Source organism: Marmota flaviventris, chromosome 3 (genome assembly GCF_047511675.1).
Source record: "Marmota flaviventris isolate mMarFla1 chromosome 3, mMarFla1.hap1, whole genome shotgun sequence".
NCBI lineage: Eukaryota > Metazoa > Chordata > Mammalia > Rodentia > Sciuridae > Marmota > Marmota flaviventris.
Genome location: NC_092500.1, coordinates 124572730 through 124710783, shown reverse-complemented (window position 1 = coordinate 124710783; position 138054 = coordinate 124572730). Strand labels below are relative to the sequence as shown.

Sequence of the window (138054 nt, the reverse complement as noted above, 5' to 3'; positions counted from 1 at the left end):
TCATTCTCCCTCAGTTCCTGGCTATTGAATACTTTTTTTTTTAAATTTTTTTAGTTGTAGTTGGACACAATACCTTTATTTTTTTTTATTTTTATGTGGCGCTGAGGAACGAACCCAGCACTTTGCATGTGCTAGGCGAGTGCTCTACCCCTGAGCCACAACCTCAGCCCCTTGAATACTTCTTGAAGGAATGAATAAAGACTACCTTAGCAGAGGTCACAGTATAATCAACTTCAGGAGCCAGGTAATATAAATTTAAAAAGCTGGCTCGGGCTGAGGGTTTAAGCTCAGCCCTCACCTGGCATGAGTGAGTCCCTAGGTTTGGTTCCCAGTACTGCCAAAGAAAAAGGAGAAAAAAAAAAAAACGAAAAAAAAAGCCAGGCATGATGATGTACGCCTACAATCCCAGTGGCTCCTGAGGCTAGAACAGGAGGATGGCGAGTTCAAAGTCAGCCTCAGCAATTTAGTGAGGTATTGAGCAACTCAGTGAGATCATGTCTTTAAATAAATTGTTTTTAAAAAGGGCTGGGATGTGCCTCAGTGGTTAAGCACCCCTGGGTTAAAAAAAAAGAAAGAAAGAAAAAGACAAACAAAGGAGGTTCATTACTATAAACAAGAGGGAGGGTAGGGACTGAGACAAACTGAAGAATACCACCTCATCTAATAATTGCAGCTGCCACCTATGTAGCCCCAGTCAAGTAATACCAAAGTTGAAGTAATACCAAAATGTGAACCCAGAGTTGCCAGCTCTATCAAAATTTGTATAGAAAATGGAAAACCAGACCTTCATATAGTATCTCCTCATTTTAATGTTGGCAATGAATTTAATCTTGTTTTAACACTGAGCACTTCAAACAAAGCTTTCCCAGGGCTGGCTCTAGCTTCAGATCCACCAGTTTGCAACCTATGGTGGACTTGTAAAAGCCTTCCAGCTCTGTGTCTGTATCTTCTGCAATTGTCTATGCAGATGGGTTCCTAGGAGTCAACAGACTCCAAGAATCTGGCTTACCCTTCAGGCTTTCCAAAGAGGAAAAAAAAAAAAAAAAAAGGAAGAGAGAGAGAGAGAGAGAGCGCAAGTTCATAATGAACATTTAGCTGTGTTATTCTTTGTGTGGTTATATATTTTATTTAATCCCACAAAAGTAATAGGGCATAGATATCATTTTCCAGACCATACAGATGGGAAAACTGTGACACAAAGAGTTCATAATTCTAAAAACTTGGGAGGCTGAGGAGGAGGATTGCAAATTTAGGGCCAACCTGAGCAACTTAGCAGGAGACACGGACTCAAAATAAAGTAAAAAAAGTTGGGCATGAAAAAAAAAAAGTTGGGCATGGCAGTACATGCCTATGATCCCAACCACTTAGGAGGCTGAGGCAGGAGGATCACAAATTCAAGAACAGCCTCAGCAATTTATCGAGGCCCTAAGCAACTTAGACCCTGACTCAAATAAATAAATAAATAAATAAATAAAGTAAAAATGGGCTGGGAATGTAGCTCAGTGATAGAGTACCCCTACATTCCTACATCCAATCACCAGTACTACACTCAAAAAACTTGGAACTTGGGTGTAGCTCAATGGTAGGTTGCTTGACTAACATTTATAAGGCCCCAGATTGGATCTCCAACATTGAAAAAATAAAAGGAAAAAGAAAACAAATTGCTGAAGGTCATAGAGCTTGTAACCATAACTGGTAGAACTGGGATTTGAATTTATCTATTTGGATTCCAGTCCCTGGATTGTGCCCCTCATCACATTTGCCTCTCCTCTGCACTCAGAAAAGCAAATGGGAGGTGGGAACGGAATGGGGAAATGCAGGAGAGTGACATTGGCCAAATTATATAGTTATATTGTGTGCATGCATGACTATGTAACAACAAATCCCATCAATATGTACAACTATAACGCAACAATTTTGAAAATGTGGGAAAAAACAAAGAAAGGTGAAAATTATGGCTAAGAGAAGTCTTTTCCCATAGCAAGAGAGTGGGTTGAAGCCATTGGCCTCATCTGGGGCTTCTGAGACTTAGTATCACCATATCCTCACCTCTATAGAACCTTTTCCCATTTTAAAAAATTTCTTTTTTAATTGTACGTAACACAATACCTTTATTTAATTTATTTACTTATGTGGTGCTGAGGATTGAACCCAGTGTCTCACACATGCAAGGCAAGTGCTCTACTGCTGAGCCACAACCCCAGCCCCCATTTTCCCATTTTTAAAACACTTTCAATATGGAATCTAAACATTTACATTGAGGTTATAGCTCAGAGGTAGAGCACTAGTTCATAATGTGCAAGGCCCAGGATTTAATCCTAATAATAAGAAGAAGTTAAGAATAGAATGGTGGTTATCAGAAGCTGGGAGAGTAGGGCTGAGGAAGGGATAAGAAAGGTTGATCAATGAGTACAAGTTACAGTTAGGAAGAGTAATCCTGGTGTGCTATTGCACAGTAGGGTGACTATAGAGAACAATAATGAACTGTACACTTAAAGACGCTAGAAAAAAAGGATTTTGAAAGTTTTCCTGGGGCTGGGGATGTGGCTCAAGTGGTAGTGCGCTCGCCTGGCATGCGTGCAGCCCGGGTTCAATCCTCAGCACCACATACAAAGATGTTGTGTCCGCCGAAAACTAAAAAAAATAAATATTAAAAAAATTTTCAAAAAAAAAAAAGAAAGTTTTCCCCACTTATGGGGAATGATGGATATGTTTAACCTGCTTTAAGCATTACATCATGCAAACATGTATCGTAACATCACTAATGTATACAATTTTTATGTTTTTATATACTAGTTAAAAAATAATACTGGGGGTGTACCTCAGTGGTAGAGCACTTGCTTAGCATATATGAGGCCTTGAGTTTGATCCCCAGCACTGCAAAAATAAATAAATAAATAAATAAATAAGATTTTTTAAAAATGCACTCTAACATACATTTTTTTTCCATTTATTTATTTTTTTTTTTTTTTTGGTGGTGCATGCAAGTCAGGCACTCTACCAACTGAGCTATATCCCCACCCTTAACATACACTTTTGCACAACAAACTTCTTTTGGTAATATTGCTATTCTCATTTCATGGATGTAACTAAAGTTTAACAATCTGCCCCATTACATGATGGTAAGCATGGAGCATGGGGCTTTCCCGTGGTCTGGTGAAGAGCTATTTTTTTGCTGTATGTATTCTGTGTCTTCAGGCTGGAGGAGGGGGAGTAGGCCAAGAAGAGAAAGAAGAAAATGGTAAGCAAAGGGACTCCAGCATGGTGGGAGGCTACAGAGTGCAGAAAACAGTTTATCGGAGAACGCAAAAGGTAGCAGCAGAGTAGGGAGGTTGGGGGAACCAGGTGCAGCCTTCGGTGACCTCCTTACCAGGGTCATCTGCAACTGCACTGACACACTCTGCAAAGGGGCTGGAGTTGGGACTAGGAGGTGGAGAAGGGTTGCAGAAGCTATTCCCTGGGAGGCAGAGTCTAGCAGGGCCAACCCACGTCCCCCTACCCACATTCTCCCAAGTTTCATAATTTTTTCTCCTTTCTGTTTTTTTCTTCAGTTATGGTTCTCTAAATTGCCCTGATTAATCTCCAGTTTGACATCTTCCTACCTCAACCTTCCAAGCAGCTGGATTTATAACCATGTGCCACTGTGTCTGGCCTCCATGACCACTTTCTGCAACTCTCAAAGTATAGTGCCTGGGCTTCCCCCACCCCATGGAAGGTTAGAACTGTCACATCTCAGAGCCCAGCCTGGGCTCAGCCAGCTGACACCTGCAGCCCCTGGAGAAACTGTCAGCCTCAGAGTGGAATAAATAAAACCTGTCCCACCCCAACCCCATTCCCTTCAAAGGAGGAACTCCATTTTGTGGTGGGCCTGAACAGAGAAACCTAAGCCCTTTGCTCTTCTTCTTTGTAGAAGAATAGCAGAACCCTAACACTTCTGACTGATGGAGGATGTAGGGCAGGGCAATTTCTGGGCCTGCCTAGACTCCTGCCCTGTCCCATGGAGCTGAGACCAGTTCAGGGGCAGGATAGACACTGGCAAAAGTCTGACTGCACAAAATACTGCTTCCTGCCAGACACACTTGGCTTGCCAAGTTCTTGTACCTCTGTTTACTGCCAGAACATGTGAATAGTAGACAATGGAGGAGGCTGTCCAGTCCATGAAAAGACTGGGGATAGCTGGGAATGGTGGCACATGCTGCTTAGGAGGCAGGAGAATTCCAACTTTCAGGCCATTCTGGACAACTTAGGATAAAACAAAATGATGAAGCTCAGGGGTAGAGCCTTTGCCTTGCATGGGCCAGGTTCTGGGCTCCATCCTCAGTACCAAAAAAAAAAAAAAAAAAAAATTACACGATGAGCTTGAGTGTTGTGACACATACCTTTAATTCCAACCAGTTGGGGGGCTGAGACAGGAGGATCTCAAGTTTGAGACCAGCCTCAGCAACTTAGTGAGGCCCTGTCAGTCTTTACCACTGACAGTACTTTGTGCAATTAGACCTGTGGCCTGAGCAACTTACTGAGACCTGAACTAAAAATAAAAAATAAAAAGGGCTGAGGATGTTGTTCAGTGGTTAAGCACACCTGAGTTCAATCCCTGGTACCAAAATAAATAAATAAAGGAATAAGTGATGAGAAAGTGGTAACTTTCATCTTGTCCACTCTATCCCTCAGGAGGAAGCCAGTTGCTATGTCATGAGAGGCTGTGTGGGAAGACTTTGAGGCCTCTGGCCCTCAGCCACCTGAGTGAACCTTTTTGTAGGCAGATATTCTAACCCCATCAAGCCTTCAGATGACCACTGGCTTGGCCACATCTTGGCAGTAATCTCATGAGAGACCCATTACTGAAATTACTCAACTAAGCCACTCCTGATTCCTGACTGTGTGAGATAATGTTTATTCTTTTGAATTATTAAGTTTTGGGGTAATTTGACAATAGATAACTAATACACTCCCTTTCTACTTAAGGACCTGAGATGATTCCCCACCCATTCTCCCACTGAAGCACTTGAGCTCCTTAACTCCTAATGTCTCTTCCTGTCCAGGCCTCCCTTCCAGAACACTGGTTTACAGAAATCCTGGTCTGTGTGGTGTAGCGCAGTGGTAGACCATGTGTCTAGCATAGCATACATGAGGCCCTGGGTTCAATCCTCAACACTCCAGTTAAAAAAGAAAGGAAATGCCAAATGAATTAACTCTTCTCTCTGGAGGCCTTAGGAGGCCCCCCAAAGAGCTGGAGATTATCCTCCTGGCTGGAGAGTGGGGTTTTGTAGGGAGAAGATGGAAGAGTCAGGGATGTCACTCTCTAGGAGAGGCCTCAGGAGAAACATTGTATGCACAAGCCCTCGGGCCCCCTCTTCCTTCCGCCCTTTATTTTCTCTTTCTGGGAGGTGGAGCAACAAGGTGGTCCAGCACTCCGCTTCTGTCCCTTCATGAAAGAGCATGGGGAAGTCCCTGCATGAGCCCCAGCGAGTCTTTGATGATTCCTCTCATAAGCCCAAAGGGCATAGAATGTTATATAGTAGAAAGGAAAAAAGCCACCCACAGAACTTTCCAGGAAACCACTGCCCTGTGAAAGCATGGGGCTTCCACTAAGGCTGTAGAGAATAGGGTCCTGTGGCAGAGCTGTGGAATGTCCTCAGCAGCTCCCCCAACCCCACAGCAGGTGGTGGGAATGATGCTCTGGAGACTTTCAAAGAAGCCCTCAGGACTTTGTTTTAGTGTGATCATCCCTGGCAAGTGCTACAACTTCCTCCTCTCTGTGCAGCTGTTTCTCCACCTGAGGCAAAACAAGAATCACCACCACCATCTTGAGGCTCAAAACATCAGACTACCTCAAATGATTCATTATTCAGGCTTCCGGGGGTGGACCCCTTTCCCTAAGGCTTCACACAGAACGATGGTGTCACTCTCTCCATTCTCCGTCCCCAAGTCTGTGGTTATTGTATCTCCTATCTCCACAGAGACAGTCTTCAACCTCATTATTTGTCCCTTCATGTCACTTTGCACATGGCATACAGGTTCAGAGCAACAACCAAAAAGGCAGTTTGTCAACAGCAGTGCATATGCCACTATGTACCTCCCACTCCTGCAGGCTCCCCACGATTTGCTTTCAATATTTTGTTCTCCTGTAGAGGGCTAAAGTTCCCTGATAGACAGAGCTGTCTGCAACCAAAATTTAGGGCCTCTACCCATTACAAATGGTGAGACGATATGCCATGGGCTGAGGCCCAGTGTGCTATGTTAAAAAGGCCAACTATATGGTCCAGAGGATCTCTCCAAGAAAGACAGAGAGGAGCGCAAATGGGCATGGGGGTCTTCAATATCATTATTGGCATAACCAGAACAGGCCCACTTTTTCCTTCATTCAATAATAGAAATTCAGACAAGTACATTGCATATGAAGAGCACTTCACAGTTTTCAAAGTTCTTTTATTATTCCATATTCACAACCCATTTTGGTGGGTTGTTATCATTATCCCTTTTATTTTTCTTTTTGAGATAAGTCTCACTATGTTGCCCAAGCTGGCCCCAAACTCCTGGACTTAAGCAATCCGGCTGTCTTAGCCTCCTCCGTAGCTGGGGCTACAGACACGTGACAGCACCCAGCCATTATCCCATTTAATAGGTGAGAAAACTGAGGCTCTAGGAGATTGGTGACAGTCACATCAGCAGAACCAGAATGAGAAGCCAGGGCTCCTTACTCTCACAGCTTCAGCAACAGCCAGTTGCCTAGATGCTGTTTTTCCTCCCCTTTGTCAAACTTGCATGATAACTCTGCAAGGGTCAGGGCTGTATCTCCTAAAACAAGCAGTTCGGTTCCTCTCCTGCAAGGTGTGTAGGACATGCGAGAGCTGTTGGGTGTACAGAGAATATGCATACCACAAAGCAGTGCCTGCACACCCTGTTGATCTGTGCCCTGCTTTATTCACTGCAGTGTGAACTCTCATAGTCGGCCCAGTGACCTCCTGTGGGGTGTAACAAGCAGTGACCACTGGGTGGCAGTGTGTTCTCATGCCTGGGACTAGAAAAGTGGCCAGGGCTAAGGTATGTGGGGGTGGGGCAGAGGTAGGAACTTCAGCCAACTGCCTAGAAAGGTTGTGAGAGACCCGCTCTCCTCCTGGAGGGCTTGACACGGCAGGGTTCCTGTGTGTGCTCGTGCGTGCGTGCGTGTGTGTGCGAGTGTGTGTGCGCGCGCGCGAGCGCGCATACGTGCCTGTGGCCGCGCGCTCCTCTGCTGCAGCCAGGGGGCCTAGAGCAAGTACTGAAATGCAGCTGAGCATGGGGTGGGCCAGAGGCACAAAAATCTAAAGGAATTTTAGGGCAGCCAGCACAATGTGGGCGGAAGGACGGAGGAGGGGGCTATAGAGGTAAGAGAGGGCTTTTTGGAGCTTTAGAAAGATGATTACCCAGGAGAGAGAACAAGAGAGAGACCAAGGAAGAAACACAGCGGTCAGAAACAGAAAAGGGGAAGATGAGGGAGATTGGCTGGAGAAAATAGGTTAGGAGGCTGGCTGGGGTGGGAGAAGGGAGCCTCTAGAGGCCTCTAGAGGCTGGGGAGAGATTGGAACCTTCACTGGACAAGAAAGAGCCAGACTCAGGCTTGCTGCTGACAGGGGATTTATTTGGTCTGAGCTGCTGAGATCTGCCGATTGCCTCAGCCCCAGGTCAGAGGTGCCTTGGCTCCAGCTCTGACTCCAGCTCCAGTTCAGGCTCTGGCTCCTGCTGTGGCTCCAGCTCCGGCTGTGTCTCTGGCTCCAGCTCCATCTCTGGTTCTTGCCCAGGCTCCTCTATTTTGCTTTGAGACTGAGGAGGGTGAATCCCATGCTCTAAGGCAGAAAATCTTCTGGGCCTCCACTGAGAGAAGAGATGGAGAATGATAAAGGGAAAAGGAATAGGAAGGACACTGAGTCCTTCTATTTTTTCCCCAGTCCTCTGCCTTCTCCATCTGGTTCAGGGCCTTCTCTCAGCCCCTTCAAGCTTCCCAGGTATAAGTAGGTCCCTGTGGAAACTTATGAAGGAAGATGGAGGGCTGATGACAAATTCAGGATCCATTTTGATCATCTTCCCTGAGACAGGTGCCAGATAGCATTCTGAGGAAATTGAGAGAGGAAGCCAGTGGGGTGAGTATCCCTGGCTCACCTGTCTTCTCCAACGGTGAAAGCCAAGGGCTCCAGTCACCAAAAGGAGCAATGAGAGGGCACCAAGGATGAGGAGAGAGAGATGGCCTGCCTTGAGGGTAACTGGAGCTCTCCCAGAGCGTTGGGCACCTATAGACAAAACACAGAATTAGGAATAGGGTCAGGGATAACATGGACATTGTGCCACTCTCTCATACTTTACAGATGCAATAAGGTCCAGAGAGTTTCAGGAACTTGTCCAGGATGGTTCCACTAATTAGTAGGAGCAATGGGTTAGGCCTGGACTTGAGGTCAGGTCCCTGACTAGAACAACAACTCAATTGGAGAGATATTGAAAGAAAAGAGCTGGGGATGGGGAGTGGCAGGAGGAGTTCTGGAAGGGTGATCAAGATGATTTGCTTTTGAGTTGGGGCCATGGCATTTTGGGGCCTTAGACCTGTTGAAGACAGCTCTGGGATGTACACCACTGCTCCGAGAAGCCTCTCTCCTTGGTAAAGTTGGCATTGCCAGGATTGGGAAAGGAGCCTGGCCTCTTGCATCTCCAACCAGGGTCCTGGGGTACTCCTGGACCTCCTGTCCATGGGGTTCCATACAAAACGCTCATATCCTGATGCTGGAGTCACCTCACACAGCAGTTTCCCCAGGGAGCCAGGTAACCCAAAGAGTTTAGGAGTCACTGAAAAAAAAAATTAGAGGAGATCTCTTGGGGTCCTGACCTGGTTATAATACCACAGATTCTCAGTCACCCTGCTTTCACCAGGGCTCTGGTAGGGCAAGGCTGGGAAGAAGGTTAGGGGTCATAGTCAAATTAATCTTGACAATGCTTGGTCAGATTTCCCCTTGCTCAGTAACATTCCAGATTCCCTATTGCCTTTAGAACATGTTCAAACTCAAACTGGCACTAAAGGCCACATAAGCAATATTATTTCAGATTCTTTTATATTACTTTCTCCTGAAATGCTCACACCATCAATATCAATCAGGTAACTTGGCTCCCAATATGCCTTGCAATAGTCCCCCTTCTGTGATTTGACTCACATCAGTGCCCACTGCCTTTGTGGTACCTCTGAATGAACTTATCCCCCTTTCTGAAAGTTTAGAAGACAGTGAACTGACCCAGTGGTTGAGAGACAGAGCATTCTCAAAGCTGTACAGGATATTTGGAGCAGACAAATGGTGAAGGGCCTTGACCTGTCTGAGTATGGCATATGGGGGAGGTAAGATTTGATGACACAGACACCTGAGTTTAGACAATGAGTCTGGCATGTCCCCGCTGTGTGACTTTGAGAACATTCCTTCTCCATAAAATGGGGGTGGGCTGGGTTTACAGCTCAGCTGGTAGAGAGCCTGCGTCACATGCTCAAGGCCCTGGGTTCAATCCCCAGCACCCCAAAAACAAAACAAAATATAAAATGGAGGTAACAATATCCCTCCAATTGAGTTGTTGCACATAAAATGGTTGGCCTAAAAGAAGACACTGGACAGAAGGAATAGGTGGGCTTTGGTGACTGACTGGACGTGAGGAAGGAGGACTCCAGGGTTAGGATGAGTGGAATTCCAATGGAGTTAATGACAGTCTAAGTGAGAAAGTGAATTGGCATAAGACAATAATGGGGTTCAGGATGAGGCTGAGGACTGTAGAAATTCTCAAAGCAGGTAGATATTTGGAATTGACTCTGAGGAGGCATATTATTTATTAGTGTATTCATTTATTTTTGCAACCAATATGCATTATTAAGCACCTACTATGTGGTGCTACTGTTACTAAACAGTAACAGGTGACAGGTAACTACTGCAGATGTTGCTAAAATGTCATGGCTAATAGCTACCAATCAATTAACATATTTTTTGAATGCTTTTTTTTTCTGTTTGTTTTATACTGTCTTAAAAAACCCTTGCTCAGTAAATATTTGCTGACCAAGGGGCTGATTTATTAACTCCTTCCAAATCCAGGCAACTTCCTGAAACTTTAACCAGAGCCCTAGCCCCAAAGCAAAAAGAATTCTAGAAATATATTCTACCTACTTTGAATCATTCAAGCTTTTGTCACCTCTCGGAACTTCTCAGACCCTCCCACCAGTTCAGACCAGGGGAGTCCCTTAGAGAACAATGGAACATTTATTTTGTGACTCAATGGGGAGATTTTCAGTTTCGGTTCTTTATGAAGGGGATGAATAAAGAAGCCACAACTTGTGATCCTGGCATCATGGAGTGGATTTGCAGTATTTGACCAGCCCTTCTCCCAGTCCCTGCTCCCCTGGGATGAGAACTACTCCTTTCCCACCTGGGGCTAACCTGTGATGACTGCCAAAGTGATGGTAGCACTCAGCTGCTGCCCCTGTAGGTGGATGTGGCAGGTGTAGGTCCCAGCCTGGGCCAGGCTCACAGCCTCTAGATGAAGAGTGAAGTTGCCATTGTCTCCAGCCACCAGGAGGTCAGGGCCTTCCCCAGGAGGGGACCACTTGGCAATGAGGGAAGACTGGGTTCCCACACCAGGAGGCAGGTGGCAAGGAAGCTCAGCCCTTGAACCTGCTCCAGCATACACTGTCAAGGGCACTGAGGGCTCAAGGCCTGGAGAGAGAAGGAAACCCAAAGTTAAGCCAAGGGGAATGTTCCAGTGTAGTGGGATGGGAATGCTGCAATTGTAGGGAAGGGAGGCAGAGGAGTGACATTGGGGCTGGGGATGCAGATCAGTGGTAAAGCACTTGCTAGGCCCTAAGTTCAATTTCCAGTACCACAAACAAAAAAAGGTGAGGGGGGCGGGCAGGGAGATTGGGCTAAGAAGAGGGCTAAGGAAAAAGTAAGGTGGATGAATTTAGGAAGGGTAGAAGGGGTGCATGAGGAAAGGGGAGGCTGTCACTGGCTTCAGAGGGAGTGACATCTCAGAAATCCAGAAAGTGATTCTAACATGGTGGTACATGCCATTAAGCCCAATAATTTCCGAAGCTAAGGCAAGAGGATTACAAGTTCAAGGCCAAGTTTGAGGCCAGCATAGGCCACTTAGCTTGACTCTGTCTCAAAATTAAAAAAAAAAAAAAAAAAAGAGGGTAGGTAGCTGGGGATATAGATCAAGGGTAAAGTGATGCTGAGTTCTATCCCCAGTAACATATGGGGAGTGAGATCCAGAAAAAGTAAGTTGGGCAAGCAGGAAACCAAAGGTTGGCAAATGAGGCTGATGGCCAAGAGAAAAGCTAGAAGGGGAACTGGCAGTTAAAAGGCTGCCACATGGGGCTGGGGATGCAACTCAGTGGCATGCAGGAGACTAGGGTTCGATCCCCAATGCTGCAATAAATAAATTTTTTAAAGGTTGCCAGAGAAGAAAGGGGTCAGGCATGTAGGCCCAGAGCAATCAGAAGTGATACCAACTGCTGAGAAACTAGTTTTGGGACCCATGAGTCAGGGGGGTGGGGGGGGGTGGAATGTGGGTGGGGTAGGAAGGGGTAGTGGTCAAGGGTAAAGGCAGATTAGAGTAGTTACCCAGAACAGTGAGGTTGTACATGACGGAGACGTTAAAGCCATCACTGTAGGTAATGATACATCCCCAGGTCCCAGAGTCCAAGGGGCTGACTTGGGGCAGAAAGAGGAAGCTTTCAGCTAAATGGTGATGGGGGGACTTCTGGACAGGGACTTGGCTTTGGCCCCGGAACCAGCGCACAGAAGCTGGGCGGTCAGGACGACTGAAAGAGCAGTTCAAAATGACCCAATCTGAGGTCCTGAGAGATCCTGTGGGGCTAGCAGTCACTGCAAGGAGAAAGAAGACTTGATCAGCCCCAACGGAAACATATTCCAACCTAAGGGCCTAACCAAGCCAGAAGCTCCCAGAAACAGGGATCTTGTTTTAGATTTACCTTCTCCCCTCCCCCCCAACCTCTACTCCCCTCCAGCTCAGTAGCTAGCACCTGGAGGAGTTTTAATGTGGATCACTAAGAGTCCTTGATTTCTTTCCATTATCCCCTGCCCCCAGTTTACTAGGCATCGCTTTCCCTTCTCTTTCTCTGGATCTTGCCTGAGGATGCCCATGAAGCCCCTCCATTCCAAACATATCTGAAATGAATCACTGTGGCCCCATGCTCTACCCTCTCTCTGCAGAATAGGTGCCTCCCCACCTCCGCCAGGGCAGTCCTACTGTGGGTGGGCAAAGAGAGGGGGGCTCCAGGGGTGACACAATCTCTCCAAAGGGCCCTCCCTGCATTACACGTGCTTCTCCTGGGGCAACTTTCACTCATCAATCAAGTTCCCGCTGCTTCCTGTACCCTTCTGGAGGCCCTCAGGCAGGGCCTAGGGCACAGCCTCTACCGCAGCCCTTCCTGCCTCGGGAGCAACAGCGGGGAATGGGGGACCACCTCCCCCACGGCTCTCCCTCGTCCCGCCCCACCTACTAGAGGCCTGGCCCACACGTAGACGGAGCCGGCAGGCTAGGGTGCGGTCCTTGAGGCGCACTGCAGCGTGGTACTCGCCAGCGTCGGAGAGCAGAACAGGACGCAGCCACAGTGAGAAGTCCCCACGCTGGAGGCCACGTTCCTCCAGCTGGAAGCGGGGCTGCAGGGGCAGCCTCCCGCTGCGCAGGCCTCCTGGAGCCACACTCAGCAAGGTGTAGCGTTGGGGCCCCATGCCCCGGGGCGAGGGCACCACAGAGGCGAAGCTTTTAGACAAGGGACGGCTTAGGGTGGGAGCAGGCGGGTCACTGGGCAAGAGAAATAATGAAATTGAGAAATTAGGGGTTAAGAAGTCCCGGAGAAGATACAGTCCAAAAACGCTTTGAGGTAGAGGAAGCCCGCCCCCAAGAGATCTCTTGACTTCCAAAGCACTCCCCAACACACTCACACACCAACCCCATCCCCTTTCCTGTTGGGCCAGCACCATCCACTAATGGAGAGGTTACATACTCTGGAATGCAGATGTAGGAAAGCAGCCTGCAGAGGAAGGGTAGAAGGGGTGCATGAGGAAAGGGGAGGCTGTCACTGGCTTCAGAGGGAGTGACATCTCAGAGGAAGGAACCAGACTGGTTTGGATGTTGAGCTATGTCTGGATACCATTAGTGCTAGATTGGGAGGTTCTGTTGCCCATGTTTGGAGTACATACCTGTCTGGTTGATGCTGCCAGGTGACAACTCCTCTCCGAAGAAGACCAGGATTTTGGAAGGGGATTGTAAGTCTGCAAGGAAGGTGGGCAGGAGTCCCCTCCTGAGCCCATACCACCAGGACCTCTTTCCCAGGGTCTGGAGCCTCCGCTGGAGAAGCAAAAGAGAGGCCAATGGGAGAGGCCATGAGCCAAGAGACTTAAGAGTACAGAAGGACCTCAATGTTTCCCAAATGAGAAACAGGATAGAGGAAGGGCTTGGGTTTCTTTCTGCCTCTTCTCTGCCAAGGGAGAGACTGAAGAGAAGCTCTGGGAGTGCAAAGACTTGCTCAAGAAAGGCATTAGAAGACTCCACCACAGAGCTAAGGACCTCAGGATCTTTCAAGCCATGGAGAGCTCCCTGCTGGCCCCCTCTTGTTGGTCGGGAGGTCAAACTTCCCCCCATCCCCACCTTACCTGGAGCCACCCACAGCAGTTGCAGAAGCAGCAAACCCAGGAACTGAGCCTCCCACATCTCCCCTATGGCCTGGGCTGAGCTGAACCCTCCAAAAAAAGGAGGTCAGAAAAGGGAGTGGGGGTCTGAGGAATAGAAGAGAAATTCTACAAGGAGAAAGGTAGAGGGAGGAAATCTAGAGGAAAGGAAACCACCAAGAGGGAGGCCTGGAAAGGAGGACCAATAGGCTGAATTTCAAGGGGAAAGATGGCCAGATAAGGCAGGGGTGGTACACCCCAGGGACCAGACTGTGAGTAGCAGAGGGCAGAGCAGAGGCAAGGTGGCTGTCTTGAGCTGGGATGTTGTTCTACTGCTCCCAGGGCCCTGGCCCCTGTCCTTCTGCTTTCCCTCCACCCTCCCCGTTGCCCGCCCCCCACACCCCAGGGCTTATGGTTTCGCTTTGCAGTGGAAAGTCTGAGGGGGTTGATTCCCAGCAGCATCACCCTCCACCTCTGAGGTAGCGCTCCCCTTGTTTACTTCCTCAGTCTTGGGTCTCCCCACCACCGCCTTCTCACCCTTCCCCACCCTGCAGACTCTTCCCTCTCCTTGGTACCTCACACTCTTCTCTCCAAATATTTGAGAACTACCCACTTGTCCATCTCTAAACTACCTCCTCAGTCCCAGCATTCACACTTTCATCTTCCTTCTCTGCTCATCTCCTCCTTCCTTTAACCTCCCAGAATTGCATTTACCCCTGTAGACCTGTTCCCCAGCTGTCTATACAGTGTCTTCTGGGAACAAGATAGAAATGAAACTTCACTGCACCCTACATGACAGTAGAAATGGGGAAGGGAATGTCAGTGTGTGAATAGCTACATTCTTTCAAGCCTTCATTCTGTGCCTGTCACTATATTGGACACTTTATATATAGTCACTCATGAAATGTTTCTCCTCCATTGCACAGATGTGGAAACTGATTCTCAAAAAGATTTAATAATTTCTCAGTGACTCAGGACAAGTTCAAAGCCAGCTTCAGCAACTTACGGAGGCCCTAAACAACTTTGTTTAGGGCTGTGGATTTGGCTAAGTGGTTAAGCACCCTTGGGTTCAATCCCCAGTACCCCACTCCCCCCAAAATTAATAATTTGCCAAAAATTAATAATTTATATGAAGGCAAAAGCTGTTAGTGTGTGGTCCTGACCCTGGGTGAATTGTGGGTATTTCCTTATCTCCAGTGTTGACAATTAATCAATCCCTCTTCCCTGTCCAAAGTTTCCAATCCACAGGTTCTGTACTAAGGGCAAGGGTGATGTAGACTTTGAAAAAATGCTAAATCTTATACCAGATCAAATTTAAGGCAGAAAGGTTAGAGAAAGAATGCTGAGACAGACAACTCTTGTTCTGAGCCCAAGGAGCCCAGCTGGAAGAGTTGGAGGGCCAGTGACAAGGAGACAGGCCTGGGAACAAATTCTGGAGCTCTCCTCTGCTTGTTGGAAAGGAGCTTCCTGTGTCAGGCAGAGGGCATCTTCAATGCCAGGAAGTTTTCCCTCCAGATCCTAGGAAGTAGAGACCCAAGTCTACTAGCCTCTCCCACTTCAAGGGCGGGACTTCCTGTTTCTGGGGCTGTTTCTATTTGCCTGGTTCAGCACAATAGAGCTGGTAGCTTTCCACTGGGCTCAGCAGTGTCTAGATCTTGTGTGGGTTAGCAGGGAAGTGTGTGCATTGCTGGGGAGGAGCATCCCCAAGAAGCCAAACAAGACATAAGTCAGCTCTCAAAAGAAGAGCTAGGCTTCCACTGCATCCCTGGAAGGCTGACTTGTCTTCTGGAATTGTTGAGTGTGAGGTCAGCCAGTCACCCTCGTCCTTTTCTACCCTTTCAGTGTACTCTCTGGACCCCGGGAAAGCAGAAGACAGGTTAAAAACAGAAGCGCGACCATTTCTTTATTAAATTATACAAAAAGGGGAGGGGAGGGGGGCAGCTGTGGGGCTCGGCCCCAACCCCGGCCCCACCCCGGCCTGGCGCTGTCTGACAGGAGGGGATCTGAGGGAGACCCAGGGATCAGGCAGGAGAGGGATAGGGCAGGACATGAGGCTGGGGGATGCAGAGAGTAGGTAGGAGAGGCTACCCAAGGACGAGGACAAGTGCCATGGTGGGTGAGGAAAGGGAGGCAGAGAGCAAGGAGGGGAGAAGGGCCACTGGGGACCAGCTGGGGAGCTCAATGGAGCAGGTCAGGAGGTGGAACAATGGCAGAGTGAGGGTGGAGGGACAGTGTCTGGAGAGGCGGAAATGAGAAGGCTGGGGAGAAAGGGTGGCAGTTCTGGTGCAGGATCCAGAGCAGGGAGCCAGGTGAAGGGTGGCTGTACTTGTCTGTTCCCACCCACACCTCCAGGCCCTCAGGGGCCTACTACCCCCAGCCCATTGGCAGGGGGCTCATGCCGATGCCCCATTTTCTGTCTTCTGCCGCTTGGGATCCGCTTCATCCTGTGGAGAGGAAAAGAGTTGGGATAGTTGTAAAATGGGAGAGGGGACCTCCCCCTGTCCCGGCTGGCCATGCTCCAGCCCCCACCCGTGCCACCACTAGGATCTGGGTCCAAGTCCAAAGGGCACCCAGCCCCTGCTGCATCCCTGACAGCCCCTCAGGCCCGGCAACCAGCCCAAACCTCCTCTTCGGCAGCTCTCTTCAGCGCGGGCCCTTCGTCATCCTCTTCTTCTTCTTCCTCATCTGAGGAGCCAGAAATGGGTCATTGGGGAAGAGCAGGAAGCTCTGGCAAAGACCCCCTGTGGTTGCCCTCAGCCCTGTTTCAGGTCTTCAAACCCACCCTGACTCTGTTCTTTTTAGCCCTGATTTTTCCAGCCCAACCTCCACTGCCCCTCCCCACCTTCTTCATCCCCTTCATCTTCCTCCTCTCCATCCTCAGCAGTTTCTTCTTCTTCCTCCTCAGCTCCGTTTTCTTCCTCCTGAGGGCATCAAGATAGGGAGTATTGTTGGGCTAGCTGCGCGCCTCTACATACCATGGTAAGGGGGACTGGGTGACAACAGGCCTCAGGGTGGGACAGTGGGACATGGGCCAACACCCCAAGAAGGTAGCTGGAGGAAGGATGTAATAATGGGGAGGGAAGATGGTCGAGCACGTGTGGTCACCTCCCGCCTGACCCCTGCACACCTCTACCACTTCTTTCTTTCGCTCTTTCCGGCTTGCCTTCTCCTCCACCTTCTCCTTCTTCTCTTTCAGATCCTGCAAGGGAAAAAGAAGTCACCTTTATTTCACCACAAATGATGTGCAGCCCTTCAGTCCCTCCAGACTTGGTTCTCACTCTCTGCATTAAGTTTAGAGGTGTGTGAGTGAAGAAGGTGGCCACAGCTTAGAACAGAGGTACCAGGGTCCTTATATTAGGGCCACAGAGGGATTGACACCTGACACCTCTTCCCTAAGACCCAAGGGGAGTGAGAAAAGTCCCAATGAAAGGGGAACAGGCAGCCAAGGTAACTGATCCCCATCCTTGTCAAGTTCTTCCAAACCTCCCAGGCTGAAGAGTTCAGCTCAGCAAAGCAAATCCCCTCCATCTGCTGGCAGCCTCAATGCCCCACCCCCTTCATGTCCTTCCTCCTCCTTTGCCTGCCCCCTCCCACTGCCGGCTTTCCTCTGCCTTTTGTCTACCTCTGGGGCCTTTTCCTGAGTACTTTCTCTCTTGGGCATCTCTCCCAGCTTCCCCTTCAGCCCCTCAGGCCTTTGTTTCTCCCAATCTGTGTCTCCCTAATGATCAAGATCCTACATGGTGGGCTGATCCTACATGGTCCTACATTATAGCTCAATGGTGGAGTGCTTGCCAGGCATGCATGAGGCACTTGGTTAAATTCTCAGCACCACATAAAATAAATAAATAAAATATTATGTGAACCCACAACTTAAAAAAAAAAAAAAATCCTACTTGGTCAAACTCTACAGAAAGAGAGAGAGCACCCCAGCATAATTCCAAACCTTACTCCCATTTTAACCATGCCTATCCCAAAACTGCTTCAGGAGTTTCCTCCTTCCTATCTCCATAGTTTATACATTGGTGTGATGGAAGAGTAGAAGTGGCCATTTCCGATGGAAATGTAGATAAAAGTAGGATAAAAGAAACATGTAAAGGAAAGACATGGTAGATGAAGAGAGCAAAAAACAGGGGAATGGGAAGATGGATGGGGCAGGTACCATCCAGTGAACCTTCCCACCACACTGCCCCTCTCCTTCACCCCAAGATGTGGGCAGGCACACACTTGTCCTATTCTTATCTGGCCCATGGGCATCTCCTATCCAATCTCCGGTGGATACCCATGTGGGCATCCCCTCTGGACACCACACCTGCCTTCTGATTCAGTCCTCTCCCTATCCCATCACTTGGCAGGTTCTGAGGACACTGCAGATATCCTCCTGAGATCTGATCTGGTGTTGGTGTACAACTCTGTGTACCTGATTCCATGTGGATGGAAGTTTTGTGTGTGAACAGATCACCCTGGGAGGGTGTGTCCTTCCTGGAACAGAACTGGGGATTAGAGAGGGGCTTGGTGCCAATAGGCTGGCCTAGGGCACACTCAATTCCCTTCTCACCTTCAAGGTAAGCATAGCACACCTGACCCTCTAATTTTAAGTTTCTATTTCATCCTACTCTGCTGTCTTCATTTCTTTGCCATAAGGCAGGTTTGGCAATTCTAACACCTAGTGGGCTTTTCCCTATATCCAGGATCAAGAGACCCAGGGGCTAATTCAGCTTCTCCCTAAGGGGCCTGTACCAGGTTGATAAGATCCTGGCCTGAGTTTTCTAACTGGGCAGTTGAAGGGAGGGAGGGAGAGGGAGAGAGACTACCAGAGTCCAAAGTCCAAGGGGCCGGACCCTCTCCTCCCCTGTACTGTCCTTCTGGTCACTGTCCTTCCATGATCAATGATCCCTTTTCCAGGAGAGTATGTGACCTGGGCTCTAGGTCTTGGGCTAAGCAGCTCTCTGGCCTCAACACAGGCACTCACTGACACAGGCTAATACTGATTCACACAGCCACAGAGGAGCGCCCACGCGATCTGGAGACACATGGCTCGGTGTTTGGGCATTCTGGCACACTCTTGAGACAGCACAAGAGCACAGTGGAGCTACTCGGTGCTCACAAAGCAACAACATGGCTCCAGAACGTCTACATCTCCACACGCACACATGTAACTGACACGGGCAGTCCCACACACTCGCTAGATTTTAGACATACAAAGACACCTACTCGTTGAAGTCACATGCCACCGCACAGCCCACCGGAGGGCCACACAGGCACACCTGTCAAAGCTCATACATGTGCCCTCTCCCACTGTCTTCCCCCCTTGTACTTCCCTGGCCTCCAAGAGAACTGTGTGACTCCTCAGCAACGCCCCCCCTCCAACAAAATCCAGCTCCCAGCCCCCAAACCCTGGCCGCATTAATTTCCCAAAGCGACACTCCGCAGGTTCCCTAGGGAAATTAGAGGAAGCCTGGAAGAGAGGCAAGGGCAAAGGGATGAGGCCGGGAAGGGAGCTGATGAGGGCAAGGACAGCTCCGTGCAAGGCCATGAAGTGCCAAGTCTCAGCTTTTCCAAAGGCTATTCCCAACCCCCTTCTGATTTTTAGGTTTTCAAGATTTTTTGGCGGGGTCGGGGGAGGCGAAAACGAAGAGAAAACTGAAAGCCGGTGCTGGGAAAGGAATGCATGGCGATGGACAGAAAGGAGGCAATGAGAGAAAAGAGGCAGATGCCGTCCGGGGAGAGAAGCAAGGGACAGGCCGCTAGGGGAGGGGCCCGAGAGGAGTAGCCTCCCGGGAGAGTCCTGTTTACACTTGAGGATCTCAAACCGCTTAGCAGCGGAAAGGTGAGGTCGGACTCAGAGGAGAGAGAGAGAAACGGGATGCAGGAAAGGGACAATGTAAAGCGAGGCACGGAGAGCTCCGACGGGAAAGCAGTCAAGGTAGAGGCGGGCGTGGTTGGGCCAGAGGGGGTGGGGACGCGGTGGTGGCCGGGCGCGGAACCGAGCGGCAAGGCCAGGACCGAGGCGCCGTGTGCGCAGGGAAGCTAGAGGGCGCTGGCGCTAGCCGCGCGTAGCGGGGTAACCAGCGCCAGGCCGGGCAGCTGGGGGAGGGCGGAGTGGGGTCCGCCGGGAGCGGGGCGCCAGGGCCGCACGGGGCCGTCGGGGGCAGCCTAGGGCCGTAGATCGCACCGCCACCAGAGGCCGCGCGGAGGCCCGGCCGCCGCCGCCCCTGCCCGTACCTTGGCGCTCAACTCGGCCGCTGCTTCCACGCTCTTCTCCGACATGGTGCCGGGGCCGGGGCTGGCGGGGAGCCGGGGTCCCGGGGCCGAGACGGAGAAGCCCTGGACGGCGGAGGGTGGCCGCGGCCGAAACCTAGCGCGGTGGCGACGACGGCGGCGACAGCGGCAGCGGCAGCGGCGGCCGCTCGGCAAGCTGTGTCTCTGGAAGAGGCGGCAGAGGCGCGCGGGGTGGGGCGGGGGTGGGTCCGGAGCGGAGACCCGCAGGGCTGCGGCCGTCCGGAGGGCGGGCGGAAGGGCGGTGCGGGCGGTGGCCGGCGCGCTTTGGCCGCGGTCGCTTGGTCCTGAGCTTGCCGCCCCCGCACCAGCAGAGCTGCCGCCGACCAGCCGCTGCCGCCCCCGGGAAGGGAACCCGCTTATAAGGCGGCGCTGCCCGACGGGAGGGGCTTCCCAGGGGTGGGGCAGGAGAGAGCGGGGAGGAGAGGAGATGGGAGGGGGATAAAAGAGGAGGTTGGAGAGGTGGGGATAGGAGGATGAAAGCGAGGGGAGGGAGAGCGAAAGAGGCGGGAGGGAGAATGAGACCAGGAGGGGGAAATGGAGAGACTGACGGCCGCTGAGAGAGAAGAGTGGGGAGAGGAGGTGGGAAGGGGTGGGGTTCCTGCGGGGAGACACCTCTCCAAATCCCAACCTACTGCCTGCGAATGTGGAGTCTGGCTCTGGGGGCGGACTAGCGAGGTGGCCAGAATCCTACTGACCCCAAAAAGCCCTGAGATGTTGCCAAGAGGCGGGGCGGGGGTGCAGATTGGGAGGCCGAGCAGGTATTTGAGAAACCAAAAGCTTAAAGAAGAGGAGGAAGGTTGGTTGAAAGCTACTTCTCCATGACGCTAGATTTCCCATCTTAGTCGTCCATCCACATTCTCTGGGTGGCCTTGAGAAGGAAGGAAGGGATGGGAGAGCGGAAAAGGGCAGCCTGGCCTTCTCGCCTGCTGAAACTGACCTCTGTGGCCCTGTTCCGTTTCCTCCCTTCCTGATTCTTTACTGTGATCTGAGGGGGAATCAGAGGCCCTGCAACCTCCTTTCCTCTCTCCAACTTCCACCTTTATTACTCGCCTCTCTAACCTCACTTTTATTTATCTGATTTTTTTGTTTGTTTCTTTTCAGCCCTCTTTATTCATCTCCCTAGACTCCTCTCTTACAACAATCTACGTCTTCATTCTTCTGAAAGCAATTCTCCACTTCTTACTGATCCTCTTCTACCCTTGCACCTCAGGACTCTTTCCCTCTCCTAGACAATGCTGTTTTTTGTTTTATCTGACTCAGTCAACCTGGCCCCATATCATTAGCTGATTTTCCTTAACTCCTCTTCATGTCCTATTTTTTTTTTTTTACATTTTCCCTCTGTTTTCTTTTCTCTTTCTCCTGCTGCCATCTTTGCAAATATAATACACGACTTTGCAAATATAATACACGTCCAGATCTGGAGTTCCAGCCCCACCCTATTCTGGATATTTTAGTCTCACCCTCAACCACGGTGTGTTTGGGTCATTTTGAGAAGCTTGGGATTTCAGGTCGGGGACCTGGGTTGTACTAAAAATCAGTAAGGTGAATGGGCTGGAGGTTGTGATTTGGAAGAAAGTGTATCTTTGGTGTGTCATATTCCATATTTGTCATTAATTACTCTTCACCTTTTTATCATTTCATTTTCTTAATAAAAGGGCATTCCTTGTTGAGCCATCATCATCATTATGATACAGTGCTTAAGTACACCATCTTTTGATTCCTTGATGTACACACCTCGCAATTTCTCTCTTGACTCTTCTATCAGTTTCTCAGTCTTGGTCTCCTCAGAAATCTTGGGGCTCCACCCAGGTTTTTCCTTGCCTGATACTATCCATCTTTTTTCTGAGATCTTTCCATTTCCCTCTCTCAATCTGTTTCTCTGACTCATTGGCTGATGTCTCTGGCGATCTTTCACCATCTCCATCTCTGTACTTTCTCTCTTGCTTCGCTTAGCTCCCTCTTTCCCCCTCTTTCGCTACCCGTCCCCTCTCTTAGCCCTCCCCCCCCCCCCAGGTCTCCCAGTCTCGTTCCTCCTGGTCGGTCTCTTTCCTCTCCCTCCCTCCCTCTTTTCCCCCTTTCCACCTCCCTGCCCCGCCTGCTGTCTCGGACACCCTGCTGGGCTCTTACCCTGTTGCCCTGGTAACCGCCCCCCACTCCGGTCACCTCCACTCCCCTCCCCCCTCCAATCACCGCCACCAACAACCTCCATCCACCTTCCTCCTATTTTTCCTGAGAACCAATAGAAACCCTGTTGCCAGGTGGAATGCTCATTTGAATCAGCCAATGCAGGAGCCTAGCTGCTTGCCCTGCCTTATATGGGGATGTGAGGAGGGCCACTCCCCCCACTCCAGCCCCACAGGGGACCAGCCCCTCCACAGTCCTTTCTCTCCCGCCCTGAAGGGAGATGTGGACCCTCCTCACCCTTTCATAAAGTGTCTGGCCTCCCACTTCTTTAACTGAGACCACCAGGGTTAGCGTGGGGTGTGGGCCGGACTGTGGGCTGGGCCTAGGGCTGGGGGTGGGAATGAGGTGTGATTATGGAAGGGGAGGCGGAGGGAGCCGGGAATTTTGCCCAGGGAGGGGTGTCTGGGAGCGGAGGCAGCTGCAGTGGAAAATTCCAGGGAGATGGAGAGGCAGAGAATGGGAATCCTGTCCCAAGGCCCAAGGGAGCGCCTTGAGAATCTAAGAGCTTGGACACTAGGGTCCACAGGGACTCGAGGGAGAAAATTTAGGAGGCTGGAGGCTGGATCTAATTCCTTTCCTGCAAGGGGGAAGCAACCCTTATCTTTTCTCTTGCTGGTTGGACCCCAGGCTTCAAGAGAAAGAAGCTAGAAATTAGATAGGATGAATTTGTAGTGAGTGAGATACTGGAAATCTACCCCAACAATCCTTGAAGTTAGTCTCTGGGCCTCTGGGGCCAGTGGTGTTACATGCCAGTTTTTGCTCCTTTTCATAGAACTACTTCTGAGCCTTTGTGGAGGCTTGCAGATTCCTGGAAATCTATTACTCTACAGCCCAATTGAGAATTTCTCCCATTGGTTGAATGGAGAAACTGTGCTGCTTACACATTTTCTGAAAGTGGGAAAAAGAAGACCAGGTGACAACAAGAGAGGCCTGATCCCTCTGATCTGACATCCTAGAAACTTACCTTACTACTGAATGTGGAAGAAAATTCAATTCTAATTACTTCCATGTCATTCTTAGTAAATTCTCCCTCTCCAATTTCCTGAATTTTTTCAGTGTGTATATTTAGCCCAGAGGTTAAATGCAAAGGAAAGTCTAGTTGTCATTCAAGGCATTAGAGGACAGAAACCTGAGTATGGGGCCATCTCCACTCATTTTACTTTTTTATCCCCATTCCACTCTCCCCATTTTTTCTTTGCTTTTTTTCCCCCCCCAAAAAAGTCTGGAGAATTGAGAAGAGATGGGCTCAGGGAGGTGGGGGTTGGGGGGGGGGAGAGAGAAAGAAAGAGAGAGAAACCCACTCAATCTAACTTTGGATCATATTCAGTATGTTATGCCCAACAGTGTTAAATAAGAAATAACCCTCACAACAATTCATCATGAATGCTATTAGTCTAATTGGTCTTTATCAGTCATCAAAATTCTACTTACATTTAAATTAATTTAAAAACATTTTAAGGACCCGGGCACAGTGGTACACGCATATAATCCCAGTGCTTGGGAGGCTGAGGCAGGAGGATTGTGAGTTCAAAGCTATCTTTAGCAATTTAGCAAGGCCCTAAGCAACTTAGTGAGACCCTGCCTCAAAGTAAAATATAAAAAAGGGCTGGGGATGTGGCAAAATGGTTAAGCACCCCGGGTTTAATTCCCCATATAAAAAAAAAAAAAGGAAAAGTTTCTTTGTGCCCCTCCATAAAAAGCTTAACTTTTGCACTTCAACAAACTGTAATTGATCTTCTACTAGGTAGTCAGGACTATGTTATATGATGGAGACACAAAGCTGAATGAAAAAGACATGGTGCCTGCCTCAAGAAATAGATGGAGAGAGCTTGGTAAATCAAAGTACAAGCTGATAAGGGCTCACCCTGATAAGGGACCTGTATCCAGGACTCTTTTTCCATCAGTCAAATCTCTCTGTATAGTATTTCCTCTTAGTATTCCATTCCTGGAGTCTATCCCTGATCTCTCCTGACTTTGCAGAGCTTCATGTCCAGTGTTTCTAACACCAAACAGACTTCCTTAGTCTTCCACCCATACTGTTAATATCTTTTTGTGTATAATGCTAGGCACAAGAGGAAGAGCTCAATAAATGATTTATTTCCTGCCCCAGGGATATCATTTTGGATCCAATCTCAGAGATTACTTTTTAAAACCTTTTTTCTTTAGGTGGGGTGGGAAAATATACATCAACATACAACATGCTGCCAAGATACCAGGCTTGGATCTTGTCTGATTTGAGATTGTCATTAACTATTGATGTTCCAGTGGTCACTATCTTTCATGTTTGAACATCAGAACTAAAATTTCTCTGGCTTTTTTACTTCTCCCTGAACTTTCTCTCCAGTAAAAAGAATTGGTTTTATCATTATACCTATCCTTCAGATTCTTGACTGACTTTTCATATTCTTTATGCTCTCCTTCATGACCTCTTTTACACCTAGAATAGTTTGCTATTGCCCAAGCCTCTTCTGTCCTTCTTTAGCTTTCTTCCCTTATATGTACTCTTCAAAAAGCTTTCATGGTCTTCAGAAAAGCCCAGAAGGAGAACATCATTTATAGGTGCTTTCCAGCTCTATGCAATAAAACTTTCTGTGATGATGGAAATGTTCCTCATCTGTTCTTTCCAATACAGTAGCTACACGTAGTTATTGAACACTTGAAAATGTGGCTAGTGCATTTTCCGAGAAAGTGAAGTTTTTTAGTTTAGGTTTTTTTGTTTGTTTGTTTGTTTAATATTGGGGATTGAAAGGGGTGCCTCACCACTGAGCTACATATCTCCTTAGCCCTCTCCATTTTTTTGTTTTGAGACAGGGTCTGGCTAGCCTCATACTTGCAATCTCCCTGCCTTAGCCTCTTGAGTTTCTTGGATTACAGACTTGTGCCACCGCACCCAGCCAGTAAATTCTTTTTTTTTTTTTTTTAATGAGGTAACTTTTTTTTTCCATAGCTTTATTTTATTCATTTATTTTTTACGTGGTGCTGAGGATCGAACCCAGGGCCTCACATGTGCTAGGCAAGCGCTCTACCACTAAGCCACAATCCCAGCCCGTGAATTTTTAATTTTAATTAATTACTTCCTTTTTGCAGTGTTGAGGATGGAACCCGGGCCTCATGCATTCTAGGCAAGCACTCTGCCATTGAGCTACACTCCAACCCTAACTTTAAATTTTAATAGCCATATATATATATATACTAGTGGCTACCAAACCTTGACTCTAAATTGCTTCTCTCTCTCTCTCTCTCTCTCTCTTTTTTTTTTTTTGTGTGTGTGTGTGTGCTGTGGATTGAACCCAAATGGCCCTAGGTTCAATTCACAACATCAAAAAATAAAACCTCTGTTTCCTTTTCTTTCTTTTTTTTTTTAAGAGAGAATTTTTAAATATATATATATATATATATATATATATATATATATATATTTTTTTTTAGATTTTGGCAGACACAACATCTTTATTTGTATGTGTTGCTGAGGACTGCGCACATGCCAGGGGAGTGCTCTACTGCTTAAGCCACATCCCCAGCCCCCCTGTTTCCTTTTCTACCTCCTTTTCTCACCTGCTGCGCCAGTGATTGGTAATTAGAAAGCCAAAGGGCTAAGGATGTAGCTCAGTGGTAGAGTACTTGCCAAGGTATGCATGAGGCCTTTGCTTTATTGCCAGCACACACACACAGAGGACAATTACAGTTGCTGTTTAAGGTCATCTAGACCACTGTTGCCATATACTTTACCATAGGTGTGTGTGTGTGTTCAGATTTTCATGTTTAATGTTTCAGACTAAACAGACTGTGTAGACAGGCCCAGTGGCACACATCTAGTAATCCCAATGACTTGGGAAGCTGAGGAAGGAGGATATCTCTCTCTCTCTCTCTCTCTTTCTCTCTCTCTCTCTCTCTCTCTCTCTCAATTTTACTTGTCCTTGGGCTGGGAATGTGGCTCAAGTGGTAGCGTGCTCGCCTGGCATGCGTGCGGCCTGGGTTCAATCCTCAGCACCATGTACAAACAAAAAAAAATTTTTATTTGTTCTTATAATATACACATGACAGTAGAGTATATTTTGACATGGAGTATTTTTTATTCTAATGAGGATGAGGCAGGAGGATCTCAAGTTTGAGGCCAGCTTCTCAGCATCTTAACTAGACCCCTGCCTCCAAATAAATGAAAAGGGCAGGGGTTGTAGCTCAGTGGTGAAGCACGCTGGGTTCAATCCCCAATAGCTATCAATCAACCAACTAGCAAAACTAAAACAGGCTGTGTGGCTGATCCAGGGGACCAATAAAGTGAACATGAAAACACTAGGGAAAATGGGACCAGGAGTGACAGTTAGAAACTTATTGAATGCAAAAAAAGAAAAAAAAAGAACAAGAAAAAAACTGAAGGAGGACTTAATCACTATGAAGAGCAAATGGGTGCTGACTAAACCCTTCTAGGTGACTTCAGTCTCATAGGTCCTGTTCTTACTCTTTGCAGCCCTTTAAGCTATTCCACCGTGCATTTTCATGGTTTGAAGTCCTGTTACCAACACAGATCTCAAACACTGGTAACTCTCAAATCTCTAGTTTAACTTCTCTCCTGATCTCTAAGAGTCCTCACTCCAATTCCCTTCAGTTTCTCTCTCCCAGAAGCTCCACAGCTCACTTGTGTTTCCTATTTCAATTGATAGTACTCTCATCCACCCATGCATACATGGGAAGGGGCCATCATCCACCTTCTATTTCCTTTCCTTTTTCAGATTCTTTATAGTCCTTGAGGGCCTCCTCTTGACTCTAAGCCCCCTCCTCCCTCTACTTAAAGGGTCAGCATTACTCACTGACTTGAAGCCTAGGCTCCTTTTTTTTTTTTTTTTTTTGATACAGAGGTTTGAACCCAGGGGTGCTTAACCACTGTGCCATATTCCCAACGCTTTTTGTATTTTATTTAGGGACAGCGTCTCACTGAGTTGCTTAGGGCCTTGCTGTTGCTGAGGCTGGGTTTGAACTCATGACCCTCCTGCCTCAGCCTCCTGAGCGCTGGGATTATAGGCATGCACCACTGAGCCTTACTCCTTATGTTTTCAATCATGACTTAAGGATTTTTGTATCTTCAGCACCTATATCCATGCCTGGCATTTTATAGAAGTTCAAAAATATTTCCTGAAATGCAAAATCCACCTTTCTGCTAAAAAACAGAATGTCGTAATTACCCTATGTAACATCATTGCTCCACCTTCACTCTGTTCAAATATCTAGCTGCCCTGGGTTTGCTCCAGATGTGTGAACTCACACTTAAAGAAGGCCTCTTCTCTGGTCTAGCTCTACCCTCTCAAGGATTTCCTGACTTGGATCTACAAGATAGAGTAGTAAAGATAGGAATCATTTTGGTTCTCTTCCTTCCCATTGATATTTATCCTCCTTTGCCTTACCCCTGGCAGGGCCTGATTTGCCTTCTATATTCATATTTATGGAAAACTTGAATGACTGAAGAATTCCTTGAAATTCATTGGACAGAGAAGGAAGGAAGATGGGCAGGCAGGGAGGGAGGGAAAGAGGAAAAGGGAAGGGAAAAGAAGCAAAAGGAAGGAGAGGGAAAGAAAAGGAAGGAGAAGGAAAGAGAAGGAATACAGGTATAAACTCTAGTTATTTGTAAAATTGTATGTATCCTTTCAATTCCTACAGTAGATAGCTACCTATATGGTAAGATAGAGGCTGCTGAATAAGCTAATACATCTCTGTCATCCCTACCTGTTCGACAATTTTTCTTTCCTTGGGATTGAACCCAAGGCCTCATACATGTTAAGCAAGTACTCTACCACTGAGCTATATTTCCAGCTTTCTTTATTTCAAGATAGGGTTTCACTAAATTGCCCAAGACTAGCCTCCAATCTGAACTTGTGATCCTTATCTCTTGGCCTCCTGAGTAGCTGGGATTACAGGCATTCACCATCACACCTAGTCTCAAGAATGTTTTTTCTCCTGAATCCAAACCTAGGCTTCAGCCTGGCAAGGTCGTGCACACCTGTAATAACAGTGGCTCAAGAGGCTGAGACAGGAGGATCGCAAATTCAAAGCCAGCCTCAGTAAAAGTAAGGCTGCTAAGCAACTCAGTGAGACCCTGTCTCTAATAAAATACAAAATAGGGCTCGGGATATGGCTCAGTGATCAAGTGCCCCTGAGTTCAATCCCTGGTACAACAACAAAAAAAAAAAAGAAAGAAAGAAAGAAAGAAACCTTCATCTTCAAGCTATGTCTCATGGTTAAGAGCTAAATTGTAATTTATAAATATTCCCAGGAGTGATAACACATTTATTTAAAATCATGCAAAGATAAAAATAATTGATATGAGATTCTTGAGGTTTGGAAGAAAGAAAAGGTCTGCAGCCACCTAAAGACAGCAGATACCATATAATCAAATAAGAAACAAGGAGGCTAGAAGATTTTACGCCTCACATTGGCAGGGTCTGTCTTATCCTTTTCTTTTTATGTTTAGTACAATATACCTAAGAGAGACATCCTTAAACATTTGTTGACTGCCTGGATAATAAAGAACTTGCTTTGGGGTTAGGGTGTAGCTCAGTTATAGAATACTTACCTAGCATATGTGAGGCCCTAGTTTAAATCCCTATCACCACAAAAATGAGAAAAGAAAAAGAAAATACTTGCTTTGGAAGGAGGAGAAGACAAAAATAAATGTTCTTAGTTAAGTCTGGGTAGAAGAACTTTCAGTGGGGTAACTTTCTTTTGGGGTACTGAGGATTGAACTCAAGGGCACTCTACCACTGAGCTACATCCCCAGCACATTTCTACTTTTTATTTTGAGGAAGAGTCTCCCCAAGTTTGGTCTCAAACTTGCAATGCTCCTGCCTCAACCTTCTGAGTTGCTGGGATTACAGATGTGTTCCACTAGGCTGGGGTCACTGTCTTATTCCAAACTACTTTTCCTTTGGGGCAAGAGGAAAGGGCAGTTGCATGGTGGGATGTCCCCAGAGAAACTTAAGATCTTACTAAGTCTCTTTCCCAGAAATATCAATGGAAAACAAATTTTTTGTACTCTTCCGGTTTTCTTTGACTTTGCAAGTCTGGCTTAACTGTCTGCTCCTCCAGTCTCCACTATTGTTTTTTCCTTTTTAATAATAATCAAGTCCAAGGAAACCTTAGAAGCCCTGCTCCCAGCACCTTTTCCTGAGTACCAGGGACCATCTCCTCTTCCCACAGGGAATTGTGGGAACAAATCTCTCTCTCTTTCTCTCTCTCACCAGGGATTGAATTCAGAGGCACTTGAACACTGAGCCACATCCCCAGCCCTATATTATATTTCATTTAGAGACAGGGTCTCACTGAATTGCTTAGTGCCTTGCTGTTGCTGAGGCTGGCTTTGAACTCCTGATCCTCATGTCTCAGCCTCTGGGATTACAGGTGTGCTCCAGTCAGCACCAATGAGACTAAAAGCCAGAGTAAAGAACCAGCCAGAGTTGGAGTTTGGATGTGTCTGGTTCAAAATCTATACTATATAGTTGAAATCCCTGACCCCAAGGGGGAGGGCACTTCTCTTCAGCAGAGTCAGATTTTATGCAAGACATTTACTATGTCAAAGTATCAGTCCCTGGCCTTGGAGTCAGGTCTTCTAGGTCGCTTTTAGATTCACCGGGGGTGATCCTGGTTAACTGAGCTCTCCACCTCTTTTTCCCCCAAACTTGACCTATCTACCTAAATACAGGGAAGAAAGATTGGTGCGGGACTGGGAGCTTTTAAAGTCACAAGAGTTAAAGAAAGGAGAAATTAGCACTAAATGAAGATTTCAAGGACTGGGGTGTAGCTCAATGGTAAAGCACATGTTTGGAATGCGCGAGGCCCTGGGTTCAGCCCCAGCACCAAAAAACAAAACCTAACATTTCAGAAGCAGAGCCTTTGACATTCCGACCCTTCACAGATGGGTCACTGAGTGGTCCAGGAGCCTTGCCAACACCAATTCCCAAAGGGCTGAAGTTCCAGCCTGGCAGAGGAGCGCCACCTGGCGGCCACTCCCCCAACCTGATTCTCTTTGCCCCAGTCCGACTTTTCCAAGCCTGAACTAGAATTGAGCTAGAGAGTTGTCACCTCCTCCTCTACGTCACTCCACGGACCCCGCCCTCCCGAAGGGACGGGTCCTAACGCCTCCCGCGCAGAAAGGCTGTTCTCCCTCCTTCCCTCCCCGGCTAAACGCTTCTGTAGGCAATCTGCTTAAAGGGCCCCCGAGGGATCCGCCCCACCCGTCGCCCACAGAGAGCTAGCCCCACCCCCCCACGGGTGCCTGCCCCATTCTCTTTCCCCACAGAAAGTGCTGCACCGCCCAGCCCCCTCTCTTCGCGGTCTTCCCCGAGGAACCGACTCCCTTCCTCCTCCTCCCACCCTCACAGGGAGTCTCTTCCAGTCCCCAGAACCAAGATCCAGTTTATTAATGAGGCCTCCCCTTCAACCCCACAGGACTGGTGGGCCTTGGCCCCACTCAGCTATACCGCCCCCTCGCTTGCTTCCCACCCACGCCAGCAGGCGGGGCTCTTGCTGCTCGGCCCCGGGGCGGTCTATCGTGACGTCACTTCCGTCCGGGCCTGGCCGAGGTTCGTGCTCCGCGGACCGAGGGCGGGGGTACAGAGGTGGCAGCTGAGGGAGTAGGCGGCGCGGGAGGCCGTGGAGCTCAAGCCCAGACCAATCCGTGCGTCCCGGGCCACGACCCTGATCCTGCAGCGCAGTGAGAAGCGAAACCGGCCGGATGGGCCGCTGAGCCCGAGTCGGGGACCGGTGAGGCTCGAGGAGAGCGGGCCCGTGGGGCTGCAGGGTCTCTGAGTCTGGCATGCCTCAGGCCTCCCTCCTGCTCCCTCCGGCGGGGAGGCCGGAGCTGGGGCAGCCACGGGCAGGCGCGGTGGGTAGAGGGAGGCCCGCCGCCTGGGGGGGGCGGGGGGGTGACAGCAGCCGGGTGTTCTGTGGAGGGCGGGATGTTTGGGGTCATTAACGGGGCGGAGGGCCGGCACTCGGGATTCTCGTGAAGGACTGGCGTTAGGGGAGGAGCGGGGAGTGTGCTCCAAGCTAGGGCTTTGGGAAACGGATGGCTTTGAGTGGGGGAGGCCAAAAATTGAGAGACTTGGGAAAATTTTCCATGGCTCTAAATGAGAGAGAGGGGTTTGGAGCGTTCTTCTCTCCTAAAGCGTTGTGGGACACCTGGAGAAGGGTCTCCCTGGAGTTTGGAGGAGTCAGTCAGTATTTGAAAGGAGCGTGCTCAGAGTCTCACTAACCTGAGCGGGTATTTTAGAAGCCTGGCTGCCTCTAAGTAACTTGAGTCTCAACATCTTAACAGTGCGGAGCCCCCCTGAAGCTGAGATCAGGATGTTCCGCTTCATGAGGGACGTGGAGCCTGAGGATCCCATGTTCCTGATGTGAGAATTCCCTCCCCCTCATGCTTTAGAGCCCTCATCCCACTCCACTTCAGGTCTCTGAGCAGTTGAAACTGACATCTGGGTTCCCATGGCTGGGACTGGTTGGAATTGGCTGGATACTCAGCTACAGCTCCCACTTAGAGGGAAGTCGGCATCTGTGTCACTGAGTGCCCTGTGACTATTATTCTGGGGGTTGGGGGATGGGCGTTTGACAGCTTAGCCTTTCTGCCACCCATACCGTATTTTCACTCAACAGGGACCCCTTTGCTATTCACCGTCAGCATATGAGCCGCATGTTGTCAGGTGGCTTTGGCTATAGCCCCTTCCTTAGCATCACAGATGGCAACATGCCAGGGACCAGGCCTGCCAGCCGCAGGATGCAGGTAACAGTGCTGAAACATACCTGAGACCCAGAGAAAGGTTGGGGGCAATTAGTAAAGCACATTGATTTTCTTGTACTAGAACCAACTTGGCAAGTGCAGTGATCTCCTAGGAGTGGAGTTGGGTCTGGAAAAAGTGTTTTGTGGCCCCTTTTAAGGATGGAAAAATAAAATGGAGGTTATGAGTCTGGTTTGGGGTGGTAAGGAGAAAGGATGTGGTCTCTAATTGCTGTTCCTCATGTGTTGCTGTAGGCTGGGGCTGTCTCCCCCTTTGGGATGCTGGGAATGGTGAGTCCTTATCTTCTTCTGTTCCTCAGTCTTAGATACTATAACCTTAGATGTTATTTCCAAATGTGTCACTCAGGAATAGCCTTGTAGGTGGCCTCAGAATCTTTTCTTTTGATACTATTCACAAAACTTAAGAGTTGATGAGGTGCTAGGAGTCCTGTGAGCTAAAGATACTGCTCACTTCTGTGCTCCTAGAGGTACATACCCAATCAGAAGATGTAATTGTGTAGCAAAATTTGTTCTTTTGAGGGGGCAGGGGCAGTTGAAGAGCCAAGGAGATGGATTTTGGATTTTAACATTTTCTCAAGCTCTGCCTTGTGAGCTTAGAATCCATTGACTGGATCATTTCCAAAGACAGGGGAATATGGCAGTCAGGAGAGGGAAAATTGGATTACAGCAGCCATAGAGATTGAAGAAGGGGCCAGCAGTTTATGGAGGAGAAATGAATGTTCTGACTATGTTAATGGAAAATGATAAATAGCAGTTGCTAGATATGCAGGAAGAAGAGAAAGGGGATGTATAGCCAGGTTTCTGGAAGGTACCTGAGCAGCAACATTCCATCCGAGCCCTGACATTGCTTCCTTGACTCTGTCTTCCATCTCTTTCCTCTAGTCGGGTGGCTTCATGGACATGTTTGGGATGATGAATGACATGATTGGAAATATGGTGAGACTTTTGCACCACATCCTTCCCATGCCCCATATCCTTTCCTTAGTGATGGCTGGCAATACCTTGTGTTTTCTTTGGTGGGATTGGGGGACTGCTAGTGAGGGGGTTGAACTGGGTGAAATCACTGAATCAGAGCACTGGGATCCTGAATCTGCTCTCATGCCCAGATGTAAAGAAGAGCAGTATTCTTTTTAAATATGCAATTTGGGTTTTATCTCTTGAGTTTCTTCTTGTTTAGTGTTGGACTCAAGAAGAATTGGGCGTAGGTGGTTAATGATGTTTTCTCTGTTCTCACATTTGTGAAAAAGGTACAGGCAAGAACAAACAGCTGAAGGGGAAGGAAATCCCTCCTCCAGAGAGAACCTCTCCCCATTCAGTCCTGCCCTCCCTTTTCCTCCTCAGGAGCATATGACAGCTGGGGGCAATTGCCAGACCTTTTCATCTTCTACTGTCATCTCCTACTCCAATACTGGTGATGGTGCCCCCAAGGTCTATCAGGAGACATCAGAGATGCGCTCAGCACCAGGCGGGGTATGTGGGGACAGTGGCACCCACCACCACCTTTTTTCAGAAATAAGTTGTGGGTGGTGTGTTCATCCTGGGATGTTGTAGCCAGAGCTTTGGAAGGGACAACCAAGTATGCCATGTTCTGCCTCATCTTAGATCCGGGAGACACGGAGGACTGTCCGCGACTCAGACAGTGGACTAGAGCAGATGTCCATTGGGCATCACATCCGAGACAGGGCTCACATCCTCCAGCGTTCCCGAAATCACCGCACAGGAGACCAGGAGGAACGGCAGGACTATATCAACCTGGATGAGAGTAAGCCTTCCTTCCCACATCCTGCCCAGCAGCTCCAAGTCTAGTTCCTCTGAGCTATGTCATAGCTTTGTCTGCCTGCTCCCACAGATATTTCTTGTGCAAAATTATGGGCAAACCCTATACTTGAGACTTGTTGTCAGGTTAGGCACCCAATCAGGTGCTGGCATTGTCCTGCCAGAAGAAGACTTTGTCACTGAAATCAAATATTGTTAGTATTCTACCCTTTCTTATCCAGATCAGTTTTTTCCTTTCTCCTGCTATTATTTCACTTTTTTCAAATCAGTAAATATTTATTAAATACCCAGGGTGTGTATAATTCCTCATACTTTAGGCCTGCCAGTAGTGTCCAGGGACCATGTGGAAACCCAAAGAGCTAAGTAAAGTTGTTCCCTTCTATGCCTCTGTCCCCCCAACCCCACCTCCCTTTCATCTTCACCACTAGTTTTTATCTTAGAAGTCTTACTGTAGCATCTGCCTCCAGCAGCATGCTATGTGGAGGCATCATATCTGTTTTGTGTTTTCCTCAGGTGAGGCAGCAGCATTTGATGATGAGTGGCGAAGAGAGACATCCAGATTCCGGCAGCAGCGCCCTCTGGAATTTCGAAGGCATGAGGCATCTGTGAGTGGGGGTCGAAGGGCCGAGGGGCCTCCCCGCCTGGCCATCCAGGGACCTGAGGACTCCCCCTCCCGACAGTCCCGCCGCTATGACTGGTGAAGGCCCCCTAAGTCCTCAGCCTTTCATGTAAGTATCTGAGGGGGAGGAATGGTAAGGTGACAAGCCCAGAAGGGGGCTGGGGAGCATACCTATGCACCTTCCTCTGCCATCAGGCAGAAGCAATCCAGATTCCCAGCTAATACTTTTCTTAATAGTTTAACTTCTAGCTGGCAAAGAAAGAAAAATGCTCTCACTGGAATAGAGGATTAAATCCTAATCCTTGGCTTTTTTATATTTTTTTTCTTCCTTTTGATATGTGTTCATCTTTCTTCCCTTCCAGGTACAGGCTGAGAAATCATCCCCTGAAAAAACTTTTTCCTGTCCAACTCCCACCCCCAATTTAATATTAAATTAACAGGCAAGCTGGCCCCCACCTCTCCCTGGGGGTCTCAGGGAGAACCTTACACTGCCCTCGATACCTACATTTTCTGTCTTTAATCCCCTTACCACACAATGACTCCACTTGTTCTATTATCCACTAACTTGATTTTTCATTTTGCTGCTCCATCTTCAAACCTCATTTTCTCCATTGTACCCCTGCCATGTGCAGAAGGGGTGAGCTCTGGGTTTAGAGACCTCCTCCATCCCTTAGCTACCCTGGATCTTTGCCCACCTGTTCCTCAGAGCCCTTAGTACAGGAGTCATAGTCCTGTCCAGGGCTGTGGAGAGTTCCCAACTCTTGTCTCCCCCCCACGCTCCCATTCACTCACATCACAAAAACCTTCCCCATACCCTTCTTTGCCTTTATTTTTTGATTTGTGCAACTTGTAACTAGGTGTTTATGGAATAAAGGAGAATGAGAAAAAAAAAAAAGGAGGATTTTGGCTATACTTTGCTTGTTCAACTTTCCTCTCTCCTAGTCATATTCTTACTCCTTTTTGTTTCTTGCTGTGTCTCAGCCCCTTTAATGGTGACAGTGGGGCTGTGTGCTAGCAGGGGAGGGCAGCAGCAGTCAGCTGGGCCAGGCTAGGGGATGAAAATGAAGCTACTATCTTGCCAGATCTCCTTCACTCTTTTTTCTTTCTTTTCTTTTTAGTTGTAGGACACAGTACCTTCATTTATGTATGTATGTATGTGGTGCTGAGGATCGAACCCAGTGCCCCATGCATGCAAGGCAAGCGCTCTACCACTGAGCCACAACCCCAGCCCCTTTAACTTTACTCTTTAGGGGCATGTAGGGCATAGCTCACAGGTACCTGAGAAACTGACTGCCCGCAGAGTTACTCCCTGAGACTGTGGAAAGGAACACTTGTACAGAGCAGGCAGGGTCCAGACAACACAAAGGCCTTCAAGAGAGAAGAGCTCTGGAGTGAGCAGTGTCTTCAAACCCGCTACCCTTGTTGAGAATTTGAGCTCAGGAAAGAAACCAACAAAGAAAACTAACCTGGAACTTGAGCTGTGCTGGGGGAGCTCACATTTCTTAAAGATATTCTCTCTTGATTTGCAGCCAAGTAGATCACTCTGTCCCTCTAGGGAACTTGTTTCATGATGGCAGATGCTTATGAGACCCTCAGGATTTTTTTTTTTTTTTTTTTTTTTTTTGCTTTTTTTAATGCTGGGGACTGAACTCGGGGCTTCATGCATGCTAGGCAAGTACTCTACCACCAAACTGCAACCCCAGCCAGTCTATATTCTTCCTGAGCTGGGTGTGGTGTTGCAAGCTTCAGCCTCAACAATTTAGGAGGGTGAGGCAGGAGGATTGCAAGTTCAAGGCCAGCTTTAGAAAATTAGACCCTTTCTCAAAAAGGTCTAGGGACGTAGCTCAGTGGTAGAGCACACCTAGGTTTGACTTCAAGTACAAAAATAAATATCTTTTCTAATGGGAAGGGCCAAAGGACACTCTTAAGGCTTTTGGGGCCTCGTAGGGCAGGGAGTATTTTCCCCATGTCTGGGACAAGTAGATTCAAAAGGATAAGGGGAGCCCTGTATAATGGTATATACCTGTAATGCCAGTTACTCAGGAGTTGAGAATGCAGGCTCTCGAGTTTGAGACCAACCTGGGCAAATTAGACCCTGTTTAAAAACAAGAGGGGGCCAGGTGTGGTGGCACACTCCTGTAATCTTGGGTTCAAGGCCAGTCTCAGCAATTTAGGCCCTATGTAAATTGGCCTCAAAATACAAACAAAGGTGGCTGGGAATGTGGCTCAGTAGTTGAGTGCCCCAAATTCAATCCCTGGTACAAAAAAAAAGGACAAGGGGGATTTGTCTAGTCACTGGACAAGAGAGAGGTAAAGTTGAGCTCAGTAGCAGGCCCTTACTTCCTAGTCCAGTGTGTTATTAAACTTATTAAAAATAGGGCCAGTGGGGCTAGGATTGTGGCTCAGCGGTAGAGCACTCGCCTAGCACGGGCGGGACCCAGGTTCGATCCTCAGCACCACATAAAAATAAAGGCATTGTGTTGTGTCCATCTACACCTAAAAATATATATATAATAAATAAATAAATAAATAAAAATAGGGCCAGTGTGGATTCATGACTGGGTCAAAGGAACCCAGCAACTGAAAGAATCCAGGCATCCCAGCAGTCAAACAAGTGTAAATTATCCATCCACCAGCTAGATTCTGATTGATGGAGGCTGGAACTCAAAGGCATTACCAGCCCTCATTTTTAAGTGTAGCCTATACTCTGACCAGGTAGGGAGAATACTTAGGCTGGGAGACCAAACTACTGGGTTCTTATTGTTCTGGTTCTTTGGGTAACTTCAATTTATATACTTGGACACTGGGCAGAAAAAAGGAGAGAAAGGATACTACTAGGATCTGGAGGGATTGTTCAGTGGGAGGGAAAATTTCCCAAACTAACAGATGAGTAAGGGTAATCCAAAATATTTGTTTCTACTTGTCAGTTTGTGGGCCAGAGGCAATAGAGAGGGTAAAAGGTGATGAGAGTGGAGAGCTGCGTACCAATTCCAGGCCAGGAGGATGATTTCCATACTGTGTCTAAAGCATTTTAGGAGCTGAGGATGGAGACCAGAGCACTGAAGGAGCAGACAGGGATGAAGTAATTAAGGAAAATGCTAGGAACAGAGAGCGGTCATTTATATCCCGTGTATTGTGTCAAATGGTTTTTCTACACTAACTCAATGCTCACAATTCTTAGGTATGAATATATGTCCTCATTGCCACCAGTAACTAGAAAGGACCATCTTACAAAGCAGAGAACTAACAGTGGGAGAGATGACGACTCCTTCTCAGTCTAAAATGCTTTAGACACAGTATGGAAATCATCCTCCTGGCCTGGAATTGGTACCCAGCTCTCCACTCTCATCACCTTTTACACCCTCTATTGCCTCCAGCCCACAAACTGACAAGTAGAAACAAATATTTTGGGTTACCCTTACTCATCTGTTAGTTTGAGAAATTTTCCCTCCCACTGAACAATCCCTCCAGATCCTAGTAGTATCCTTTCTCTCCTTTTTTTCTGCCCAGTGTCCAAGTATATAAACTGAGGTTACCCAAAATACCAGAGGCTGACCCACAATAAGAACCCAGTAGTTTGGTCTCCCAGCCTAAATATTCTAAGTCTACTTAACTCCATATATCTTTCTGCCCTATGCTCCCAGTCCTGAGAATGTCATTCTAGGGGCTGAGAGAACAGCAAGGGCCAAGGATTCCTTCACTCAAATAATTCCTGTGGGTTAGGGGTAAAAAGAGTAGTTTTTACTTGCTGTTCCTTTATATCACCGAGGTCTTCAGATGAGAGAGGCAAGGGACAGGTGCGGCTGCACTGGAGGGGGAGATGAAGATGAAGACAGTCATAGGAGGCCATAGGAGACGAGAAATAAACAAGGAGGCCAGGGCCTGGAGGAGTCCTTGTGTAGCTGGTTCTCCCAAGGAGCATTATCCCTGGGCAGAGCCTGGGGAAGGGGGCAGGGTACAGAACTGGCCCTGAGGTAAGGGCACAACAGAGGCCTGGGTGCAAAAGTGTGGCAGGGCTGCTACAAAAGGGGGTTTTTCCCCTACGCAGAGTGCTGGTGGCTCTGAGATGTCTCAGCCTCATGTCTGGTCTTAAATGGTACCTCTGGAGGGGCCAGGAGAAGTAGGTAAGACATCCCCCTCTAGGCTCAGGCCCTCTGAACAATCCCTAAAAGAGGCAAGTTGGGTTAGCATTCAGAGTTCCTTAACCCTCTCTCTGCCCTTTAACATGCTATTCTTCCTCCCTGAACATTTTATCTTTTGGATGGGAATGCTCCTGGTTTCTTCCAGCATCCATCCCCTCCTTTCGTCTACTGTCACCTGCTATCTGAAGACCTTGCAGGATCTGTATCATTTTTCAAGGTATCAGTATCCTCTGCCAAGAGGGCCAGAGAAGTCTGAGGCTGACATCAAGTGGGAGGATAGAAAAGGGCCTGTAGGACTTGAATTGAGTCTTTTAAAAGATGGAGCCAGGGGCTGGGGTTCTGGCTCAGTGATAGAGTGCTTACCTAGCATGCGTGAGGCACTGGGTTCCATCCTTAGCACCATATAAAAATAAAATAAAGGTATTATGTTCACCTACAACTAAAAATATATTAAAAAAAAAAAAAAAAAAAAAAAGATGGAACCAATGGGTGTGGTGGTTCACACCTGTAATCCTAGCGGCCTAGGAGGCCGAAGCAGGAGGATCACAGGTTTGAAGCCAGGCTCAAGAACTTAGAGAGGCCCTAAGCAACTTAGCAAGACAAGCTGAATCTCAGTATAGATGAGCCTTATTTAAACAACCCAGTGTTTGATATAAATGACAATTTCAAAGTTGATGAGACTTTACAGATCACTTGCTCTGGGAATTCTGAAATGTGACAGTAGGACCACTTTAGACTTACAAAAGCAAAATCTTGAGGTTGCAAAGGATCCAATGCAGCAATTACAGATATCCAACCCCTGCCCCCCAGGCTCCTGTTTACTACTGAAGAAACAGGTGAAGGTCAATATCACACAGCGACTTGCGGCCAGCAAGAGCCAGGACTCAAAACATTGACGTAAATGTTATTAATATACTGTACAGAATGATTTACCACTGGAGTCCTTTAAATAAAAAGTTTCTTGGGGCTGGGGATGTGGCTCAAGCGGTAGCGCGCTCGCCTGGCATGCGTGCGGCCCAGGTTCGATCCTCAGCACCACATACAAAGATGTTGTGTCCGCCGAAAACTAAAAAATAAGTATTAAAATTCTCTCTCTCTCTCTTTAAAAAAAAAAAAAGTTTCTTGATGGTTTAAACACATTTTTCTATTAAAATTTACCCAAGTAATAGTACAGTGTTTGAAATAATAGCTATTAGTATGCCAGTAACTCAGTATGTCTAGTTTTTTGTTTGAAGTGGTTTCACTGTGTTGCCCAGACTCATCTGGAACTTCTGGGCTCAAGTAATCCTCCTGCCTCAGCCTCCCAAGTTGCTGGAATTACAGGTGTGCACCACCTGTGCAAGCTTCATTGTGGTTTTAATTTGCATCTCCTTAATGGCTAACCATATTGAGCATCTTTTCATATGCTTATTTACCATCATTATAGCTATTTATTGTTCTGTGGCACTGAGAATTGATCCCAGGGGCACTCTACCACTGAATTACATCCTCACCTACTCATCCTTTTGAAACAGGGTCTTGCTAAATTGCCCAGGCTGGTCTTGAACTTGTGATCCTCCTGCCTCAGTCTCCAGAGTAGCTGGCATCATAACTGTGTGCCACCTTGCAAGACATGAATCATGTTTTTTATTTTTATTATTATTTTTTTTTTTTAGAAAGAGAGAGAATTTTAATATTTATTTTTAGTTTTCGGCAGACACAACATCTTTGTTTGTATGTGGTGCTGAGGATCGAACCCCGGCCGCACGCACGCCAGGCAAGCACACTACCGCTTGAGCCACATCCCCAGCCCCGAATCATGTTTTTTATATCATAAGAACTCTTTGCTTAACTATGAGTTGATTTCTCCTATAAGATCGTCTATAATTTTTATGGCTGTACATTTTGTGTTTACATCTTCTCTTGTGTGAGTTTTGGTAATTTTTGGCTTTCAAGATGCCTTAGACCCTTTTGTGCTACTATAACAGCACACCCCAGATGGGATAAATTATAAAAAAACCAGAAATTTATTTCTCACAGTTCTAAAGATTGAGAAGTCCAAAATCAAGGTGCTGGCAGTCTTGGTGTTTGGTGAGTTCCCAGTACCTGTTCTTAAGAAGGAACCTTGAATACTGCATCCTCTACAGGGAAGGAGTGATGTTCCTCACGTAAGAGTGTGAACCCAGTCTTAAAAACCCTTTCTATTACATCATTAATTTATTCATGAGGTCAGAGCCCTCATGACCTATCACCTCCCATTAAGCCCTACCTCCCAACACAGTTGCAGAGGGAATTAAGTTCCAATATGAATTGTGGAGGGGAAAAAAGATTCATACCACAGGACAAGGATTTGGCCAATTTTGCCGACTACTGAATTTGTGTGTAGAATTATAGGGTTCTCTTATTAACCCTTGTGATCTCTGGTAATACCCCCTTTTATTCTTGAATTGGTAATTTGTGTCTTCTCCCTTCCTTTTTATTAGTATGGCTAGAGGTTTATCAGTTCTATTGGTTATTTAAAATGGTCGACTTTTGGGCTGAGCACACAGTACAAGGCCCCAGTTTGATCCCCGGCATGAAAAAAAACAACAATATTTGGGTTTTTGGGTTCATTTTTTAAAAATATTTTTTTCTGCTGTCAATTTCACTAATCTCACTTTCTGCTTGCTTTGAGTTTATTTTTGCCCTTATTTTATCTTTTTAAATACTTTTAAAGGACTATTAGCTCCTTCTTTTTGTTTTTTGGGGAGGGGTACTGGGCTTTCCCACTGCTATATATCCACCACCCTTTTAAAATTTTTCTTTCTGAGACAGTCTCACTAAATTGCTGAGGCTGGTCTCAAACTCATCATCTTCTGCCTCAGCATCCTAAGTCACTGAGGTTAATTGCAGGCATGGGCCACCGTGCCTGGCTACCCTTATGTTCCTTCTCAAGGTGGAAGCATAGAATACTGACTCCAGACCTTTTTTATGTTGGCTAGGCTAGCCTTAAACTTTGTAATCCTCTTACCTCAACCTCCTGAGCCACTGGGATTACAGGCATGCACCTGTGCCTGGCAGTTCATATTTTCTATTTCACTTAGAATGTTGCCTGACCAGTAAAGACCTAGTAAATATTAGCTTTTATTAACAATTATCATAGAAAAATAGATAAGCAAAAAGACAAAAATCACCCAAAATCCCAAAGCCCAAAAAAGTATATAACAAAAACTTCATGGCTGATATATTTCAGATTTTTCAGCCAACATATATTTACCAATTCAATGAAAATAAATAGTAAGTATAGGACCATATATGCCGATGCATCACAAAAGTTATGCATTTCCTATGAGGGATACAGGTTAAAGTCTGACATTCTTCCCAATTAAGATGCATCCTCCCTTCTCTTCATCAGGCTAACTACTACTTGGCTTCTAATTTCAGTTTAAAGGTCATGTCTTTTTCTGACCCCAGGCAAGATATAGGTCCCTGTTAACCACTTTCAACTTACTCAATACTTTTTAACACCTACTAAACAGATAATTTGTAACCATGCACTTAAAAACCTTGAAGGGCAGAATAAGTCATGCTTTCTTACCCTGTGTTGGGAACAGTATAAACGGCAGCCGCACCCCAAAGAAAACCTCAACATGGCGCCTAACGACTTTCTCTTCCTACTTTCCCTTCTTTTCACTGGCGTGAAAATTTCCCGCCGGCGCCATTATTCAAATCCCGCGGGTGGGAAACATTAGCCCCAATAAGAAATAACTTCTTGGGCTCCAGAACTGACATCTGGAAGAACTTGCCAATAAATGGGTGACCCATCACTTACCTAAGCCCTGCCACCTCCCCTTAGATCTATATAAGCCCACAGCCTTTTGTAATAAAGCGGAACCTCTCCGGTGATTTGTGTCGTGTGGTGTCTTCCATTCATAGTGCGGTGTGGTGTCTTACACCCTGTACTCAAAATTTTATCTTTGCTCATTCTTTCTTCCCAGATGGTGACCTAGGCTCTTACCTGTTCATCCAGGACCTGCAGTAGAAACCGTTCATTTGATCCATGTTGACACTACCTGACAGAGTCAATGAGGGTATAAAGGCACATTTCCCTTTCACATCCTAGAGATTCTAATTTGACAGGAACTAGGGTAGGACTGGCTGCAAGGCTTACTTTCAAAAGCTCCCATAATGATTTTGATGCTGGTGGTCCACAGAAACACTGCCTGTGGCAGACAACTTCTAACATGGCTCTCAATGATCTCTGCCTTCTGACAGTCATACCCTGTCTAATCTATGTTCCTTGAGTACAGGCTGGCCTACTGAGTAAAAAGCGACTGGATGTCACTTCTGTGATTGTCACAAAAGACTGTGACTTCAGCTTGCTAGTGTTGTCTTCTGGGCAACTTCTGGCCAATCCTTAGTCTTCTGATAAGGTCTTCAGTCCAATCACCCACGAAGAAGTGATTTTTACTGATGACCACTGAACCTAGAGAGGATTATGGCCTTAGCTAACACCTTGAATATAGCCTTGGGAGACACACTGAGGCAGAAAATAGTGCAACTCAGATTCTCTCCGCATAAAAACTGAGATAATTTGGGGGTTTTGTTGTTGTTGTTATTGGTACCAGGGACTAAACTCAGGAATACTTGAACACTACGCCACATCCCCAGCCATTTCTATTTTTTGAGACAAGTTGCTTAGGGCCTTGCTTAATTGCTGAGTCTGGCTTTGAACATGCAATCCTTTAGCCTCAGCCTCCCCAGCCACTGGGATTATAGGTGTGTGCCACCACATCTGGCTGAGATGTTTTAAGCCATTTAATTTTACTGTCATTTGTTGCACAGCAATGGATAACTAATATACTACTTAGATGCCCTTGTAAACTCTGTTCAATCTATCCCTGTTGGAAGAGTCATCTAAACTGGGAACTTTTTTCTTCTTCTTCTTCTTCTTTTTTTGTAGTTGTAGATGGACAGCATGACTTTATTTTATTTGCTTATTTTTGTATGTGGTGCTAAGGATCAAACCCAGTGCCTCACATATGGTAAGCAAGTGCTCTGCCACTGAGCTCCAGCTCTTTTTTTTTTTTTGAGACAGGGACTTGTCACATTGTCCAGACTGGCCTTGGACTCACAATCCTCCTGCCTCAGTGTTCTAAGCAGCTGGGGTTATAGGTATACATTGCCATGCCTATCTAAGTGAGGAATTTCTAATCTCTAACGCTCTCTGATCATGCGGCCAGCTGTCAAGATGGTGCTGCAGGAAGACAAGAAGCCTAAGAGGACTACTTGGAAGTTTAATATGGACCTTACTCATCCTGTAAAAGATGGGATTTTTGATTCTGGATATTTTTAACAGTTTCTGAGGGAGAAGGTTAAAGTCAATGGGAAAACTGGAAATCCCGGGAATGTTATTCACATTGAACGCTTCAAGAATAAAATCTCGGGACTGGGGATGTGGCTCAAGCGGTAGCGCGCTCGCCTGGCATGCGTGCGGCCCGGGTTCGATCCTCAGCACCACATACAAAGATGTTGTGCCCGCCGAAAACTAAAAAATAAATATCAAAAAATTATCTCTCACTCCTTCTCTCTCTCTCTAAAAAAAATAAATAAATAAAATAAAATCTCAGCATTAGCAAAGCCCTGGGTTCGACCCCCAGTTCCAAAAAAAAAAAAAAAAAGAATAAAATCTCAGTTGTTTCTGAGAAACAGTTCTCTAAGAGGTATTTGAAATATCTTACTAAGAAATACCTTAAGAATAATCATCTTCGTGATTGGCTTCGTGTGGCTGCAATTTGACAAAGAGACTTACGAACTTTGTTATTTCCAGATTAGTCAAGATGAAGATGGATTAGAGTCTGAGGACTAACTGGTCTCCCTTTTTAGGGCTTTACTTTTTAATAAAACAAATGAAGTGTATATGAAAAAGAAACATCTAAAGATGGACTATCATTGAATAAAAAATTGTTCTAAAAAAAAAAAAAATACTGACAGTACACATTTTACCATTTTTGTGCATAAAGGTGTGTGCCCATCTAATTGTCATTTTTAGCTCCAGAGATTTTAATGTTTTTTTGTTTTGTTTGCTGTACTGGGGATGGAATTCAGGGCCTCACACTTACCAGACAAGCCCTCTACAACTGAGTTATATCCTCAACTCCTTTAATTTTTTTTACATTTTGACACAGAGTTTTGTTAAGTAGCTGAGGCTAACCTCAAATATAATTCTTCTGCTCACCTTCCAAACTGCCAGGATTACAGAAGTGTGCGACTGTGCCTGATTCTTCCTACTATTAACATGGCATCCAGTCCTAAAATCATCTAAGATTGCTAAGCAGTAGGGATCAGCATGTATGAGCGTGCAAGTGAGTGATAAAATTCTTAGGAAGAGCCCAGTGCAGTGATGCATGCCTATAATCCTAGCTGACACAAGAGGAGTGCATGTTTGAGGCCAGCCTCAGCAATTCAGCAAGGCCCTAAGCAATTTAGTGAGATCCAATCTCAAAAAACATTATCTTGGTTACACATCGATTCCCAAAATCTTGAGCCAAATTTCATGGTCAAAACTGAGCCCTCATTACTTCCCAAAGAATGTGCTGCCCTTTCCCCATGCCTTGGTAACCAAGAGCTCTATCTCTGTAAATAAAAAACAAATTATATTTACCTGTCCCTAGAGATGTGAATGGTTCTCTCTCCCTCTTTTGATGTGAAGCTGGGCAGTCGAGGCCCACGCTACATTGGACTTTAAAAGACATTCACTGAAGTGTGGAACTAGAAATTTCTAGGAGTGGGAAGTTTAAGCAGCTATTAACTGGGAGTAGCCTCTGGGGGAAAGGAGATAGTAAGTTCCAAAGGAAAAACTGGGGCTTGGGTGGTAGTTGGGGACAAGTTTAAATAAGCACCAAAAACTATCAACTTCTACACAATGGAGGGCCTGGGAGGAAGGAGTTTATTTCAGGGGTAACAAGCTCAACAAGTTTGTCTATAGCAAAGCTGAGAAGCCACAAATGTAAGCTCCTAAAATGGGGCTCACTGGATAGGTTTTGTTAAGTCTCCATTGCCCCCTCAAGGCTTAAGTTTATCTTGTCCACCTTAATCAAAAAATCAGAATTCCACTCCCATTTTCTGGTTCCATGACTTACAAAAGCTTTAGAACCCATAAAGAATGCTCTCTCCTAAATCTCCAGAGAATAGCACTAACTTTGGCAAGCAGCTCAGTCAACATTAAGACCACTTGGACTTGCAGAAGTCAAGCACTGTGGTGAGCCACTCCAAATGCATGCACCTTTAAGTCTTGATACACCAAGGGAATCTAAAAGATCACAGGTATGGTCCTGGGAGTGGCCCTAGGAGTAGGTGGCACCCAGAGGGATTGAGCTACACTCACCTGTTCCCTTGTAATCCTATCCCTTGCCTCATTTAAATGGCCTCTTCCCCATAAAAGGGTTCAGCATGTGCTCAGCATGTGCTCCTCTCTTTTCCCACGGACCCCTAAGGTCAGAGCTGTCACAGGACCCAAAGAAAAAGGTATTTTCTCTGTCTCTGTGTGATTATTTCGTGCAACCCAGTTCACCTGGAGTGACCTTGAGTGTTAAGTCATGAGATACAACAAAGCATTTTGCATGTGGGGGCTCAACTGTCCCTCAGACTAGAGCTTCCTAATTCTAGAGAACACATAGCAGGAGGAGTCCAATCCTCCCAGCATACTTCTTGGGAAGTGCTAAGTTGGACAGAGGGCAGTAGTCCAACAGACATGGTACTTTTATCTGGTTTTAATGCAAAGATTCAAGAGCACTATCAACTCTTTCCCTTATAATTCTATGAGGTGGGGCTGGGGATATACCTCAGTTGGTAGAGCGCTTGCTTCACACGCTCAAGGCCCTGGGTTCAATCCTCAGCACCAAAAAAAAAAAAAAAAAAAAAAATCTGAGGTGGAAAGAAACAAGATGAAGTGAAGCTTCTTGAGAACAAGGACAGCAATGGTCAGTTTGCATCTCTGGTATCTATCATGTGTTGGTACTAAGTATTCATTACTTCTGAACACATGCTGAGACATGGAGTAACTTATCCAAAGTGAAAGCCCAAGAGCTAGGTGTCTTAGCTGTGGGGCTAGGACTATGCAAATAGTATCTGGTTCTCTTTATTTTCTAGTATTCTGCTTTAGAGTAGACTAGGAATGAGTCTCATTCCCATCCACAAATATCAATAACAGAAGATATTGAGTTCTGGGCATGTTTGTAGATAGACTTCTTATATTTATTTCTGTTCTGTTATAGATAGATATATGCATATATACTTTTTTTTTTTTTAATACAATCTATATTCCCTTCCCCACCAAACTCCAAAAGGAGATATAAATCTTTCCAGGATTGCCATTGGGCTTCCCAAGATGGTCAGAGCCAAGAAAGAACCATTTCTCAACATCTCAACAGCTGTCCTTCTTAGGCTCTAGAATCATTGAAGCAGCAGCATTCCCAGGATCCAAGGGGAAGATGGGGGAAAGGAAACTGTAGTGTGCTGGGACTCTAGAATGAAAGTGTCCAGTCACTCCCAGAATGGCAGACTGGCTCCCAGAATTCTCACGGTAAGAATTCTGGTAGGGCCCTCACTCTTCAGATGCTAGCCAATAGGCACGGGTAGGGAGTAGGAATCAGGTATTTGACATGCAGGGAAAGGGTGGTAGAAGGAACACCCGAGGCTTATGCTGGAGACTGAGCGACCTTCAGGACTACCCACCTACTCAATGACAGAAGTAATAAACAGGGACAGATGCTGAATTATTAAAGAAATAGAGAGGAGAGCATGACAGGGAGAAGGAACAATGAAACACATGGGAAAATCATGTAGAGCAAAAAGTACCAATAAAAACATGACCTGTACTGGCTTCTTCCCTAGAAAAGATGTAATCTATGCTTTGGGGTGCAGGAGGTGAAAGGTCATGAACTAGGATTATCAGCTGGCCAGGGGCACAGGAAGGCTCTCTGAGGATTCCTAAGGGGCAGGTAGGCAGGCAGCTGGGGCCCCATCTCCCCAGGAAAGAAATAATGAATCCCTTCAGTTCGACTTGGACCAAATCTTGGCACTCCCTCGGAGCCTGGCAAGGGAGGAGAGAGAGAGAGAAAGAGAGAGGATGCAGGGGATCTCCCTAATCCCTGGAGGTTCCCCCAAATCCCCATCCCACACAAATGACTAAAGTAAGTGCAGCAGCCAGGTCCTTCAGGTAAAAGTGGGCCACTACCACACTGGCTTACCCCTTCCCTTTTGAGGCCTTCTTGCTGGGCTGGCGCTGGTTGGTGCCTGGAGCTGGGTCCCTCAGTTCAGTCAGGTGTTGCTCGGGGTCCTGAGATGTGGCTGCAGCAGCTGCTGCTGTTGTAACTTTAATGGTTTTTTTAAGGTTGGCAACCTATCAAGATGAAAAGAAGGGGACAGCAAAAAGGTTCCAAAACCTGACAGCCCCTACTTATCTTGTCTGCCTGCTACAGCCATGTCCAAAGCACTTGCACAGGCCAGGTGCCCAGACTGGGGAAGCCTGCATCCATCCTGCTCCTGCCTGCTCACCTCACTTTCAATCTGCTGCTTTAGGCCCAGCTGCTGCTCCTTGTGCTGGTTGGCACGGCTCACTTGCTCCTCGATACCTGACAGCACAACTTCACAGCCCACACACCTGCAGGGGTTAGGGGAGATGAGAGGCCTCAGATGAGGGCTACCATCAGACTCACTTCTCAGTTAAGATCCCTCAAGAGTGAGACACTCCCTCCCCCCTGACTTCCCCAACTACTACTCTCAGGATCCCCTCTACACCTTCCTTCAGAAGTCTGTAGGGGAATGAGCTCCTTTCCCTCCCTCCTCTCAGGTTCCACTTCTACAGCCCAGCCCAGGTCCTACCCTCTCCCATCTTGAAGCACTGCTTCCTTTCTTGGAGTGAGAAAAAAAAAGGGACAGGACCAGGATACAGATCTCACCACTCCTGCAGGGTTCGGGCAATGGCACTAAGGTCTTGGCGCTGGATGTCCCGTCCAATGCTGTAGTCAACCTCTAGACGCTGATTGCGTTGATCCAGTGAGCCGCGAAGCACATCAGCATATACAGCCTCAATCACCAGGTCTTCTAGCTGCCGCACATTACGCAGAGCAAGGGCTTCTAGCAACACTGCATATGGGATGCACTGGAGCCAAGGGTAGGAGCGGGGTGGTCAGAACAGAATTTGTTAAGTTCCTCAGCAGAGAAGGGCTTTCAAAAATAATCTTCTCTTATTTTCCCCTGCCCAGGCCCATCTGCTCTTCACTCTTATTCCTAAATCCTTTCCTCTAAAAGGCTGGTTCTGAAACAAATTAAATAAAAGTCCCCCCACCTCAAAACAGCATCATGAGAAGGATGGCTTAAATAAATTACCAGACTGATGCTCCCCCAAGACCTTTATCCCCCACACCACACAGGGAGAAAGTGACTTCTGAATGGGTGTCATTCTTTGGTCATAGCTCAGGACATGCCACAGCCCTTGGCCAAGATCAGCCTGTCATGATGCAAGTATGTGATACTGGGTGAGGTCTGTAGTGATTCTGTTTATCATTTATATTCCGTCTGCTTTTCAGGCATCCAAAAGAGCCTGTTTTCAGTAAAACCAGGAAACAACTTAATGGTCTAATAACAATTGGGAGTTAAGGGGTGATATTTAACAAAAACAGCCCAAGAGGAATATAGATATATTTTTTGGTTACATATTGCTTATTCTAACACTAGAAGCCCAGAATTTCATTAGAAGAGAGCCCCACTTCCAGCTATCAGACTTTGCTGGCATGAAACAATTACATAGTGGTTAGGAAAGCACTTGTTCACTGACACATGATTGGCATCTTAGTTATTACTATTTTAATCAAAAATACAAAAGATGTTTTACTTAGAACTTCAGTTGATTGAAGTTTAGATATAGACCTTGGCAGAGGGGAAGGGAAGGGCAAGAAAAAGCAAGTCTGGTCAAGGGCTATCCCGGTGGGACATAAAAGATGCTCTAGACCTCGCTGGCTTTGGACTGGGGGGACTGTCACTCACCTTGACTTTAGCAGCCAGGGTGACAACTGAGAGGTGTCGAAGTTTATTCTTCTGAGCTTCAGTGAGTGGAGGAAGATTCCTGGCTTCAGCTAGGGAAAAAGGACAAAGTTGTATGGATTCCTACTTTCAGTTTTGTGGGAAACTTTGGCCTTCTCCCCTTCTCCTGCATTTTTCCCCCGTTTTCCATGCCAGCTTAGGCTATGACTCCAAACCTTTATGCCCAGGGGATCTAAGTGCAGCATCCTATGAAGTTCTAAGTCCCTCCAGAAACTGCCCTTCTCCCATTTTCATTGCTCCAGAGCTCCAATCCCTCTTGGTTACCTAAGTAGTCGGCATATGTTCCATAAGCAAACACTGTGAGCAGCCGGAATGTGGAAGCAAAGTCACTTTCAGCCAGCTGCAAGAATATGAAGGAAGAGAAGAGGTGACAGAAGGGCCTCCCTCATTACCCTCCCAACCTTATCATTTTTGAACTCCATTTTCTGGCCACATTTTTTTCAATCAATGTTAATTCACCAAGAGGCATTCTCTGCCTCTCAATGATTAATCTTCCTACAGGAAGGGCTAACTTCCACTTCCAGGTCTTTATTATAGCAATGTTCTCTTCCTCCATCCACCATCCAATTCCTACCTTATATTCAGTGTTGAAAACGTTCAGTTTGGAATTTAACAGACCACACACACATCAGGCACTGTAAATTGTGTTGTTTGGCCATCAGAGTATATGCAATATTTCTGAATTTAAGTATCTTTAGGCAGTCTGTGGTACTCCCAATTCACCAGGCTCCTGACTCAGCCTAGACAGACACCTATATTTGTGGCCTGTGCTTCAGACCCATCTCATGGATCCAGCTCACCAGAAGGATCCTCTCCTCCTATCACTGATCATTTATTCTGGCACTTAATTAATTCCTGCAGAAGGTTCTTACTTTAAGAATATCTTTCCTTTCATCAAGATTATAGATCTACCGGGTATGGTGGCGTACACCTGTAATCCCAGCGGCATGAGAGGCTGAGACAGGAGGATTTTGAGTTCAAAGCCAGCCTCAGCAAAAAGTGAGGCACTAAACAACTCAGTGTAGACCCTGTCTCTAAATAAAATACAAAAAAATAGGGCTAGGGATGTAGCTTAGTGGTTGAGTACCCCTGAGTTCAATCCCCAGTACCCCTCTGCAAAAAAAAAAAAAAAAAGATTATAGACCCAGTCTCTGGTATCCCACTAGCATTTAGCAGAGCTATTCATGTTACTGACTCCCTCAATAAATATTTGCTAAGTAAGGATTTACAGATTTATATCCATCCATCTTATCTTTTCAATTGAAATATAAGCTTTGAAAGGGTAAGCCTTGGGTCATGTACTTTTTTGGTATTCCCAGATCATTGGCAGATTATTAAACAGGTACTCAATTAAAAAGTGCTTCTTGGGGCTGGGGTGGTGGCTCAGTGGTAGCACACTCGCCTGGCATGTGAGGCACTGGGTTCGATTCTCAGCACTGCATGTGAATAAATTTTAAAAAATAAATAAAGGTCTATAATCAACAATTAAATAAATTAAATTTTGAAAAAAGAACAGTGCTTCTTTTTCTTTACCTTGATTGATATGCTTTTGTTCCACTGAATATGAAAGCAGGGTATAAAGATAACCACAGTTTTCCCCATACCACAGTGATCAAAAAAGGCTAAATCCAGGCTGGGGTTGTAGCTCAGTGGTTGAGCACTTGCCACACTCGCATGGGTGAAGCACTGGGTTCGATCCTCAGCACCACATTAAAAACATAAATAAATAAAACAAAGATATTGTGTTCATCTACAATTAAAAAAAGAAAAAGGCTAAATCCATTGATTCAACCATAGGTCCTCAAAAACTTGGCTCACCACTTACCCACATATCACTATCATAGGACATGGGCTGATGCCACAAGTCTTCATGACCCATCCACTATTGACTTGAAACTCTTTACACTTTGCCACTTCTATGTGAATGGTTCTCTCTGCTGTGTTCTTTCTCCTTTGCCTACTTTAAATGAATTAACATACACTACACTGAGGGAGAGAACAGGGCATGTCAATTTGGCCTATTCAATCCTTCCATCTGTACCAAACTTTACACTTTCTCATGATTTTATATGATTCCCACAATAATGGTTAAGTATAGTGTTATTTCCATTTGAGTGAGGGCAGTACTGGGAATTGAAACCAAGGGTGCTCTACCATTCACTAAAGCTATAGACCCAGCCATTTTTATTTTGTGATAGTCTCACTAAATTGGCCAGGCTGGCCTCAAACTTAAGACCATCATCTTCTTGCCTCAGCCCCTCAGAAGCTAGGATGATAACATGGTCCTTTGTTAAAAATGAAAAATATTACATTTTTCAGATTCCTCATCTCCAAAGGGAAAAAGAGCTTTACCTGATTGTTTATTTTTGCAAGCTGCCATTAATCACCACAGTATCCTTGTTCAACTAAATGGTGCCAGGGTTGCCCACTCTTAAGTCAAAATTTTTGTCCCAAGCTTCCCTGTGGGTTACCCAAGCCAGCAACCCACCTCTCTAACATTGGGCATATCCAGCAGTTCCCCAAACACGTAGACACCAGGGGCCTCCAGCACCTGGTGGATGAGTGTGGCCAGCGCTGCCCCTTTGGCCGACTTGGCCAGGAGCAGAAATTGCTCCTGGTTCTGCCCTGTCACTTTCACCTCCGCACTCATGGCTGTACTGAGCTGTGGGAACCTTGGGCTCAGGTTGTCTGGAGCTGTAAGGAAAGAGGATGTGAAGCTAGAGGTCCCTAAACACTGGCAGGATAGGAAGCCCAAGGGTAAGGAGCCGGATTGTAGAGGGGCTAAATTACTACTGAAGTGAGGACTAAGAGTTGGAACGATCTACTCAGGATCTAAAAATCTTAGTCAATTCACGGCTGCCACGCCCACCCTCCATTAACGGCCTCTAAACCTAATCCCAAGCCCCATCACGTGCACCCCACTGAACATCAAGGTACAGGCTGCAGCCAGGTAAGGGGTCTCACACAGTGTCCATCCCAACCACGAAGCACTCTCAGCTCTCCACGCGTGCCCTACACGTGCCCTAACCACGTGACCTTACCAGCACTATCCTTACACGTGGCTCCACCTCCTCCCTTAAAGAGGCAGCCCTGGGACTGTGGGACCCGCCGACTGCCCCAGCCGAACCCTGGGCCAGACTGCGGACCGCTACCTGGAAGGTTCGTCTTCCAGCGCACCGGATGGGCCTTCTGCTCCGTCACCTCCGGCAGCTGTTCCGAGCTTTTCCTGCCACCCGCCCCCTCAGGGTCGCTCTAGCTACTCATTTCTATGGCCGGATTCCGGTAGTGCTTCCGCTTTTACTACGTAGTTCCGGGAGGAACATAACCCACTTCCGCCTTCGGACCGCCGATGCTCTGGGGAGGGATGGGAGCATTCTATTCTCTTGATTGGTTGCTGGAGAAGAATGACGAGTGCCGTCCCCCCCACCCACCCCGAGCTATGTTACAATAAAACTTTATTGGGGGAAGAGCGAGAGTCACCGAGGAACCCTGCGGTGCGAGTGGCTGCCTCACTGTCAACTCTTACCAGTCATGTGGCGATCCCGGCAGCTGGCGGTTCTTGGGAGGAGAGGAAAGCTATAGTGGAAGGAGTGAGGAAGCAGGAAAAAAGGGGGAAGAGACGTGCTAGAGGAAGAAACCATAATCAGTAATACAAATTAGCGGCGGCTAAGATCATCTGGGTAGTTAAACCACTCACCTTTTGAGGAGAAGGAGAAAATAAGTTAAAAAGTAAAACAGAAACAGCTATCATGCTTACTCTTGGTTAGACATTGAGAATTTTATCCGTTCAATCCTCACAACTATATCGCCTCCCCAGTATGACTTCAGGAAACCTCGTGGTTACAACTGTGCTTATTAAATGATGATTTTAGTAGGTAGCCCCCACCCTGCCTGGGGATTGAACCCAGGGGTGCCTTAGCAGTGAGCTACATCCACGGTGCTTTTTGTTTTATTCTTAATTTTGAGGCAGGGTCTCACTAAGTTATTGAGTGCTTAAGTTGCTGAGGCTGGCTTTGAACTTGAGATCCTTCTGCCTCACTCTCTGGAGTCACTGGGTTTACATGCATGCACCATCACCCTGATGGTACCTTGGTTCTAGTTTCTGGGGGAGGGGGAAAAATTAGAAATTGGAGTTTACAAAAATCCAGGGATTCACCTGGAACCGAGGTTTTTCCCATCTGCTTCACCATACTTTATTTTTGTCTTTGTTTTGTGGTGCAGGGAAGGAAACCCAGGGCTTCATTCATGCCAGGCAACATTTCTACTACTGAGTTACACCTCCAGCCCAGTAATATTTTTAAAAATCTAACAGCCAGGCGCGGTGATGCAGGCTTGTAATCCCAGAGACTCATGAGTATGGAATATCCCAGGCCAGCTTACGAACTTGGTGAATAACCCTCAGGAATTTAGTAAACTCCTGACTCAAAATTAAAAAGGACTGGAGAGGGGCCAGTGTTGTGGCTCAAAGTAGAGTGCTCGCCTAGGATGAGCGTGGCCCTGGGTTGAATCCTCAGCACCATATAAAAATAAATAAAATAAAGGTATTGTGTCCGTCCAACTACAACTAAAAAATATTTTTAAAATTACATTAAAAAAAGGACTGGGGATATATGTAGCTCAATGATAAAGCTCCCCTGAGCTCAATCCTCAAATACAAAAATAAATTAGGAAACAAAAAACAGGTCTGGGGTGTAGCTCAGTAGTATAGCAGTTGTCTGGCATGTGTGAAGCTATGGGCTTATCTCCAGTACCACAAAAACACTTCTGTAATGTTTTCTATTTCATACCAGGCTTGCAGAAGGACAAATTAAAGTTAATGCTAGTCTGTGTGGGTTTTTTATTTTTTTTTGGGGGGGGAGGGGTGGAGTGGGAAGAGAGAGTGTGCTAGAGATGAAAGCCAGGGCCTTTTGGGTGCTAAGAACTCTGCCACTGAGTTACACCCACCGCTCCCAGGTTAATGACATCTTGGTGATCCCGGCAGCGCCTTTCTGTTAAGCACTGAACATCTTGGAAGCGCCTTTCTGTTAAGCACTGAACTAAAAGCTTTACTTAATTCATTTCATATTTATAACAATCTAATAATTATCTCCATTTTCCACAGAAACAAAGTGAGGCCCAGGGCAGTTAACTAACTTGTAAGTGATGTGAAGTTGAGAAAGTGGAAAAAGAGAAAATCATAATACTAGTAGACTGAAATACTGGTAGGACTGAAAAGACTTTAAGTAGAGGTTTTTGTCCACATCTCTTGGCTTGTAATAGAAAATAGACAGAAACAGCTGGGCGCGGTTGCGCAGGCCTGTAATTCCAGCCACTGGGGAGGCTGAGGCAGGAGGATATCAAGTTCAAAGCCAGCCTTGGCAAAAGAGAGGTGCTAAGCAACTCAGTGAGACCCTGTCTTTAAATAAAATACAAAATAGGGCTGGGGATATGGCTCAGTGGTGGAGTGCCCCCGAATTCAATCCCTGATACCAAAAAAAAAAAGAAAGAAAGAAAATAAGCAGAAACAATGAATGGAAAGAAATAAAGAAAGAAGAGAAGTGAATGGGAGAATGAAACCAAAAACAAGGAGAAGGAATCAAAGGCATAATAGCCAAAATGTGAAGGAACCTGAGAGTCCAAACTTACCATTTTATTAATTTTATTGTTTTGTGGGGGTACTGGGGATTGAACCCAGGGATGCTTTACCACTGAGGTATATGCCAAGCCCTTTTTATATTTTATTTTGAAACAGGGTCTCACTAAGTTGCTGAGGGTGGACTTGAACTTGGGATCCTCCTGTCTTAGCCTCCCAAACACTGGAAGAGGTTTGTAGGTGTGTGCCACTGTGCCCAGCACAAACTTATCATTTTTTAAAAGGAGGGAAAGAGAAAACCATGAAGAAAGAATGAGGAAACCTGGCACAGTAGTACATGACTGTAATCCCAGCAACTTGGGAGGCTGAAACAGGAATATCACAAATTCAAGGCCAGCCTCAACAATCTGGCAAGGCTCTAAGCAATTTAGTGAGACCCTGTCTCAAAATTAAAAGGGCTGGGGATATAGCTCAGTGGTAAAGTACACCTGGATTCAATCCCCAGTTTTAAAAAAAAAAGAATGAAAAAAATATTGGTTCTATTATGTGCCAGGTGCTTTATTTACAATACACTTTTTTTTAGTTGTTGATGGGCCTTCATTTTATTCATTTATTTATATGTGGTGCTAAGAATCAAACCCAGTGTCTCACACATGCTAGGCAAGGGCTCTACACTGAGCCACAACCCCAGCCCTACAATACACTTTTTATTGTCTTTTTTTTTTAACATCAATAAGGAAGGTGGGGAGAATAGAAGTTCATTGGATTAGACAAAGGGGAATAAAGGGAGGGGAGGGGGGATGAGGGGGTCGAGAAAATAAAAATTAAATTTAATTCTTTTTTCTGATGTGTTCTTTTTAGTTATACATGACAGTAGAATGCATTTTGACATATTATACACACATGGAGTATAATTTCCTATTGTGTTTGTACATGATTTGGAGTTATGCTGGTTGTGCATTCATATATGAACATAGGAAAGTTATGTCCATTGCATTCTACCATCTTTCATATTCTCGACCCCCTCATCCCCCCTCCCCTCCCTTTATTCCCCTTTGTCTAATCCAATGAACTTCTATTCTCCCCACCTTCCTTATTGTGTGTTAGCATCACATATCAGAGAGAACATTCAGCCTTTGGTTTTTGGGGACTGGCTTATTTATTCAGTCTTTACAGCAACATTTTGAGGTGCATATTAATATTTCAGTTAACATGTGAAGACACTAATAATCACAGAGGTTAAAATGCTTTTAACTTTACTTATTTTCTTGTATATGATTTTGTATATAATTTTAATTATTTATTTTTGGGGATTGAACCCAGGGTCTTAAGCCTGAGTGCTCTGCCACTGAGCTACATTCCCAGCCCTAAATTATTTGTCAAAAGTCGCCAGTATAAGTGGTAGAACTGAGATCCAAGTTTATGTTTATTTGATTCCAACACTGTGTTTAGAAGAAAAAAAGAAGAAGAAAGAAAAGAGAAAAGAGGAGGGAGAAATAGATTATCTAGGACCTACTACTGATTTGCCTTAAACTAGCTGTGACACTAAAGCAAATTATGCCGTCTTGTGGTACTTCCTCTTATGTATTGACCAAATGAGAGATTAAATGTAAAGTCAAGTCTGGCTTTGATGATTTATGGTTCTATAACAAAGAGGAATTAGAGGGGGACATGAGAAAAAATTTGTAAGTAGAAAAACAGATTTTGAAGAAAGAAAGGGAAGGAAATGAATTGGGAAAAAAAAGATTTTTAGGAACAAAGAGAAAGAAGGAGCAGATGTGAGAAAGAAGAGAAAGGAATAGAAATGGGAAAAGAAGAGGGGAAAGTGGAAAGAAAAATAAAGGTCTCCATTAGGAGAATTGGGATCCTAGCCAAAGCAAGAAGATGTACCCACAGAACAAAATACTTTGTAAAAAGAAGTAAAAGCTGTTACCATGTGTAGAAAATATGATATCATAGGGTTGGGGATGTAGCTTAGTGGTAGAGCACTTGCCTAGCATGTGCAAACCCTGGGTTCAATCCTCAGTACTGGGAAAACAAAAGCATAGAGAAAATTTTAAAGAATCTACAAACAAATTATTAGAGTTTAATAAAGTCATTAGAAAAATTTGCAAAAATCAACATATAAGGCAACAAAAATAAGAAATATAAATGTGTGTGTATATAGTTTTTAATTTTTATTTTTTCAGTGCTGGAGATGAAACCCAGGGTGTTCTGCATGCTAGGCAACCACTCTATTTCAAGTCTAGAGGAATAATTCAAAATATAATTCCAAAATATAATTTAAAAATAATTATCACTTGAGAAGTATGAAAAATATCAAATACTGAGGTATAAATATAACAAAACATGTATAAATTCTGTATGAAGTAAATTATAATTTACTGAGTCACTGAAGACCTAACATAAATGCAGAGATAGATCATGTTTATAGACTAGAAGACTCAAAACCATAAAGAAGTCAATTATCCCTAAAATGATTTATTGATTCAGTACAATTCTAATCAAAACCTCAACAAACTTTTTAGTAAGCATATGGAATTGACACACAGACATTTCAAAATTACATGGAAATTCAAAAGACCAAGAATAGCCTTTTGAAAAGGAATAAGGTGGAAAGACTCACTTTATCAGATATCTATTCATAATTAGAAGACCATAATAATTAAGATCATATAGAGTATTAGGGTTGTAGCTCAGTGGTAGTATGCAAGAGGACCAGCATTCAATTACAGCACCAAAAGCAAAGCAAAACAAACAAACAAAACTGTATCATATTGGCACAGATAATACTGCAACATAATCCAGAGTCCCAAAACAGATTCACACATATATGACACTTGATTTATGATAGAATTTTCACTTTTCAGCAAAAGAGAAATGACACATATTTCATTGATGCTGTGACAATCAGATATTTATAAGAAAAACATAAAACTAAACATCAGTTACATGCCTGTAATCCCAGCAACTCGGGAATATCACAAGTTCGAGGCCAACTTCAGTAACTTAACAAGGTCCTAAGCAATTTAGACCCTGTCTCAAAAAAAAAAAAAAAAAAAAAAAAAAAAATATATATATATATATAAAAGGGCTGGGGATGTGGTGCCTTTTGGGTGCTAAGAAATCTGTTTTTCTACTTATAAATTAAGTGCTGTGGGTTCAATCCCTGGTACCAAAAAACAATGTTTTTTTTTTTCGTTTGTTCTTTTTGATAACAGGGATTGAACCCAGGGGCACTTAACCACTGAACCATATCCCCATCCCTTCTTATTTTGAGACAGGGTCTGGCTAAATTGCTGAGGCAGGCTTTGAACTTGCAATCTTACTGTCTTAGCCTCCATACCCTATGGGATTACAGGCATGCACTACCATGCCTGATTTGAGATTTAAGCTAACACTTCACAAAAGAGGAAATCCACAAGGTCAACAACAACAACAAAAATTTTGCTCATCCTTATTGGTAATCAGAGAAATGCAAATTAAAGCCATGATGAATATCATGTATACATCAGAATTGCTAAAATTAATGCATGAAAATATCAACTGTTGACAGGAATATGAAGCAAAGAAACTCTCATGAACAGGTAATGAGAATACAACTGGATAAAACACAAGGTGAAAGCAATTCACTCTCATGTATATAGCAAATACATACAATACTATTATATTTGTATCTTCAAAAGCAAAAAATTATATTATTAATGAATGTATACTGATCTGGGAAAACTAATAAGAAAAATAAGGAAGTAATTGCCATAAAAATAAGAATACTACTTATCTCTGATAAGGAAGGAATAGTGTATGATTGGGGAAGGACAGACAGATCCTTTGGAAGGACAGACAGATCCTCTGGGAAGGACAGACAGATCCATTGAGGCTGTGTAACCACCACACAGCCTCGATGGTGGTTATTCCATTTATTAGTATTTCTGTAAGTATGCATTATACTTTGATTTGTTGCACTTACCTTTGAGTATATTATATTTCACAGTAACAGAGATTTTAAAAAGCATTTAACTTGCCAGACCTGGTTGCACAACTATAATCCCAGCAACTGAGGAGGGGTGAGGCAGGAGGATTACAAGTTTGAGGTCAGCCTGGGCAACTTAGTGAGACCATCTCAAAATTTAAAAAAAAAAAAAAAAAATTAACAAGGGCTGATGGTGTAGTTCAGTGGTAGAGTGTACCTGAGTTCAATCCCCAGTCTCTCTCTCTCCTCTCCCCACCTCTCTCTCTTTCTCTCTCTCTCTCACACACACACACAGACACACACACACATACACTCACACACACATACAGCATTTAATTCAACACCCATACATAACAAAACTCTTAGTAAACTAGGACTAGAAGGGGGCTTCCTTAACTTGTAAAATAAAGTTATTCAAACATACAAACAATGGCTGGAGATACAGATCAGTTGATAAAGTGCTTGCCTCACTTGCACAAGGCCCTGGGTTCAATCCCCAGCACCACAAAAACAAAACAAAAACAAACAAACAAACAACAACAACAACAAAAACCCCACCACAACAAAAAACAATATAGCAAATACTAATAATTAATTAATTTAGTAGTGCTGAGGATCAAATCTAAGGCTTCATGCTGCAAGCACAATGCTTACTGGGAAAATATGGAAGCACTTCCTTTAAATAGGGGAGAAAAAAAAGAGAGAGAAGAGAAAAACCAGGAACAGAAACAAGCTTATTACTGCTTGTATTCAACATTGTACTAAAGGTCTGGGATAGCACAAGAAAAGGAAATTAGAGGCATAACATTGGAAAAGGAAAGGCAAACTGCTATCTTTTGCAGATGATGTGATTGCTTTTATAGAAAATTCAGTCTACAGAAAAATTATTAGAAGAGAGAGCTTATCAAGGTTGTTGACTCTAAAATCAATATTGCCAATCAACTTCATTTCTACATACCAGCAAAAAGCACTTTGAAAATGTAATCTTGAAAAAAATAACATTAACCATAATAAAAAATCAAAATAGTACCTAGGAATAAATGAAAGAGAAGATGTGTATTATCTGGATGCAGAAAATTATACTTCACTGAAAGATATTTAAGAAGACCTAAATATGGGCTGGGGCTGTATCTCAGTGGTAGAGTACTTGCCTAGCACAGGTGAAGCCCCGGGTTTGATCCTTAGCACCCACATAAAAATGAAATAAAGATATTGTGTCCACCACCTACAACTAAAAAAAATTTTTTTAAATATATATAACAATTTATCTTAAATGGATTTTGGGTTTAATGTAATTCCAATCAAAATTCTGTGTAACTTGACAAGTTGATTCTCATATAGAGCAAGGAATAAGAAGTGACAGGAGGCCGGGCGTGATGGTGCAGGCCTGTAATCCCAGCATCTTGGGAGGCTGAGACAGGAGGATTGCTAGTTCAAAGCCAATCTCAGCAAAAGTGAAGTGCTAAGCAACTCAGTGAGACCTGTCTCTAAATAAAATTCAAAATAGGGCTGGGGATGTGGCTCAGTGGTCGAGTGCCCCTGGATTCAATCCCCAGTACCCATTAAAATAAAAAAAAGAAATGACACGAGTATATTGGCACAGTGGTATACTATGGGAAATATCTATATCTATTTTAAAACTATAGAAATTTTGTTTGTGTTTGGTTTGGTTTGGTGCTGGCAATTGAACTTGGGGCCTGTCACATGCTAAATCACATACACTGCACCAAGCTACACTCTAGCTTACTCTATAAAATTAAAGAAAGTGCAAATTTTTAACAGGTAACCAATGGAATAGATTAGATTATCCAGAAATAGACTCTCTGTACATATGGACCTTGGACCCATAACAGAGAGAGCAAAGCAGGTCAGGCAGAAGAAAGGGACTGGTTAATAAATCGGGCTTGGATAATTGATTTTCTAATATTAAAAAATGAGAAATACACATACAAAAAAAACCAATTCTATATGGATTTAGGTCTAAAGTATGGAGAGCAAAAGCTTAAAGTCTTTTAGAATTTCTGATAATTTAAATAGATATCGTGTAAAAATTGGAAGTTCCCAAATATCTTCACAAAGGAGCTGATTATTTGCAACATATATAACTGTTAAGAGATTAGTATCCAGCAAACCTGGTGACACATGCCTAAAATCCCAACTACACCAGAGGCTGAGGCAGGAGAATCACAAGTTGGAGGCCAGCCTCAGAAATTCATTTTGAGACCCTGTCTTAAATTTAAAAAAAAAAAAAAAAAGGACTTGGGATATAGCTCAGCAGTAGAGCACTTGCCTAGCATGTGTAAAGGACCTGGGTTCAATCTCCAGTACACACACACACACACACACACACACACAGTGTCTGGAATATATTTAAAAACCACAAACCAATAAGGAAAAACAAAAACAAAAGAAAAAAGAAAAACCCAAATGACCAGGCATTTCCCAGGAAAAATTTAAAGCTAATAAGCATATAAAAAGAGGCTCAACTGCATTAGTAATTAGAGAAATGATCAACAAAACCAAAATGATAGACTATTATATATTTACTGGACTGATAAAATAAAAATAAGAAGTCTAAAAATACAAGTGTTGGAGAGAATGTAGGTCAATGAGGATTCAATGATTGATGGAAGGAGAGTAAGTGGAAAACAATTTGGCACTCTCTCTCAAGATTATTATTCTTATACTTCACTTAGCAGTCCCACTCTAGAAAAACTCTTGCATATGTGCTGGAGAAAAATGCAATGATGTTCATAATAACATAAAAGGAAATAATTTATAAATCTACAATAGAAGAATAAATTATGTCTGGTATAAGCATACAGGTGACATATTTTATTTCAGTCCATGAACTCTAGATAGATGCAAAAATATGAATAAATCTTGGAAACATATTAAGTGAAAAAACAAGTAAATATTCCGTAAGACTACATATAATGCAATGTCATTTAAAAAAATTTTTTTAGCTGCTTATGGACCTTTATTTTATTTATTTATATGCAGTGCTGAGAATCAAACCCAATGCCTCACATGTGTGAAGCAAGCGCTCTACCACTGAGCCACAACCCCAGTCCCAATATTTTTTATAGAACTTGAAAGTAAGACTGAACAACATATTGTTTAAGCTTGTATCAATTTGTGAGAAAATTATATTATTAAAACAACAAAATAAGACTGGGGGGAGTGCCATCATCTCTCTGGAGAGTAAGCCTTTGTGAGCCACCTCCAATCCCCTGCCTGGAGCATCTGGAAGCCCCAGGTCTGCCCTAGGGGGTTGCAGTCTGCCCCCTTCCTGACAGACTGGAGGGGATGGGGGATCCCAGCAGTAGGATGGCATTCCCTTCACCCTAGTTGCCAAACAGTACCCCCACCCTCTGGACTTTCCTCCTCCCTCCATCCCAGAGGGCTCTGCACTTCTCAAACTCTTTTGATCTTCTGATTCCTCTTGGGTTGAAACAGACCAAGTCTTCCCCCAGGCATCCAGTTTGGGGGTGAGGGGGTGCTGTATTTTTTTGACACACTTACCTCCCACCTGTTCTTCCCCCATCCCATGCTGCCAACTTCTAACCCCAATAGTGACTCTGTGCTTGTCTGTTTAGTTCTGTGTATAAATGGAATATTGTGGAGATGATCCCTCTCTGTGCCAGCTGGTTTCCCTCCCCTCCTTTTTAAAAAAAATTTTTTTTTATTTGTAGATGGACATAATATCTTTATTTTTTATTTATTTTTATGTGGTGCTGAGGATCTAACTCAGTGTCTCAGAAGCAGTAAGGGGCCTTTGATTAAAAACAAAAAACAAGAAACATACAAACAAAAAACTAAAAAAAAAAGACAATAAAAAGTCTTTTTTTTTAAGAATTCAAGGCCAGCCTCAGCAAGTAGTGAGACTCCCCAGCAATTTATTTATTTATTTTTAAGTTTTCGGCGGACACAACATCTTTCGTTGTATGTGGTGGACACAACATCTTTCGTTGTATGTGGTGCTGAGGATCGAACCCTGGCTGCACGCATGCCAGGCAAGCTCCCTACCGCTTGAGCCACATCCCCAGCCTCAATAAAAAGTCTTAAAATAACAAAATGGTGGGCTGGGGATGTGGCTCAAGCGGTAGCGAGCTCGCCTGGCATGCGTGCAGCCGGGGTTCGATCCTCAGCACCACATACAAACAAAGATGTTGTGTCCGCCGAAAACTAAAAAATAAATATTAAAATTCTCTCTCTCTCTCTCTCCCTCCCTCTCTCACTCTATCTTTAAAAAAAAAAAAATAACAAAATGGTAAAAAAAAAAAAAAAAAGTTTGGGGATAGTAATTATAGAAAGAAAATAGGGGATGGGAGGATGAAGGAATCCCATGGATGAAAGTCACTGGCAAACTTAGTCCTTGAATTAGTCAGTGATCAAAATCATAGAGCCAGATAATAGAATGGTGGTTGCCAGGGGCTGAGGAGAGTACAGCAGTACTGGAGAGTTATTGTTTAATGAGTATGGAGGGTTTTTTTTTTTTTTGTGGTTCTAGGGATTGAACCCAGGGCCTAGTGCATGTATGCAAGGCAAGCACTCTACCAACTGAGCTATATCCCCAGCCCTGGAGTTTTAGTTTTATAAAATGAAAAGAGTTATGGAGATGATGGTGATGTCTTTACATTATGAATGTATTTAATACCACTGAACTGTACACTTAAAATTGGTTAAAATGAGCTGGGTGTGGTGATGCACACCTGCAATCCTAGCAACTTGGGAAGCTGAGGGAGGAGGATTGCAAGTTCGAGGCCAACCTCAGCAACTTAGTGAGACCTTGTCACAAAATAAAAAACAAAAAGGGCTGGGATCTAACTTAAGGTAAAGCACCCCTTGGTTCAACCTCCAATGCTGCATATAAAAAAGAAAAAAGAGTGGGGGAGAGAAAATTTATATTGCTATTTGCTTTATGTATACATAAAGAAACTCTGGAAGAATACATAGAAATGAGCCACATTGAGATCAGGGATGAGAATTGGAAGGAACTGGGTGGGGTGAAAACTTTCACTCTATACCTTTCTATATATTTAAAGCTTACTTTAAACATGCCAATGTGTTACCAGTTATTACCAAAATAATGAATTTTGAAAATTAAACTGTTTATATTTGAGTTGACCAGAGAGAAAGTGAAGGAATGGTGGGGAGGAAATGTAGAGAGGGCAAATGGAAGCCATCTTCTGAGAAAGCTTTGCTGTAATGGGAAGCAAAGCAGTGCAGATGCTGGAGGCAAACACATAGCTGAGGAGGATTTTTTTTTTCCCAAGTATTTATTTTTTAGCCGTAGTTGGACACAATACCTTTATTTTACTTATTTATATGTGGTGCTGAGGATTGAACCCAGGGCCCCGCATGTGTGAGGCAAGGATTCCACCACTGAGCCATGACCCCAGCCCGAGGATTTGTTTTAAGGTGGGAGAAATTACAGCATGCTTGCATGCTGCTGGCAATAATCAAGTCAGGAAGAGAAAAGTGGTGCTGCAGAAGAGGGAGGGACAGTCACTGAAGTAATATATTTGAGTGGGTGACAGGGTCTAGAATTCACATAGAAGGAGCAACAGGGCTGGGAGGTGGTGGTAGAAGTGGAAAAGATTTTCTCTGCTTTTTTCTATTTTTTTCAGAAAAGAAGCAAGCAAGATTAGCTGAAAGGGAGAAGAGTTCAGGACATTGGACATTGAAGACAGAAAACAGAAATTCAACTTGACAGATACTAAGATCCATACCTGAGTCCAGAGGTGATGATAATGATACCATAGAGGGCTGGGGTTGTGGCTCATCAATAGAGCACTTGCCTAGCACATGCAAGGCCCTGGGTTTGATCCTCAGCACCACATAAAAATAAATAAATAAAATAAAGGTATTGTGTTCAATTACAACTAAAAAAATCTTAAAAAAAAAAAAAAGATACCATAGAGTCAGAGGACTACCGGGGATTGGACCCAGGGCCACTCTACCACTAAGCCATGCCCCAGCCTATCACTCTATATTTATCTCCCTAACTAAATAATAAACTCTACAAAGGCAGTGGTGCCTTTTTTTTTTTTTAATTTAGGGGTGGGGGGGGGTACCAGGGATTGAACCCAGAGGCTGAACCACATCTCCAGACCTTCTTATTTTTATTTTTTAAATTTTGAGACAGGGTTCTCACTAAATTGCTTAGGGCCTCAATAAATTGCTGAGGCTAGCTAGGACTGAAGTCCTCCTGCTCTGGCCTCCCAAGCTGTTGGGATTACAAGTATGTGCCATCATGCCCAGCTGTAAAAGGTGTTTATACTAAAGTGACTATTCATCTGATAAATGTGACTGGTCCACATTAGTCATACAATGAGTTCACTGAAAGCATATCCTCAGGATGCACTAGGTTCACTGGACCAAGATGTGGCAGATATCACACAAAACTACCTCACATGGCTCCATGGTCCCATTCCCATCTAATGTGCCACTGGGAGACACTGAGAGGATGGCTCACTCATTTGGTATTTGACCTCAAAAGAAGGGCTGTCAGGGACAGGCAAGGAGGAGGACAGTCATTGCAGATGCTGGTCAGAATAGCAGGCTTCCTTCCGGGAGGCAGCAGTGCCAGGCTAATGATGGTAATAATGCAGCATAGGAAGGGGGAGAGCCTGGAGGGGTGTGCATGTCAGCAAAGACTCAACCTGAAGCTGTAGGCAGAGATCAGGGAGAGCAGGCAGATAGACAGGAAATTCAAGATAAGAGCAGAGGAGAAAAGGAAAAGAGTTTAGAGTGGGCAAGGGTCCTAGAAGGAGGACTAAGCAATAAATATTGAGTATCTGCCATGTGCCATGGTACTGTAGTTGGTAGTATAGGGTGTAGTTGGGATCTAGGGTGAACAAGAAAAATGAAGTCTTTGATCTCAAGCGTATGTGGGAACAGACATTAAAGAGATATAAGATCATTCAGAAAGCAATGGGTCTGAAAGACAATGAAACAATGATGAAGCAGAATTTGGGGACCACGTTAGATTTTTTTTTTATGTGTGTGTGTGTGTTGTGGTGTTGGGCATTAAACTCGGGGCCTTGTGCATGCTAGACAAATGCTTTATTACTGAGATATGCCCCCAGCCCCCCACTTTAGATTTGGAGTAGAGATCTGAATGGCAAGAAGAAGTCAATCAGGTAAAGATGGAGAAAGGGGTAGCAAAATATTTCAGGAAAAGGGACTCAAAGTGCAGGGTTGTTAAGAAGATAATTTCTGATGTTCTAGAACAGTAAGAAATCTGATTTGAGCCAGGTGTGGTAGCCCAGGCCTGTAAACCTAGGTAATTGGAAGGTTGAGATGGGAGAATCACAAGTTCGATTCCAGTTTGGGGTACTTAATGAGACTATTTCAAAATAAAAAAAATAAAAGAGCTGAGGCTGTAGTGCAGTGGTAGAGTGCTTGCCCAGTATATATAAGGCTCTGGGTTGATTCTTACTACTTGTCCCCAGCCCACACAAAGAAGTCTGATTTGTCTTTGAGTATGAATGGGAGTACAAGTTGGTGGGCTTCTCCTTACAAGGTGTTCAGATTTATTCTAAGTATAATAAAAAGCCACTTGAACTTTTAAACAAATAAAAGCATGATATGATTTAGATTTTTGAAGTATTACTAATATTGTGAAGACTAGTTTGTAAAGGATAAGGGCAGAAATGAGGGACCAGTAAAGAAGCTACTGTGATATTCCACATGAAAGTTGATAGCTTGGATCAGGACTATAGCAACAAAGATGAAGAAAAGGGCATGAATTTAGGACATATGTTGGATGCAGAGCCCATAGAACTTGCTGGGGAACTAAACTAAAGGAAGAAATCAGTGAAAAAAAAAAAAAAAAAACATCCTAGGTTTTTAACCTTAACTAGGAATTGTCATGTCCCCGCATGGGGAACACTGGGAGAGCAATGGATTGCGGGTGGGAGCATTCAAGACATCTATTCCAGTCACATTAGTTTTTCATGGCTATTAGACATCCAAGTGGAGATGTCAAGTAGGCTGTTGGATAAATGTGTCTGGTGCTCTGGATATAAATTTAGGACTCACTGACATTTACATAGTATTTAAGCCCTGGGACTGGATGAGATCACTGGACAGAGAATGTAGAAAGAGAAGGCCAAGCCCTAGAAGGCTCCAACGTTTAGAGGCCAGAGCTGAGGAAGACTAAGAAAGAACAGCCAGTGGATGGCAACTAGGAAGAGTGCAGTATCCTAGAAATGCAACAAAGACAAACAGGGTAACATGAAAGAAGAGTATGGGGCATGATAGGTTGGGAGTAGGGCTAGGGAAGTCTACATTTGGTAGAGATTTTAGGGAAGGCCTGCCAGAAAACACTGGAGCTAAATGAAACTGGAATAAAAAAGGTGAGTCATTGTGAAATGTCAAGGAAAAGTATTCCAGATAGTGGGAACAGCAAACGTAAAAGCTCTGAGGTAGATTCAGTTTGTCTTCTAGATCAGATCCACTGAGGCTGAGACATAGAGATCTTTAGGGAAGAAAATCAGATACACCCAGGGACCAGTTTTATGCGGCCCTGTAAGTCACAGTAGGGAGTTTGGATATTGTGAGTACTGGAAAAGCCAAGTAGAGTAATTGGGACCTGATCCACTTATTTTAAAGATCATTTGGGTTGCTTCAGGGAGAATGCCTTGTAGCAGAGTCAGCGATAAATAGGAGATACGCTGTTGAGATACTCCAATGATGTTGTAGGGTCTTTTCCTCAATCCCTCTCTGCACTATATCCCCACAGCCTTGAGCTCGGCCCTTCTCTACCAGGGGAAACATAGAGTTGAGTACTCAGGAATATTGGGTGACTCAGAATCTCAGAACTACCTGGGGCAATCATGTGTGTCTTTGGAGTTCGGTGAGGGGCGGGAAGCCCACCATCAGAACCCGAAGAACTGGAAGTCGTTCCCCTTCAAACCCTCGCTGCCTTCTCCAGTCCTCCACCCTGAAAACTCTGGTCTCCACTTCTGCAGCGCGGCAGCAGGAGGGTTAACCCGTGAGTGGCCTTACAGACAGGAGGGGGAGAGGCGGAGACCGAGCCGTAAAAGCCGTGCCGAGCACAGCCGAGCTGAGTCGAACCCAGCCGAGGCGAGCATCTCCCGCCGCCACCGCCCAGCGCCCCGGGCGCCCGCCCCCCTCCGGCTCCAGCGCCTTGCAGCGGGCCAAACCTCCCGACCATGCCTCGTGCCCCACCTGCTTCTGCGACCCCCCAGTCCGGAGTAAACTCGAATACCTGCAGTCGTCTTATCTCCGCACTAGGCATGCAGGTGAGTGAAGGGGACCCTCACGTCCCCACACGGAGGGAGCCCAGCCCTACCCTTCCCGGCCCTTTTGCACGACCCTCGTCGGGCCCAAGCTCCAACCCCCAAGAGCTGGCTCTCCACCTTGCCCTCCATTCCTTTGCTGTCCAGACTCCATCCTGCTCTCCCTGGTGCAGCAGTCATCGTCCTGGCTGCTTCCATTCAGCCTTTGGCTCTGCCCGCGGGCTCCGGGCATCTTTCTGCCTTGGGTCCCCTTTTCGCTTACGGCACTCCCTCCCTTTGCCGACCACCTTTTCCTGGTTTTCCCCACTCCCACCGCTTTCCAGCCCTAGCGGGAGCCCGTAGGATGGGCGGGATTAGGTGCAATGCTGGGGATGGGGACCGGCTCCCGCACCCCAAGGCTCCCGCCCCACCCCCAGCTCCTCTCTTGCGCACAACAGGTCGGTGAGGAGCAGGAGAGTGTGGGGGTGGTGCGCCAGCCGGGGTACTGCGGCCTTCCTGGAGGGGGTGACCAAAGGGGTATGGGGTGCTGGCACTGGAGTTGACTGTGGTAGGGAATGCATCAGGCGGAGGGACAACTGGGTCCTGGAGTCAGGTGGCCACAGATGAGCCCTTCTCCGCTCCACTGGTTTCCTCTACCATTGCTCCCTTCCCTCCTCTAGCCTTATTCTCCCCACCATGGACCCAGCCCTCTCACTTCTATTCCTTATCCCTTTTCACCATGCCCCAGCCCTGTCTCCATATCCCTTTAAATTCGAAGAAACAATTTCCAACTCCTCCATCTTTGCTGTTCCCTGTTTCTCTGTCCCCCAGTCCCTTCCTCATTATGTCTTCTGTATTCAGTTTTCTCTCCTCTCTCACTTATTTCTCTCTATCCCTGATCTATCCATCTTTCTCTCTCCCTTCCCCTTCTACTCTCACTTCTCTGACTGTTCTACCTGGACCCTTCCTCTTCCTCTTCCTGCCCCTTGCCTCTTTGCTGTTTCCCCTCCCTGACCTTTTATCCTATCCTTTTCTCCCTTTAGCTTCCTCAGCATTTCTGGTCTTGTGTACCCACTCTCTCCACTTCTCTCCCCAGTCTATTCCTTTTTAGGGATGCTTGCTCTCCCTTACCCTGCACTCAACCTAGGCTTAACTTCCTTTTTGTCTCTCTCCTCTCTTTCCACTCTTGACCAGCCTTCCCTCTCCCAGTCCTTCACCCACTTCCCATCTCTCCCCACTGTCCATTACCCCATTCCCTTGCCCATACTTGCTTATCTTATTCCCTTGCTGTTCTCCGAGGGTATTCAATGTCCATATTTTAAAACACATATATCATATCTTTATTCACTCTGGGGAGGCTGCCCCCTGGATCTAACACCCTCAGCTCTGAGAACATGCCCCTCTTTCAAAACCAACCATCCAGATTCTCCGAAGACTCTACCCAGGAGAGCTACATTTGAGGGGGTGGCTTCTTCTCAACTCAACCTCTCTTTAGAGGGTACCTATGCATTTGGATGATTAAACATTAAGAGCAAATTATATTCTGTAGTTTTTCTCCCACCCACCTCTCTTTCCTTCTATTTCTCCCTCTCTTCCTCTTTCTCTCCTGAAGATGCAGATGACTCCCAGGGCAGATCATAAGAAAAATGCCTGGGACTACAAGTGGGGTGGGAGGGTTGGAAGGCTCTCCTGTGCAAACACACGCACATATTTGCTGGGATTGCCTTCCCTTCCCTCCCCCAACCCTGAGACTCCCTCCCTAGCGGTAGGTGCTCAAGGAATCACAAGGTTCTTGGCTCTAAATTAAGATCCAAGAAAAGCCTAAGCTGTGGGCAGAGGAAGTGAGAAGGAAGGAAGCCAGAGAAGAAAGAGTAGACCTTGGGGCAGGGAGGTAACAGGGACCTGGGAAGTTATGGATGGGGCTAGGGGCTAGTGAGGGAACCACTTTGGAAGGTTCTCCACCCCCCCCCCCCCCAAACGAATGTTAAGCATCAGCGGATCCTGGAAGTCAGAAGCATGCCTTGCAGCCATTCACCCTGGGAGGGGAGATGGGAATAGAACTGGTAGATGAATGAGCTGGGGAAGTAGGGCTGTGGTGTGACCACCCTTTTTTCCCCCAGTAAAGGCTGAAAATCTGGGTCACAGCTGAGGAAGACCTCAGACATGGAGTCCAGGATGTGGTAAGTTTGGCCCAGCAGGGGGAGCTTGGAGACCACTTTCCCTGGGGGCCTGTCCCTTTCCTACCTAGGCCCATCCATGGCCTTCCATCCTGGGACCTAGCCCCTAAGACAAAAGGCAAAAGAGGCTAGAGTTTTTCCAAGGCCTGCCTGCTCTCAGAGAAACCTGGAGGGAGGCAGCCTGGGATTTCTAGTGTGAGCATGTCCTCACCCCTACACTGGCCTGTGTCTCACCCATTTTTCTCTCCCTTCTTGCAGGCCTGCTCTGCTGCTGTCCCATGTCCTTCCTCTCTGGCCACTGCTGTTACTGCCCCTCCCACCGCCTGCTCAGGGCTCCTCCTCCTCCCCTCGAACCCCACCAGCCCCTGCCCGCCCCCCATGTGCCCGGGGTGGCCCCTCAGCTCCACGACATGTGTGCATTTGGGAGCGGGCACCTCCACCAAGTCGGTCCCCTCGGGTACCAAGATCACGTCGGCAAATTCTGCCAGGCACTGCGCCCCCTGCCACCCCATCAGGCTTTGAGGAGGGACCTCCCTCATCTCAGTATCCCTGGGCTATTGTGTGGGGCCCCACAGTGTCTCGAGAGGATGGGGGGGACCCCAACTCAGTCAATCCTGGATTTTTGCCCCTGGACTATGGTTTTGCAGCCCCCCATGGGCTGGCTACTCCACATCCCAACTCAGACTCAATGCGGGATGATGGGGATGGGCTCATCCTTGGAGAAACACCTGCTACCCTGAGGCCATTCCTGTGGGGGCATGGAGAAGGTGAGGAGGCAAGAATAGTGGGGATATGAGGGGTGGGGAGGCTGGTTGAAGACTCTAAGGGAGGCCTTATCTAAGTTTTTTCAGTGAATGTGTCAGGCTGTATCCTGGCATGGATGCAGAGATGAAGATGTTTTCTGAGCCCTCAAGGAATGCAGGTCCACTGAAGACAGATGTGTAAATACTCAGGGATGAGTCAACATAATAAATGCTCTCATAGAGGCAGAAACAGCCTGTTGTTAGGAAAATAGAGAAGTAAGAGAATACATATGCCAGGGGATTAGGACACCTTCAGAGAATTGACATCTGAGCTGGACCTTGACACAGGGGGAGTATCCAGATAGAAGTACACCACAGTGAAAAAGAACGACAAGAGTGATATCTTGGCTCAGGGAGTGCCAGTAGAGGGATGGGGCCAGTGGTATAGGGTCAGGAGAGGGCAGAGACTAGGACACCTCCACCCCCTAATTTCTATGCAGAGAGGTAAGTTCTCTCTGATATTGGTTCCTCATCCTAATCACATATACATGTAATGTTAGGTGAAATACATTTGGGAAAGTGGAAAATAGCTGAGAACTTGGGAAAGTTGGTGATAAGAATAAAGAGGGAGGCTTCAGAGAAGCAGAAAGAGTTGAGCAATGTGGGTTCATACGTCAATACTCCTTAGTCTAACCCCACCCCCACTGCCTCTTGGCTCCTACCTCCTCAGGCCTCCCTACAACTTTCTCCCCACCCCAATCAGGTGTGGACCCCCAGCTCTATGTCACAATCACAATCTCCATCATCATTGTTCTTGTGGCTACTGGCATCATCTTCAAGTTTTGGTAAGCTGGCGGGGAGAAGGTTGATGGTGGATGGGGACTGAATGTTTGCAAATACTTGGAGGCTGGAACAGGGAGGGGACAAGAGCAGCAATTTTGCTGGGGTTGGGGTAGGAAATAGTAAATGAAGGCAAGACCTTGGGAAAGGTAGTGATTTGAGTAGGAGAAAACAGTGAATCAGTGAAGATTCTTTCTTACAGAGAAGTTCAAGGATATTGGGAGGAAAGGGGCATTATTTATGTGTACTGGGGGCTTTGAGGGGACATTTCTCCAAGACACAAAAAAGTGATCCAGGCTACAAGGCTCTTTCTTAGGGCTACCAGGCAGGAGGAAGAAAATCTGGAGCTTTCTTTGCACGTATTTAATATTGGGTCACTCAGTCCTTCACACTTTACTGAGAGAATCATTAGACTCAGGTGTCCATGTCATTAGCTGACTTTGAACTAGAACTAAATGTGCCACATGCTGTGGAGAAGAGAAATTGCTTTTCTCACCATGTATGGGGGAGTGGGCAAATTTAGGGTGTTCTGTGTTAGTGGGGAAAAGGATACTAATCTTGTGGATCCGGATCAGTTTGGGAGCATGATCTACATTCCTGAGCCCCCTGGGAATGGTTTTATGGGCCTATAGTTCCAGGAGATTTAGTATAGGGAACTGTCAGAGGCCAGTTTCTTTACTGTAGGATGTTGGAAGTCCCTGGAGAGGCTAGGGTGACCTCTACAGGCCCAGAATGGGGGCTACTTGAGTGTGTGAGAGGACCTCTTTCCTTCCCATGCACCAGCTGGGACCGCAGCCAGAAGCGGCGCAGACCTTCCGGGCAGCAAGGTGCCCTAAGGCAGGAGGAGAGCCAGCAGCCACTGACGGACCTGTCCCCAGCTGGAGTCACTGTGCTGGGGGCCTTCGGGGATTCGCCCACCCCCACCCCTGACCATGAGGAGCCCCGAGGGGGACCCCGGCTTGGGATGCCCCAGCCCAAGGGGGCTCCAGCCTTCCAGTTGAACCGGTGAGGGCAGGGGCAATGGGATGGGAGGGTGAGGAGGGAAGGCAACTTAGGCTTCCAGAGCTGGGATGGGGGTGTTCCCTAGGTGGGTAGCCTGGTCTTTCACAGCCCTTGGCTCTCTTTCTTAGTCTGGTCCCAGGCCTTCCTAAGGGGGACCAGGCCAGCTCCTCTCTAGGGCGGGCCCTTCCTTCTCCCACTTTCTCAGGCTCTGTGTCCTATTCTCATGCTGACCTTTAATTCCTACTCTGCCCTCTTAACCCTGAGCCCCTTTTCTGTCTTGAACTTCCCCTTCGATTGTGGCCTACCTCTTGGTTCCTGACTGTGCCCTTTCCCTCTTCCTCTCAGGATTCCCCTGGTGAATCTGTGATGCCCCCCGCATGTTGGGGTGCTGCCAAGCAGGAGGCCAAGGGGCCTGCATAGCCGCCATCCACTGAGGGTGGGGCAGCTGGGGCCACAGGGGCTCCGGGCTCCTGCCCTTGCACACCACCTGGAACACTCACTGGCCCTATGGGCAAGCATACCTGCCCACCCTCCTGCAGTTGGGGGTTTCACATACTTGTGACTTTGGGTCCCCCATCCCTACTCTCGCACACTCACATGAAAGCCTTGCACATTCACCTCCACCCTCATAGGCCACTGCACATACTCATGCTCCTTATGGCCACTCTTCTGTACCCTCTCCCCATCCACATCTCTTTGCTCAGCTGACTGCTCACATTTTCCCTCTTGTTTCACATTTTCTCTCTCCCTCCTTGGCTCAGTCACTGCTGAGTCCATGTTTCATGCACACCTCACCTCTCCTGAGCATTTCTGGCCCAATGTTGTGGCTTAGTGTTGCGTACTCACTCTCTGCTCATGCCCACTGGTCTAGTTTTTGTGGCCCCTGCATGCTGCCCAAGAGGTGGGTGGGAAGTGAGCTGGGGGCTCCTCATGCCCTCATCTGTCATGGCCCCATCTCATTCCATGTAATGAGTTTCACTGTCTTCTCATACCACTCCAAGGGCACTGGTATTACCCGGAGGGCTCCCCCACAGGAAAGTGGGTAGTGAAGCCCCACTGCTAATTCTGTTATCTGAGAGATGGATTTTGGGGAGTTGCCTGCTGCACTACATGAGAAAGGGACTCCCAGTTGCCCTTCCCTCCCTCCCAAGTCCCTTTTGTCTTATCTGTCCTGGCTCTGTGTGTGTGTGTGTGTGTGTGTGTGTGCGCGCGCGCGTGTGCGCGCGTGTGCCTCTCTGAAATTCAGAGCCCCAGAGCCAGTTCTCCACTTCCCAGCCTCTCATAGGGCCTCCCTCACTCCACCTAGGCTGCCAGGGACTGGAGCCAGCTGGTTCAAGGCCATCCGGAGCTCTGCCTCCACATCTACCCTTTCCTCTCCTTTCCTCCCTCCTTCATTCTTCTCCTTTTACCTTCTGCCCTCTCCCTCTCCTCAGGTCCTTCCCTACTTCCACCAGTTTTTCCATCTACCTTCTTCCCCTCTTACCTGGCTCCTATGCTGTGATATATATTTTTGTATTATCTCTTTCTTCTTGTGGTGATAATCTTGAATTCTTGTGGGATGTAAGTTTCAAAATTTTCAAATAAAGCCTTTGCAAGATACTTGAATCCCCTGGTTCTGCCTTATCACCGCTGCAGAGAGGAGGAGAAGGGGGTGGGCAGGAAAGAAGAGTGAAAATAAGGATGAGGTGGAAAATTCTTCCAGGCTGGATGTGATATGGCCTGCCTACCTAGAGCAGGGGACTGATGAGGGTTTTAACTTGGGACAGAATGAAAGGAAGGGAAAAGGAACTGAAGGGAAAAGTCCTCAGGAGCACCAGTGGAAGAGAAAAACTAGAATCAGAAGCGTGGCTTGCTTGTTCCTTGTCAGTGAAGGTCAGGAGACACCAAGAGAAAGGAGAGAGAAAAGGGCAAAAATTATGTAGGAGGAAAGGCAATGGACTAATTCAGAAAAGGAAGAGAGAGCTTCTAAGAAAGATGGAGGGAAAGGATGAAAGGAAAAGAAAAATGGAGCAAAGGAAAAGGAATGTAACTGAGCCATAGGAAATGTAACTGCCCTGCTTCTTTTATTTTCAGTTTTTCTCCCTAACCTGCCCCCACCCATAGCTGCCCCCCAAAAGCTGTGCAGCATTAGAAGCCCTGTGGTTAGCTCATTAGCTTTCCCTACTCTGCCCTCTCTGAGAAAGAGGGACTGCTGGGGTGTGGGGGTGGAATCAAGGGGTGTGTTTGGGGGAGGGAACACAGGCTGCCCAGCTGGGATCAGTCACCTCTGAGGCCCCAATTCTAGGTTTGGCTCTTGTAACAATCCTATGAGAGCCCACACATCATCTTCTCAGCTGTTGCTAGGCTCTGTTGCCATGGTAACCACCCAGGTCCCATTCCCCACCCCCATCTGTGCCCCACCTGCTCCCTGGAAATGGGGTAGCCCCAGGGAGGTTAGGAGATAGTGTAGTATACAAGAGGACAGTGTGGGCTGCCTAGGACTGTACCTGCCTCCATGTGTTTATCTTTGACACTAGAATTGGGAATGCATATGTTAGTAGGTATGTGCTTTAGGTGTTAGAGAGCCTCCCTGAGTCCCTGCAGCATATAACAGTGATTGTGAGGAGGAAGAAGTCTGTTTCTCCGGACTGGAGCAGAATGTATGTTAGGGCATCAAACTCCCTCAAAAAAGACTGCTACAGGGAAAAGAAGCAAACAGGGGCCTGCACTGATGAAGCAGAGGTGCAAAGCAAACAACCTTCTGAGGAGGGCTGCATCAACCCAACCCCCCACCCCCACCCCAAAAGATCACAACATGCAGCTAATGGAAGAGAGAGGGCTGGATGGAACCTGAGGGTACAGGTTGAGGTGCTGATGGGATGTGAGGAATCTGAGGAGGCTGGGAAAGTTACACCTATGAACCTTTTCTGCTTTCCCCATAGGAATCCAGTTCTTGGGGAGTGGAGGGAAGAGCACTGGCACAGAAAAATACTTGTCTCAAGTGCCTGGAGAGCTTACTGGGCTCTCACCTTCAGCAACTGTCTCCCTTCAAAGGGACAGTGTGACCCTGAAGCTCATCCATATGCAAAAGGCACACATGAAGGCCCCTAATGATGAGGGAATTAATTATCCCCTGATTAGACTGCTGTTTCCCTAAATTTAAATAAATTAAAATATACCAGCAAGACACTGGAAATTCTTACCTGTTCCCTCTCCCTAAATGCTACCTTACCCATGGAAAGTCAAATGGCTGGAAAGAGAGAAGGAGATATCCTAGATTTCTAGATTGTTCTAGAAGAATTAACCCAGACTAAGTCACATTGTCATGCTAACCATGAAAAGGCATGAGGTGCCAGGCACTACCATGCATGCCTGTAATCCCATCAATTTAGGAGGCTGAGGGAGGAGGACAGTAAGTTCAAGTTCAGCCTGGGAAACCTAATGAGACCCTGTTTCAAGATAAAAAATAAATAGGGCTGGGGATATAATCCAGTGACAAAGTGTCCTGGGTTCAAGTCTCAGTACAGCAAAAAAAAAAAAAAAGCAAGAAAGAAATGACATGAAGTATGAAGTCCTGGGGAACAGACCCTAACAATTCTCTCCTGTAATTGAAACAGACTATGGGGCCTTGGGAGGACCTCAGAAGGCTGCAAGTAATAGAAGATTCACAAAACAAGAGCCATATGGCTTTTTGGGGAATTGAAAGGTTCTTAAGGCCACACAAGAGAGGAACCACTGGAAAAAGCATCTCATCACCATGCTTTCTTTGCCTCCTGGGCCAAGAATCAAATGACTTAGCCAGGTTTCTCCTAAGCATGTTTCTGGAATGCTCACCATTGTGGCTCAGACCTAACCAGGGAATGGGGAAGCCCCCAAGAGGAGGAATCTCTCAGAGCTCAGGGTGTGGAAGTGACTCAAGATGGAAAGAGTGTGCCAGCTGGAGAACCCATGGCTAAAATTAACAGCCCTCCTCCCCCATGCCCATTTATTGCTCTAAAGCTTTGCTCTAAGGAGTTAAAAGCACTTAAAACTTGCTTCTTAACAACAAGGGCAGGAGCAGGGTTGACAAAGGCATTTAGGTTCTGAAGTAGCTAGCTAATTATGTACACAGGAGAACCAGAACTTACTGAGATTACTATTATTTTCTTCCACTTTTTTAAATGTAATTAACCATTAGAAAGAAATTAATTTTGATACATGCTACAACATGGATGAATCTTGAATACATGCTATGTAAAAAGTCAGACACAAAAGATCACATATTGTTTGATTCTTTTCATATGAAATGGCCCCAAATAGGCAAACCCATAGAGAGAAAGTAGATTACTGATTGCCAGGGGATGGGGAAAGGGAGAAATTGAGAGTGACTGCTAATGGGTAAAGGATTCTTTTTGGAGAGAGAGGGAAATGATCAGTATTAGTGCAGATGGTTGCACAAAATTGTGAATATACAGAAACCACCGAATTGTACACTTTAAAATTGCTGAAATGGTGAATTTGATAATTTAAAAAACAAAGATGCTATGGGAGCATTTAAAACATTATGATGAAATATTGATGGGCTGGGGGAGGGGCTAGGGTTGTGGCTCAGCGGTAGAGTGCTAGTCTCTCACGCACGGGACCCTGAGTTCGATCCTCAGCATCACTTAAAAAATAATTGAGTGAAATAAAGTTATTGTGTCCAATTACAAAATAAATATTTTAAAAAATATATTAACAGGCGTGGTAGCCCATGCCTGTAATCCCAGCAGCTTGGAAGGGTGAGGCAGGAGGATTGCTGAGTTCAAAATCAGCCTCAGCAAGAGTGAGCTGTTATTTCTTCCACTTTTTTATACCAGCCCAAAAGTCAAAGTTTCGTGAATCAGTCATCAATAACCCATGCAGCAGCCAGGCATGGTGGTACATGCCTATAATCCAAGCTACTGCAGAGGCTAAGGCAAGAGGACTGCAAGTTTGGGGCTAGGCTAGGCAATAAAGAATGTTTCAAAATAAAAAGGACTAGGAGGGTAGCTCAGTGGTAGAGTGCCTGCTTAGCATGTTCAAGTTCATGGGTTCAGTACCGAATAATAATAAAACCCAGGCAGGACACACCTGACCCTTTAAGTCCTCCATCTTACCAACTGTTGCTAATTAACAGACACTCGGTCCTGAGCCTAAAAAAATGTGATAAAGGGAGTAGACACCTTTAAAAAGATTCAAACTACAATTATAAACTAAAGATATATATCATCTATTTAAATATTTAAATGTTTAAAAGCATCCTTTGCTGCTGCTTATGATTGGGGTTGGCGGACAGGAATCACTTAAATCTTCAATCTTGTTTTTTGTAAAATGGGCATTATAATTATTTGTTAGGGTTTTTTTTTTTTTTTTTTTTTTTTTTAAGTCAGAAAGGGCTCATTACTGTTAATAGGGTGGACCTCAATTCTGCTTCAGCTAAAACAAAGCTGAACCCAGAGGGATTCTGAGCAGATCATGGTACAAGCTTGTGGTAACACTCATTTACTAAAGTAATATTTATTCAGCATCTACTATTCTACTATTCGTTCAGCAAAGTGTAGTTTCTTCCCTGGGGAGTTGACAATCTTGTTTGAGAATCACGTACAAAAACCAATTAAGATAGCATTGAAACTAAATGCTGTGGGCTGGGGATGTGGCTCAAGCGGTAATGCGCTCACCTGGCATGAGCGGGGCATGGGTTCGATCCTCAGCACCACATAAAATAAGATTAAAAACAACAACAACAACAACAACTAAATGCTGTGGGAATTCACCTTTTTTGCGGGGGGAGTGCAATCAGGGGAGTTCATGTTAGATTTTCATAATGAACTGTAACTCACTTTGCAACAAACGTTTACTAACTGCTTAGTGTCAGAATCTGAGGCTAGAGCAGTCAACAATTTGAAGTCCTTGCCCTCACGGCGCTGGTACCTTAGTAGGCAAACACTTATAGCAAAGAGTGTTACATTTAAAAGAAAAATGGGGTTAAGGGATCAGATGTTGGGGAAGGCAAAGAGAAGACCAAAGCAGAGTAAGGAGTGTGGTCAGAGAGAATGGGTCAGATTTCTATGGGCCTAAGTAGGTACCGTGGACAACTGACACATCCTTATCCTTTCTCAAAGCATTAAGACTATCTTGAGGATATTGGGCTACTAATCCCCCCTGAGGGAAAGGAATCGGGACCCTTTTAAGAAGCTATATCTCCTCTCATACCTTGATGCATAATTCATGAACCTGTCGTGTTTCCACCCTCCCACTTCCCCAGAAGTCCCTTCCGGAAGCCTGGTACCGCAATTCTGAACGTTCAGCTTCTGCCCTTAACAGGACCCGCCTTCACTTCCGTTATGGCGTCACATTCACTGAGGGCTCTGTTCCTGGGCAGAAGCCACTTCCGCCCCTACTTGTCGTAACTTCCGCCCCGAGTATCCTGGAGCGCAAGCAGCGCAGGATGTATTCGGGACGCTCCCGGAAGTGACTCGGACTTTACACTCCCCCCCCTTTCCTCATTGCCGCTCCCCCTACCTAGCTATTTCCCTCCCTCCCCCCTTTTTCGTTTCCGGCGCTCCCGCCTTCTCTCCGCTGCTACTCCTCTCTAAGCCTGTGGGGGGAGGGAGGGGGGCGTGTAGGAATTGGAGTTCCCGGGAGCACGAGCTGCAGCACCACTTCCGGGTAAGTGTTAGGGAGGGAGGGGGGCCACCCACTGCCTCGCGCCCCCGCCCTGCGGGTGTCTCGCGCGCATTCCGTGCGTGTGAGTGTGTGGGTCTGTCTCGCGCTTGAAGTGCGTGCCCGCGCGCTCCGCCTCGCGTTCACCCTCCTCCCTTGCCCCTACTGATCCTCCCACCCCACTCGGCTCCCTCCTTTCCCAGCAAACGCCGCCCCTCCTGCGCTCTGGCTCAGGCTCTGGCGCCGCCGCAGCCGTCGCCGCCGGGTGAGTCTCGCGCCGCTACAGCCGGCGCGCGCCTAGCTCCCTGCTCCTCCCCCTCCCCTTTTCCTTTGGGGGGGTGGGGGGGTCCACGGTGTGACTGTACGTGTGTCCGTCCCGGAACCGGAAGTAGTTATGGAGGAGCGGGCGATGGGGAGAAATGGGGGGGCTTAGGGGGCGGGTGCCTGTCTGGTGGGTGGCAGAGTTCAGCTCCCTGGAGGGGAAGGAGGGACGTCCCAAGGAAGGGTCTTTGAGGAAGGAGTGGGGGGTGACATCAGGAGAAAGCTCCCAGGGGCTGTCTCAGGGGAGCGAGGGTTTGTGGGGCACAACTGAGGTCTCCAGTAGATAGACCACTGTGCAGGCTGAAGGAGGTACCTCTTGGCACAAGGCCTTTGGGTAGGCAGGGGGCGAAGTCCTCGTAGCCCAAGTGGGGGAGGCTAGAGGAAGTGGCTGGGCCTGAACTTGGCCCTGTGCCTGACACAAGGGCTTGTGCATCCCCCAGCCCTCAGCTTTGCCTTCTGAGCCACTTCTCAGGGGCAGGAATCCTCCTTCTTTTCCAACTCTTCTGTTTTCTGACCCCTGATTATTTGTGGTCCTAAACGAAGAAGAATCAGCGTCTGAGTCTAGGAGTGGAACCCAGATGCTGGTGATAAGAGTTCATCTAGGTTCCTGGGAATTAGATTTATTACCCTTGTAGCCACTTAGTAGGGGGTGGCACTGAACTCCTGTTACTCTGTCCTTCCATCATTTAATTGTTGGTTGTGGGGTTGGCCTGCCTTTCATACTGACTACTTACAGTCAAAAGAGTTCCTGAGGTTCTTCACAGTTCTGCACCCTTACTGGCTCCTGTAACCTAGACAATTTGTTTACAGAAAGTTCAGGAGCCCTGGAAAGGAGAAAGAATAAGACGACAGGAGGAAGAGAGAGAGAGGGTAAGAAAATTTTGGGTTAATGACTTTTCTCGTTTAGGGGGAGGAGTCATAATTTGGAGGAACAATGTGACAGATTTCTTTAAATAATAGCAATTTGTAATACTGGTGTTTGCTGTGGGAGAGAGATCAGTTATTTCTTGAGGGTGCCCAAGAAGTTTCAGTGTAAAAAATTGGCACTTACCCCGGTTACCTTCCATTGCCACTAGTACTCAGCTGGAATGAACTATGAAATTGTTCAAGTGAAACTACTGAATAGTGTTGCATTCTGTCCAAAGGAGAAATTTATTCTGCTTTAGGGACACAAGAGCCCTAATTGCCAATATAGTCTTATGGTATAGCTTATGGAATTGCTTTCCTGTATTTGGAACACGCAGAGCTGAGGTTAGAGTGGAGTTCCTATCCTTAATATTCCAGTGGCGTGTTTGAAGTGAATCTGTTGAGTAATTAAAATTTGTGACATAGGGTTATTTGAATATGGTGTGGCAGAGTAAAGTTTTCAGGAAAAAAGCTGCTGCTTGGGTAGTTTGAAGTAAAATGGGTAAAACTGTATGAAGTAGACTCCAGAAATAAACCTGGGAGAATTCATTGTATGAGACCTGATGGTAATAGAATTTTAGGTATACTGAAAATGGCAATGTATGGACTCTGAGTTTTGAGTTAAGAGTTTATAAAATTAGAGGGTTGTGGGGTTTTTTTTTTTTTTTTTTTCTTTTTTTTTTTTTTTTGAGGTGCTGGGATTAAACCCAGGGCCTCAAACATGTTAGGCAAGTGCTTTACCACTGAGCTACATCCCAAGCCCTTTTTTAAATTCTGTTTTTGAGACAGACTGTAAGTTGCCAGGCTGAACTTGGGGTTCTTCTGCCTCGGCCTCTGAGTAGCTGGGATTTGAAGTCTTTGCCACTGTGCCCAGGCAAGCAATCGATGTCTCAAGAACTAATTCCAAGCTATTTTATAATATTTATTTTATTTATTTATTTTTTAAATATTTTTTTAGTTGTCAGTGGTCCTTTATTTTACTTATTTATATGTGGTGCTGAGAATCGAACCCAGTGCCTCACACATGCTAGGCAAGCGCTCTACCACCGAGCCACGACCCCAGCCCCAAGCTTTACGCATTTTTAAAACTTTGTTTTATTTATTTATTTTTGGTGCTTGGGATTGGACCCAGGACCTTGGGCATGCTAATCACAAGCTCAACCGCTGAACTTCCCACCCCACCCAGTCTTGTATTTTGTTTTCTCACATTTCCCACATCTGTCATTTAGAGTATAATAGGCACAAGGAGAGGACCACAGTATTGTCCCTCCCACAATGGTTCATTGGTACCCTGGGTAGATGCTGCTGGCTGAGATTGCCAGCCATGTGGTGGTTGTGTTTGTGTATTATGGTATGGTGGTCTTTCCAAGTGAAATTGGGCTAAAGGCATTCCAAGTTATTTTGTAATTGAAAAGGTGCACCGAGTAATAGTAGAAAAGCCTAAAGTCTACTAGGATGATCTCCCCATTTTTTTTCTTTTTGTATTTCTGGGAATAGAACCTAGGACCTTGGGCATGCTAGTCTAACTAAGCTACACCCCTATCTCTGCAGTGGCCCTTCTTGAATGTCTTTAGAACCTTAGAGAGAGATTCTGTTTCCTTATTGAGAAGAAAATGATCCTGAGCTAATATTGTAAACTTGGTGCAGTTGTATATTTTGATATTGTTTTTCTTAATAGAGTGTCTAAGTTTTTTCTGGAGTTGAATTAAAGTTGATTTGTTTTTGAGTTGTCTTGATACATCTTGTAGATGATTACTAAGCTGGAGGCTATAGATCTGTTATTTTTGGTAGTTCCTTTGTAATTATATGGTCTTTATGTAATTTTCACTAATTGTTATTAACAGTCTTCATCAAGTGAAAGTATTTCTCTGATTCTCTTCATGAGTTTTTCAAGGTTACATTTGTTAAGAGAATGTTATTTTCTTGGGGGAAAAAAAAATCATGCTTTACTTTTAAAACAGTGAAAAACAGAAGTAAGTAGTGGGAAAGAGATGGTGATCTTCACAGTATCTGCCAAAACCACATGCTGGAGGCCTTGACACCTTTATTCCTTGATGATTGGCACTGTGGAAGGATATGATCAAATGGACAAAACTCTGATGCAAGATACAAGTCCTACTCTGTGTTTCATGGATATTACTTAATAATGTCTCTCTTTCACCTCCGTAGTTCTTCCAAGATTTCTTTTGAGATTGGAAAACTAGGAAGAGAAGTACTAACTTAATTATAATAGGCCTTCTTATTAATTGAATAGTTGAGGCTTAGATACAGTAGTGAAATTGAAATTAGAACTCAGATTTTCTGTGCAGCACTCTTCTTTTTTCCATCTATTAGAATAGTTTTCCTTTGTTCTGTGGAATGGTAAGAGAAGCTTTCCTCTTCCTTCCTGGTCTAGGGTAAATTAGATCTTTTTTTTTTTTTTTTTTATGGTAGATTAGGCATGGTGGTACATGCCTGTAATCCCAGTGATACGGAGGCAGAGGCAGAAGGATTACAAGTTTGAGGCCAGCTTTTGCAATTTTGACCCTATATCAAAATCAAAATAAGGGCTGGGGATAGCTCAATTGGTAGAGTGCTTGCCTCACATTTATAAGGTCCTGGGTTCAATCCCCAGAATAATAAATAAATAAATAAATCTTAGATATATCTTAGGGGGAAATACTTCTGAGTTCAATCCCCAGTATGGGGGGGGGGTTGGGATTATCATCAAAACTGGCACTCTGAGGCTGAGTATGATGGTGCCCCAGGTATTTGGGAGGCTGAGGCAGGAGAGTCACAAGTTCAAGGCCATCCTGGGTACTTTAGTGAAACCCTGTCTCAAAAAAAGGGAGGGGGTGGGGGATGTAGGTCATTGGTAGAGCACTTGCCTAGCATATGAAAAGCTTTGGGTTCAATCCCCAGTAACGCTATAAACAAAAATTAAAACAAACTGACACTTTGTGTGGAGGTGAATTTTTCCTTAAATAAATGGACTTAAGGTTGTAAGAATATTGATGTGTACTTGTTTACATATTAGGATGGTTTGATGAAATTTTCTCCATGAAAGAATAAAAGGATAAGAAGCAAAATGTATAGTAAACAGATATTAGGTGATCTAGCCCCAAAGCATCCTTTTATACAATTCCGGGGAACACCATTTACATTGTATTCTAGCAACAGTCTTCATTCTTGGCTCTATTACTGATTTCATTTTAAGGTTTACTCTATAGTTAAGTCAATTCTATCGATAGAACGGTAATGTAGTGTTTTGCGTTATCATTTTTGTAGTAATTATTGCTTGTAGTTGGGAGAGCAGTACTGTTCATGTGTCCCCTTTGGGGCTGTCCTATATATTAGAAGTCCCTTAAATCCATGGTCTTATCTTGTCCCAGGACCAACTCTGGTTGTGACCTTCAGCTTCGTTCTCTTTAGAACCCAAACAGAAATAGACTGGGTATTCAAGAAATACAGGAGCCTTTGGGGGCTGGGGTTGTGGCTCAGTGGTAGAGTACTTACCTAGCATGCACAAGGCACTGGATTCAATTCTCAGCACCATTTATTTATAAATGTAAAATGAAGATATTGTGTCCACCTAAAACTAAGAAATAAATATTAAAAAAAAAAGAAATACAGAGGCCTTTTATTTTTCTAGTGAAAGTCTGGATTTTTATTTATTTTTATGTGGTGCTGAGGATTGAATCCAGTGCCCTGCATGCCTAGGCGAGCGTGCTCTACCCCTGAGCCACAACCCCAGCCCATCTTTCTTTCTTTTTTGGTTGAAGATAGACATAATGCCTGCAATACCTATATTTATTTATTTATTTTTTATGTGGTGATGTACTGCTGAGGCTTGAACCCAGTGCCCTGCACGTGCTAGGCAAGCACTCTACCACCAAGCTACAACTGCATCCCCGAGTCTGGACTTTTTTTTTTTGCACTGGGGATTGAACCCAGGAGCACTTGACCACTGATCCACATCCCCAGCTCTGTTGTGTATTTTTTTAGAGACAGAGTCTCACTGAGTTGCTTAGCACCTCGCCATTGTTAAGGCTAGCTTTGAACTTGCTATTTTCCTGTCTTAGCCTCCTGAGCCACTGGGATTACAGGTATGCACCACCGAGCCCATTATTTTTATATAAAGTCTGGACTTTTTATTCAGACTACATTATTCCAAAATGAGTTATGTTGGTAGCCAAGTGAGGTTTCACAAGATGTAGACAGAACATGATCTTGAACTGCACGTCATTTTACTGTTAACAAAAACTTAAATCTTAAAAACATTTATTAAGAACTGCCTGAATAATATTCGTTCATTCATTCATTCATTCATTTAGTCATTTTGGGCTTACAGGATTGAACTCAGGGGCATTTGACCACTGAGCCATATCCCCAACCCTGTTTTGTATTTTATTTAGCAACAAGGTCTTACCGAGTTTAGTGCCTCACTTTTTGCAGAGGCTGGCTTTGACTTGTGATCCTCCTGCCTCACCCTCATGAGCCACTGGGATTACAGGTGTGCACCACTGTGCCCAGCCTGAAAAATATAATTTATTTCTGGAAAGATTCTAAATTTTAGTTTCTGAATTAAGCCTCAACACTGCAATGTATACTTCAGTTATATGGTTTTGATACCTTGCAGAACCCCTTTCCTTACCTAATCTTGGATGCCTGTGTTCAGATCCCTGCTCTGCTATTTACTGTTTGATTCTGTGCCTCTAGTTTCCTCATTTGAAAAATCAGGGTTGTAGTACCTTCCTTATAGAATTAAGGGGATTAAATAATGTTAAGAGTTGTAAGGTGCTTCAAACACTACCTTGGATACAATAAGCATTTAATGAATATTATTGATGATGACCATGGTGGTGATATTGTCTCCCACATCACTTTGTATGCCCTGTTTATAAGAGCTTACAGGGTTCCCTTCGAAACTCAGAGGAACCCTCAGAAACTCTGCTTGACCTGAGCTACCTAAAGGGCAATACAAATGAATGTAATCTTTGGGAGGAGGGGCTTGTTCATAGGAGTTCTGTATAGGTACATTCTTATTTTCAGGCTTTCAGTTTCTCCCTCCTAAATTTTCACATCTTTAATGCTTTTACTTACTTGATTGATTGATTGATTTTTTTTAAGGTAGGGTCTCACTATATTGCTTAGGCTAGCTTAGAACTTTTGATCCTCCTGCCTCAGCTCTCAAGTACCTGGAATTACAGGTGTGAACCACCACACTTGGCTACTTCCTTGATTTTTTTTTTTTAAATCAAGAAGAAATTATAGGGGCTGGGGATATAGCTCAGTGGGCAAAGTGCTTGCCTCGCATGCACAAGGCCCTGGGTTCAATCCCCAGCACCACAAAAAAAAAAAAAGAAGAAGAAATTATATATCAGACCTTTCTTTTACTCTGTAGCCCAATTCTCTACTTCATTCCTTCTGTTCATTACCACTGTTGCCTCTTATCCATTTAATTTTTCTCAGCTAAAAGCAGCATTAAACAGGGATTTGTGGATTAAGGTTTGTGTCTCTAGTGTCGTTGTCAAAACCTATATGTATAGAGTCCACTGATATTCAAGTCATTAAATATTATAATTGCACCTGGTTGATGAATCCTATATCAGGGACAATTAGGAGACACAAATGTAGAATATGTGATCTTTCCAAAAAGTTTTGCAAGATTGGACCCTTAAACTGTGATTAGATTGAGTACCCTTTAAAGCTAGGCTTGGAAGTTGTAGGATATCACCTGTATGGGAAACTGTTCAGTTTTATTCTTCAGTTGGCCCTTGGTATTTGGATTCATCTAAAAATGTTATGTTGTTGCTGACATGCACTATACAGTTAGGCCTAAGAAGATGTGTTTGTATTATAAACACACGGCCTTATTTTTCTTGTCATTATTCCCTAAACAATATAGTGTAACTACTATTTACATAGTATTTATATTGCATTAGGTGTGCATTCTGCCAACCTAGGTTATATGCAAATATTATACTATTTTACAAAAGGGACTTGAATGTCTGTGGATTTGAGTATTCATAGGGCTTTGAAACCAATATCCTGGGAGTACTTTAGAAAATTGGTACTTTGTAAAGTTGTTCTTTATTTTATAACTAAGGAAACAGGATTTGCCTATAGCCCATCCTCTGTCATTTAATGTTGAGCCTTATTTGTGTGAAACTGTTTCATATTTGATGCATTCCTCTCTGTTGCTATATTTTAGAAAAAGTAGGCTGAACCAGGCTTAACTGGCAGTGTGTCAGTCAAGAACAGTTTGAACATAGTGATACATGCCTGTAATTCCAGCTATTCAGGAGACTGAGGCAGGAGGATCATAAATTCCAAACCAACCTGGTCAACTCTTTGAGGCCCTGTCTTAAAATAAAAAATTAACAGGACTGGGGATATAGCTCAACTGGTCAACTCTTTGAGGTCCTGTCTCAGAATAAAAAATTAATAGGGCTGGGGTAAAGCACTTGTGGGTTCAATCTCCAATACAAAAAAAAAGAAAAGAAAGTATACTGAAATAGAGTTCTTTTCTTTGTATTTATTTTTATATAAATGTTTTGTATGAAAAATGAGGGTGCTAATAAGAGCAAAAATTGTGATCATCCTTCTGGAGAAGGATAAAGAACCAAGCTATGTTTAGAGCAATATTCTTTTGGCTTTGACTTCTTTGTTGGAGGTCCTTCCAGTTACCTTACTACTTGAAACTCAGTTTCTATGTCTGTCTCCCTTGTACCTCTTCATCTTTTTTACATAACTTCACTGTATCCTCAGTCATTACAGTGTATGTCACACATCTTCCTTCCCCTTCTGAACTTTGATTGCTCTTGGCTCAGTGTAGTGGAATGGTGATAATTTTTTTAATTGACATTGTACATATTTATAGGGTACAGTGTGATAATCAAATACCTGTACATAATATGTGATCAAATCAAACCTGGTATTTCCCTCTCCTTAAGATTGATCATTTCTTTGGTTGATAAAGTATACTTTATGTACATATATAACCTCCCCCCCCCCCCCCACACACACACACTTGGGATTGAACCTGGGGGCGTTTAACCACTGAGCCACATTTCCAGCCCCTTTTATTTTTTATTTTGCATCAGGGCTTGCTAAGTTGCTGAGGCTGGCTTTGAACTAGCAATCCTCCTGCTTTAACCTCCTGAGCCACAGGTCTGTGCCTTTGCGCCTAGCAATAACATTTTATTTACTCCTGCTGTTCCTCACTTCTTTATTCCACCAGTCTCATACTCTCTCCTAACTTGCCTCTTGTGAGATTGCACCTTTTCTGGTCCAGGATTTTGGGAAACTGTTCTTGACTGACACACTGCCAGTTAAGCTTTCCTAGAGAAAGTGATCAGAGAGAAAATAGGTGGTGGGATGCCTGGATTCTCTCTCCATCTGTGACTTGACAGTGTAATTCTAAGGGATTATTTTCCCTGCTTTTTCTTAGTGTTTTAAGCTTAATCATCACCTGCATACAGAGAAGAATTTGAAATACAAATAGTAGTCTAAATCTCCTTAGGTGGAAATCTGTGTTTTACTGCTCTCACCAGAACTTTTTAAAACTGGTAGTTCCTTGGTTCCCACTGCTCAGCTCAGATTGTTTTATATCCAGTGAAACACCACAGGTGTCGTTTGACTTTGGGGGGATCAGTGTGATGGTGTCCCTATATAGCCTGATAACTCAAAAAAGTACCTTGGTTCTGATTTCTGCCATTTAACTCGTGTAGTTTCTTGGATATGTTGTGTTCTTGTCTAAAAACTTTTTAAGCTGAGCAGAACTCTATATTGATTAGAAATCTTAAAATTTTTATTTCAAAGGATTTGGATGTAAGGGAAAAGGGGAACAGTGGTAGGTTCCTTGGCTATTTTCAAGCCAGTCAGTGGTTTGCTTTTTGTGACCTTTCCCTCTCTGACTTCATTTCTCTTCTTGTCAACAAAGGAAAATAATTCCAATTCTGTGTCTTTGGGGCTTGGCAAACATTCTGTCATTCAGTGCATGTGTTTAAGTTTTGTCACAAGCATTAACCAAGATAGCCTCTTTTGGGTGGGGATATAAAGCTGAGTAGCTCCAACCAAGGCAACTAGTATTTTAGACACAAATGTCTTGATTGCTAATTACCAGCCAGGTGATCAGGTGTCAAAGAAGAGACTAGGAATCCCTCGACTCTCCTCTATTGGTAAGCTTCTGCAGATTTATTCCAGGGAATAATATGGTCTCTCTCTCTCTTTCTTCAGGTAGAATGGAAGAATCTCATTTCAATTCTAACCCATACTTCTGGCCTTCTATCCCCACAGTCTCAGGACAGGTAAGTGATGTTTTCTGCTGCCCCTCATTAAGTACTTTTTTTCAACTAATGAGTAAAGTTCTGTTACTGAGTAAGTAGGTTCTATTACTGTGGAGACTGAAGCAAGACAAGTCACATGCTGTTTCACTGCATCCTCAGTCACTGAGAATTATATACTGTTTCTCTTTTGGCTGCTGTCTGGAAGCACAAAGATATTAACTTCTTATTCCTTGATCTCAAAGGAGGAATGAGACTGAAAAGTGTTTATGGAACAGGCAAAATTTAGACTCTCAGTCTGAAGAGGGTGCTCCTCTCCCCTCTCCTTTCCTTTCAGATTGAGAACACAATGTTCATCAACAAGATGAAGGATCAGCTGTTGCCAGAGAAGGGCTGTGGGCTGGCTCCACCCCATTACCCCACCTTGTTGACAGTGCCTGCCTCAGTGTCCCTGCCCTCAGGCATCAGCATGGACACAGAGTCCAAGTCAGACCAGCTGACCCCACACAGCCAGGCATCCGTTACTCAGAATATTACGGTGGTCCCTGTGCCGTCTACAGGACTGATGACTGCTGGTGAGCACCTCTGCTCTTCTCCAATCTGAGGTGTTGATCTTCCATGATCAGTACCCCAGGCTGGAGGGCTCCGAGGACATGGGGAGTGGGATATGTGTTTGATTACTCAATCAAATTTTTATTAAGTGCCTACTGTGTGCCTAGCAATGTGCTAGGCATTGTGGGGGATACAAAGAAGTAGAAGATGCGGTCCCTGCCTTTGAGGAGGTGACATTCTTTCCTTCTCTGAATCAAGGAGTCTCCTGTTCTCAGAGGTGGAGAAGAGAAGGGAGTCAATCAAGGGGTAAATCTCACTGTTACCAGGGGGGTGGGGACAGGGGTTAGGAGACCATTATTCTTCAATAGGGTTTGGGGTTTCCTGTATGTACTATGGGATGGGGTGGTGGTGGTGAGGGGTTAATAAGACAACAATTTGGGGGGATAATATGAAATAGGATTAGGATTAGTACTGAACAACATGACACCATCTTCTTTTTCCCCCCAATCTTAGGTCCTGGTTTGGTAATCACATCCCCCTCAGGCTCTCTCGTGACCACAGCCTCATCAGCTCAGACCTTCCCCATTTCGGCTCCTATGATTGTCTCAGCTCTTCCCCCTGGCTCACAAGCCCTGCAGGTGGTCCCTGACCTCTCCAAGAAGGTAGCATCAACCCTAACTGAGGAAGGAGGCGGAGGTGGTGGTGGAGGTGGCAATGTGGCTCCCAAGCCCCCCCGGGGCCGCAAGAAGAAGCGGATGCTGGAATCAGGACTGCCTGAGATGAATGACCCTTATGTCCTCTCCCCTGAGGATGAAGATGACCATCAGAAAGACGGCAAGACCTACAGGTAGGAATCAGAGCCAGGAGCAAGATGGGGTGAGGGTCATTGTCTCAGCTTCCCCTATGTCTTGCTCTGATCAGGCTCTATACTCTTGACAGCTTTACTCCTCAGAGTCACTTGCATGTCAGATGTTCTGTCGTGGGGTAGGAAGGCAGAGCTGCTGGCACTGCTCTAGTGGCTCTTCCCCCAGGATGCAGACCTCTTTTCCCACTTCCTTTTTAACTCTGGTTATGGTAGTCATCAGCCTTGACTGATTTTTGAGTAACAGGAGAGTTTATCTCTTGTACTAATGCTTTAGACTGGGTTTGAGACTCTGCAGGGGATTTTTTTTTTTTTTTGGCCTTCTACATTCCCCATTTCTATTTTTCCAAACAAACAAATCCTTTTTGGTAAGCACCTAACCTAACCTGTGTACCATCCACCAGCTCCTGTACCATGTTTGAGCACTTGAGTCCACCTGTTCCTGCATGGTTAGGATGATGGGAGGGGTCTACATAAAAAGGTGGGAGGAATAGGAAGCCTCCCCCTTTTGAAACATATGTTTATAAAATGACTGTTCGCTTGTTTTTTAATTTTGGACGTAATTTAATCCTCTACTTTCCCTTAAGTTGTCCATTACCAAAAAGCTTTATATTCATATTTGCATGTGGTACTATGCAAAAATAATTACATAAGTAAACTCCCTGCCCTTTGAAAGTTGAAAATCTGTTAATACTCTGAGAGCTATCAGGGTCCCTAGTGGGTTTGGGGAGTTTGGTTCCAATATGCAGAGTGGGATAACCACTATCAGAGCTTTGATGCAGACAGGGGCATATGTGCATGGCTGGGAGATTGGGTCTGTCCTTAGTGTACCGAGATGGGCAATGTTGTTCCCATTTTAGGAGCGAAGGGAACTGCGGCACAGGAAATGGACAGAGCCTTGGGCTCATGGATTCAGTTCCCGGCTCCACCACGAACTTGCTGTGTGACCCTGGGCAAGTCCTTTTCCCCTCTCTGGGCCTCAGTTTCCTCATCTGTAAAATGGGGAGAATTCTGTTTATAACTCCCATTTGTTTGGGAGTATATATCAGATAAGCTATGAAATGTTGGGAGCTTCAATAGAAAGATAAGAAATAGTCATTATTTAGCATTTATTTTTATTGTATTGTATAATTTTACTATGGAGAGTAGCCACAACTACAGTGTTTAATTTCCTTTTTATGCATGGAAATGAGAGGAGTGTTGCTATGCAGAAAGTATTGAGCACTGCAGAATTCCAGCTCATAATCTGAAAGTTCATTGCAGCTTTATTATTACAGGTGTATCCCACTTTATACAATAAAAGTGTTCCTGGAAAATGTTTACATCATATCATATTATAAAGGTACCTGACAAGTTTGATTCATTTAAAGGCATTTTATATCACTTCATTAAATGAAAAATCCCTTTTATCATGTAGAAATTCAGATTTTTGTGTTTATTTAAAATGAGGGCATTATGACATGGAGATGAATCTATATAAAATGTAGGAATAATGGGAAGCACTTCTGACAGATTGGAATCCTCTGATTCTGATAACAGTTCCTATGTTTGTTAGTTTTTTGGACCCACATTAAAGCTATCTCTGAACTTCCCAAACTCTATATATTAAAAGAAATGTGAATATATAGTTGGAAGGAAGCCTGTTAGGACTTTGTGTACCCTCAGAGATTTTCTAGAAAGACCCTACACCCAATTGACTAAAGAGAACTCTGAAGAATGATTGTATCCTTGGTAAACAAAATTAATTCAGAATCTTAGAACTCTGAAGTTGCAAAGAACTCTTCTTAATCACAAAGAATCCCAATTTTGATGCAGCTGTGGGTCAACTACCTCCATTCCAGTGATCAGTAGCATTTGACTGGATACTGATGGAATTAGGTTCTGTTACTCTGGGCTAGACAACTTATCTTTGTTGTCATCTGTTAAATGGGAAAATTAGTCACACCCTTATTTATCATATGCAAATGTTTTGAGGGAAAAATAGAGTATTTGAAATTATTTTGAGCATCTTAGGATGAGAATTCAGAGTAGTTACTGTAACCAAGGCATTGTATGCTCCAAGGACATCATTCTTACTGTGATGGGTGTGAATAGTGCCCCTTGGAGCACCCTGTGATGTTGAGTGCTGGCTTTTCCATCCTCTGCCATCTGCTCTCCTGAATCAGATTTCTTTTCAGTCACCCAACACCCTGCCTCAGAGGACCTTTACCCTTTTATTTGGCTTCATAAAATTTTAGAGTTGGAAATAAGAGGTTGAATATCCTTATCCAAAATTCTTAGGACCAGAAGTGTTTAGATTTTTATTTTTTTAGATTTTAGAATATTTACATATATATGATGAGATATCTTGGGGATGGACCCAAGTCTTAACATGAAATTTATTTGTGTTTCTTATGTACCTTATTTGCAGAGCCTGAAAGTAATTTTATACAGTATTTTCAGCCCACATTTTGACTGTGACTTGTTACCTGAGGGTGGATTTGGAAATTTCTATTTGTGATGTCACATGAGTGCTCAGAAAGTTTTTGATTTTGGAGCATTTCAGATGTTTGGATTAGGGATGCTCAGTATATACTTTAGTAGTCACGTGGGCCAGTCCCTTCACCAGGCAGATGATTGTCTAGCCTCTGCTTGAGTTTTTAGTGTCAGGAATCTTGTCTTAGGTCAGCATCATGGCTTTGTAGTGAGTAACTGCCTCTTTACAAATTACTTGCTTTCTGAAACTATGTAAAACAGGGGTACTATTTGCCAGGTGTTTGTGAAGAATAGAAACAATGTGTCTGAATTATAGTATCAGGGATAACACCAAATGGCAAATATTATAATCATCATCATTATATATAGTACCTTTGAGATTGTTCACTCTGTGCCCAGTCCATTATTTAATTTTTTCAGATTCTTCTCTAATTGGGAACTTCAATGAAGGGCGATATTTTCTTCTTTATAATTAACTTTTAGGGCTGGGGTTTTGTCCATGAGGCACTGGGTTAGATGCTCAGCACCACATAAATGTAAAATAAAGATATTGTGTCCACCTAAAACTAAAATATAAATATAAAAAATTAACTTTTACACTAAGAGTACAGTTGTGTGTTGAATACCTTCACACAAATTAATGAGATACTTTACTTGAATTAAAATGAACATATTGGCTGGGAATGTAGCTCACGCAGTGCCATGGGTCCATCTGGGGTGGGGGGTGGGGACATGCTGTTCTACCTGACTTGAGAAATTTTAGCAGTCAAGGGAAATTATCTTGCAACTTTAGTACTGTTACTCCAAGTGACACTGTGCCCATTTGCTAACCTCAGTTTTAGTGAAATACTTCGTAGCATAAGCTCATTCATCAGCACTGGGGCTGTTAGCATTAATGCCATTTTATTACAACTTTGACTATACTGGGTGTTTGCTGGTCCTTCTAGCAGCAAAAACTAAATCCCTGCATTTTGCAGACCAGAAAATTGAGGTCTAGCTGGAGATGGTGGTGCACACCTGTAATCCCAACAACTTGGGAGCCTGAGGCAGGAAGATTGCAAGTTCAAGGCCAGCCTCAGCAACTTAGTGAAGGCCTAAACAATTTGGCAAGACCCTGTTTCAAAATAAAAAGGTCTGGGAATGTAGCTCAGTGGTAAAGTGCTCCTGGGTTAAATCCCCAGTAATAAAAACTATTGTCTATGCCCTGTAGACCATGATGATTATAAACAGAACTTTCCCCCTTCTCGTGAAGTGATTGAGCTTTTCAGATTAATAAACTAAAAAGTCAGATTTCTTTCAGAGTTACCAAGTAAGTAGAAGAAAGGACATTGGGCATTAATGATTGGAATTTTAGTAAAATCCTTACTATAAGGACTAAACTAACAGTGATAAAAATTTTTGTCTGTGAAACTTGATGTTCTTATCTCAGTTATCCTCTAAGAAATTCTGAAATGGGAAAAAAATGCAGCAATCATCACCCCACCTCATCCCAAACCCCTCTTGGGCTCTAGCTCAATGGTAGAGTGCTTGCCTGCAGGCATGAGGTACTGGGTTTCATCCTCAGCAACACATTAAAAATAAATAAATAAAATAAAGGTATTGTGAAGATACTGGAATGAATAAGTAAATAAATAAATGTAAGGTGGGGAGTACCCTGAGAAGAGAGCTTGCCCTAGTCACCTGGCTTCCCAAGCCACCCTTCTTCCTGCTAGCTCAACTTTGGGCACTAGTGAGTTTTATACAGAAATAACAGGGTTCCATATATCCTTATTTGATACTTTTGGACAGTGTCAGAGGAAGAGAAGGATCACCAATTCTGGTTGATGATGAGTGAAAGCACACTGGGTACTGTTGATGTTACTCAAAGTACAGACATTAGCTTCATGTGCTAGGAAAGAAGAAAGGTTTAGCATGGGAAAATCTGTTTTGCAAACTTCTTCTCCTAAAGACTTGAGGAGTACAACCTATTCCCAACAGTTAACTTATTGCAAAAGTGGTTCTTGCTTGATTGCCAGGAGGCTGGATGCAGGGGATAGATGATTGATGGAATGTCAACTACAGGGTAAAGGCCGGACATTATATGGTTTGGAAAAGCCCTCCAAATAATTACTATACATCCCCACCCTTATCCCTCTAGGAATCACTGCCCAAAAGGAAGTAGGAAAAATCTGAGGGAAGATAATTATCTGTGAAGACAGGCTAGAATCTAGTCAGTTGTTCTCTTCATTTCCATCTAGATGGGTTGAGGAATAATGAAGGACAGACATTAAATTAAAAATGGAGAAGTTGGGGAAAGGAGTTCATTTAAAGCTTGAAATCAAATGACCTGATATTTCTGGTCCAGTGAAATTCACATTCACCCAAATCCTATAATAGTTTTTTTGTCTTACTAGGATTGAATTCTATTTTTTGTACAGTCAGGAGTCCAGTCATTCAGGAAACATTTACTGAATATTTATAATCTGATGGATACTATTAGAAGCTTAGGCTATAAAGATGAATAATAACAAGCTCCTACTCTCAAGGGTCTCACAGATACAGTTGGAATGTAAGATTAGATAGGTGGGCTTCTCTCGGAAGTTAAGGGGAGGGTTCAGCAATGGCCTCTTGGTGGGGAGGATTCTTTCTAACCATTGCCCTCATTTGGCCCAGGTGCCGGATGTGCTCACTGACATTCTACTCAAAGTCGGAGATGCAGATCCACTCCAAGTCACACACCGAGACCAAGCCCCACAAGTGCCCACATTGTTCCAAGACCTTCGCCAACAGCTCCTACCTGGCCCAGCACATCCGTATACACTCAGGCGCTAAGCCCTATAGTTGTAACTTCTGTGAGAAATCTTTCCGCCAGCTCTCTCACCTTCAGCAGCACACCCGGTAAGGCTGCTATTGCTTTTACTCTACCACCTGGCTGTGAACTTGTCCCCAAGGCCATATTGCTTGAACTGATTACTCTTTCCATGTGTTTTTTTCTTTTTTAACTTTTCCCTTTGAAATATTTAAGTCTCTCCTGTTATTGTCTATGAAAAATGAGCTACATGTCTTAGCAGTGTGGGGGTTCTCAAAATTTGTGGTCTCCAATTCCAAAGTCTGGAACAATTTTTGTGGTTTCTCTCTATGTCTGTGTTTGGAAATCTTCTGCAGAGAAGGCCCTGCTTTTACTATATGCTTCAGTTCAGAACCAAGGTGTGCATTCAACTTCAGGTCCATGGGGAACAGGCGATATTGGTCTTTGTTCAGATTACTATTTGGAAGCAGGGTATCTGTGGTGAGTGTGTAAACTTAGGAGAAAGCCAAGGGTTTTGAGACTGACTTGTTTTAAGGTTACCAGGAGCCATGGGTTGCTCTTCATCATCTCACTGCCATTTTAGCCACCGACTTAGGATCAGCAGCAACCTAGATTTGGGTTTCCTCTTCATTAGCTTCTCCAGGCCGGAGCGTGTTTGGGAGGAGGGAGGAGGGGGTGCTTTCATCCGTCAAGCAACATCATTTCACCCAGCAGAGAGCTGAGCCCGAGGTGTCGAACTGCTTCCTCCTCCCCCTTCCCTCCTCTCCTCTCCGGCAGGATCCACTCCAAGATGCACACGGAGACCATCAAGCCCCACAAGTGCCCGCACTGCTCCAAGACCTTCGCCAACACCTCCTACCTGGCCCAGCACCTCCGTATCCACTCGGGGGCCAAGCCCTACAACTGTTCCTACTGCCAGAAGGCCTTCCGCCAGCTCTCCCACCTCCAGCAGCACACACGGTAAGGGAGAGTGGCGGGCTACTGACCCCGCCCCGCTGGCATGCCCTCCCCACCCCCGCCCCGGACACACACAACAACCCGCATGCGGGGGGCGGGGGAGAGACCTTGCTGGAGGAGAACATGACTGGAGGACATGGCTGGCATCTGAAAGAAAGAAGACCAAGCGGCAACATTGGAGACTCAAGTGGATGTTAAGCAAACCTTTCTGGGGCAAGGGCTATGCTGGGGAGATACATTGACTATATGATATTCCCTAATTGATGGGATGAAGAGACACACCTGGAGCAGAAACAACTTTTCTTTCCTTTATTTCCCTCTGAGAAAATACCCCTGCGTGGATCTTGCAAGATTTCCTCCTTGATGCCAAAGCAGAGGCATTTGATTGGAGAAGAGCATACCTCTAGCCCTCAGGGCATCAATTATGAATGGGAGATATAATCAGACATTATCTGGCACCAGCCTGTGACACCCACAGCAACAAGCAAGGCTCCAAGGAATACCAGGAGTAAAGAACAAAACATGTACTAAATATTACACAGAAATGGCACACAGAAAATGAAAAGGCTCCTACTTCATAAGGATACGCACTGTTTATCTCGTGAATCTGGATTTAGAAGGAGATCTGCCAACTGGAAGAGCTGATGGTCTCCTTCGGTGATATCTCAAGTTGAACTGCAGTCCAGACTTAACTGGCCATAGTCCATCTCACTGGCTTCTTTAGATGTGATATTCCCATCTTATAATGATATCTTACTTTGAGGAGTCAGGCTTTCTTCATTAGAGACATATTCTGTGATATTTTTGAGGTTTTTATACCAGAGGTCCAGAAAAGCGCCTGGTCATAGGGATGGTTGTGAAGTCCCTGATAAGGAGCAGGTGTCAGTATCCTCAAGTCCTGGGCTCATCTTAGCAAAGGATCCTGTGGCATTTGGGGAAGAGGTCAAATTGCTACTAGCCTAGGTATTTCCTGACATCAGTGGGCTAGCCAGGGGAAAGTCCCTAGGAGTTTCCGTAAGTTTTCATTAATACCACTGTTGCTTTCTACAATCAGCTTAACTGCTTTTCTTTGATACCAGAACTTCTTTGGAAGTGATACTGAAGTCTGAAGAGTTTCTGGCTGTAGAGTTGGGGCCAAAGAAGTATTATAATGTTTTTCTTTGCTATTGATTTTGCCTTGTTTCTAAATATTTATTAGGACAGTTACTGTAGGAGCTGAAATGTATGCGAAATTATGAACTACCTGTTTTCGGGGAGCCAAGGCCTTAGTCCCTGCTGCCCCAGCAGAAAGGGGGCTACCTTGAGCTGAATGATGTAGGCAGTGCCTGGGAATCAGGCATTGCAATCTGTTCCTGTTAGAGAGGAACTAAGGCTGCTGCCTCCTGCAGGCTCATCTGATGCGCTTCCTCAGGAGGGAACCTAATTTATGCTTGGAGGATGTCTTTCTCTAAGTGGCCTTGCTGATATCCATTTCTTTCTTTTCTCATTCTGTACAGAATCCACACTGGTGATAGACCATACAAATGTGCACACCCAGGCTGTGAGAAAGCCTTCACACAACTCTCCAATCTGCAGGTAAATGTTCTTATCTCCATGTAAGACCTTGAGTGTGAGATTAGGGTCAGAGCACCATTTAACTAATACAATGGTTCTCCAACTTTTCAGAACTGTTTTACTCTAAAGAACTATTTAGAGGGCTGGAGTTGTGGCTTAGTGGTAGAGTGCTCGCCTAGCAAGCATGAAGCAATGGGTTTGATCCTCAGCACCACGTAAATGTAAAATAAAGATATTAAAAAAAAGAACTACTTAGAGCTGGGGCTGCAGTTGTAGCTCAGTGGTAGGCACCTCAGCACAACATAAAAATAAATAAAGGGTATAAAAAAAATAACATTAAAAGAAAGAAGCTTTCATGTTTCTTTCTTTTAAAAAACAAAACAGAACTACTTAGGGGCTTGGTGTGGCCCAGTGGTGGAGCATTTGTCTAGGATGCTCAAGGCCCCAGCACTGCGGCAGCTGGGGGGGGGGGGGGGATTTAAAATTACCGAAAAACCCAAAGAACTTTGGTTTATGTGGGCAATAGCTATATATGTAAATATGAAACCTAGAAACTTGAAAAATATTTATTAATCCTTTTTTTAAAAAGTATATAAACTCATTGCATGTCAACATAAACACTATTCCAAAATCCTTCAGAAGGAACTTTGTGGGAATAATGGCTTTGTTTTACATTTTTGCAAGTTCCTTTAATGCCTGGCTTAACTGAAGCTGGGAATGTATGTTCACATCTGCTGCATGCAGTCTGTTGCAATGTTATACATCATGTAATCTCTGTACAGTCATGAGAGAACAAGAGTGAAAAGACACTATTTTGATACTAAGGGCTCCTGAAAAGGTCCTTGTGTTCCATAGAGATCCCCATATCTCACTTTAAGAACTGCTGTAAGAGGAAGAACAGGTATAAGCCATCATTCTAACTTGCAAATTCTGATACGTGCTGTACGAAGGTATGCTTCTGCCCTGAGCCTCTAGCTTGAGAAGTTCTATTTGAAGCAATTTCCATTGCCTTCATGTGGAAAGTGAAGTTGGAAGCCTGGTACCCACCTCACAGTTTTCCATTCAAGTTAAGGAGGCAGGAGGGAAGAGTACAATACACTCATTACCCATCTGGTTTCTTCTAATTTTTCTCAGTCCCACAGACGGCAGCACAACAAAGATAAACCCTTCAAGTGCCACAACTGTCATCGGGCGTACACAGATGCAGCCTCACTAGAGGTGCACCTATCTACGCATACGGTGAAGCACGCCAAGGTGTACACCTGCACTATCTGTAGTCGGGCATATACATCGGTGAGTGCTATCTCTTCCCTTGACTTACCCATAGCCCTGTAAGACATCAGTTCACTCTACTTCTTCTTTCTGGCCAAAAATCTGTTCCAACAAATGTAATTCAGAAATAATTAGACCCATACGTGAGGATATAGGGGACGCCTGATCCCCTAAACCTATAAAGAGTAATAAACAATGATTCTTCATTTACTTACACATTAGGTAAAATAAAGCCAATTGAAATGTTAAGAGAAAGATTTAGGTAGGTATTTTCCATTAGACTCCAGAAAAAGGTTGTGAAGTTGCTTGATTGAAACATATTTGAGAAAAATGGCAACTTTTCCCTCTTCCAGTTGAATGTCCACAGTGACTTTTAAAGGCGCCCTTCCTTTTTACATAGCAGTGTGCACTGAAAGTGCCTGTTCCCAGCTCCAGAATATCTCTGTATAAAGGTACTCTTCTGAACAGAGTAAGAGCCCAGGATGCTTGTTAACAAGTAATCTCTCTTCCCTTTTCATCCCTCAATTTTTTACCATTTCCCTCAGGAAACATACCTTATGAAACATATGCGCAAACACAACCCTCCTGATCTCCAGCAACAAGTACAGGCAGCGGCAGCAGCAGCAGCAGTGGCCCAAGCTCAAGCTCAGGCCCAGGCCCAGGCCCAAGCCCAAGCCCAAGCCCAAGCCTCCCAGGCATCACAGCAGCAGCAACAGCAGCCACAGCAGCCACAGCCACCACACTTCCAGTCCCCTGGGGCAGCCCCCCAGGGTGGGGGTGGTGGGGACAGCAACCCCAACCCTCCACCCCAGTGTTCCTTTGACCTGACCCCCTATAAGACGGCGGAGCATCATAAGGACATCTGTCTCACTGTCACCACCAGCACCATCCAGGTGGAGCACCTGGCCAGCTCTTAGAGATCCGTGCTGCCACCCATTGGGAATAGGAGAAAGAAGTTCTGGTCTCTTTCTTCAACTCCTCTTGGGAAAAGTCCTTTTCTTCCGTGACAAGCCTTGGCCACCATCTCCTTGGGCCTCAGGCACAGCTTTCCTTTACAAGATACCATCATTATTTTCAACTCTTCTTCAAAAGGAACATCAGCCCTCCTGATTTGCAAAGGATTCTGAGCTGATTGTGTCATCCAGCAGCCCCCCCTCCCAAGCAAAGCTTTTAAAATTGGGGGTTGGTGCTCAAGGGAAGGATTTGCTGTGACCTCACAGAAACTTGTCTGGTGTGGGCACTTACCCTCTCCCTCATCCTCCAAGTTCAGGCTAAAAGAAGACTAGAGGCTGGTTCTCCAGATAACAAAGAGAAGGGAGCTCCAGATGCAACCAGCCTCCTGTCCTATGCTTGCCTGCAAAAGAATAGAGGTGTTTTTTTGTTTGTTTGTTTGTTTTGTGTGCCCCAACCCCTGAGAGCCCTTTTCTTCTACATGGTCTCACTTCACTTCCTACCTACTGCTGGTAGAAGATGATTTGGGTGGGGATTAGACCTCCTTTTATTTGTAAGGGGGCAAGGGCTTAGATGTGATCCCCAAGGACCAGAGATTTCCCAGGTGGTCAAGGATGGCTTAGAAGTATGGGTTATGGTTTTCCTCAGAACCTCTCGCCCCATTCTCTGTCAACCAAGGCCCTGTACTCTGTCTCCCTATCTGATCCCCCAAGGAGCTATGAGAACTTTGTGTTCTCTGTGAAACCCCCAGAACAAATGTGTTGCAGAGAAGGGAGTGTTCAGGGTAGACAAAAGGACTGGACTTAGCTCCCTAGGTGCCACGGTCAGACGCCAGACATGGATTTATATATAAATATATATATATAAATATATATATACCCGCTCATCACGGCCATCTTTGTTGTAACCATTTCTGTGTTTATAAATGCATTATCTCTGAGAATTTTCATATTTGATGTTTTGTTTATTTTTGTCTTTTTTTTTCCCCCTCCACCCTGTCCTCTGGCCACAGCATTTTTATTTTCATTTAACTTTTTTTTTTTTTTAAATCATGACAGATTTCAGAAAGAACACTTAAAAAATCAGGAAACCAGTTGTTATAAAGCAATTTAAAAATGAAAAAAAAAAAAACCTTGTGTACAAACCAAGGGATGTTTTTAGAACATTGTATAGAAATAAATTCATGTAAAAGGATCAGAGGCAGTGAGTGGAGCTACTGGTGTGAGCGAGCGAGTATGAAAAAAGTATTTGGGGAGTTGTTCAAGGGCAGTACTAAGGATTTACTCCATAGTGTGTGAAAAATGAATACTTGTGTGCTGAGGCTCCATGTGTGTGATTCCACTGCTTCAGAAAGGTTTGGTTCTATTCAAGTGGAATCTTTGCTTATGAAGATCTGTCATGGGGATTGTATCCTCTAAATAGACAAGAACAAGATTTCAGTTATGTGTTAACATCTCTGTTCCCTGTCTAAAAAAAAATGGAAGCAGACTTTGAAAGGACCTATAACTGCCTGAGTCTCCCCAGTTGCTCTGTTCTAAGACTTGTGACACCAAAAACCGGAGGTTTGCAGTAGTGGGAACCATAACAAGTTAATGGGTATATATGATGAACAGTATAAAACACAATTGAGTGTCCATAATGTAGTGGTTATCAATACACCTCACAATGCAGGATGGTTAATAGCATTGGGGAGTAGGAAATCATCTGGACTTCCCTCACAGACTCTACTATTGACCAGTATTGAGTTAGATAACTTTCAAGAATACTTTCTGAAAACGTTTTAGTTTCCTTTACTGAAAAAATGACCAAGCTCCCATGTCTGAGAACCGATGGTGTCTGTGTCTGCTGGCCCACAGTACTCATTACCTACTGGGATATAAATAAATAATCCCCACTTAACTTTGGGATTGGGCATTCAAGATAGTCTCTCAATATGCAGATTGACACTAATGAATGTTTTACATACAACCAAACATGCCACTGTTTATTAGCTTCCTGAGTATTATTTTTTTCTTTCCCACCAACTTTAGAGAAGCTCCTGACAGCCCTATTTTCACGAGTATTGGAACTAGAATCTACTCTAAAAGCTCCTATCCCTCACCCACTCTTTGCAATGACCGGATGAAGTAGGTACTATGGCATTGTATAGAGAAGTAAATAGGCACAGAGATTAAATTATTGAAGAGCATGACAGAATGACGTATTTAGATTGCTGTTAACTTAGTGCCTGCTCACTAGTAAATCTCACCCTTCTTCACATTTGGTCTAAGTTGTGTGGCTGAAAATCGTCATATTAAAAGCCTGCCGCGCTGGGTGCAATGGCACACACCTGTAATCCCAGCAGCTCGAGGCTGAGGCAGGAGGATTGCGAGTTCAAAGCCAGCCTCAGCAAAAGTGCGCTCTAAGCAACTCAGTGAGACCCTGTCTCTAAATACAAAGAGGGCTGGGGATATGGCTCAGAGGCCGAGTGCCCCTGACTTCAACCCCCCTACGCCCCGCTGCAAAAGAAAAAAAAAAACCTGCCGTGTAATGTCGGGGTGACACCTATGTCTAAGATACTACCTTACACAACTTAGCATATGGGCTTTGAATTTTGACTCCTCAGTGTGATAGCAGCCTGTCATGCCCTCTAGATTGCTTTTGATTGCGATGAAAATTAATTGTGTTCTTTATAGTTAGCTGACTAGGACGGCTGCCATCTGAGTTGTAATAGAACTCTGTTTCCCAATCCCTTAATAATTACTATGTAGAAATTAAAATGAAAGGGAAATTAGGGGCTGGGGTTGTGGCTCATTGGTAGAATATTTGCTTACCATGTGCAAAGCACTGGGCTTGAATCCTACCATCACCCAAAACGGGGGCGGGGGGAACAACAAAAATAGGGATCTCCCCAATTGAAAAAGTGGCAAGAGAGCCCTGACAAAAAGTGTACAGAATTATAGCTTTATTTGTAATTACTGAATCTTTCTCAACTAAAAAATGCAGATATAGCTCCGTGGTAAAGCACCTGCTTAGCATGTGCGAAGCCCTGGGTTCCGTGCCCGGCGCCACGATAACAATAACCTAAAAGATGATATTCATGTAAATGAACAGGAATGCAGAGGGTTTAAATCATACAAGACCTGATGACTCCTCCATAGCTTCTTAAGAAATGCACTGCCTTGGAAAAAATCTTGGAAACTGCTTTGGTCACCAGATTCGTAATCTGCAAAAGTAAAATAAGTTGAACTTCCCCAGCTGCTGAAAAGATATATATAGAATACGATCCTAAAGAGAACCGTCTTTTCCCTCCATTACCACACATTCTCGTTTTGGAGGGAAAATAAAAAGTTTGCTAGAAAATGCAAAATGGCGATCTCCCATGACGTCATACTGTCTCGGTCGCGCACCCGAGTCTCAGGGCGGAAGTGAACTACAGCAGCCTCGCTGTGGGCGGTCGTGACTCCCCACGCAAAAGGAAAAGTGTCAACGTCAGGCGGATATGTCCTCTCGGGTAAGGGCGGAAGTTGTTTTAAGGACGGAAAGTTTCTTAAACCAAGATTAGCGGCAGCGCCTGTCGCGATTCAGTCACTTCCGGGGCGGATCGGAAGTTGCTTTGTTTTGCTTCAAGATGGCTGCGGGGATGTATTTGGAACATTATCTGGACAGTAAGAGCAGTCTGGAGGAGGGGGTCAGGGGTCATAGAGTGGTGGGGGGATCAGGGCTTAGAGAATCTATAGCCCCGAAGTCCTGATGGCGAGGTCGTCACAATTATGAAGGGGATCTGTGGGAGGAAATATTGGAGGGTCTGAAGAAAGAGGGGGCGGGGCAGTAGACTCGAGGCCTCGCTGTTGGGTGTAGACCTGGGAGGGGCTGCGCGATGGGACCCAAGGTCGTGAGTCTTGAAGGGCTTGTAGGCATAGCAGGGAAATTTTTTGGTACCCCTATTTTTCAGGGTCTCAAATCTCAGGGTAGGGTTTTAACGCCGAAGTCGTTCAGAATCGGTATTACCATTGTCATTCGGGGTAGCGGCAAAGACTTTGCTTAAATCTTATGCAGTCTGTTCTTTCTCAGAAGTAGCATCTCATAGGGGGGTGGGCATGTGCGACCACTATCTGATGATAAACTGGACCGCTTCTTCTCACTGAGTACAAATCCAATTCCTATCAAATGAAAATCTGATGGTGTTTACCCCATTTGTGTAAGCTATGCTTTCACAAATCCTGTCACCCTGTGTAATTAACGTTTTAGTGTTGAGAGTCATTCATTCAACAAATTTATTGAGAAACATAATGCTTTGACAATGGGGATATAAGAAAATAGGTAAGAAGCATTCCCCTGCCCTCAAGAAGCTCACAAACTAGTAAGAAACAGATTCTGCAAATAAATAATTTTAAAAGTTTGACAAGCGAAATATTGGGGGTACATTTAAAGGACAGTTGGCAACCTGAGAGAGGGGCTGATTACCTGGGGATATAGGTAAAGCTTTACTGACATATATTGATAGGGTCTTAAGGATAAGTGCTTACTTGCCTGTGTGGAAAGAGAAAGGGAGTTCCAGGTTGGGGAAAGCATCAGCACAGGTGTTGTGATAGGTTTGTGACTAGGTTAGGTAAACTGAGTTCATAATATTTGATATATATGACTTTAAGGTGAGAGATAAGGAAGTGAAACTGGAGAGACACTGGTGCTAGACTGGACAAAGTCTTTTTATTTTGTACTGGAGATTGAATCAAGGTTCGCTTAACCACTGACCACATCCCCAGCCCTTTTTTTTTTGTATTTTATTTTGAGACAGGGTCTTGCTAAGTAAGTTGCTTAGGGCCTCTCTAAGTTGCTGAGGCTGGCTTTGAACTTGTAATGCCCCACCTCAGCCTCCTGAGCCACTGGGATTACAGGTGTGTGCCACTGTCCCAGCTGGACAAAGACTTTTAAGGAAAGCTAACAAGTTTGCATTTTAAAGTAGTGTATGGCCAAGCATGGTGATACATGCCTGTAATCTCAATGACTTGGGGGGCTGGGGCAAGAGGATCTCAAGTTTGAGTCCAGCCTCAGCAATTTAGAGAGGCCTTAAGCAACTTAGCAAGACTCTGTCTCAAAAAGGGAAACAAATTTTTTAAAGGGCTGGGGATGTAACTCAGTGGTACAGAACTTGCCTAGCACGAATAAGCTCCTGGGTTTGATCCCCAGCATGGGAAAAAAAAAGTTTAGATGGAGTCATGGGAAGAGATTTTTCTTGTATGGGAAAGGCTTAAATGTTTTCATTCATTTATTCAAGAATTCACTGAGTACCTTTTGTATTCAAGTTATACTTGTAAACACTAGGGAAATGGAAGAAAATAAGATACATGTTTTCATCCTCTTGAAGGGCTAAGGAGACAGACACCAAATAACTAATTACAGAATTATTTAATTACAGTTGGATAAGCACTAAAAAAGATGGGCTACCTTTACAGCCTATATATCGGGCACTTGTCAAAAGTCTAGGAAAGTTAGGTTTGAGCCGAGTTTAGAAAAACTTACAAATTCAGTAGGCAAAGAGATGAAGTGGAATGAGGAAGACTGGCATTCCAGGGAAAGAAGATACTTTTGGAATGCTGCTGGCTAGTTTGAGGCTCTCAATATGATTGGAGCAGAAGAGAAAACTGACATGACTGGTGTGAGTTAAGCAGGGGCTAGAAAGTGTAGAACATCCAACCAGCAATGGGAAGTTCCTGCAAGGTTGCCAGGTGTGGTACACATGCCTATATCCCATTGTCTCAGGAGGCTAAGTCAGAACAATCCACAGGTTCAAGGCTAGCCTCAGCAACTTGGAGAGACCCTATCTCAAAATAAAAAGAGCTTGGGATGTAGCTCAGTGGTAAAAGTATCCCTGGGTTCAGTCCCCAGTACCAAAAAATAAAGGAAGTTACTGGAAGGTTATAAGCAGGAGAGTGACTTGATTGGGTTTGCTTTTCTTTAAAGATGGAATCTCACTATTTTGCCCAGGTGGCCTCAAATTCTTGGTCCTCCTACCTCCACTTCTTATGTAGCTGGGATTACAGACATGCACTGGTTTGCTTTTTTAATTTTTATTTTATTTTTGCAGTGCTGGGAATGAAAACCAGGACCTCATGCATACTAGCTAAGCACTCTATCACTGGTTTCTATTCTTTAAAAGAACATTTGGTCTACCCTATAGAAAATTGATTGGATATCTGTGATGAGTAGTAGAGAATATCATGATGTTATTTGTAAGTTGAGGGCAAGATGCTTGGAGACAGAGATTAAAAAATAGAGGAAAGGGAAAGGCTGATTTGTAAAGTCACTGAAGAGAAGCGTGGGATAGTTGTGCAGAGGTGGAGAAATAGTTGGGAGGAGAGAGAAGTGAATATGACTCTTGAAAGAAAGGAACTATGAATGCTGTCACAAATCCAGAAGTTCAAATTAGGGAAGATGGAATTGCACTTTAAAAAGATGTATATAAAGGGCTGAGGTTGTGGCATAGTGGTAAGAATTACATGCTTAATATGTCCAAAACACAGGATTCCATCCCCATCCCCATCCCCATACATGTAAACATAAACACACACAAATTGTAAATATGGGGGCTAGGGGTGTGGCTCAGTGGTAGAGCTCTTGCCAAGATCTCTGCATAGTCCAGTAATTATGTTTCTCTCTATTCTCTAGGTATTGAAAACCTCCCATTTGAATTACAGAGAAACTTTCAACTTATGAGGGACCTTGACCAAAGAACAGAGGGTAAGTAAAGAGTAAGCAGTTCTTATGTATGATGAGTGTGTGTAATCATTTATTTTCCTACTTGCTATTACCACGTCATCTGGTGTGATTTGGAGAACTATGAGTTTTTTTTTAAGACTCTCTTGGAATTCTTAAAAGAGGTTATTGATCCTCATTTCTATATCACTTTTCCATAACAAATTAAGTATTGAGACAAGGCCTCAAGAACTCAAGAGATGCTATGTTCTTTATATCTACCTCAAGAAGAATTCAAGAAACCAAAATTGATTCTAGCATCACTTCTGCTGTATGTGTCCAATATACTTATAGGATAACTATAGTGTTTCTGCTTCCCTGTTAATGTTATTCTCACAAAATTTACATTGGTTTTAGATTACATTTCATGTCTGTAGACAGGAGCTCTGTTGTATGAGAAATTCTTAAAAGGAGAGTGAAAGACAAAAGAGAAGAAGCAATTAACATCAGGATGCTACACTGTATTCTTCAATCTTACAGAAGCAATAGATAACATCTTCAGCCTTGACATTGAGGATATTTGGCTATATTGAGGCAGTTACTGGAGCCTGAGGGAAGCTACATTACAGTTATCAAGTTGGTCTCTTCAAGATCCAAGATGTCTATTGGAGCTATCGCCATACCCATTGAAGGATATATAGCTTTTACCTTCCATCCTTTGTATTCATGCTCAACGATGTAATAAGCTGGTGTTAGGTCACGTGAAGCTGTGTTTTAAATTGCTTTGCTAAGTTTACTCATGAAAATGTGAGCATCATCTAAAATCTTGGACATCAACCTGTGAGAACTGCCTGCCAAATGATGAGAATCTAATTTATACAGTTCTGACTCTTCAGTTCATGCAAAAACCAGCTGGAGATTATGGAACTATATGCTTTTTTTTAAGCTGCTTTCAAAGGCCTGGAATGAAGTGGAACATAATCATAGCGTGTTTGCAGATCTTCCCCGTTACCTGTGTTAACACAGCTATATGGTGTTAAAGTCAGACTTTTTTCTGAGCCCTATCATACATTAGGGAGTAGACATCTTCAGTTAGTGTCCTGGGATATCACTACCTTTTCAAACTGTTTGGAGAAATATCTAAGATGGACAAACAGGAACAAAGTGATGGAAAATATAAGCAAGTTGCAAATGATCAGCAAAATATGTGGATAATAAGCAAGCAGAAGAGAGAGGGCCTAATTTTAAATTGTGAGACCTAAAAGCCAGAGCAACAGATGACCTAGCCTAGTTTGCTACTGTCAGAGCTTCTGAGGGATGCTTGTGAGACAAGAAACAAGGCAGTCTTTGGAATGACATTCATGGATCAAGAAGCAGCAAGCTCTGCAAAGAAGCATGTACAAACATCAACAAAAATATACTTCATATTAATGTGGTATGCAAAGAATCCCCCAATATATTGCAATAATTTAAGTTCCAACTATGCTAGCAATGTTGTCAACACCTTGAAGGCATCTTTAAAACAAATAGTGTTGATATGAGTACATGGCACAGTTCCTGTGAACATTCAGTAGGTTTTATTTCAAAGGTCATGATGGTCAATGGAAAAAGTCCAAGGAACAAGAGCAAGAAGTGTGTTTCATCTAGCCGCCCAGGAGCCATTGTGACCAGGCCTCTGTCTCTGTTGTAGACCTGAAGGCTGAAATTGACAAGTTGGCCACTGAATATATGAGTAGCGCCCGCAACCTGAGCTCCGAGGAAAAATTGGCTCTTCTCAGACAGATCCAGGAAGCCTATGGCAAGTGCAAGGAATTTGGTGACGACAAGGTGCAGCTTGCCATGCAGACCTATGAGATGGTATGGCCCTGTTCATGGCTCCCCACTACCTCCCATCTAATCTTTGGGGTCTTAGACCCCTCCTTCAGCTGTCAGAATCTGTTTTGGATCTGGGAGATCCATAGATTTTACCATAGCCTGTTTTCCTTTAATTAGAACCAGGCTTATATCTCTCCCTTCTCCTTCCTTCTCTCCCAGGTTGACAAACACATTCGGCGACTGGACACAGACCTGGCCCGTTTTGAGGCTGATTTGAAGGAGAAACAGATCGAGTCAAGTGACTATGACAGCTCTTCTAGCAAAGGCAAAAAGAGTGAGGAGGGGGGCGGGGCTGTGAGAGTGGGTGAGGACTCTGAGGGAGAAGAGATCTGCTCTTCACCTATGAGGGAGGAATACCAAGTTGCAAAGAAGAGGAAGAAAGAGGACATAACCCATCTTTCTATCTCCCTGCCTTCTGGCTTTCCCCCTCTTCCCTAGAAGGCCGGACTCAAAAGGAGAAGAAAGCTGCCCGTGCACGTTCCAAAGGGAAAAACTCAGATGAAGAAGCACCCAAGGCTGCCCAGAAGAAGTTAAAACTTGTGCGCACGTGAGTGTTTCAGATGACATACTCTTCGACAAGTAACATCCTCTTCTCTCCTGACATCCCACTCTCACCCTACACTGCACTGCCCTTTGCCACTTTTCCTATTTTCTGTTAATAACTCTTCTCATCACTTTGGTGTCTGCTGGATGGAGAGGAGAAGCCCCACCAGGATTTCCTTCTACCGCCTCAGAGCCTTAGGTCCTAGCTTCCCTTCCTGCAAATGACAATTTCTCTTCCTCTTGGCATACAGAAGTCCTGAGTATGGGATGCCCTCAGTGACCTTTGGCAGTGTCCATCCCTCTGATGTGTTGGATATGCCTGTGGATCCCAACGAACCCACCTATTGCCTTTGTCACCAGGTCTCCTATGGAGAGATGATTGGCTGTGACAACCCTGATGTGAGAACCTTTTACCTCAGGATGTGGGGTTCTGAGGGACATGAAAGGAGTGGGTTTAAAATGGGGGAGCCATGATTGAAGAATGGGACTTCAAAATGAAGGACAATGGCTGAAAGTAGGACATGGCAGATGCATCTGTAATCCTAGCTACTTAGGAGGCTGAAGCACGAGGATCACTTGAGCCCAGGAGTTCAGGGATTGCCTGGGCAACACAGTAAGACCCAGTCTCAAAAACAAAAACAAAAAACGAGGGGCTGGGATTGTGGCTCAGCGGTAGAGTGCTCACCTAGCACATGCGAGGCCCTGGGTTCAAACTTCAGCACCACATAAAAATAAATAAAATACAGATATTGTGTCCAACTACAACTAAAAAGTAAATATTTAAAAACAAAAAAACAATGGATATGGGTGGCCTTGTGCCTTCCAGAAAGTCTCCAAAGGGATGGGATATATGTACACTCCTAAAGAATCTTTATGAGGGCTTTCTTTCCACCATCCAGGCTCCTAACTACTGCATCTTCCTTTTCCAGTGTTCCATTGAGTGGTTCCACTTCGCCTGTGTGGGACTGACAACCAAGCCTCGGGGGAAATGGTAAGTTGCAGTCTAACTGGACTATTGCAAAGCTAGATGGCATAGGGTACTTTCCCCTTCACTCACTTTCCCCCCACCCATCTCTTTGTTTTTGCTTTCTAGGTTTTGCCCACGCTGCTCCCAAGAACGAAAGAAGAAATAGATAAGGGCCTTGGATTCCAACACAGTTTCTTCCACATCCCCTGATCTGGGCTAGTGGGCAGAGGAATGCCTGTATTGGGGCCAGGGGGTTCAGGGAGAAGTGGATGGTGCAGTATCGTCATCCCTTCTCCTCCCCTTCCCCATTCCCGGTGCTGAGGCTGCATTCAAACCCTGGTAGGGAGGGGTGCCGCAACCACTAACGGTATGTGTTCTCATTCTGCCCTCCCCCTGGTTGGGAAGTAAGCTTGCCCACTGTCCTTTTGCCTCCATGCTGAGGTTGGTGCTGTATTTCAGAGGAAGGGTCCTCTTGATTTCCCTTGCTTTGTATTTGAGGACTGGGGAAGTAGCATAGGGCACTCCTCTGGCTCCCTTAATCCTCCTCCTGCTACCCTGTGGGGAGCTAGGTATGAACTCTCTTCTCCATTCTCTTCCTGTTTTTTCATGATGGGGATGCCCTGGATCATTTGGGCTGTGGCCCTCATTGAAGGGGCACCCCATCCTCTATGCCAAGGGGATTCATCCTGACCTTGAATGGGAGAGGGGGCAAGGTGGAATGCAGATAACTCACATGTAAAAGGAGCCTGGATAGGTAAATAAAAGCTATACATGTTGGCCTGCTGTGTTTATTGTAGAGACACTATTTCAGTACATGTGCTAAGCATTCTTTTTGCACCCTTTGGGTTGGATGAGAGGTGGGAGGATGACATCCCAGAATTAGGACAAGAAACCTAAATAATATTGTGCACCAGCATCTACAGCTTCTCAACCTGGGGAAGGCAACACTGGCTGGAGGGTGTGACTCAGAACTTTGTAAATTGTGCATCTTTTCTCCATAAGACATCTTTTTACTTAATTTCCAATAAATGATGTATTTGTGTTATACTTGTGTACTACTATAGTAAATATTAGCTTGATTTCTTATTTTAAACATTGAGCAGACAGATATTTTCCTCCCATACCTTAATGGATTGTGTTGCTCATGTCCCTCTTGGCATCCATTTCCTAGAGCTTCATAGACATCTTTATACCCGAGCACTCCCTCCTGTGAACCCTTCTCTTATTTTCCCTTTTGACCTATATCTTACCTGGAGGCATCCTCTGTCTCCTACCCTTTGTTTTGGACATTCCATCATTGCCAGCCACAGAACCCTGCCTATGCTCACATCTAGGTCTCTCCACCATCTGGACAAATTGCTTCTCTAAACCCTGATTTCCCTGCATGTAAAATAAGGATCATAATAGATCCACCTTCTGGGATTACTGTGGAGATTAAATGAGGTAATCAAGAACAACAGGCCTCATCGAAGATAGAACATGAATGGTGGCCTTCGCTGTTCTGCTGGATTTGCCCTGACCTGAGCGATGCCCTCCAGCCACTTGGCCATTTGGGTTCTTGGCACCGCCCCTGGGCCCCCGCGGCGGCCCCGCCTTTGTGACGTAGGGCCTCACCTGCACTCTTGCGCGCCAGCCCGCGCCACCACCGCTGTCTGTGGCTTGGCCGGTTAGAGGCCAGGAAACACGGTCGGATCTTCCGGGGCCATGACGAAACTGTCTGATGGCCTCCTTCTCTCTCTCCTGAAGGGTGAGAGGTTCCCACCTGTTCTAATAGCGTGGTCCTCCCTGAGCTCAGCCCTCGCCCTCTACTGCCTGAGAGTCATTTTTTTTATGATTTCTGAGATGCTTTATCATGGTGATTTGAGTCCGCTCCCTTGCTTCTGACATCCTTCCCGATCTCCCCCCTGTCTCTAGAATTTCCTTAACCTTCTCCGTGGGGACCACCCGCAGGAACATCCCAGTTCCTAATTTTGCCTGGGTCTGGAGCGGGTTTGGGGTTGCCGTGTGTCCAACGATGTTACCCTACTCCTCAGTGCTGCTCCTGCCTCTGGCACCTGCCCCAGCCCAGGAGTCAACTTCAGCCTCTACTCCAGGCAGTCCTCTCTCCCCCAGCGAATATGAACGCTTCTTTGCTCTGCTGACCCCAACCTGGAAGGCAGAGACTACCTGCCGTCTTCGTGCGACCCATGGCTGCCGAAACCCCACTCTGGTCCAGCTGGATCAATATGAAAACCACGGCTTGGTGCCGGATGGTGAGGGGAAACCAAGGCACCCAGAATTCACCCAAACCCAGGACAGAAGTCCTGTGCTCACGTGAGATAGGGGAAACCAAGACACCCAGAATTCACCTAAGCCCAGGGCAGAAGTCCTGTGCTCATGTGAGAAAGAGGGAGGGTATGGCCAGCCTCTAACCCAGAGTCTCATACTGTACTCTACCCAGGCCTTCCCCAGAGGGCCTTCCCTCTGTGTGTTCACCTTCTCCACTCCTGCCCCTTCTCAGGCGCGGTCTGCTCCGACCTTCCTTATGCCTCCTGGTTTGAGTCGTTCTGCCAGTTTACTCAGTATCGCTGCTCCAACCATGTCTACTATGCCAAGGTGAGGCCCAGGAGAAAGGTTGGATATGATAACTCCAGGGCCAAGGGAGTGGAAATGGGGAGTTGAGGAAGGGTTCCAACACATCCTATCCTCCTTAGATCCTTCCTCTCTGCCATTTTGCCAGTCATTTGCTCAGATTATATATGAATAGTCTCACCTGGACATTCATACTGTCTAAAAACCCTGTTACTTCAAGAAAAGTAGGGAAGAGGGATGGGAAGAGGCAGAGACAAGCCCTTCCATTTCTTCTAATAGGTCAGTGATTTTATTCTAATCAACAGCAGAAGAGTGAGGCAGGAGTATGACCCAGACAAAAAGACTATCTTCCAGAGAGACCCTTTCTCAGGACTAGAGGGTTCCAGCAAAGATCATGTTCCTTCATCCTTTCCCAGGATCTATGAGGGATGAGCCATCATGGGAAAGGGACTGAACAATTCACTAGAACAGAAGTCTGCCCTTGGGAAAGGCTTTCCCATTTTCCTTCTCTCCCTGCAGAGAGTTCGGTGTTCCCAGCCAGTATCCATTCTCTCACCTAATACTTACAAGGAGGTAGAGGTTGCAGCAGAAGTCGCACCCACCACCATGACCTCCCCATTTTTATCTCATATCACAGGTGAGACCCTATCACAACTTCCAGAGCCAGGATGTAGGTCACTGGTAATAGGGAAGGGGAAGAATGTTGAACAGGGAGAATAGGAATTTATGAATACAGATATGGCTCTTCTGCCCAAGAATATCTTCTGCCATTATTTACAATCCTACCCTGAATCCATTTTTCCTAGTTTCCAGCATTGGAACTTCTCTGGACCTTTTATAATCTAACATCTTCATTTTAGAAAGGATTAGGACTGGGGGTGTAACTCAGTGGTAGAGCATGTGCTTAGCACGCATGAGGCTCTGTGTTCAATTCCCAGCGCCAGTAGAAAGCATTAGTTTTTAGCTACTTGGAATATTTTTTGTTCCCTAGGGAGAGAGAAAAAAGGTGCATTTGAGGTGGGAGGTAGGGAAGAAGAGAGGTATGAGAGGTATGACACATACCACCAACACAACATTTGCCATGGAAATATATTTCATTTTGATATTCATATTCGTTTTTTGTTTTTTATACTTAACTATGTAGGTAAATGTAATTTTAGTCTACATTTACTGTCCTTGTGTTTATGTGTGAACATACACTTAGGTGCCAAAAGCCTGTCTCTTTCTCTTCTCTTTTTTGGTTCCTCCCAAACCCTGTGGTAGCCACAGAACGGCAGGCCTTCCAGCCCTGGCCTGAGCGGCTGAACAACAACGTGGAGGAGCTGCTCCAATCCTCCTTGTCCCTGGGAGGCCAAGAGCAAATGCCTGATCACAAGCAGGAACACAGACTGGAGCAACACAAAAAAGAGCAAATGCAAGAACAAAAGCAGGAGGAAGAGCAGGAGCAAGAAGAGCAAGAGGAGGAACAAGAGGAGGAGGGAAAGCAGGAAGAGGAGCAGGGGACAGAAGAGGGACTTGAGACAGTGTCTAGTTTGCAGGCTAATGCAGAGGCTAAGTTTCTGTCTGAATCTTTGTCTTCCAACCCTTCCTCCTTTACTCCCCGAGTCCGAGAAGCAGAACCTGCTCCTGTCATGGAGAACACCCAAGAGGTCACTCAATCAGCACAAGAAATAGATGAAATGAATGAAATATATGATGAGGATGTCTACGGGAGCAGAAGTCAAAACCCTGGCAGGTACAGGAAGTTGTGACTCCCTCATGGGCCCTGACATCCCTGCTGCTTTCTTTGGAAACAAGAAGCTCACTTTTCCGACCTGCAAACCCACTCAGACCTACTTGCGCTTCAGGCACAACTAGCAACTGCTATGCCTATCCTTGGCTTAATCCCTGACCTAGGTGCTCATTCTCTACATGATGTGGGACAATGAGCCCTGAATCCGGAGCTACCAGGCTTGGGTTTGAGTCTTGTCTCTGACCCTAATAGCATTCTAACAGTGAGAAAGTTATTCCTCCATTCTGAACCTCAGTTTCTCATTTGTAAAAGGAGGCAATTGACCCGAGGCATCTCAGACCCCATACTAAAGGCCCCATGATAAGCATGCTGAAGGTATATGATAAAGGACAACTGTGCCGGGCATGTGGTTCATGCCTGTAATCCCAGCAACTCGGGAGGTTGAGACAGGAGGATGGCCAGTGAAATCCTGTCTCAAAAAAATAAAAAGGGCTAGGGATGTAGCTCAGTGATAGAAAGCCTGTGGGTTCAATCCCTAGTACAAAAAAAAAAAAAGATGCTCAGGGGAGGGCAAGAGAGTAGATATGTCTTTCTGCTCCAGCCTTCCAGCTCATCCCCACCAGTCAGTACTGTCTTCTTGCAGCCTCCTGCAACTACCCCACACAGAGTCCTTGCTGATATTGTGCTATTCAATTGTGGAGAATACCTGCATCATGACCCCCACAGCCAAGGCCTGGAAGTACCTAGAGGAGGAGATCCTTGGTTTCGGGAAGACGGTATGCCTACCATGCTGTTTAATGGATATGTGCCACTAGGCATCCTTGGGTCTGGCACTACATGAGGCCATGGGAGAGAGGAATGAGCAAGGAAAACATGAGGCATAGTAGTGGAGATTCTATCCAAGTGGGACTTCCTCCTTTGGAAGCATGTCAGTCCATCTTCAAGGAGGAAGGCTTTGGTCCTAGATGGAATTCATCCTCCAGCCCACTAACTTGTTAGGCTCTGAGTCATCTCTTCATCCTGTTCACCATTTTCAGTACCTAGTTGCACCTAGCTGATGCAGCTCTCCTTTCCAAAAGGTTCATAGAATCTATTCCAGGGAATCTGTAAAAGGATTATAGTCTCAAAATATTTTCCAAATACAGCAAGTCTAGGCCTGGGGATATAGCTCAGTTGATAGAGTGCTTGCCTTGCATACACAAAGCCCTGGGTTTAATTACCAGCACAAAAAAACACAAACAAAAAACTCAAATGCAGCAAGTTTGTTCCCAGGAAATATACTTTAGGTTTTCCTTTCTTTCAAGATGAAATTGTTCAGGCTAGTCTGAAACTCCTGAGCTCAAGTGATCCTCCCACCTCAGCCTCCTGAGTATCTGACTATATGTGCATGCAATTGCACTCAGCTCCTAGATTGAGCCATCTTTTTTTCTTTAATACTGGAGACTGAACTTGAAGTAGGGGCTTTGACACTGAGCTACTCCCCTGCCCTTTATTTATTTATTTATTTTTATTTTGAGCCTAATTGCCAAGGCTGGCCTTGAACTTGCCATCCTCCTACCTCAGCCTTTGGAGTAGCTGGTATTACAGGCATGTACCACCACACCTGGCACTACTGTTTTCAAATAATACAACTTAGCATTCATGCATTCATCCATTTGTTTAACAAATACTGACTGGGCACCAACTCTCTATTAGGTAATTGAGGTGCAGTAGATCCAATGCTTTGTCTTCTTAGAATCTAGTAGGAAAGAGAGATGAGGAAACAGGCAGGCTAGACATCAGTAATAGGCATAAGAACAAAGTGCAGAGAACAGATGGGATGGAGGGACAGATTCTCCATGTTTGGAAGGATTAGAGAGTGCTTTTTCAGAGGAACAGATGTTAATCTGATTAACATCTGTTCCCCTGAGACTTGGGTATAAGAGAAGTTAACCAGGCAAAGAAGGAGCTCCAGGGAAGGTTCCTGGTAGATGGTATAGTATGAGTAAAGGCTCTGAGGCAACTAGAAATCTCCAGACTCAGAATGAGCATACAGTTTCTTCTTTTAAGAGGCTGAGAACCCAGGAAGGAGATTCGTCCTATAGAAGGAGGGTGCAAGGAGTTAGAGGTTTTTAAAAACTTGTCAGAAATTCAGGGGGAAGCCAAGCACAGTGGTGCACACCTGTAATCCCAGCTACTTCAGAGGCTGAGGAGGAGGATTGCAAGTTCAAGGCCAGCCTTGGCAACTTGGTGAGACCCTGTCTCAAAAAATAAAAAAGACTAGGGATATAGCTTAGTGATGGAATTCCCCTGGCTTTATTACCCAGTAGCAGCCTGGTGGGATTGCAAGGGGATTGGAAAGTTCAGAGTCATGAAAGAAACTCTCTGAAGGAGTTGGATAAGAGTGCAGCAGAGTGCATTTTACTTGCAGCAGAGCAAAGGAAGACACATGTTAAAAGTGTTAAATGGCAGTCTTAGCATTTGTATTTAATTTTGTAGGCAGAGGGAATTTAATGCAGATTTTGGGTCAGGGACTTGATGCTGCCCTTATGTGCTTCTGTAAAGAGTAAGCAGGTGATATAAGAAATTCCATACACCTTTACAAGCTGTACCCACTGGTGAGAAAGGAGGATGATGGAATTGACTGAAGATACTGCTTAGCAAGATCCCTCTGTAGTGATGAGGAAGCTCAATCAGGATAGAGTCCAGCTAGGAGATGGGTAACTCCACTTTGAGAAGATCTTCCAAAAACCTGAAGGTTTCAAACCTAGGTGTTTTGTAGAGCATAGGTTATAGAGTTAGAAGGACCTAGATCCATGTCCCAACTTCATCTTTTGTTAGACATGTGGCTTTGAACAATGTACTGAATCTAACAATTACTTATAAAGAAAGCCTCAGTTTCTTATCAGTGAATGAGAAATAGTATTGGTACTTCTGTTGTTGTTACAGGGTTCTTCAGAAGACAAATGAGACTATATAGATAGTACCAAAACACTGTCACCTCTCTGCAAATATTAGCATTATCATTAGCAGAGAATGGAAGATGGTTATGGGTTCTTCTCAGATAAGATAAATTAGGGGCAATTGGCGGTTCTCCAATGTACTTGACAATGAAAATTTTGAGTTCAGGGAAAAGATTAGAGCTGGTGATAAACATTTGGGTATCAGTCAGGCCCAGTGGAACACACCTGTAATCCCAGTGACTCAGGAGGCTGAGGCAGGAAGATCACAAGTTTGAGGCCATCCTCAGCAAATTAGTGAGAGCCTCTCAAAAAGAGCTGGGAACGGTAGCTCAGTGGTAGAGCACCCCTGGGTTCAATCCCTATTAGCACAAAAAAATTTGTGGAGTATCACCTGCACATAGATGAAAATTACCCAAGAATAGAAACCATCCACATCCACGTCCAGGAAAAGGGTGAAGAAATAGCTGAGGCAAGGTCCTTGGGGAGGAAAATGGGGAGAAAATCCAGAGAAGCTATCAGAAGAGCCTTAAAGCAAAAACATTCTGTGGGCCGCTCTGGAGGGCTGAGGTTGGGGAAAAGGCAAGCCACCAAGTCCCAGCTTCAGCTTTTCACTCATACTCCTGCCTCAGGTCTGTGACAGTCTTGGGCGGCGACATACATCTATCTGTCCCCTCTGTGCCTTCTGCTCCCTGAAGCTGGAGCAGTGCTACTCAGAGAACAACCTGTGGCGGCAAGAATGTGACACTTCCCACAAGACACCCTTCCTCAGCCCCTTGCTCACAGCCCAGGGCGTGTCTGTCGGCACCCAGGTACCTGGCCAGGCAAGTTGTAGTGGGGAGGCCTGTAGGAGGGCAAGGGATGTGCACCTCTTGCCTGTCTCCTGTGCCACAGGTAGGGTCCCCAGAAGCAGGCCGCTTTTATGGGCTGGAATTGTATGGTGGGCTCCGCATGGACTTCTGGTGTGCCCGGCTTGCCACAAAGGGCTGTGAAGATGTCCGAGTCTCCAGCTGGCTCCAGACTGAGTTCCTTAGCTTCCATGATGGGGATTTCCCCACCAAGGTCAGACCCTTACCCCAAAGCTTAGCCCACTCCTCCCTTTTCCCTAGTTCCTTGTAAGTATGTGCTCTAGGATGTGGAAGGGGGCTTGAGTTCCTCACAGAACCTCCTACCTGATTCCAACAGACCATAGCACACCTCCCCAAAAGATTAAGATTGTTTTTGTCAAAGCAGTAGGAACCCAGCCAGATGAGAAAGCACAGGACTGGGAGGCAAGAGACAGAAATAGGGGATCCAGTCAAAGTTATACTCATCTCTATGATAAAAGACTAGGTGACATGGAGGATACTGCCTGGCCCTGTGATCCCTGCCTTAGCCTGCCAGACTCCTTCCCTGACACTTCCAGTGCATTCCCTGCTTAGTGACAGCAATTTGGCTCCCCTCTCTCCAAAGTTACTTCTTAGCAGGATTGTCAGTAGTTGCTGAGACTCCCTCCTGTGGTTTGACAGGAAAAACCCAGACAAGGAAAAGTAGGACCATCTTAGGAAAGGGCTGGTAGGGGTTAGGAGTATAACTCAGTGGTGGAATGCTTGCCTGGCATGCACAAGGCTCTGGATTTCATCCACAGCAACTGGGGGTGGTGGGTGGTGGGGAGAAAAGGCTGGTGCTGAGCTTCAGGACAGTGCCTAGCTTTTGTCCCTGAACCTCTAGACCTGGAAGGAGTCTCAGAAATCATCTCAGTTGCTCCCTGGATTTATAGATGGGAGGCAAGTTCCAAAGAGGAAAGTTATTGACCCACTGTCACACAACAGTTTCTTCTACCATCCTCCTCACTCATCACCATCACCAGAAGGATCCCTGATATTTTGACCACTATTTGGGTCCCCTTTCCCATGTTCTGAACAACTTCTTGCTGTTGTTGCTGGGGGTGGAACACAGGGCCTCATAAACACTAAGTAAGTAGTCTACCACTGACCTACATCCCTAGCCCATATTCTTGACCCTGAACCACCCACCTGTCCAATCCTATTCCTCAGTCAGTTTCCCAGCAAGCTGACCAGTAGGGCAGCCAATTCTGTTTCTCCAAGCTCCTGAATGCTGTTTAGCAATCTGTGACTGAGGGTGAGAGGGAAAGGGCAGAGGAACCAGAGGCTTATTCCTCAGAAAGCACAATGAGATGCATCCCAGGTATGCAAGGTCTGGTTGTCAAAAGCCACACCCCTGCCCCTGGTTCTGCCATTGCCAGTATCCCCTGGAGTTTGATGTTCTGTTAGGCTTCTTATATTCCCCTCTCTTGCTCCTGGCTTAGGTTTGTGACACAGACTATGTCCAGTATCCAAACTACTGTTCCTTCAAAAGCCAGCAATGTCTGATGAGAAACCAGAATCGGAAGGTGAGCACCCCAACCTGCCCCCACCTCCTCCTGCCAGCCCTTCAGTCACCCATACCATGTATGTGTATTCTGAGTTCCCCTCTTCCAGAAGTTGGGCTATGGGGAGCCAGTTCTCTACTTGCATCTATAGGTCAGGGACCTCTTCAGGGTGCTTCCTCCAGGCCTCTGGTCCTGGATTAAGCAAGTCCCTCCTCCCAGGCACAAGGGTTCAAGAGGAAGATGGTGCAGATGAGGGGAGGACACTGAGGACATCACACCTAGGCTAGAAATTGGATGTTGAGTTTTAATCTGGCTTCCTTACTTACTAGGTAGCCTAGGATAAGTCAAGTGCCCCTCTGTGCTTCAGATTCCTGATTTCCAAAAGAAGGGGTTTGAGCCACTTGGTATTTTCTCCATCATACAGAAAAAAAATTATTTTTTTAGTTTCCTCTTCTCTTTTACTGCCCACCTCTGTTTCTTGTGATGCTTCTGACACCTCCTCACCTGCACATTCCTGGCACCTGGCTCTGTGTCACAGATTATATATGCACAATCCCCATGTAGGTATCCCGCACAAGATGTCTGCAGAATGAAACTTACACTGTTTTATCCCTGACCAAAAGTGAGGACCTTGTGCTTCGATGGAGCCAGGAGTTCAGCACCTTGACTCTAGGCCAAGTTGGATGAGCTGGGATCCATTCTGGCCCCACTCCAGCCTGACAGGTCCACTTTCTTTATCTGTCAGTTTGCTTTCAGGCTGCCTCTCTTGGGTCTCTTACCTAGTCCCTAGTAACACTCTCCTTGGGTTGGGGTAGCAGTCCCAGAGAGGTCCACAATGGGAGTTCCATCTGCCTTAGGAGAATGTCTTTATATAAAGTGTTTATTTTCAGCCTGTGTGCCCTTTTTTGGTTTGATCTTCATCCTCAGCACTGCCACCTTGCCCTTGGGAATCAACCTCTAACCTCCCAATTTTATGGATCCAGCTGCAGATGAGAGAACCTCATGGGAATGGTACTCAGGGAAGCAGCCATCTGTCAGAGAAGCAGAAGACCTAAGCAGTCAGGGAATTGGATTGAAGAAGGCTATGGCCAGGGTCTTAGGGATTATGTGTACTATGAGGGCATGTGTCTCTTCATTTCTGAAGCTCTGGGTCCTGTGATCTTAGAAGTGAGTGTAGGATTGTCCCTCTAAAGGATAAGGGTCAGAGCCTGAGATCATGTCCACGGGGATCAGCTCTGGACAAGTAGGGCATAGCTTACACTTTTTCAAGAGAGGAGAAACACATGTTGAGTTTCTTCCTCTACTATAGGCTCACAGTAGTCAACAGTATTTTTTTTTTTCTTGCAGTGCTGGGGATCAAACCCAGGGCCTTGCACATGCTCCTCAAGTGTTCTACCACTGAGCTCATCCCCAGCCCATTAACAGAATTTCTAAAAAACTTATTATGGAAAATTTCAAAAATGCACAAAAATAGTATAATGTGCTGGGTATGATGGCACACGCCTGTAATTCCTACTGGGGAGGCTGAGGCAGGAGGCCAGCCTGGGCAACTTAACAAGAAGCTGTCAGAAAGGAAGGGAGGGAGGGAGGGAGGGAGGGAGGGAGAGAAAAGAGCTGGGGATGTGGATCAGTGGAGAGCACTGCTGGGTTCAGTTCCCAGTTCCAAGAAAAACAAAACAAAAAAACAGTATTATGAACCTTCGTGTACCCTTCACCCCGCCCTATATGACCTATCATTCAACAGAATAGAATGTTAAAGGTCCTACAAAGCTTCATAATAAAGAAATTTTAACCTAATGTTTTCCAAACTCATTTGACCACAAATGAGTACTACTTGCCATTTGAAAACTTATGCTTATGTTTTCTGAGGGGCTGTGCTCAGCTGCAGGATACAGAGGCGAGGGTATGTCATCTGAGCTTTCTGCCCTTCTGAAACTCCAAGCCTGGGGAAATAGACCTGAGTAAAGAGGAAGCATCCAGCCTGGCATTGTTGGAGGAGCTGGGTGTGTACTGGAAGGGAGAGAGGAAGAGACAGAGGGCCTTGCAGAACACTGGTATGCAGAGAGAACCCTGGGCAGGGGAAGGTACAAGCAGAATTGCATGGGGTAAACCACCTGGCCGACCTAAGAGAGGAAGAGACACACAGGGGAGGGTATGAGTGAGAACAGTGAGCAGCAGTGGGTTAGTCATCGGGTATCAGTGGTGGGTGTGCCAGTAAGAGTTCCCGGAAGCTGCTTGAGTGTGTGAGGGATGGGTGGGGGAGGTAGGTGGTAAATTAGGGCTGGATTAAGTGTCATTAGCTGCTGGAGTGGGGGGTTTCTTCTCTAGTCCATGAAGGCCTCTGAGGTCAATGCTTCCTCTTCTCTTTCTCCTTGGCCCTGTGGGGTTGGGTGAGTGCAAAGAGCTGGGAGGGATGTGCTGAGAACTGCTGGGGTGGGTGTGTCACCACCCGCCCAGGAGCAGGTCCTACCAGCCCAACCCAGCACAGAACAGGCAGCGGAAGCCAGCCTGGGGCAGCCACAGAGCGACAAAGGGAGCACAGGTATGGGGGTGTGACAGGTGGGGTTGAACTGCCCAGGGTGGGACAAGGGGCAGGACCCCTCTTGTGGAAATGGGAGACATAGGTGGGGATGTAGATGAGGGTGGGACTTGGGCCCTGGAAAACCTTTTTGAATACAGTAAAAAGCCCAAAGGGGCTGCCTTAGCCAACAGATCTTCTCAGAGCTGCTGGATGAAGCAGCCAACATGTCTGACACACCCAGGAGTGCCCCTCTGAAGGGGATCCCAAGGGATCCCAAGCTTCCACCCCAGGGCATCCCAAGGGTCCTCCCCTTCACCCTGGAGGTCCCCCCTCTCATGCTTAACTTGAGCTTCCAAAGGGAGGGGGCCTCTGGAAATGCTTCCAATATTTTCCAGGCCTTCTAATATACGACAATGAGCTAATCTGATTAAACTCTGCTAATGGGTTCACTGGCGCAGATGTGTTTTTATTTATTGCTATCCTTCTCAGGTAACCAAGGTGTATTTTACATATATTTTTTATTTTTTGCGGTGCTGGGTATGGAACCTAAGGCTCCAAGGATGCTAGGCAAGCTTTCTACCACTAAGCCCTAGCCTCATCCCCCAAAGGCATATTTTAATGCACTCTCAAGGAAGAATGGCCTCCACCCAAAGGGCTCATCTTTTTTTTTTTTTTAAGAAAGCCTTCTCTTATTTATTTTTTTGAGAGAGGTAATTTTTTTTAATATTTATTTTTTAGTTTTCGGCAGACACAACATCTTTGTTTGTATGTGGTACTGAGGATCGAACCCGGGCCACACCCACGCATGCCAGGCCAGGCACTACCACTTGAGCCACATCCCCAGCCCCTGGGCTCATCTATATAAAGGGATTGGGCTAGATGGTCTCTAATGTCCCCAAGGTGCTGACAATGTGGCATGAAAGGAAGGAAATTTCAGATATTAAGCCCAGGTGGAGGGACTGTGTGTTTCTGGGACCAATGAGGGCTGTTGCCTATCTGTAACCGATGTTTATGGAAGTCTCTATAACAAGAAGGGGATCATATCAGATTGTTATTTTGTTATTTCCAAAACTTTTTTTTTTGTACCAGGTATTGAATTCAGAAGTGCTTTACCACTGAGCCACATCCTCAGCCCTTTTTTTTAAATATTGTTTTTAGTTGTAGATGGACACAATACTTTTATTTTATTTTTTATGTGGTGCTGAGGATCAAACCAGTGCCTCACGTGTGCTGGGCAAGCGCTCTACCATTGAGCCACAACCTCAGCCCTCCCCAGCCATTTTTAAAAAATTTGAAACAGGGTGTCTCTAAGTTGCTGGCTTTGAACTCTCGTGATCCTCTAGACTCAGCCTCCCAAGCCGCTGGAATCACAGGTGTGTGCCACTGCACCCGGCTGCAAAACTCTTTTTCCCAGGAGATGGAGGTAGTGATTGAGGGGAAGTGGAAACTTAATTCTGTATTTATGTATGTGTGTGTGTGTGTGTGTGTGTGTGAGAGAGAGCATGCTTGCTCATCTCCCCAGCCACCCAGAGACAGAAGATCCCAGCTCCATCTGTGCTGCCTGATGTCATCAGCTCTCCCCACTCTGCTAACCTCAATCTTTATCCCAGAGACATTTAATGCCCAGGAGTATTAAAAAAGAGAAAAAAGTTGGTATAGTTAAAAATTGAACTTAGGGCTAGGGTTGTGGCTCAGTGGCAGAGCACTTGCCTAGCACAGGTGAGGCATTGGGTTCAATCCTCAGCATCACATTAAAAAAAATGAACAAATAAAAGTATTATGTAAAAAAATTTAACTTGTCAATTTTAACATTGCTGTTACTTCTGAAATAAATGTGATATTCTGGTTTAAAAAAAAAGAAAATGAAGGGGAAAAAGTAAAAAAAAAAAGATAGCTAAAAGGGTGAGAGTTGAAGGGGCTGTGGGTGTGGTGAGCACTTACTTAGCATGTGTGAGGCCCTGGGTCCCCAGCACTGGTGTCAGGGAAAGGGGGGCTGAAGCCAATGGTACACACTAACAGCAAGAGCAAGGTGAGGGAGGCTGAAAACCTTCAGGAGATTGTCTAGAAGAGGACCTGCCAGGCCTAAAGTAAGAATAAGATGCACATGGGGCACAGGTCATCAGGGGCTGAACCTGTTGCAGTGACTTTTTGGCTGGGATTTATTATCTTCCACTCTTGAAAGCAGGGTGGAGGGAGATGTGCAGGTGGTGTGGTGTCATCCACATATCAGGGAAACTAATTGAACTTTGGGCTGCCTTTGCTTTCTGCCTTTTCCCAGGAGAATGTTTGGAGAGATTAGTGTCTCTAAGTTGCTTAAGTTCTCTCTAAGTTGCCAAGGCTGGCACCCAGGAAGGGAGAAGACATGGCTAAGGATGATGTTGGAAAGGCTGAAGGAGAAAGGCTATTGTGGGATGGGGTGTGGTAGAAGAGACTGGAATAGGAAGTTTGGCTGAGGAAATGGGGAGGAGGGAAGACAGTGATAAGACAACACCACTCCAGCCTGAGCCCAAGAGACCCCACTTTTAGGCAAGATTGTGATCTCTGAGGCAGAAAGGAGCCTCCTCACTCATCTTGGAGCTCAGACTATCTCCATATCCCAGGCCTTCCCATCTCATTCCTACTACACCTGAGACCCAAGATAAACTGATAAACAGGATTTGTTTGTACTCCCAAAGAAGTCACGGGACCAAGATTTTCACAAAGATGTAAGACTGGGTGAAGCTTCTGAAGGCTCAGACCAGCTGGATCTGTTTGCAGAGACTGAATATACTAATGCGAAGGGATGTTTATAATTAACCCTGTCTGAGAGGAAAGTGTGCACCCGCCCCCAACACTGCCTGAACACAGAAGCAAGGAAGTGGGTCTAGCTAATTTAACTAGCAGGTTAGAACTTTTACCAAAGGGGTATTTCCTGTGTCTGTATGAAACACCGGTTGGGTGTTTAAAGAGGTTGGAGCTATCCCAGAGCTGATCTTAAGGGACAAGGAGAGTCCTTTTCAAACTTTTGACCTGGGGAGAAGGCAGAAGGATATGAATAAAAACAGAAGGCAAAGAGAGAACAAGGCATTTGGTGCATGCGCGGGAGGGCCAGGGGGAACAGCACAGAGATGGTGCCACACAGAAGTTGGACATTGAAGAGGTATTTCTGTTCCCCTTCCTGTCCCTATCATCGTCCTAAATCACCTAGTCCTTTGTCTTTAGCTCCCCTCTGCATTATTGGCCAGTTGCCAAATAACATGGCTACTGAGGGCAGGGGTGTGGAGAACAGTGAGGGAATGATCATGATCTAGCCTCCTGCTCACTCTTACTCCCTCATTCTTACTTCCTGCCTGTGGCAGAAAATAGCCCTGCCCTTCTGGCTTATCTCAGCCAAGAGCAGCACCCAGCCCAGCTCAGAGGGCAATGGGACAGATCCCAGAGGCCCTGAGGAGGTAATAAACCTGGACCCTGAAGGTGCAGAAAGGAAGCTGAAGGACAGATGCCGTGAGCAGCAGGTGGCGGCACATGCTCTGGTGTGTGAGTGGTAATGGTGGGGTGGGATGGTGGTGAGAAGAACAGTTCCCATAGCCTCCGTGTATATGGTGGATTCTTTGTACCTTGCTGCCTTGCAGTTGAGATTTGTTTGTTGGTGTCTGCATGGAAACATGCTTGTGAAAGTGCCTGATTGTATAGTCTTGTCTGTGTAATAGGATATAATCCCTAAGGCAGGGGCTATGTCTCCTCTTCCGGCTGTGGCCCATCATCTGTGTACATGCTTGTATATTACCTGGTGTGTGTAAACATTGATTTGTATGTTACTGGGGATCTGTATGCACATCTCTTTTTTCTTTAATTTATATATATAAAAAAAAATTTAGACGTTGATGGACCTTTATTTTATTCATTTATTTATATGTGGTCCTGAGAATCAAACCCAGTGCTTCACACATGCTAGGCAAGTGCTCTACCACTGAGCTACAATCCCAGCATCAAGCACCTCTCTTACTGTATGAATGTAAAGCATCTCCATGTCTGTGAACAGACATGTGTATAATGGTGTGCCTATATTTCCACATCAGTTTGTGTCCGTGTTACTGGACTTATGTAGGCCTCCACGTCCCTCCTCCTTCCTGGTGAAATGAAACCCCAGAGTTCCTTCTCTCTGAGGCAGCTGCTGTTTCTTTGATTCCTACATTTCCCCAACAACCTGACTTCTTCCTCAAGGCAGGACTAGGGGAGAGGGTCTGTGCTGCCCCTCCCCCATGCCTACATCCCATCTTCCATTTCCTGTTTGCCTCCTTTTTGGCAGTTTTTTCCATCTTTGCCATCTGGCCTGGCACTGTGCCCATACAGCTACACAGATAGGAGCCTCCGGGCTCAGGGAAGCAGGGGAATAGGGTTGCGCCAAAGCAGGGGCCTGGCAGCTTTCAATGCTCAGTTTGACCTTTCTGAATGATAGAAAGAGGTAGCTTCCCCAGCTCCACTGCTCCCCGGTACTGGGGATGGAACCCAGGGCCTCCTGCATGCTTGGCAAGCACCCTGCCACTGAGCTACTTTCCCAGACCTGAGACAGGATCTCACTAAGTTACATAGACTGGAACTTGTGATCCTCCTGCATGATCCTCCTTGAGTTGCTGGGATTATAGGAATGCACCATTATGCCCAGCAAGTGGTGGCTTTTTGACAAAGAAACTAGGGACTTCTCTTCTTTGGAATAGGGTAATAGAATCATCATGATTTCCTTTACTATAGGATTCCTAACCTTTCCTTTGAGTAGTAGCTCAAGGAATCCACTTTGGTCTATGTAACTTTGCAACTTTTTAAACAGAACAACTGGGGATTCTTGGAAAATAATTCATTTGTTCAGTTTCTAATGTGTGTTTCCTAATTATAAGGAGCTACTATATGGTTCTCAAGTAATGGTTAAGAATGATAAAGCATGGGGGCTGGGGTTGTGGCTCAGTGGTAGAGTACTCGCCTGGCATGTGTAAGGCACTGGGTTCGATCCTCAGCACCACATAAAACTAAATAAACAAAATAAAGGTATTGTGTCCATCTACAAAAAAAAAAAAAGAATGATAAAGCATGGGCTGTGGATATAGTTCAGTGGTAGAGCCCTTGCCTATCACTCAGAGGCCCTGGTTCAATCCCCAGCATCAATCAATCAATCAATAAAGTGTAACTTTATTGATTTATTGAATTATAGAATAAACTATTATTGAAATCTTAATATGAGATGTTTCCAAACAGTCCTTTTAAAAGACATGGTTTCATACTAAGTCGGTTATACATGTGGAACCAGATAGGAATGTGAAAAGAAGTGGTTAGGTGCCTGGGTTTTGTTTTTGTTTTTTTCCTCCAGTGCAATGGATTGAAACAGGGGTGCTCTTAATTGAACTACACCCCCAGTCCTTTTTATTTTTTATTGAGACAGGGTATCACTAAATTGCTAAGGTTGACCTTGAACTTGTGATCCTCCTGCCTCAGCCACCCAAGTAGCTGATATTACAGGTGTGTGCCACCATGCCCAGCCGGTGATTGGATTTTGACACAAGAGATGTTATAACAGGATTATGAGTGGGCTAACATGTTGAGTGGGGAGTAGATTTCCTGCCAGGCAGCCAATAAGTGTCACTCAGGTCTTCGAAGTGCAAGGATTGAAGTGTACATCTGCAGGGTGTGGTCCCCACCCCAGGGCCTTACCATCAACATGAACCAATGTGCATAAAACAACTGAGGGGATCAAAGCAGCAAATTAAGTGTTTGAGTACTTTCTCTCTCTCTTTTTCTTTTTTTTTGTATGTGGTGCTGAGGATCAAACCCAAGCCACACGCATGCCAGGCAGAGCGCGCTACCGCTTGAGCCACATCCCTAGCCCTCTTTTTTTTTTTTTTTTTTTCTTTTTTTGCTAACAGGGACTAAATTCACTGAGCCACATCCACATCCCTTTTTCATATTTTATTTAGAGACAGGGTCTTGCTAAGTTGCTTAAGGACTCACTAATTTGCTGAGGCTGGCTTTGGACTTGGGATTCTTCTGCCTCATCCTCCCAGCTGCTGAGGTTACAGGCATGAGCCACTGTGCCCAGCTTAACTGTTTAAGTACTTTTTTTTTTTTTTAATTTTCTGAGAAGGGGAGCTACAATGTTGCCCAGGCTAGCTTGGAACTCCTGAGCTTAAGCAATCCTTCTCAGCCACCTGAGTAGTTGGAACTACAGGCATGTACCACTATGTCCAGCTCAAATATTTAAGTACTTATGGGAAATTATAAGGAGGCACATATGCGTGTTTGTGTAAAGAAAGATGAGTTTGTTACCAATGTTTGAAGTTGGAAATAAGAAGGAAGTGGTGTTTTGTTTTTTCAGTACAGGGGATTGAACCCAGGTCCTTGCACAGGCTAAAGCACTCCACACTGAACCACAACGCCAGTAGGAATTTGGTTATTAAAATGTATATCAATTGGACAAATGATGAAGTAAAATAAGTTACCCCTGAGCACAGATTTCATATAGTTAACTATAGAAGACTAGGTGCTCTACCCAGCATCTATCCACTTATTGAATCATCCATTCTGGTTGGAAGCAACACAGTATATCTTGGACTTTGGAACTGGGCAGTCCTGGGTTTTATCCTCAACTCATTCCTTGGTGATCAGCTCTTGGGCTTCTGTTTCCTTTCCTATAAAAATGAGGACAGGGCTGGGGATGTGGCTCAAGTGGTAGAGCGCTCACCTGGCATGTGTGCGGCCGGGGTTCGATCCTCAGCACCACATACAAACAAAGATGTTGTGCCCGCTGAAAAACTAAAAAATAAATATTAAAAAAAATTCTCTCTCTCTCTTTAAAAAAAAAAATGAGGACAAACACCTACCTCGAAGGATGGTTGGAAGGGTTAGAAATTAAGTATGAAACACACCCTGGAATATGGTTACTATTATTTTTCAGTCTACATTTATTGAGGTAGGTGCTGGGGATACAAAGATGAATAAGCCATAGTCCACAGTCCCTCCCTCAAGGAGCTCACAGTCTAATGGGAGAGGCTGATTAAGAATAATTAATTACAGGGCTGGGGATGTGGCTCAAGTGGTAGCGCGCTCGCCTGGCATGCGTGTGGCCTGGGTTCGATCCTCAGCACCACATACAAACAAAGATGTTGTATCCGCCAAAAACTAAAAAATAAATATTAAAATTCTCTCTCTCAAAAAGAAAAAAAAAGAATAATTACTATACACATGGGAATAGCTGTTAGACCTGTGCCTCCCTCCACCCTGGAAAGCACAAGGCTGAAGGGACAACATCTTCCCTGTGGGGGAGGCAGATCACCGGGTCCTGAGAAATGACTCAATTTGCCAGTTGGAGAATGAGAGGAAACAATACAAAGGCAGAGGTCTGAAAACAAAGGAACATGGGTGAAAGTGGGGATGTCTACCCAGAAACAAGTCTGATTTTATTTGCTTTTCAGCATTTTAAGTCCCATTTGGTATTATAGTCATCCCTTGGCATCCCTGAGAGATTGGTTTCAGGAATCCCCCTTGGATACCATAACCTATGGATGCACAAGGCCCTTAAGTAAAATGGTATAATATTTTCAAATAATCTAGACATATTATCTTATATACTTTAAATCATCTCTAGATTATTTATAATGCCTAATACAATATAAAAGCTATGTAAACAAGTTACACTATATTGTTTGGGGGATAACAACAAGAAAAAGGTTGTATATATTTAGTATAATTTTTAAAATTTATTTTTTTGTGGTGCTTGGGATTTGAACTCAGGGATACTTTACCACTGAACCCCCCACTCCTTTTAATTTTTTTTTTTTTTTTATTTAAGACAGGGTCTTGCTAAGGTGCTGAGTCTGGCTTCAAATTTGTGATCCTCCTGCCTCAGTCTCCTGAGTAGCTGGGATTACTTGCAATTGGTTGAATCCATGGATGTGAAACCTGTGGTTATGGAGGGCTAACTGTATTCTCATTGTCAAATTGGCACTTTACAGGAGAAATGTTTATTTCCTTAAACTGTTCCTCAACATCTCTCGCTAGTCTCAAGCTACTAGTGGTGATGATTGGTGAGAGAATAAATAAATAATCTGGTATTTTCAGGTTTACAATTTAATTTTCTGCAAGTTTATCTATTTTGTAGTGCTAGGGACTATAGGGGGACCTTCAGCATGCTAAGCCACATACACACTGAGCCACGTCCTCAGTGCAATAGGCAAAATTAAATTGCTTCTTTTGGATGGAACCAGCTTCATTCATGTCTTGGGATACTTGCTCAAGGTCTGAGACAACTTCTCTCCCTAAGATGTGGCCAATAGTATTGCTTAATGGCTATAGAGTTGTTGTTTGAGATGATGAAAAAAATTCTATTTCTGGTAATCATTATTGGTGAGGATTATGTATCATTTTAAATGTACTTCATGACATGGAATAGTACACTTAACAATGATGTTGGAAGCTGGGTGTGGTGGTGCATGCTATAATCCCAGCTACTTGGGAAACGGAGGCAGGATTGTAAATTTAAGGCCAATCTGGATAATTTACCAAGATCCTGTCTCAAAACAAAAAGTTTTAAAAAGGTCTGAGGAGCTAGGTGCCATGATGTATGCCTATAATCCTAGCTACTCTGGAACCTAAGCCAAGATCACAAGTTCAAGACCAGCCCCAACAACTTAGTGAGACCCTATCTCTCAGCTCAGAGGTGAAGATAGAGTGCTTGCTTGTTAGGCATGAGGCCCTGGGTTCCACTGCCCAGTACGTAGAGCTGGGCCTACTGGCATATTCCCTCCCGTACCCTGTAGTTCCAGTTATTCAGGAGGTTGAGGCAAGAGGATCACTCGAGCCCAGCAACTTGAGGCCAGTCTGGACAGCATAGTGAGATTCTGTCTCAAACAAACAAACAAACAACAACAAAAAAAAACTAATTGGCCTTAGGGAGTTGAGAAAGTTGGGACACTCAGATCACATCCTATTCTTTGGCTTGTCTACCTCTTGGCTGCGTCCTTGATCAGCCAACTTTGCCTGAGGACTGAAGTTGCTGCAGCCTGCTCTTTAATGGCAGCTGAAACCGTACTACTCCTTACCTTCACCCTCTCTGGGTCCCTTATGTGTCTTCACTATCAAACCACTGTGTTCCCTATCACAGAGCTAACTTCCTCTTGGAAGCTCTTTTGGTAGACCCTCAAGGGGGAACACCCAGAAAAAGCCCAAGGTACTCTTTTTTTTTTTTTAAGTGAATAGACTTTTTTTTTTTTTTTAAAGAGAGAGAGAGAGAATTTTTTAATATTTATTTTTCAGTTCTCGGCGGACACAACATCTTTGTTTGTATGTGGTGCTGAGGATCGAACCCGGGCCACACTCATGCCAGGTGAGCGCGCTACCGCTTGAGCCACATCCCCAGTCCCCCAAGGTACTCTTAACATGCCTCTGCCCAAAGCAGCTGGGCAATTGGCCTATAAGGTACCAATACATTCTTATTTCCATTTTACAGATGAAGAAACAGCATTAGGGAAGTCAATCAGGATGAACCCATATTGCTCTGACATCAAATATCAGAAGGGTGGATGTGATGAGTGAGGCTGGGATTTTGTACAGGACTTGGGAGTCTGAACTTTAGATAATGGGGAGCCAGCCTAGCACCTGGCCTGGAGAGGTGCTTCATACTATTTCTCCCACATGATGGACCTATTTAAGTGGACTTCTTTGTTATCTGCCTCCTTCCAGTGGAATGTAAAGTAGGTGGGGGGCGGGGGGAAGGCCTATGTTTTGCTCACTACCCTGAACATGCCTGGAATCTTTTAAAGACTTAGTAAGCATTTGAGGTAGGGAGAGTTCTTTTAAGACAACAGCAACCTAAGCATTTTATGTACATGATTTTATTTAATCTCTAAACAACTTCATGAATTAAAGCCTTCATGAGCTTTTTTTTTAAAAAAATACTGGGAATTGAAACCAGGTTTGATTTGCCACTGGGCTAAATCCCCAGGCCTTTTTATTTTTATTTTGAGACAGGGTCTCGCTAAGTTGTTTAGGGCCTTGCTAAATTTCTAAGGCTGGTCTTGAACTTTTGATGGTCCTGCCTTGGCCTCTGGAGTCTCTGGGATTACAGGCCTGTGCCTCCACACCTGTCTAGTAAAGATCACTTTTAACATGCTATGCCACCCCCATTCAAGGTTAAATAAGATGAAGTTTAGAGAGGTTAACTTTTCTGAGGTCACAAGGTGGCAAAGCCATGATTTAAACCTAAACGTTTAGTCTGGGGCTAGGGATGTAGCTCAAAGTAGAGTACTTGCCTACCTGGGTTGAATCCCCAGCACCACCCAAAGAACAACAAAACAAACCAGACAGTCTGGAGTCCCTGACTCCAGAAAGAGGGCATTTAATACTGTACAGTACAGTCCTGGTATAGATGCTATTTTGGACTGGGTGCAAAGAGGTGCAAGATGAGGCTGAGAAAAGTCATGAGGCCAGCCAGTTTAAATAGCTAAACATTTGTGTCTGCTGCCCTGTCCCTGCATAACTTTGATTTTTGATTTGCCTCTCCATTCCAGGTCTCCATTGCTGATGAGGCTGTGACTAAAAGCTTCCAATCCTTTACAGCCATCGGACCCTGCAGCCATAGCACATATTTCCATGACCTGCTTCTCCTTGCTTTTGGTCGGTCTCTGCACAGCCTCCAGGTCCCTGTACAACCTCCAGGCTGCCACCCTGGAGGTAAAAGGGATGCCTGGATCTTGATGTGTCTCATGATGTATCCAGCCTAGCTCCCCCTCCCACTTTTTCACGATGTTGACCAACTCCTCCCTGTTGGCCAACTGCTCTGCCAACGCCTCTTCTACCAACAGCTCTATTCCTCCGTGCCCTGACTATAGGGCCACCCATCGCCTGCACATGGTGGTCTACAGCTTGGTGCTGGCGGCCGGGCTCCCCCTTAATGCGCTGGCCCTCTGGATCTTCTTGCGCGTTCTGCGCGTACACTCGGTGGTGAGTGTGTACATGTGCAATCTGGCAGCCAGCGACTTGCTTTTCACCCTCTCACTGCCCGTGCGCATCTCCTACTACGCACTGCACTACTGGCCCTTCCCCGACCTCCTGTGTCAGACGTCGGGCGCTATCTTCCAGATGAACATGTATGGCAGCTGCATCTTCTTGATGCTCATCAACTTGGACCGCTATGCAGCCATCGTGCACCCCCTGCGTCTACGTCATATGCGGCGGTCCCGCGTGGCGAGGCGGCTCTGTCTGGGTGTGTGGGCACTCATCTTGGTGTTTGCTGTGCCCGCCGCCCGCGTGCACAGGCCCTCGCCTTGCAGCTACCGGGGCATCGAGGTACGTCTGTGCTTCGAAAGCTTCAGTGATGAGCTATGGAAGGGCCGGCTGCTGCCCCTTGTGCTGCTGGCCGAGGCCCTGGGCTTTCTGTTGCCCCTGGCAGCCGTCCTCTATTCATCTGGGCGGGTCTTTTGGACTCTAGCGCGGCCGGACGCCACGCAGAGCCAACGGAGGCGGAAAACCGTGCGCCTTCTGCTGGCCAACCTCGTCATCTTCCTGCTGTGCTTCGTGCCCTACAACTCCACTCTGGCTGTCTATGGGCTGCTGCGGGGCAACCTGGTGGTGGCCAGCCAGGAGGCCCGCGATCAAGTGCGCGGGGTGTTGATGGTAATGGTGCTGCTGGCCGGCGCCAACTGCGTGCTGGACCCGCTGGTGTACTACTTCAGCGCCGAGGGTTTCCGTAACACCCTGCGTGGCCTGGGTACTCCACTCCAGGCCCGGACCTTGGCCACCAATGGGGATAGAGGAGCGAGTGCAGAAAGATCCTCAGAGGCCATCCACACCACTGGAGTGGATGCCACCAGTCAGGAGCTACTCCAGCCACCTAAACCCAGAATGCCCTTCACCGAGTGTCCCCAGGATTCCACCCTCTGAACGCATATCGCGCAATAGTGCAGTCTGGTACCTCTCTCATAGGCTTCTGGATCCATGTCCATGAGGGAGGTGCACTGAGCGCTTGGATTTCAGAGTGGAACTCCAGTTCTTGAATGCAGATGAGAACAAAGTGTGGAAACAAGGTCACAGGAAAGAAAGATTGTTACTAGCCATGGCTTCTTTAAGTTGGTGGTAGTAGGCAAAGGACTCTTTCTCCAATCGGTGGGAAGTGATGCAATGAACCTGACCACAGCTAAGAGCTGATAGATGGAAAGGAAAGTGGATACCCTGGATTTTGCCACAGGACCACAGGGCCAAGAGCTGAAGAGCCCCAAACCTTGGTAGATCAAGCTACTGAGAAGTTGGTGCCATCTGTTGAGTTCTGTGCTGATCTCAGGGCCATGGACACCACCATTCTCACTTCCACCTGGCCTCCTGCTACTTAGCAGGAAGCGTACAAGTGTTTATTTGATATGGAGAGAACTGGGTTCCTTATTATTGATTTCTAATGGTTTCAGCTAGGACACCCAACATGGGATGGTAGGGGCAGGCAAAACTGTGAATTAAATTGTGATACACACTGCCCCCCTCCCCAAAATCCTAGTTTTTGTCCCTTGTCTAGGTCATCGCTTCTCCTGCCATCGTTTTTAGGGCCTCCTCCTTTCTAGGTCCTTAATATCATCTCTGTCTTCCTGCTTTGTCAAAAGAAAGGAGAATAGTCTTTGTATTAAAGCATTGGTTCTCAAACTTCTTGGTCTCAGATCCCTTTACACTCATAGAAATTGAGGACCCCAAGAGCTTTTGCTTATTCTTTGTTGTTTTAATATTTACTGTAATGGGAATTAAAGCTAATAAGTTTTTAAAACAGAAATACACAAGCACATAATCTATTAGCCATGAGAGTGGTAACGTCATCACATTTCTTGAAGCCTCTGGAAAACTACATTGTATACTGGTGAAGAGAGTGAAAAACATAAATAATATCTTAGTAGTATTATGAAGATAATTTTGACTTCATGGACTTCCTCAAAGAACTGGTCCCTGGATCACACTTTGAGAACCATACTTGTACTAAGGTATTAGAGTTCACATTACCATCTTCCCAGGGCATTATATAATAGTTTTTTGTTTGTTTGTTTTGTTTTGTTTTTATGACTGTAAGGAGTGTGGTGCTCAACAAATTAATTGCTAATAATAGTGCTTAAGGCTTGGGGCTTCCTGGAGGCAGGCAGGAGTTTGTACACCAAATGGAATACCACCTTGGGCTTATAAAGGCAGCAGCCTTGGGGGGTCAGGGGTGGAATCAGACACACACACACTCCGGAGGAGAGGGTGAGACGTCTCTAGTGGTTAGAAAGGAACTGTGCCATAGCCAGGAGAGAACAGTATACAGGGAAGTAAGAGTGAGATGAGAGGACAGGAATAGCCCGACTGTTCTTAGCAAACTAAATGGTTTCCTTCCGTCTTGATCCAGGTAGGGGGCTGGGAGGGCTGCAGAGTTAGCACCTTGACATCTTTAGACCTTGGCAGTAAGAGTTGTTGCTATGTGTGTCCAGTATGCATTTCCATCCCTATGTCTCAGTACTGTATTTTTCTCTCCCTCTCTCTGTATGTGTGTGTGTGTGTGGGGGGGGGGGAGTGTGTGTGAGACAGTGTTAGGGTTTTCCTGTATCTGTGTTTCGAGTTCAGAGTCAGTCTTTTGTGTGTCTTTATGTGAGCTCTCCAGTTGGTGATTTACAGGGGTAAAATGACCTCTGGTGGCCAAACCAGGTAACTGACCCAGATTTCTCAAGATAGCCTTGAAGTCCCAGCCTTCATCTGGGTAGAGGTTAGAGCCCAGGACCAGCTCCTTACCCAGTTGCTCTTAAGGCTTGTTTGTTAGCATCCACCCCATCTGGCTTCACCTTCAGAATTCCAGACCTGTTTGTGCCTGTCCTGATCTGAAGGCACAAGCCTCACCAAATCTCTTAGTCCAACTCTGAGAACTTTAACACAAACTGAACTGAACACAATTTAAAAAAATAAAATGAAGGGGCGAGGTGCAGTGGTGCACACCTGTAATTCCAGTGGCTAGGAGGCTGAGGCAGGAGGATCACAAGTTCAAAGCCAGCCTCAGCAACTTAGTGAGGCCCTAAGCAACTTAGTGAGACCCTGTCTCTAAATAAAATATTTTTTTAAAGGGTGGGATGTGGCTCTGTGGTTAAGTGCCCCTGGGCTCTATCCCTGATACCCTCCCCCAAAAAACAATAATAATAATTTGAAAGGGAAGAGGGCATACTTAACATTCACAAGGCCCTGAGTTTGGTTCCTTGTAATACACAACTAAATGAATGAACAAATAAAAATTTTAAAAATACTTGAGTACTTTTATATGCAGGTACATGAGTGAATTCTAAAGTAATTAAAACACATATATAATCTGCTTATTTATTTTTCCTAATTTTTATGTTTATTGGATGTCTCCTTCCTAGATAGAATGTAAGCTCCATGGGGGCAGGCTTTGGTTCTCTTATATATTCACTAACATCTAAAATAGGGCCTGGCACAGGAGAAGTGCTCAATAAATATTTGTTGAATGGATGAACAGTCAGATCTTGTTGTGAAGTATTTTACTACTTAGTGGGGAATACAGAACAATAACTATAATGCAAGATAGAAGATGCAGGAATACAGGGCAAAGTGTTGGCAATTTATTTAGAACCCTGAAGGTTCTCAGGTTTGGCTCACATGGACATATTGTGTAAGATAGCCTATAGGGAAATGAAGTGAAGGAGAATCCAAGGAAAAGAGCGATTTGGGACCTACTACAATAGTTGGGAAGAAGTGTGGTTATGGTTTGTGGAAGAATTCTCACCAGGCTATCACTTCCAGATGGAAATGGGTTGTTTGCAGTGTGACATGTCTGGTGTTAAAGTCCTGGCGGACTGTTAAAGGCCCATCCAAAGGGTTTCTACCATGAGAACACAGAAGAATAGATTAAGGAGCTATTGCAGACAGAGGGGAATGAATAGAACCTAACACATTAACAGGCTGTGGAAGTTTAAGAAAACTTGTAGCTAGGCATGGTGGCACTTGCCTGTAATACCAGCAACTCAGGAGATTGAGAAGTAGAAGAATCCCCAATTCACGGCCAGCCTCAGCAACTTAGCAAGATCCTTCTCAAAATAAAAAATAAAAAAGGCTAGGGATATGGCTCAGTGTTTAAGCACCCCTGATTCAATCCCTGATACCAAAGGGAAACAAAACAAAACCAAAAAACTTGTAGCCACTGGCACTTTCACAGGATTCCCAATTATTTTGTAAGTAATAAGATGGAGT

General features: G+C 45.1%; 9 protein-coding genes across 35 annotated transcripts; 6 read left to right on the top strand and 3 right to left on the bottom strand.

Moving 5' to 3' along the window:
• Positions 1-7600: 7600 nt before the first annotated feature.
• Positions 7601-14067, bottom strand: Lag3 (lymphocyte activating 3). Of its 2 annotated transcripts, XM_027951235.2 has the most exons (8): positions 13674-14063; positions 13221-13368; positions 12518-12822; positions 11616-11879; positions 10434-10709; positions 8575-8814; positions 8140-8267; positions 7601-7854 (listed from the first exon to the last, which is right to left on the bottom strand). In XM_027951235.2, exons 1-8 carry the CDS (start codon positions 13729-13731, stop codon positions 7666-7668), a joined length of 1608 nt encoding a protein of 535 aa, XP_027807036.1. In that variant the 5' UTR covers positions 13732-14063; the 3' UTR covers positions 7601-7665. The 2 variants fall into 2 exon arrangements, with proteins under 2 accessions (XP_027807036.1, XP_027807037.1); XM_027951236.2 differs by lacking the exon at positions 8575-8814 and having other exon boundaries at positions 13674-14067.
• A 1498-nt stretch (positions 14068-15565) lies between these two features.
• Positions 15566-30956, bottom strand: Ptms (parathymosin). The gene is made up of 6 exons (XM_027951051.2): positions 30642-30956; positions 19911-20654; positions 16816-16887; positions 16531-16609; positions 16312-16373; positions 15566-16132 (listed from the first exon to the last, which is right to left on the bottom strand). Exons 1-6 carry the CDS (start codon positions 30954-30956, stop codon positions 16082-16084), a joined length of 1323 nt encoding a protein of 440 aa, XP_027806852.2. The 3' UTR covers positions 15566-16081.
• Positions 19543-35228, top strand: Mlf2 (myeloid leukemia factor 2). 2 transcript variants are annotated; one of them, XM_071610366.1, is made up of 9 exons: positions 19543-19611; positions 31456-31534; positions 31791-31917; positions 32167-32202; positions 32815-32868; positions 33274-33402; positions 33535-33694; positions 34222-34436; positions 34690-35228. In XM_071610366.1, the coding sequence occupies exons 2-8, from the start codon at positions 31485-31487 to the stop codon at positions 34407-34409; spliced, it is 744 nt and encodes a 247-aa protein (XP_071466467.1). In that variant the 5' UTR covers positions 19543-19611; positions 31456-31484; the 3' UTR covers positions 34410-34436; positions 34690-35228. The 2 variants fall into 2 exon arrangements, with proteins under 2 accessions (XP_071466467.1, XP_027806851.1); XM_027951050.2 differs by lacking the exon at positions 19543-19611 and adding an exon at positions 30702-30902.
• An 11433-nt stretch (positions 35229-46661) lies between these two features.
• Cops7a (COP9 signalosome subunit 7A) lies at positions 46662-79340 on the bottom strand. 4 transcript variants are annotated; one of them, XM_071610364.1, is made up of 9 exons: positions 79284-79340; positions 74575-74720; positions 52022-52227; positions 49798-49873; positions 49477-49565; positions 48390-48592; positions 47986-48091; positions 47679-47830; positions 46662-47521 (listed from the first exon to the last, which is right to left on the bottom strand). In XM_071610364.1, the coding sequence occupies exons 3-9, from the start codon at positions 52181-52183 to the stop codon at positions 47482-47484; spliced, it is 828 nt and encodes a 275-aa protein (XP_071466465.1). In that variant the 5' UTR covers positions 52184-52227; positions 74575-74720; positions 79284-79340; the 3' UTR covers positions 46662-47481. The 4 variants fall into 4 exon arrangements, with proteins under 4 accessions (XP_071466465.1, XP_027807016.1, XP_027807015.1 ...); XM_027951215.3 differs by lacking the exons at positions 74575-74720; positions 79284-79340 and adding an exon at positions 52686-52803; XM_027951214.2 differs by lacking the exons at positions 74575-74720; positions 79284-79340 and adding an exon at positions 52575-52658.
• Pianp (PILR alpha associated neural protein) lies at positions 70493-73458 on the top strand. The gene is made up of 5 exons (XM_071609224.1): positions 70493-70509; positions 70765-71273; positions 72013-72094; positions 72873-73094; positions 73437-73458. Exons 1-5 carry the CDS (start codon positions 70493-70495, stop codon positions 73456-73458), a joined length of 852 nt encoding a protein of 283 aa, XP_071465325.1.
• A 207-nt stretch (positions 79341-79547) lies between the features above and the next one.
• On the top strand, positions 79548-101832 carry Znf384 (zinc finger protein 384). 13 transcript variants are annotated; one of them, XM_027951102.3, is made up of 13 exons: positions 79548-79739; positions 79937-79998; positions 80865-80924; positions 89181-89251; positions 89565-89802; positions 90038-90085; positions 90293-90626; positions 91502-91594; positions 95769-95993; positions 96682-96864; positions 98358-98436; positions 99550-99708; positions 100233-101832. In XM_027951102.3, the coding sequence occupies exons 4-13, from the start codon at positions 89186-89188 to the stop codon at positions 100602-100604; spliced, it is 1797 nt and encodes a 598-aa protein (XP_027806903.2). In that variant the 5' UTR covers positions 79548-79739; positions 79937-79998; positions 80865-80924; positions 89181-89185; the 3' UTR covers positions 100605-101832. The 13 variants fall into 13 exon arrangements, with proteins under 13 accessions (XP_027806903.2, XP_071466455.1, XP_027806897.2 ...); XM_071610354.1 differs by lacking the exon at positions 79937-79998; XM_071610355.1 differs by lacking the exon at positions 79548-79739 and having other exon boundaries at positions 79781-79998.
• A 2387-nt stretch (positions 101833-104219) lies between these two features.
• Positions 104220-111475, top strand: Ing4 (inhibitor of growth family member 4). Of its 4 annotated transcripts, none has more exons than XM_027951118.3 (8): positions 104220-104285; positions 107287-107358; positions 109004-109170; positions 109348-109453; positions 109630-109735; positions 109983-110130; positions 110661-110722; positions 110825-111475. In XM_027951118.3, exons 1-8 carry the CDS (start codon positions 104249-104251, stop codon positions 110862-110864), a joined length of 738 nt encoding a protein of 245 aa, XP_027806919.1. In that variant the 5' UTR covers positions 104220-104248; the 3' UTR covers positions 110865-111475. The 4 variants fall into 4 exon arrangements, with proteins under 4 accessions (XP_027806919.1, XP_027806918.1, XP_027806917.1 ...); XM_027951117.3 differs by having other exon boundaries at positions 109627-109735; XM_027951116.2 differs by having other exon boundaries at positions 109348-109462.
• A 318-nt stretch (positions 111476-111793) lies between these two features.
• Acrbp (acrosin binding protein) lies at positions 111794-121870 on the top strand. 2 transcript variants are annotated; one of them, XM_027951114.2, is made up of 10 exons: positions 111794-112950; positions 113199-113293; positions 113789-113906; positions 114533-115004; positions 115645-115777; positions 118573-118752; positions 118835-119002; positions 120249-120332; positions 120876-121034; positions 121659-121870. In XM_027951114.2, the coding sequence occupies exons 1-9, from the start codon at positions 112713-112715 to the stop codon at positions 120996-120998; spliced, it is 1611 nt and encodes a 536-aa protein (XP_027806915.2). In that variant the 5' UTR covers positions 111794-112712; the 3' UTR covers positions 120999-121034; positions 121659-121870. The 2 variants fall into 2 exon arrangements, with proteins under 2 accessions (XP_027806915.2, XP_027806914.2); XM_027951113.2 differs by lacking the exon at positions 121659-121870 and having other exon boundaries at positions 120876-121205.
• Positions 121871-121960: 90 nt separating this feature from the next.
• On the top strand, positions 121961-137326 carry Lpar5 (lysophosphatidic acid receptor 5). 6 transcript variants are annotated; one of them, XM_071610352.1, is made up of 4 exons: positions 121961-125971; positions 126171-126344; positions 132112-132181; positions 133365-137326. In XM_071610352.1, the coding sequence occupies exon 4, from the start codon at positions 133600-133602 to the stop codon at positions 134734-134736; it is 1137 nt and encodes a 378-aa protein (XP_071466453.1). In that variant the 5' UTR covers positions 121961-125971; positions 126171-126344; positions 132112-132181; positions 133365-133599; the 3' UTR covers positions 134737-137326. The 6 variants fall into 6 exon arrangements, with proteins under 6 accessions (XP_071466453.1, XP_071466454.1, XP_071466452.1 ...); XM_071610353.1 differs by lacking the exon at positions 126171-126344 and having other exon boundaries at positions 121961-122853; XM_071610351.1 differs by lacking the exon at positions 126171-126344.
• The last annotated feature ends 728 nt before the right edge of the window (positions 137327-138054 follow it).

Bases quoted from the DNA above. Each gene is read 5' to 3' on its own strand.
- Lag3 (XM_027951235.2), bottom strand. From the start codon at position 13,731: ATGTGGGAGGCTCAGTTCCTGGGTTTGCTGCTTCTGCAACTGCTGTGG. The intron at 11,880-12,517 runs GTAGGTGGGGCG...TTCTCCTTGCAG, and splicing joins ACGTGTGGGCCAGGCCTCTA to TGACTGCTAGCCCCACAGGA. The intron at 7,855-8,139 runs GTGAGCCAGGGA...CTCTTCTCTCAG, and splicing joins TTCACCGTTGGAGAAGACAG to TGGAGGCCCAGAAGATTTTC.
- Ptms (XM_027951051.2), bottom strand. From the start codon at position 30,956: ATGCCAGACTCAGAGACCCTGCAGCCCCACGGGCCCGCTCTCCTCGAG. The intron at 20,655-30,641 runs GTGGGAAGCAAG...TGGGGTCAGTAG, and splicing joins AGCCCCGCCTGCTGGCGTGG to GATTCTGGCCACCTCGCTAG. The intron at 16,133-16,311 runs GTTTGGGCTGGT...TCCTCTCCACAG, and splicing joins AGAGAGCTGCCGAAGAGGAG to GATGAAGCGGATCCCAAGCG.
- Mlf2 (XM_071610366.1), top strand. From the start codon at position 31,485: ATGTTCCGCTTCATGAGGGACGTGGAGCCTGAGGATCCCATGTTCCTG. The intron at 31,535-31,790 runs GTGAGAATTCCC...TTCACTCAACAG, and splicing joins GAGGATCCCATGTTCCTGAT to GGACCCCTTTGCTATTCACC. The intron at 31,918-32,166 runs GTAACAGTGCTG...GTGTTGCTGTAG, and splicing joins CTGCCAGCCGCAGGATGCAG to GCTGGGGCTGTCTCCCCCTT.
- Cops7a (XM_071610364.1), bottom strand. From the start codon at position 52,183: ATGAGTGCGGAGGTGAAAGTGACAGGGCAGAACCAGGAGCAATTTCTG. The intron at 49,566-49,797 runs GTAACCAAGAGG...CTTTTTCCCTAG, and splicing joins AACATATGCCGACTACTTAG to CTGAAGCCAGGAATCTTCCT. The intron at 48,092-48,389 runs GTGAGATCTGTA...TAACCCCTGCAG, and splicing joins GCCCGAACCCTGCAGGAGTG to GTGTGTGGGCTGTGAAGTTG.
- Pianp (XM_071609224.1), top strand. The intron at 71,274-72,012 runs GTGAGGAGGCAA...CACCCCAATCAG, and splicing joins CCTGTGGGGGCATGGAGAAG to GTGTGGACCCCCAGCTCTAT. The intron at 73,095-73,436 runs GTGAGGGCAGGG...TCTTCCTCTCAG, and splicing joins CCAGCCTTCCAGTTGAACCG to GATTCCCCTGGTGAATCTGT.
- Znf384 (XM_027951096.3), top strand. From the start codon at position 89,186: ATGGAAGAATCTCATTTCAATTCTAACCCATACTTCTGGCCTTCTATC. The intron at 91,595-95,768 runs GCAAGTCCTTTT...CATTTGGCCCAG, and splicing joins AACTTGCTGTGTGACCCTGG to GTGCCGGATGTGCTCACTGA. The intron at 96,865-98,357 runs GTAAGGGAGAGT...CATTCTGTACAG, and splicing joins CACCTCCAGCAGCACACACG to AATCCACACTGGTGATAGAC.
- Ing4 (XM_027951115.3), top strand. From the start codon at position 104,249: ATGGCTGCGGGGATGTATTTGGAACATTATCTGGACA. The intron at 109,463-109,626 runs GTGAGGAGGGGG...CCTCTTCCCTAG, and splicing joins TTCTAGCAAAGGCAAAAAGA to AAGGCCGGACTCAAAAGGAG. The intron at 109,736-109,982 runs GTGAGTGTTTCA...CTTGGCATACAG, and splicing joins AAGTTAAAACTTGTGCGCAC to AAGTCCTGAGTATGGGATGC.
- Acrbp (XM_027951114.2), top strand. From the start codon at position 112,713: ATGTTACCCTACTCCTCAGTGCTGCTCCTGCCTCTGGCACCTGCCCCA. The intron at 113,907-114,532 runs GTGAGACCCTAT...ACCCTGTGGTAG, and splicing joins ATTTTTATCTCATATCACAG to CCACAGAACGGCAGGCCTTC. The intron at 120,333-120,875 runs GTGAGCACCCCA...ATCCCCATGTAG, and splicing joins TGAGAAACCAGAATCGGAAG to GTATCCCGCACAAGATGTCT.
- Lpar5 (XM_027951130.2), top strand. From the start codon at position 133,600: ATGTTGACCAACTCCTCCCTGTTGGCCAACTGCTCTGCCAACGCCTCT.